Below are 144179 nucleotides of genomic sequence, written 5' to 3' on the forward strand. Positions count from 1 at the left end.
CCCATTACACATGCATACGAGGGAATACTCGTTTGTCATCTTTGCATTTTAAATTGAATATATCACGACAGAAATGATTATCGATGGGCAAGAATACTAACAGAACGTCAGCCTAGGAATGGAATCCGTCCAAAGAGGATATTCCCAGAAGACATTGAGCGATGGGATCAGTTTGTGTACAGGGCACTAGGCGGGTTGTAACATCTGCAAGATCATGAGCGACGGATTGACCATGGTTGATGATGATGCTATCACAATGGTGCTAATGGCATAAAGAAAAAAGGGCGCTTGAAATGACCTGGAAGTGATTATGCAAGCACTCACTGGACACGCTGTCATGATCCATCATACACCACCGTAGCCACCACACCGCGTGGTCTTGCAGTGTGTAAACTGAGCAGTTATTTTCATGCATTGTAAAGGTGCAGCCCTGCAACCGCTTGCTCGCACTACTGCTGGTGGAAGATTCTCTAGCCCCACTGGAGGGTATTTGGCCTACTCTTCCATGCTAGCCAGACGACTTGGAAGAGGTGGGGGAGTACACTCACCACGGATGTTTTCCGTGGCCAGGAATCAGGTTTGGGCCACTGTGTTCATTGCGCAATGTGCTAACTGCTCTGCCACCGCTCCACCCCCAAGCGCCCTTGACCATATTCAGTTACACCAGCGAGTTGTGCTCTAGAAACTCATAATATAGGTGTTGGGAAAAAAATATATATACAATTATAAAAAAAAAATCATTGTACACAGTTGATGTTCACGTGTAAAAGATTTGGAAGACTGCAGTAGTTTTATGTACATATCTGTTTAAAAAAAAAACAACCTTACAATGACAAGCATTTACTTTAAGTCATAGCTGGTAGCAATTGAGGTAGGGATATGCTGTAAGTTGCCCATAGGGAAAGGCTTTGCATCACGAAAGTGGACTTTCTTTGACATGGAAGCGCAGTTAGTGAGCAGCAAGGGAGACATAATTGTGGCATTGAGCAGCCGAGAGATACATCTGCTTTTATGGCATAGTAATATTTTGTATTGGTGCCAAAATAACTTCCATGTCACACTGCGATGCTGCAACTGCAGTTGTCTCGTTGATTTACACAGCATATCTCATCACAGCGTTTCATTAGGGAGAACTGGCCCAACACATTGATGGAGTTTAGGCATTTCCACTGAATTCTCAAAATCAATTTGCCATAAAAACCACCAGCCTGCTCTTGCGTGAGCCCACAACCACACGCTGATAAAACAACGCAAAGGTGCAGCCCTTTCTTTGTTTCTCTCATGCTGCTGCTCGCGAAAAAGCTCGAGAAAGCCCATCTAGAGGCCATTGAAGCATTGAGCCAGAGCTGCCAACGTCCTGGGTTTGAACCTGTAATTAAACTATGTTCTAAGGCAAAGGTTCTTAACCTGGGGTGCACGCACCCCCCGGGGGTGCGAGATCCCCTTTCTGGGAGTGCGAGACATGGCCAGATATTTCAGAAGGTACATAATCGAAACACAAATTAAGCACGGACACGTACGTACAACTCCTGTTTCATCTTATTTGGTTCTTTCGGTAAAGTCACGTAGAATGAGAATAAAATAATAAACTAAAATAACACAATAAAATTATCACGACGTTTCGGCCACAACACAAGTGGCCTTCTCACAGAGCTCTGTCGTCCGGACAGGTTTGTTCCTTTTACCTGAAGGCCACTTCTGTTGTGGCCGAAACGTCGTGAGAATTTTATTGTGTTTGTTTATTATTTTATTATTTTATTCTCATTCTACGTGACTTTACCGAAAGAACCAAATAAGATGAATCCTTGCAGTCACGAAAGCTTTAAATCGAAACTCCTGTTTCATCAAACCTATGTATTTATTAATAAAAAAACAATTTAAGACTGAGAACCAACGGGGTGCAAGGCTGCAATAAAGGTTAAGAATTACTCTTCTTAGGTATTTATGGTCTTACCCTAGTCACCAATGACTGACCAAAAATCCCATCATATAAAATTAGATTTGGCAAAAGCCCTCACATGATAATTATTTTGGCCAGATCCAAGCTCAGAGCATTGCTCAGCAAAAATGTTGCCTTCGGTTGCCATCTGCTGAACATATCGTCCAAAATCAGAGAATGGATGAGAGCTCATTTGAAAGGATCTCTGCAGTTCTTGAATATAACCTTCCAAAGGCCAATCTCTAACACGGGGTGATCCACTGCTTTTGTTGTGTTTAGTTGTCCTTCCGCTGCACCTCCGATTTGCCCGCATGGCTGCATACGTGATGCGAATGAAATTCAATATACATATGTAGTGACATAGCGCTGACTGTTGGACAGCAGCAGCAACTGCAGGTGGGCACTTAGCGCACACGCCGCTGAGCATATACGCGGTGTGTGTGCCGGCAGGGCGGAGGAACTGGGGCAAGGGTAAGGTTAGACCTCGTGGGGAGGGCCCCTGGAACCCTCTGGCGGGTTCGAGAAGGGAGGCGCGGCTAGGGCGGAGCCAAGCCGCGCCGAGGTGAATAAAAGCAGTGGAGAGCGAGAGCTCCGGGCTGCCGGTTCTGGGATTGGACTCGTCTCGTCGTCGCCGTCGATCGCCGCCCTCGTCACCGCCGCCTTCGCCCGGACATTGCGTGGCCGGACAGTGGTTGGCTATCCCGGTCAATGCCATCGGTGCAACGCGGGCAGGGTCGTGTCGGGGACGGGTTGCGCGGCAGCGGGCCCGAGCGGTGGCGTGAGCTCGGCAACAACAACGATAAAGAGGGCAGAGCGGTGCCTACTGCAACCACCTCGTCTCCGGCTGACTGTGTGTGTGAGACGCACGCCACCCGCATGCACAGACGACACTACGCATACATGCTTCTCTACAAGAGTTCCAAATTGGCAAGTTGTCTCATGATATGACGTGAAATCCACAAATGGAATAAAATTATGAAAGAATATATACTTTTAACAAACGATTACTAGTATTGTCTGAATGTGAGTAGAATAAGGTGGAAACAGACTAAATAAAAACTGCTGAATCCCATCATCATTACTCTTTGGTGCTTTCAGTAATGTCACGTAGTTATAAATAAAATAAGAATAAATCACGACGTTTCGATTGCAACACAAGCAATCATCATCAGGTGGGAAAACCACAGCAATATTTTTTTGCTGAAGTAGGAGAGAGATGCCATAGTAAGAGGTTATATAGGTAAGAGAAGGGAGAGGGGCAAAGGGGGAGAGAGAAGGTGGGGGGGCATTGCGTGGACGCGAGGAGATGGACTAGAAGCTGGATGGGGGGAAGTGGGCGGGGCTGAAAGTGGGAGGCCGAGAGAGCTGGGGATGCCAATGCAGCAACAACGCCAATGCAGCAATAACGCCAATGTAGCAACAATGCCAATGCAGCAACAATCCCAATGAAGCAGGAATGCCAAACTCTGGCGATGCGGGGGGGAAATTAACTCGGAAAAATAGACTAGTACCCGGCAAATATGATGGAACAACCATAAACAGTTAAGGTTTTAGCTGGTTAATAACATACTTCCAATGGTTGCTCAATTTGTATCCATCTTCTCGGTTGAAGTTATGTCTATGTTTATGTATCTGGATGGCTTCATGAACAAACGTTTGATAGTAGCCAGAAGGTTTGCAAAGTACCTTGGTCTCGGAAAAAACAATATCATGCGAGCCCACAGCATTATAACAATGGTCAGCCATGGCAGAGGTATTGGTTCTGCCGTGTTTCAGATCTGCCTTGTGTTCGCGAACACGGTCCGAGACATGTCGTTTCATTTCCCCAATGTAACTACTACCGCAGGTACAACTCAGTTTGTAGACTCCAGGATATTGCATGTCAGGAATGACATGCTTCACAGATGGGATTAGATTACGGATTTTGTGTACTGTATTGAATCGGACCTGGATCTTGTGTTTGTTTAAGATTTGGGAAATATTTTTGGTAACACCTGTTATGTATGGTAACAGGTGTTGTTTCTCCATGGTTGGAGAAACAGCTTTGCGAATTATGCAGTCCGAGTACCCATTCATTTTGAGGGCCTGTTGTACGTGTTCCAGTTTACTGGCTAGGTGGTGTTGGTCGGAAATGCAGTGGGCCCTATGGTGTTGTGTTTTGATGAGGGGATTCTTCTGTGCCAGATCGTGGTGGGAATCAGGTTTCAGATAGGAATCTGTGTGGGTGGCTTTCCTGTAGATAGAGTGTCCCAACGAGCCGTCAGGTCTCTTCTCAAACAAAACATCCAGGAATGGTAGCTTACCATCCTTCTCCACTTCCATGGTGAAATTGATGGATTGGTGTATGGAATTGATGTGGTTGAGAAATTGGTCCAATGCTGGCAGGCCATGTGGCCAAATGACGAAAGTGTCATCTACATATCTCTTCCATAAGGAAGGACGTAGGGTGGATGTCTGGATGGCATCTGTTTCAAGTTTCTCCATTTTCTCCATCGTTGTGCTCTAGTCTTCCTTCAAAAGCCATGGGCAACTGCTGAATTGCTCAGGACAAATTACAAAAAAATGTGCTTCACGACCAGGATTTTAATTACCATGAATCAACATAACCTTGCTCCTAGCAATCCAGTATGAAAATGCAAACGGATCACTCACTTAACACTTTTCAAAAATGATCATTCAGATATGTCGTTTAATACATTTGACTTTGGGGGTAGATTTATACGAAAAAAGTTTATCAGAACCATGAGAACATTGAAGGCAGATAGATAGATACATAATTATATTTCATACTTAAACGTGTGAATAGAAGGCCCTGATGTTGGGCCCTTAACATGAATGTCAACCATCGAGTCTCAATCCCACTGAAGACACACATGCTGCTACATCCATGTGTTATGTGCCATCGTAGTCTTGTGCTTAGGCCTGTAAAATAAAAAAAAATGCAATGTAATATTTGAGTACAGTATCGACAAAGCCACACGTTATTGAATATAGCTTTAAAATACAACAACACACATTGATAAATTAAAGTGCTGTGTATGCAAGACATGCTTTGGTTTATAAACAAACTCCCCCCCCCCCACCCTTTTCATTGACTACGTATATTTTACTATATTTAAACCACTTTAATACGGTATATGAATTAGGCGAAGATTGCTGGGCTGTCACCAGCATTCTAAATGTAGGTGTTTCCTTAAAGTCACTTGGTTCAAGTGATTTCGACCTCACAAAAACACAGATGTTTTGCATTTGCAACGTAACTTGAAATCACAACATTCCTGAGTCAATTAATCGCTGAAGCATTCTAATCAACAATTTTTTTCCTCTGGTTCATTACTGGGGATTCATGTTTAGAGTGGCGGCCACCACTGTCATCACCTTGCCTCCCGAAGGCGGGAAACCCCAGAACAAACAAACCACGCCCCTCACTTGGCTCGGCTGATGACGTCAATAACATAATCAAGACCCCGCCCTTAATTTCCCATCCAACGGCACACGTGGGAACAAGAGGCGAGATTTAATAAAAAATTCCCAAAAACTATGTTTGTTGCATGATTTGTAGAGTAAGCAAACCGATAATCGGTGGAGTAAAAAAAACCTCGCATCAATAGCCCATCTCCGCGTTCAACAAGGATGCCATGCATGGCTATCAAACTTAAAGTGCTTACGCTTTAGTGGCTCTCTTCCAGGCTGAGTAGGCCACCATTGCGACTAACGTGACAAAGAGGATGACGATGATGACGAGCAAAGCGATCAGTCCCTCCTTGAGTCCGGGAGTTGTGGATCCCGAGTCTATAAAAGTCCAAAACACACACACACACATGGGTGAGGTAGTCAGTGGGTCGGGTCAGATAGGCAGTGGGTCAGGTCAGGTCGTCAGTGGGTCGGTTCCAGTAGGCAGTGGCCGGGTTGGGGTGCGGGTCATAAATATAAACTCTGCGCAGGACTCGACAGTTGTTAGCTCACTGCGCCTGGCTCCAAGCTGCTTAGCTGTTGAGATCTTATGAGATTTGCCAAATTGCAGGTGTCACGGCCATAGGGAGATAAGAGTATATTTTAGCGCTGATTTTTTTTTCCCAGTCATTGGTAGACTGGAGCGGGCATTTGACGAGTAAGCCACAACCATATCGAGAGGTAACACTGGTACAATGCACTGGTTACAATGCAACCTCCTCGGTCACTGACCCAGACAGACTCCCATCTACAGGTAGTGTCATCCTCAAAACTGAGGGTTGATGTCCATGACAGTTTTTTTGCTGATCTTTGTGTTTAGTTTGTTGTCCTTCCCCCACACCTCCGATTAGCACGGTTGATTACGTATGGTGAGAAAGAAGTTCAACATACATACATTTATACATACGTGCATAATACAAGTTTTCTTTGGTTAGATCACTTATCGTTAAACCCGCCACCACCCGACACAGCCAATTAGTAAGGTTTGTCACGTAAACAAAACGTGACAATTAGTGACTACTTCAGCACACCGTTGTGTTGTTGGTGAGTAAACCCACAACATTTACACGCCGAGCACGACGTTCATATTCACCCGATCTAATTCAACAAAAAAAGCGTTTATTACGTATAATATCGGTCGCGAAAGCCGACGTGTTCAACATACACAGGCAAGTCGTCGGACGATCAGCAATGGGATGGTGGACGTACCCTCCGAGCCACCGCCGCCGTCACCGACCGAGTCGGCGAGCATGTCCCGGGTGAAGGCGAGGGAGCCGTTGTGCGGCTCGGGCTGCACCCCGAGCAGCTCGCACATGAGCGCGTACACGTGCACGCTGGCGAACGGCTCCGCCGCGTAGCCCCGGCGGAAGCGAGGCCCGAAGGCGCGGAAGATGGTCCTCATGCCGGGCACCTCGTTGTCGTAGCCGTGGTCGCCCTTGTTGAACTGGAATATCATCCTCTGTCCGGGCGGAGGGGGGGGGGGAACGGACGGTGTGAAACCACACGAACGCGAGGCGCGTTAAAGTAGCTAACATGCGGTCTCACTGGCTCCATCTGGGCTGGGTCCAAAAAAACAAATGGGCCGGTGAGGAAGAATCTTTGGGGATGCCGAATATGGGACTTAATGCCAACTGAGAGCATAAATAAGCAATGTGTACGCATAAGAGGTACTAAAATATTTGTCTTGTCAGATGCGTAACAATAACAATCATCTTCTTGGTTCTTTCGGTAAAGTCACTACATAGATGGACTCGTCCATCTGAGCAACTGCCAAATCGCTCTCCGTGGTGCTAACGTTAAAAAAACGCCACTTTTTTCTAATTTTCTTGCTGTGGTTTTCACACCTGATGATGATTGCTTGTGTTGCAGTCGAAACGTCGTGATAATTTTATTGTTTTATGTTTTTTTTATTTTTATTGTGACTTTACCGAAAAAAACAAGAAAATGAATCCCTGCAGTCACGAATAACAATCATCGTTCGCCACATAAGTCACGGTCATGTCTCCAAGGCACTTGTGCCAGGCTAGGTACACCTTGAGGCCAAGCAAAGTGTCAATGGCTTTCTGGCAGGAGGTCACAGGGCAGACCCATGTGTTATGAGTTGACTGAGATGACCGTGGCTCCCCACTGTGGCAACATACTAACGTATTGTGTTTAGCTGCCTGCAATTGGGATCGTTGCTGTGAGTATGAAGGGGGGGGGGAGGGGGGAACAGGGGAAGGGGGAGTTTGGTCTCATGGCTCCACCAAATGGGGTTTAGCTAGAAAATAAAGATACCTGTCACGCCATACTGTGTAACAATACACCACTCAAGACAAACATATTTATGTGTGGTTAACCCCTCTCCGGAGATTGAGACATTCTACTTCCCATGATGTTTTTTTTATTGTACTTCAAAGGCGGCATCCCTGGCGTGTGGTAAGTTAAAGTGTAAATCGCGTGCAGAAAGTGTTGTGGACATGGGTGTCAAGGCCCAGAGGCTAATATGACATTGTGGAGCGCGTAGATTTTAAATTACACACTAATGCTGTCATGACTTTTGCTACGTGACGTAAACTCCAGCAAATCCTCTGCTGTGCTGTAATTTCTACGTTCTGAATGTCAATATCCTCACCTTCACCAAACCGCAATAACCAGTGTGGTAAAGTATGGCCAAATCAACCATCCCCAACCCACACGCAGTGGGGAGGAGATCTTGATCCAGCAGTGGATTGAAAAAAACATGTCTGTACAGGCAGAGGTGTACAATGATGTTTATCGTGGTGCGAATACTCAACTCCATTGACCACGTAGCCAGGGTCTCCGTACACCAAGATGGGCAGGATGCGCTCGTGGTTGCGGTAGTGAAAGCGCTCTGGGAACTCTTCCTTCTTATAAACGTGCAGGTGCGGGTGGGCACCCTTCAGGGCCTGGTACACTTCGTCCTCCTTCCCTTCCTTGGGCAGAAGCATACCGGACGGTCCGTAGTCCACCAGGTCGAACTTGAGGTCTTCCTTGAAGTCAATGAATTTTGACAGCACAATTTCATCGATGTCCGGAGCTTTCCGAGTGGTGATCATGCCGTGGTCCGAGGTGATGATGACATTGAGGGTGTCCTTCAGTCCCCTCTTCTCGATGGCATCGACCAGGAAGCCGATGGTCTCGTCCACTTGCCGCACCATCGCCCGCCGCTCTTCCGTCTCCGGTCCAGATAAGTGACCGGTTAAGTCCGGCTCGCCGTAGTACAGGGCCACAAACTCCAGGTCGTCATTGACGAACCAGTCCATGACGACGCCAATGTTGATACGCCACTCGGTCACGTTGTTGTACTGGTGATCAGTTTCTTCCGCCACGGATTTGAACGGTGTCTGGCCAGAGTAATTGACAGCTCCGCCGGGGAAGTGCAACGATCCTGTCTTCAGACCCTGCATGGGAACCACGAGAAGAAAATTCTTCACGGCATGCCACTACGCATGTATGTTTGTTGAACTTCTTTCGCACCGTACATAGCCAACCATTAAAGGGCAGTCTCCAAATATCTCAGTCAATATCTGTACGTGACTTAAAGCTTTCGTGACTGCAGGAATTCATGTTCTTTGGGTCTTTCAGTAAAGTCACGTAGATAGGTTCAAAGAAAATAACAAAAATAACAAAAACTACGACGTTTCGATCGCAACGATTGTTTGCGTTGTGATCGAAACGTCGTAGTTTTTTGTTATTTTTGTTATTTTCTTTGAACCTATCTACGTGACTTTACCAAAAGGCCCAAATAATATAATATCTGTACTCTTTAAGGAGAATTCACTAAAACTACTATTTATTTATCTATCTGTTACAAGACAGTGTTAATTACAAACATAATGAGAACCTTGTTTCTGATAGTTACCAGCTGGTACAGGTTTCAAGTGTAAGGATACTTATCTGACTTGCGCGATAAGCAGGATCGTACGTGATCTTTATTGCACAGTTTTATGAGTTCACTATAAAATTTAGATCAAAGGCCTTTCGAGTCTGTTTTTCATGCTCATGTTTATAAGTTTACTCACAATCTAAGCGATCTGCCTGAACAATTCTCAACACATAAAGCAAGGGGACAAAAAGCAGGAACTTAATCCTGGACTTGAACAGCGGCAGGGAGTCGATAGCAGGGGATGCTGGAGAGGTAAGGATTTTCAGTCAGTGGGGGCAGCAGAGGAGAATGAGCGACCACCCTCTGAGCAAACGTTGACTTGGTGGCTTTGAAAGAACGCAAATTAAAGCGTCCACGAACTACAGAGTTTGCTGATTGGGTTCTCAAGAGCGTTAAAGGCAAAGATACCTGGTTCTGAGCCGTGATCCAGATGGGAAGGGTTTGGTTCCACCACTCGGAACGCAGTGTTGTCTTCTGAAAATTGGCTTTTTCTCCAGTCTCCGGATTGAACAGCATGTTGTGAATGACGCCGTGAGACTCCGGGTGTCTCCCTTATGCACGCACAGACCAAGGTGTGAAAGTTTAAATAAATTGGGATTTTTGCTTTTAAACGACCGTCCATCATTTTGGTTCCCGTTTAGCCCCTTTTTTTGGGTAGAGTTGTGAAACACAGCGATTTGAGATTGATTCCCAGCGGGATCAGCAATGGTCCTGAGTGCCATGCTGACAATGAGGGTGAAGAATATTAGAAACAACTCTCCCGTAACCGACATGGCAATGTGGGAGGCCTTCATTCGGCCTCTAGACCAAAGGTTGAAGTTGTTTTATTATTATTAGGACCCTTGTAAGGCATGTAGTAGGATTAAGCTATCGCCCAGTTAAAATATGACATAGCGTTCTTAATTTCATCAATAAAATAACATTTGTCATATGAATTAGGAAATGATAGGCGAGCATTTTAAATCAGTAAAGCAACGTTTTTATTCTGTTTATATTTCATCTGTCTTTTCATGACGTATATATCTACAAAAAGAGACATTTATTTTAAAATCTCAACAAAGCAATGTACCCTTGGCAAATAACACAATATCTTATTGAAAATAAACCATTTGGCTCTGCCTAAACAGTGCTTAGCCGTACCAGTGACGAGGGTGAAGTGAGACGGAGAGGTTATCGAGATGAACGGCGGCACCATGTATCGCGCCGCGACCCCGACGGTGCGCAGGTGGTCCAGGTTCGGGGTGTCCACGTCCTCGTCGTAGTCCCAGCGGAATCCGTCGAACGAGACGAGCAGCAGCTTCTGCCGCTGCCCTCTGTGCGACGGCAGCGCGCTCGATCCCACGCACGCGACGCAGAGCGCGAGCGCCAGGAGCCGGCGCCCCGATCCCCGCTCTCCTGCCAGCGCCGTCGTCATCCTCGAGAGGCTTGGAGGTTCTTCTTCTTCTTCCGAGGAAACTGTTCAAGTGGGAATGTTTCTTTTGTCTGCACGCCACTGCCCTTTTGACACATATGCAATGGTTAATGGCAGGTGCAAAGTCTCACTCATAGATAACAGAGGTATGCCGTGTTCTTAAGGAAAACAATGGCTCAGATATTCTTAGTTTTTTCGGTAAAGTCACGTTGAAGAGAAACAACAAAATAACAAAATATATATAAAACAATAAAAAATTCTCACGACGTTTCGACCATAACTCAAACGGTCATCATCAGGTGTGTTGGTTTGCATACATTTAATTTTAAACGGCGCATTTATTTATTTATAAAAACGTTGGCGTCACGCGCAGCGATTTGGCAGTTTGCCCAGGACTAGTCCATCTATTTTTTTGAAAAGAGGAGGGGGGAGACGAAATTTTTTATAATGTATGCTGTCTGAAAGCCACTGTAAGCGTGAACAATCAATCAAGAACTGAAATTTATCCCACCACCATCCATCACAGAAGAATTCTCTCATCAAGACTGTGTATCATAGAGCCCAATGCATATCCGACCAGGAACACATAAGCAGTGAACTCAAGCACGTACACCAAGCTCTTAGGGCTAATGGTTACTCCGACTATACAATCCGCAAAGCTATCACTCAAACCATGAAGAAGAACCCTCTTGAGGAGCCTTTCAAAACCATCACTTTACCCTACATTGCTGGGATCACAAAAAAGACCTCCAAAATCTTGAATAAACACAAGATCCAGGTCCGTTTCAACACATTACATAAAATCCGTGATCTGGTTCCGTCTGTAAAAGATGTGATTCCGGACATACAATACCCTGGTGTCTACAAACTAAGTTGCCTCTGTGGTAGTAGTTACATTGGAGAAACCAAACGCCATGTCTCGGACCGCATTCGTGAACATAAAGCAGACCTTAAACACGGTAGGACCAACACCTCGGCCGTAGCAGATCATTGTTCTAATTCAGTAGGCTCACATGCCATTGACTTTTCCAAGACGGAGGTTCTTTGTAAGCCATCTGGCTTCCATGAGAGATTCGTTCATGAGGCTATCCACATATACAAGCACAGAGACAATTTCAACCGAGAAGATGGATTCTATCTTAGCAATCATTGGAAAGATTTGATAAATCATTTCAGTTCTTGATTGATTGTTCACGCTTACAGTGGCTTTCAGACAGCATACATTATACAAAATTTCGTCTCCCCCCTCCTCTTTAAAAAAAATAGATGGACTAGTCCTGGGCAAACTGCCAAATCGCTGCGCGTGACGCCAACGTTTTTTTATAAATAAATAAATGTGCCGTTTAAAAATAAATTTATGCAAACCAACACACCTGATGATGACCGTTTGAGTTATGGTCGAAACGTCGTGAGAATTTTTTATTGTTTTATATATATTTTGTTATTTTGTTGTTTCTCTTCAACGTGACTTTACCGAAAAAACTAAGAATATGAATTACTGCAGTCACGAAAGCTTTAAATCAAAATGGCTCAGATGTTATGATTATCGTCAACATGCCCGCGATCTTATTCTGTTTCTGCCATAGGAATGCCAGACTGGGAGTCAGTGTAGATGAGCAGATCCCAAATGCTTCGTTGGGCATGGAAATGCGTTTGGCTCTAAGCGGTACATCAAGTTTGAGTGCAGAAGCCCCGGGCTGATGAGACGTATGACATTTGGCAGGCGTTGATGAGGCATGTGAATGAGCACCTGCGCCGGTGTGGATAACACAGCCGCCGTATCATCCTCGCGAGCCATCAGTTCGATGGCAATGGGAGGCCTTCATTCAGCCTGTGGGCCAATCTGCACGTGAACGACCTAACCCCGAATGCAATGAGCCTGGCTGCTGTTTTTCACGAGTGTCCATGCCAATAGTTGTTGTTGTTGTTTGACTTGCATCCCACTGGGATTTTTGCACACAGCGTTGGTGTACGGTGCTATTTCAGGAATATTTTGATGTTTTTTTTTTCCTGGATTTTCTGTTTGCACATGCACGAAGTCACTTTAAGATGTTTTCTTGTTCGTGTTTTAGTTTTTTTGTTTGTTGCGGTTGCACTCGATTCAAGAGCCGAATGGCTCACAGGGCTATACCAAAAAAATGAAACTATGAATAGTGTTTGGTTCACGGGCGTGACAACACCTGAAAGACCACCGATATAATATGTGGAGCAAGCTCGTGCTCCTCCCCCCACGGTTTATATAAGACAGCAGCTCCACAACAACCTGCCCTGCGCTATTCTTGGCATAAGGCGTAGCCCACATGGGTTTCGCTAAAGAAAAACACTTTGCACTGGCTTCTCACCAAATCAAGGACACGGTACTATATATTATCACTGCTTTTAGTGGTTGCTTGGAGTGCAAATGCCCTGCTGTTTTAAACATCTACATCTGCAACGTTCTCCACCCTTACATCCCAGCCGACTTTCTCCACACCACGGACTCTGGCCTGCTCCTTGGCCCCACCAGCCACAGCTCGGCTATTGTTGGCCGCCCTATCAGTCACTACGCTCTCACACTCTGGAATTTCCCTACCCGGGGCCACCTGGCCCTGGCACCTTCCCCCCGTCTCCGCATTCAAGTCTCTGCTCAAAGCTGCCCCTTGTAAACCGTGCTTTCGGGCCACCCACGTGAATTTTCTCTTCATTCCTTGTTCAGTCCCTCCCATTCCCTTCCGTTTTACTTCCGTGTGTTTCTACGTTCCGAGACGGTCGTGAATGGGTGCGTTTACCATTAACTTCGTTGTAGGATGACTAGGGATCAGATGACCCAATTCCAGAGCTGGTAATACACATGATTGTGACACCTTTATTTTCAAATAGATATATCATTTCATTTGATGTGCATTTCCTCAAACATATACATTATGTCAAGTTGTGTTATCCTAAATATTCCATTCGTTGCGCCTTGCCACAAAGCAATACAATATTGTTTGGTAACACATTGCAATGTGAAGGATCGAGATATGTTTTATTTATTTCGGCAGGAAGGGACCAATACTCTGTTGGGCTCTTAATTTCATGGGCGTCCTGCGACCGTGCAGATGTTTAAAAGTAAAGATATTCGTTACAATCGTGGTTACTTTGGTTGTGATACAAACAGAAAGTCCTGCTACATGCTTCGTATGTTACAGGAATATGGAACCGGTTAAAACATTTTAAAAATACAAAGCATGGCTGCATTCTTTTAAGAACAAAAATGAAGGGGAACAATTTTAAGTGATTCGGGAATTAAGTGACAGGGTCATTTCATGTTCTAACACAACCATTAAATTCTCATCTTCATCACATGAGGGTTGTACGCAATTCTCAGAGCTGGAATTGAACTAAATTAAGTGAAAACCCAAAATAAGTATTATGAGGTGATTTAAAAAAGGATGTCTGTCTGTATTTTAACACAGGATCATTGTGCTATATTTTATCTTGAGATCGCATCGTGAAGCTGGACCGTGGCGTCTTGTGATTGCTGCAGCTTGCTCCATTGGAGAACGTTGCCCCACGTCTGCTAACGTGGTTAAGACATTCAGACTGAGTACGAACGTCGCCTTACCATAAAAAACACCATTCCATAATGCAGAAGCGTGTCCGTTTGCATAAACGAGTTTCTATTTGCACGTAAAATTGCAAACGAATAAATCCTAAAAGAACAGGGCTCAGTGTACAACTGCCTTGTTGAAGATTCAAGAGATCATGCAGTACCCTAGTCCTGTTAGGTGGGTACAGTTATTACATATGAACGTGGTAGTATCAAAATGTTTTGCAGCAAAGCGAGATTTGAATGATTTGTGTTGAGATGCATTTAAAAAGATGTACATAACTTTAAAAAAGTGACAATACACATCGTTACGGTATGACCCGCGCCAATTTTAATTGTCGTTAATTTGATGAGAAACTTACAGTGCGGTATCTGCATTTCCTATTATATTCGAAGACAAACATTGGCTGGCTTTCTTCCTACGCCTGGATTCCTGTCTGTCTGGCTGACTAGCACTCAAGTGCACGTGCGCGGTAGTGACGCCACCGCGCGTGATAACGCCACCCGCAATTCCACAGTCGTGCGTAGGATCTGTGCGCTCTGACGTCACGCAACCCCCCCCCACTCCCACATGTATGTTGAACTTCTTTCGCACCATACGTAGCCAATCGTGCTAATCGGAGGTGCGGGGAAGGACAACAAACCAAACACAAAAAGCAGTTTACCGAAAGAACCAAGAATACAAAAAAAACATCTTCTTTAGTTATTTCGGTAAAGTCACGTAGAATGAGAATAAAATAATAAAATAACACAATAAAATTCTCACGACGTTTCGAAAGAACCAAAGAAGATGAATCCTTGCAGTCACGAAAGCTTTAAATCGAAAAATACAAAAAAAGCAGTTCTAAAGAAATGAGTTTTCATTCCGGTGGCTTTCCTGTGCAAATGCGACGAAGCAGAGAGTGGAGGGAAATGAGGAAAGGCAGAGGGATGGAGGAAGAAAGAACCGGAGAGCAACTGAGAGAGTTAGCAGAGAGTGAAAGGGCGTGGACTGGAGAGGAAGAGTGCGGAGTGCAAAGGGAAAAGCGGAAAGAGGAGAGCGACGGAAAGCGCTCATCAGTAGGTGGGAGGATCAAGGAGAGACAAGAGAGGACGAGACGGGTAAGGGAGAGGTGGGAACAAAGAAAGTGAGGATGAGGGGTGCGAAAAACAGGGATAGGTGGAAAGTGGTGCGGGATACAGTGTTAGGAAAGAGAGCAATGCAGAGGGAGGGAGAGGGTAGAAGGGGAGACAGAGAAATAAACAAAGGCAAAGTCAGAAATTGAGATAAATTGCGATATGCATTGCAGAGAAGGCACAAGAAAGGTGGAGAGAAAGGGCTCGATATAAGAGTAAACGTTTTGCTGGCTGGCTGGGAGCGACGAGACAGACGGTCGCATCCAAAGGACGTGCGAGTTGGTCGTTAACTATTAAATACAGATCTTGTTAATTACTGCGAACATCATCTGTTAGTTATCTCCTGCAATGAAGCAACGTTAAGATATCCAAACGCGGATTCCTGGGTTCGTCTGCGTGTTGAACATTTCAGTTGAAAACAAAACATAATTTAAACTGCTCAAGTTACCCGCAGCAGTGTGTGGCGAAAGCTTGAGAGGGGAAATTCTCAACACGAAGCAAACCCCAGAAAACAGCACTTGAATAATAAGGAGTTTTGAAATGGTATGTGTTAAACTAAGATTAAGATGCATTAAATATTTAATATGGATTTCATTAAAAAAAATTCTGAACTGAAAATCTCAAGATTTAAAAGCAAAATTACTTTTCAACTTCAATGAGTCCATTTGATAAATTCAGCTCGAAGCGAGGATCTGGAGCGAAGCTTCCACAAACTAATGACTGACTGTACATCCGTCCTTAAGATCAGAAAATCAATTTACCTCCCTACGTGAAGGTTAATGTATTGAATAAGATGCTATGTTTGTAATGCTTAAAATCTGTGCAATTACTGCTCAATCATTTCAATACACGTGACATCTGTGTATCATGTACGTCCATCGCGATCTTGGGTTGAGGCCTGTAAAGAAACACATAAAAACAACATTACTTTAGTAATGAACCTATTGCACATTGCACTGTTAGCTTCATCATTATATATCCCACCACATTGTTAATGCACGCACAGACTGATCAATAGAGGCTACAAACACCAGGAGTTGCTCGGTCATTCCCATTATACTGTGTCATCTCTTCATTCAGGCCTTCTTGATCGCTGGACCAGGAAATTTAAAGTGAGGATCAAGAGGCCCCATTTGTTTTTTTCCTGTCTTCAGACTCTGGTTCGGAGTCAGGAATTACGTTGAGTGCCAATTGTATCTCAAAAACGTTGTAGAAATAGGACGACACGTGCATCTAAAGAGTTGTTAATAAGACGCTGTTTTGGAGCAATGAATGAAGAGTGGAATGCTACAGACTGGAAGGGAAATGAGACGATATTATGACAGACGCATAGAGACAGTCAGCCATCTGCAGAAGAGATGAAGGAAGCCTTGAGCCTGTACTTGAACAAGTGAAGGTTCACAGCCTTTGATGATTATTCCAGACAATGAGAGCAGCAGCAGCAGCAGAGAAGGAGCCATCCTCTCATCAAGCAGAGGACGATGAAGGGATATGATTGATTCCCTTGGTTTTTCAGGGCCAACCACGACGTTGTTTGAGGCCCAGAGCAGAATCCCACATTGGGGCCCTCTTAATCCACCACGTCCAAACCTACATCCCAACTACTCACGAATATAATACTTGAAATTGATTCTCAACACATTTAGAATGTCACTCCCCGTAAACCTTGCACACACTGCTCACTAATTGCAAGGCGTATACTTACTTTGCAGTGGTTGCTTCCTGGGTGGCATGGGCTACTGCCACAGTGAAGACGAGAACAGAACCGTGGTGATTGCGAGCAGGCCGATTAATCCTTTTGCCAAGCCAGGGGTCAGACGGTTGGAGGATCCAAGGTCATCTGTCAACAGCAACACACGAGCTGATTATTTATGAGACTCCTCTGACCGTATTGAGACGTGTCTACGTTGTCAGGAAAACTCGCTGAGCCCTTCAAACACATCGCAAACATTTGAAAGATTTTCACAAATGCGCACTTTGCATATTTTACGAATATTCACACGGTGCCATTCATGAAGCAAAAACGTGGAGTGGCCACGATTGACTCCGCCTGGCTCCTGAGTGCCGAGTTGGAGTACCGTAATGGAAGGTGCCAGAAGGTGGGCTCGGCCGAGAGGGTTGCCGCTTACTCTTGGTCGTTTGTTGCTATTTTATGTTGAGAGTTGGCCTGGGGTTTTGCGTTCGTTCTTCCCACATGGCCCTAATTGCTTTATACGTTGAACATACATCGTGAGTTTAAGCAAAGTTTTACCAAACAGGGCCTTAATAGGACTCTTCCGTGTGGCGGTGACTCTGCCCGGCGCTCACCAAGCTGCAGAAGCTGCAGTAGACAAAATGCAGGACAAGGTAGACACGGCAACCGGAGTTGCCCCTTCACGTCAATAATTATCTTCAAGCCTCTGCATCTCAAGACTGGAGCATGTGGGATACCCGCAACTGCCTGGCGCGAGGAATGGAGACGCGTAGACCTCATCAGTGATCCATCCGTCCAGATGCCTAGCTTTAACCTCCCAAGGCGCCATTGGGGTTCAGGTGAACCGCTTTCCGGTGTGACCAGGGCAGGGAGCGTGTGTGTGTGCCCGCTTGCGAACATCGATGGGGCATCGTACTACTTACATACGTGGACAGCCCGCCGTGTGAATGCGGGGAGTAGTGATACCGTGACGCACTATCGTCTCTGGTCGCGGTACTGGGTGCTGCCCTGCACATGCTGGAGGAGGAGGCCTTCAAATGGCTCTGTGGCTACGTGGGCTGACGCCCACTCACACTATACCATTGACATACTAAGTATGTATTCATTTAATTACATGTTTTTTTCTTGTGTATCTGGTACTCTGCCTGGAAAGTCACGTGTAAAAGCATTCGCTGACTAAACATCCGGCGCTGGACACTTTGGGACTTTTCGTCGATCAAGAGTGTGTATGTGCGCCACGCTACCCTGCACACAGGTTGCACATGTTATCGGGTGGGCCCCGGGTGTACATTTACAAATTTGCGGCCCATTGGTCATCCACTGCTAGATGAAGGCCTCTCCACACCACGTTGATCGTGAGGGTCGCTTAACCAGACTGTCCACCGCACTGGTGGCCGCAGGAACGGTTAACACTGGTTCTAGCCCTGGCAGGGAATTTGATTGAGACCACGTGGGCTCACAGAGAAGTCCGCACGCGTCACCATGCCACCACTTCACCCCACATCCTCACACACAAACACCACACAACCACGGGTTAATAGTAGCGGGGGCGCTGTCGTCTCCGACACGCAATTCGATTATTGAGTGGAGAACACTCCCCTGGGATTGGCCCCAGAAGGATTAACAGAGTGGGGAAAACCCGAGAAGGGAATGATTGTGAAAAAAGGGCGGGAGACGGGCTATATAAGGGAGAGGAGTTGGAGGGTTCGAGGTTGGTTTTCGATGATGAGTGGAAGTACGGTGTGAGGTTGCCTTGAAAATAAAGATCCTGCTTAACCATCTCAAGTCTCCTCTTCACTGTGTTAACAGGAGTTGTAACCCGCGACTTTGTCAGATGGAGCGCAATCACCAACCTACCCATGTAAGGCTTTTTTTTAATGGTTGCCACACACCAATGTAATGCAAATGCGTGGTGAAGCTATTAGTCTTGTCGTGGTGTTCTCATCCGAACGGAAAACAGGTCTGGCAACAGCCCAGCAACAACACAGTGGAATGGCGTCTGAGCGCGCACGATGTGCAACTGCACGGGATGGAGCCCCGGGCACCAGACTACAAAATGGACACCGCTGTGGGTGCATTTGGAACCCCTTCAGCTCTCTTATTCTACTCAGATCCACAACCTGCTCACGTCACCTGCAATCATTATAAACAACAAACAAGCACACGCAAAGTGGACCTCGACGTCCACCTGACCTGGAGAGCCACACTGCACACCACTTGGTGGTAGACAAATACCCGGAAAGTTGGTAGTAGTAGCCTTTGTAGTAGTAGTAGCCTTTGTAGTAGTAGTAGCCTTTGTAGTAGTAGGAGTAGCCTTTGTAGTAGTAGTAGCCTTTGTAGTAGTAGGAGTAGCCTTTGTAGTAGTAGTAGCCTTTGTAGTAGTAGGAGTAGCCTTTGTAGTAGTAGTAGCCTTTATAGTAGTAGGAGTAGCCTTTGTAGTAGTAGTAGTAGCCTTTGTAGTAGTAGGAGTAGCCTTTGTAGTAGTAGTAGCCGTAGTAGCCGGAGCAGAAGCCGAAGTAGTAACATCAGCAGGAGTCGAACTCTGCGAGTCGGCGAGCATGTCCCGGGTGAAGGCGAGGGAGCCGTTGTGCGGCTCGGGCTGCACCCCGAGCAGCTCGCACATGAGCGCGTACACGTGCACGCTGGCGAACGGCTCCGCCACGTAGCCCCGGCGGAAGCGAGGCCCGAAGGCGCGGAAGATGGTCCACATGTCGGGCACGTCGTTGTCGTAGCCGTGGTCGCCCTTGTTGAACTGGAATATCATCCTCTGTCCGGAGGGGGGAGGGGGGAAACAAAGGGGGCTTTCGAACAACCCGGTCGGATCGACATCGTGCAATGAGCCGCTTTTATCTCCTCCCGATAAATCAACATTCAGACGGGTTTAGGTGCATTGTGTGTTGTGGTTTGATGTTAATGACTCTCATACAAGTAGGTGCGGAGTGGAGGGCAGTGCAGTATAATCAGCTGCTTTACTGTCCTTCTGTGCTCTCACATCTATGCTCTCAGCCTTCACCAACCCGCATTGACCAGCGTGGTGAAGTATATGCACAAACAGTAAACCGACTGCCTGAACTGCGTGGGGAGAGCCTCGTCGAGCGACGGACTGACAAATGGCTGTACGGGCAGAGCTGTACAATGATGTTCATCGCGATGCAAACACGGTCGCGTAAGATGTCGACTTTGGTGTGAATACTCAACCCCATTGACCACGTAGCCAGGGTCTCCGTACACCAAGATGGGCAGGATGCGCTCGTGGTTGCGGTAGTGAAAGCGCTCTGGGAACTCTTCCTTCTTATAAACGTGCAGGTGCGGGTGGGCACCCTTCAGGGCCTGGTACACTTCCTCTTCCTTCCCTTCCTTGGGCAGAAGCATGCCGGACGGCCCGTAGTCCACCAGGTCGAACTTGAGGTCCCTTGTGAAGTTAATGAAATTTTTCAGCACAATTTCATCGATAGACGGAAATTTCTGAGTGGTGAGCATGCCGTGATCCGAGGTGATGATGACGTTGAGAGTGTCCTTCAGGCCGCTCCTCTCGATGGCTTCCACCAGGAAGCCGATGGTCTCGTCCACCTTTTTCACAATCGCCCGCCGCTCTTCCGTCTCTGGTCCATACTTGTGGCCCGTGGAGTCTGGCTCGCCGTAGTACAGGCCCACGAAGTCGAGGCCGTCTTTGACGAACCAGTCCATGACGATGTCAATGTTGAGGCGCCACTCGGTCACGTTGCTGTTCGGATGATCGTCCGCCTCCGCCACGGCCTTGGATGGAGTCTGGCCAGAGTACGTGGCAGCTCCGCCGGGGAAGTGGAACGAGCCGGTCTTCAGGCCCTGAAAATGGGGAAAAAAATATAAAAACGCAACGGCGGTGGAAAGATATTTTGATGTCAACTTTCACAAATCAACTTTGTTTGAGACCACTAGGGCATAAAGTGCCTTTTTCAATCTTATAGTTCAAGATGGCACTGCTCGAAAGAAGAGGAGTTGATCGGAACAGCAGCCTGGTATCTATGTTTCTCTTATTAACTTCAACTTTTTAAGTAAACTTTTGTTCAGACACCTCCAAACATGTCAGTCGATTTCTCTGCCACCTCTAAGAATTATTCATACAAAAGGTCAGCCAGTTAGGTGTTTGTTCTTTCATTAGGCAGAGTTAATGACAAATCTGGTGACGTGTTGTTGTTGTTGTTGTGATAATGCATTTGTAGTTACTATTATAATTAATAGGATTGGGCACAATCTTAATTGTGTGGTTTTAAGAGTTAACCATACACACCAGTTGAAAAGCCTGCAAATGGGTGTCACTTAGCCAACCTTGAAAATCCAGACGATACGTGTGACTTGTTTTCAACGCAAGTCAATTTGCGTAGCATCTAAATGTGAACGCATCTCAAGATGCTGTATAGAAACAACAGGCATTATGCAGAGAGAGGTAACCAGTCATAGGCAAGGGAAAAGAGAAGCATAGTGAACTTTAACGGGGACAGGTACGTGGCCGAAAGATGTTTATGACGAGGACGGGCAGGACAGGAGAACGTACGACCTCCCTCTGACCAAAGGTTGATTTGGCGGCTTTGGCAGAAGGCGAAGCTAAGCATGCCCAAACTACGGTGGTCGCTTTTCGAGAGCATGAAGGCCAAGAGACCTGGTTCTGTGCCGTGATCCAGATGGGGAGGGTCTGGTTCCACCATTCGGAGCGCAGTTGCGTTTTTTTAAAGTTGCGTTTTTCTCTGGTCTCTGGATTGAACAGCATGTTGTGAATGACGCCGTGAGACTCTGGGTGCCTCCCTGCGCACACCGCGCACACAGACAAAAGAGTCACACCAAAGTTAATAATGTGTATAATACTGACCGTTCTTCAATATGGCTCCCTATGTCACAGTGAAAAAACGATGCGAAACTATCATTTATTTAGTTTATTTTACCAGGCAAGGCCCACTGAGCTATATACTGTAGCTCTTTTCAGAAGCGACCCTAGCCACAAATTATAGCTCAACGAAGTGGCTTATCACGTGGAAATTTATCGCAGCCAAATACTCTAAACGCGTGTTTCTAAATGTGGAGGTAAAAACCGGAGGACCCGGAGGAAAATCCACACGACCACAGGGAGAACGTGCAAACTCCAAATATACAGGAGTCAGGGTCTGGATCGGGATTGAACCCACGATCTCCTGCATACCAGGCGAGGTAGTTAACATCTCGCCACGGTGTCCGCACAGTGGTTTGGACCACGTGCTACGAGCCTGGCGACCTGAGTGTAATTACCAGCCACGGCTAACAATCAGTGACGAGTGATATCGGAAACCCGTTCTTACGTGCACCCCCCACTACTGCCCACCCAACGCATGTTTTTTTACACTGGTAAAATACATTCAATTGTATTAAGCTCTCATATAGAGGATATTCAGGGATGTATAATAACATATTTTGGCAGCCTATTTCAACTTTCACCACGCACCGCTGCATCGATTTCACACCAGTGCACGGGGAAAGCTCCTGAGAGCGAAATTGCTCAATGAGCAGCCCGACCTTGGAAGAAGAAAACCCGCACTTGGATCGACTACCATTTTTAAATCAGCAAATCGATCGACTTTTTTTATTTAAAAGCGAGAGAGAGAAACAGAGAGCTACTTGAAACTGAAATGATATTTTTTCAAGGTGAGATCTGGGTCAAGAGGGAAATGCAGATTGCGTACGAAAAACAAACACAACTCTAAACAAGGTCGACAAAACTTACATGACCAATCAATATTTATATAGAGCACTTTACAAAATGTAACATTTACATGCACGAATGGCCATTACTTATAACAGTTTAGAATATAAAAGCGATTTTGTTTAAATATTGACAAAGCAATGTATCCTTGACCAACTCAATGAACGGTAATAAAATATTAAAGCACAATGGGCACACGTTGAAGGTACAAAAGGTGCAACCCTGGCATTGCTATCTCACGCCGCTGTTTTGGTGTAAGGGCGTCCACTACAGAGCTGTTCCAGAGGGGTTATTTGGCGAAAGGGTGCTGGATACTTCGGCCGTGGAGAAGAAAAAAAAAACCCCGAAAGTAATCCAATGCACATGACGACCACAGAAGAAGAGGAAGAAGAGGGATTCCGGCTCGGGCGTCGCATCCCCAATCGAGTAGCCGGGATTGAGGTCGAAAAATTAGCTACTGGGAAAGCAGCAACAGCAGCACGTTGGCACAAGACAGCGGAAAGTGGAAACTTTTCAGTTTAGTTTTTATTTAATTTATGTATTTGGTATAGCCCTGTGAGCCATTCGGCTCTTGAATCGGGTGTAACCACAACAAACAAAAACACGAACAAGAAAACATCTTAAAGCGACTATGTGACTGTGCAAACAGAAAATCCATGAAAAAAACAGCAAAATATTCACTACATGACTAGACACACACTGCACACACACTACACTCACTACACAGACACACACTACACACACACTACACACACTACATAACTAGACACACACTACACGCACACTACACTCACTACACACTAATGACGAAATGTGCAGTGGACACCTACGGGCTATCTGCCTATGGATCGTAATGATCCACGCGGGCCAGACGCCTTGGGACACATGGGGGGGTGGGGGGGGGTACCCACACTTTACCCCACCTCACTCGACCAACAAATCGACGAACTGTGGTCTCCATATTTGCACTTTTCTGGTGGAGAGAGGCAGGGGCTTTGAGGAATGTGCCCATCTTTTAAACTCACGTGCCAGGAGAGCTCGAATCGACCAGCGTGCGAATACTGTGGCAGCACGCCCCGAACACCAGTTACGCTAAAAACATTGGGCTTCAGCTAAGCTTCATCCGTCCCTGTGAAGAGAAAATGTGCCCTACATTTTAACAGTGGCCAAACGTCTTGGAAGATTGGAAGAGGTCGGAGAACTCACATGGACACCTCGCGATTGCAGAACGGGCAACCCCTAGAGGGCATGTCGAACAGTTGGTATTACGATTGTTTAAAATAGGTTCGTAATTTTAATTGAGCCTCTAGATGAATCATCGAGGCTTCCGACTCAGAGGTGCTGAAGGGTTACCAGTGACGAGGGTGAAGTGAGACGGAGAGGTCATCGTGACGAAGGGCGGCACCATGTGTCGCGCTGCGACCCCGACGGTGCGCAGGTGGTCCAGGTTCGGGGTGTCCACGTCCTCGTCGTAGTTCCAGCGGAAACCGTCGAACGAGACGAGCAGCAGCTTCTGACGCTGCCCTCTGTGCGACGGCAGCGCGCTCGATCCCGCGCACGCGACGCAGAGCGCGAGCGCCAGGAGCCGGCGCCCCGATCCTCGCTCTCCTGCCAGCGCCGTCATCGTCCTACAAAGGCTTGGAGGTTCTTCTTCCGAGGACAGTGAGAGCCGAAATGTTCCTTTTGTCTCCACACCACTGCCCTTTCGATGGATATTTAAGGGCTAATGACAGGTGCAAAGTGTCACCAATATAGATAAGAGAGAGAGAGATACGCCGACAATGCCTCGGTTGTCTTGGCTAACTTCAACATGCCCGCTACTTGATTTTGTCCCCGATTAAGGAAAAAGGTGCAGCCCTGCAATTGCTCGCTCACACCACTGTTGGAAGAAAGCCTCCACTACACAGCTGCTCCAGAGGGACATGGCCCCCTCTTCCACGCTGACCAGACGCCTTGGAGGAGGTGGGGAAAGGGGGTTACCCACACTTTACCCCCACCGCAACTCGACCCACCAATCGACTAACTGCGGTCTTCCTGTTTGCGCTTGTGGGTGGAGAGAGGCGCACGATTTGAGGATATTTTCCCATCTTTTAAACTGACGTGCCAGGTGAGCCAATCAATCAGTGCGTTCACACTGTGGCAGCGTCCCCTAACACCAGATACACGTAAAACATTGGGTTCCAGCTATGCTTAGCCATTGGGCGCCACGGTGGCAAGATGTTAACTCCCTCACCTGGTATTTAAGGAGGTTGTGGGTTCAATCCCGACCCTGAAGCCTGCTGTATATATGGAGTTTGTATTTTCTCCCCTTGATTGCGTGAACGTTTCTCCAGGTCCTCCGGTTTCCCCGGCCACATTTCGACTCAACGTGCGTTTCGAGTATTTGGCCGCTAAAGATTTCCACATGATAAGCCACTTCGTTGAGCTATCATTTGTGTCCAGGGTCGCTTCTGAAAAAGAGCCATTTAGCTCAGTGGGGCCTTAACCTGGTAAAATAAACTAAAATAGTTTAGTTTTAGTTCATCGGCAGACGTGACGAGGGTGTTTTGCCCTACTCATCGACACTGGCCAGGCGTCTTTGGAAGCTTGGAAGAAGTCGGAGAACCCACGTGGACTTCTCGCGGTTGCAGAACAGGCGAACCCTGGAGTATTTCCTCGTGGCGCTGGGCGACAGTGTAGATGCGCAAATCGCAATGCTTCGTTGGGCTTTAAGTGGTACATCAAGGTCGAGTGGAGATGTCTCAGGATTTTTGGAATTTGAAATGATGAGATGTATCACATTTGACAAGCATTTCTTAGGTATTTCAATAAATGCCAATGTATCGATTTAAAGTTTTCGTGACTGCAGGGATTCATATTCTTGGTTCTTTCGGTAAAGTCACGTAGAAGGGAAATAATAAAATAATACAAATAAAACAATAATTTTATTAATTTTAAACAATAATTTAATTGTTCTATTTGTATTATTTTATTATTTCCCTTCTACGTTACTTTACCGAAAGAACCAAGAATATGAATGCCAATGCGTTAAATTATGGGCGCATTATAAATATAAGTTGTTTGTCATTGTTGTTGTTGAATGACTCTGATCAGATGCTGGTTTGATATGTGATTGCGTGACGCAATTATGATTTCTATAGATCGCCTATCATTTCAGCACTGCTTTTCCTCCGAACGATATCTTTATTTTTCACGTTGTTTTACGTTGTAGAAAACTCAGCGAATTGCACCGTGGTGCAAACGATTAAAATATTGTTTGGTAACATCTTGCAACCTTCTGGAATGACCCAGAAATTATATGCCAGGCTCCTTTGATCCTGCAATTGTGATCATTCATCACACGAAAGTTAAAATTATTATTAATTTATAATGTCAGAGCTGGAATTTAGCCAAATTGCAAACCCCAGCGTAGTAAAATTTGATATTTTTTACGCAGTCGTTAGAGACACTGGCACTGTCAACTCACTAAACCTGACCTCCCATGGAGCTCGTCAACTCACTACACCTGACCTCCCATTGACCTCGATTCACTAAATCTGACCTCCCATTGAGCTCGTCAACTCACTACACCTGACCTCCCATTGACCTCGATTCACTAAATCTGAGCTCCCATTGAGCTCGTCAACTCACTGCACCTGACCTCCCATTGACCTCGATTCACTAAATCTGACCTCCCATGGAGCTCGTTAACTCACTACACCTGACCTCCCATTGACCTCGATTCACTAAATCTGAGCTCCCATTGAGCTCGTCAACTCACTGCACCTGACCTCCCATTGACTTCGATTCACTAAATCTGAGCTCCCATTGAGCTCGTGAACTCACTACACCTGACCTCCCATTGACCTTGACTCACTAAATCTGAGCTCCCATGGAGCTCTTCAACTCACTACACCTGACCTCCCATTGACCTTGATTCACTAAATCTGAGCTCCCATTGAGCTCGTTAACTCACTACACCTGACCTCCCATTGACCTCGATTCACTAAATGTGAGCTCCCATTGAGCTCATCAATTCACTACACCTGACCTCCCATTGACCTCGATTCACTAAATCTGACCTCCCATTGAGCTCGTTAACTCACTGCACCTGACCTCCCATTGACCTTAATTCATTAAATCTGACCTCCCATTGAGCTCGTCAACTCACTACACCTGACCTCCCATTGACCTCGATTCACTAAATCTGACCTCCCATTGAGCTCGTCAACTCACTACACCTGACCTCCCATTGACCTCGATTCACTAAATCTGAGCTCCCATTGAGCTCGTCAACTCACTGCACCTGACCTCCCATTGACCTCGATTCACTAAATCTGACCTCCCATGGAGCTCGTTAACTCACTACACCTGACCTCCCATTGACCTCGATTCACTAAATCTGAGCTCCCATTGAGCTCGTCAACTCACTGCACCTGACCTCCCATTGACTTCGATTCACTAAATCTGAGCTCCCATTGAGCTCGTGAACTCACTACACCTGACCTCCCATTGACCTTGACTCACTAAATCTGAGCTCCCATGGAGCTCTTCAACTCACTACACCTGACCTCCCATTGACCTTGATTCACTAAATCTGAGCTCCCATTGAGCTCGTTAACTCACTACACCTGACCTCCCATTGACCTCGATTCACTAAATGTGAGCTCCCATTGAGCTCATCAATTCACTACACCTGACCTCCCATTGACCTCGATTCACTAAATCTGACCTCCCATTGAGCTCGTTAACTCACTGCACCTGACCTCCCATTGACCTTAATTCATTAAATCTGACCTCCCATTGAGCTCGTCAACTCACTACACCTGACCTCCCATTGACCTCGATTCACTAAATCTGACCTCCCATGGAGCTCGTTAACTCACTGCACCTGACCTCCCATTGACCTTGATTCACTAAATCTGAGCTCCCATTGAGCTCGTCAACTCACTACACCTGAGAACCTGTTTAATCTGGTGGCTGCCCAGGATCGTATCGGTTGCCAGACCAACGTTCTTGGTTTTTGAGACACTCGGGCCATCGCAACTGAATGTGTTTATTTCAAGCTCCGTGTACTTTGCTGTACCTTGCTCTCAATGCTGTACCCTGCTCTATATCAAGAAAATCGACGTTTTGTGACCAGGAAGTGCAGATAGCGAGCAACGGAGGAATTTTAACCGTAGCACTGTATATCGAATAGACTTTATGGCAAAGTAATACCATTATAATTATTAATGCTAATTGTTTATAATATTAATTACACACAATCGGGACTCATTTTCAAGCGGGTGGTGCATTGAGAAGTTTGGCAAACAACATTAAAGAGCAATTGGCACATTAGGAGGAAACGGCTGTAACCTTAGAAACCCCACGCACAGCTCCCACACACAACTTCAATCCACAAGCAGACTTTGATCCAGTGAGTGGACCAAATCTGTGGACCAAACCCACTATTGTACTGACACTTGCTGCTGGCAACTCGTGGGCCCTCGCAAGCGTCATGCATACAACACGTGTCAGGCAAGCCCCGTGGTGGTCACCCATCCAAGCTCGAACCGGACTCAACTCTGCTTGGCTTGCGAGATCTAATGAGGCCTGGAGCACTTGGTGGGCGCCACGGTGGCGAGATGTTCACTATCTCGCCTGGTACGCAGGAGGTCGTGGATTCGATCACAACCCTGATGCCTGCTGTATATTTGGAGTTTGCATGTTCTCCCCATGGTCGCGTGGATTTTTCTCCGGGTCCTCCGGATTTTCCCTCTACATATAGAAACGTGCGTTTACAATATTTGGCTGTTGTAAATTTCCACATCATAAACCACCACATTGAACTAGCTATCAATTGTGGAAAAAAAATTGCTATATCGCTCAGTGGGCCTTACATGGTAAAAAAAAAACTAATGGTAATTTGGTTGTATCGTGTATTCATGATGCTGCGCAGTGGTGCCTTGTGATTTGTGCAGCTTTGCTCGTCACCTTCTTTCACTGGAGCCAATCAGGAGGCTCGGTGGTAGAGTGAGCGACTCGCAATTGGAAGGTTGTGACTGAAAATCCCGGCCTGTAGTCGACTCAATCCATCATCTTTTCGGGGGTCGGTAAAATTAGGACCACTTTGTGGGGAAGTCAATAGTGGTTGTTCTATGGCTCATCCCGGTAATAGGAACGTGGAATTTCCATCACTAGCTCAGGGCTGTGAACGGTAGATGAGCACCACCTAAATGCTTATTTGAACCAGTTATTAATTGGACCTGACTATTCTCACATCAAGTGCAAAAAAGTAAAGGCGCATGAAAATGTCTCGCCGAACATTGAAGACGTTACACAGTATTATTCCCATCGTTGAGCAACGCACACTGACTAAATTGGGTACCAAATGTGGTTGCAGAGAGAATTATTGTGCAGCGCGGTGAGATTTAAGCTGCAGTGTTTGCGCGGGCGAGATGTGCCATTCAAGAGATGCGATTCAAGCGGCCGGAAAGACGCATCGCCACTGTCTAACGTAGCCAGCTGCGCTTGATTTACTGCAGAACTCGGTTGGTGCGGGTGGACACGTTGAATTGATCAGGGCTTGCAGAGAGTGCTGTGTGCATTTCCACCATTAAAATAGATCCCACTCATTACTGCCAACAGCCCAGCTTCACTGACTAGTACATTGTTCCGATATTTCTTGCAGGAGAAAGGGGAGGGGTCGAATCAACATTAAGACGTGTTGAACATTTGATCCAGCAAAGACTTAACCCTAGATCAAATTCATTAGTTGGAGACGATTGTAGGAAAATGAGCGGTCATTCTGCGCCAAGGTCACTTTGTTAATTTCGGCTCGAAGCTAGAATCTGGAACGAAGCTGCCACAGACTAACGACCGACTGTAAATGTGCACTTGAGCCCACAAAATCAGGTACCTGCCTACCCAGAGGAGAATGTTGACGTATCGAATAAGAGGCTACGGTTTTGAACACCTAACGCGTGCGCAGGTCGTTTAATTTGTTTCACGCGATGCGTGTGAGTCATGCGTGTGCCATCAAGTTCTTGAGCGGCCTCTGAAGGAACGCATAAACATGTATGGTTTTTTTTGGTAAAGTCACGTAGAAGGGAAACAATAAAATAATAAAAATATGAAACAATAAAATTCTCACGACGTTTCGACTGCAACACAAGCAATCATCATCAGGTGTGAAAACCACAGCAAGAAAATTTGAAATCTTTGGGGATGCCGAATACGGGACTTAATGCCAACTGAGAGCATAAATAAGCAATGAAGTGTACGCATAAGAGGTACTAAAATATTTGTTTTGTCAGATGCATAACAATAACAATCATCTTCTTGGTTCTTTCGGTAAAGTCATAGATGGACTCGTCCATCTGAATAACTGCCAAATCGCTCTCCGTGGTGCTAACGTAAAAAAACGCCACTTTTTTCAAAATTTCTTGCTGTGGTTTTCACACCTGATGATGATTGCTTGTGTTGCAGTCGAAACGTCGTGAGAATTTTATTGTTTCATATTTTTATTGTTGTATTGTTTCCCTTCTACGTGACTTTACTGAAAGAACCAAGAATATGAATCCCTGCAGTCACGAAAGCTTTAAATAAAAATGTATGGTTTTAGTAAAATTTATCGGTAACAATTTCCATCATCATCTTCATCATCAGCAGCAGCATCGAATGTTCGCCACATTGCATTGGAGACCTGCTTTGGGAACTCGAGTGGAGACGACAGACCCAATGGAGGCATTGAGGCAGTGCTTACCTCCTCATTAGAGCGCTAAGACAGTGGTGGAAATTCAAGTTTCCCATGGTGAGGGCAAGTGTATCACATAGGGGCACTGTTAACGTCCCCACAAATTTGCTCTTGTTTCATCAACCCTGGACAAAGGATGAGCCGTGTCAACCGCGCAACTAGGATTTGAACCCGAACCTTCCGATTGTGAGCCACACGCTGTACCTCTGAGCCACCCAGGCTGGATCACGAACAGTTTAAGACGTGACCAAAATTATCCAAAATAAAGTTTAAGTTTACTGAGATCGCGTATGTTTCACACTCGAAATGAAGGACGTGGGCAGGTGCTCCAAATTGAGGGCAAACACATTTATTGTGGTAGATCTGTAAAATGGAACAGCACGTGGTGTCACACAGCAATCTTCAACCGAGTCGCCATTAACCACGTGACTGGTGTACAAGTCCAGTTCATCAATAACAGTTTGGCTTGAACCAAATTCTACTACTGATAAACCATCTTTGTCTTTGACAATAACATTTGCACTTCACTATTCGAATATTACTTTAATCCTAAGCTGTATGTCCATATATACCATCCACTTATATCGGTATCTTACACCCATTATCTGTACTATGTGTACAGTATACGTACTGTACTTGTCACCATTGTACAACTTACTACTGTACATGTGTTCTATTCTCAATAGCATTGCAAGCAGTCATACTGTGGGTGCATGGGCATAGTTATAGAATAAACAGTATTAGGGTTAGAGAATTACAAGTATTAACTACAGTACGTCATCCTTTTATAGTGCACAGAGTTAAACACCCCCCCCGCCCCCCTATTGAATATATCACAAACTAACAATTCAAAACCAAGCTTGAAGTCTAGAACAAGTCTAGAACAAGTCTAGCTGTGAGATGCAACAGCACGTGGTGTCACACACAGCAATACTCAACCGAGTCGTCATTAACCACGTGACTGGTGTACAAGTCGGATTAATCAATAACCCTGCCAGCCACCCACAGGCCCAACTCCGTTATCGCATGCTGGTGTACACACGTGTGTAGAGGTGTTAACTACGCGCTGTTGCGTAACCCGCGTTGCCACCAGGGCGGTGCAGCATTACCCCTGGGTACAACGGTTGGGGTCAGTTGAGGTGAAACGGATCGTGGCCAGGGTTTGGTGCGAACCAATCAGACGGTTCCACGTGGGAATGTATGATTGGTTCTACCTGGCCACGAAGGGGTATAAGACGGGTGACCCAACGGACCTCAAGGAGTTCTCTCCCTGCACGAAGACAGAAGACTGGGCTGAAGCCTAGCTAGGACCCTGGACCAGCCTTTCAGCCCTTCTAAGGGCTAAGGCTCGGCATACCCAGTGGTCAGGACCCACCGGGCCAGCGGTGGGTCAGATAGCCTCCCCTAGGTCCTAGCCGGAGGACGCTAGGCTAGGATAGCGGTAGACGTGTGAGTCCCGCCAAGTCCGGAGGTTGTACCTCCTTAGGTATCAAGGAGGTTAGCGGTAGACGTGTGAGTCCCGCCAAGTCCGGAGGCTGTACCTCCCTAGGGTATCGGGTGAGGGGACCGAATATCCCTCTGTGTGTGTTAAGCATTGTATAAGGAAATAATACAATAAACAGAGTGTGCCTCCATAAGAAGTCTGCTCGTCCTTACAACACTACACGTGCATTGATGTACTGCATAGCACATAAGGACTTTCAAAAAACCACACCTTACTCCCTTGCTGCTGGTTGAGGAAATCATTAAAAGTGGTCCATTCCTGATGTGCCACACGTAAATATAAATGTGTCGTTGACCCACCACCACCCGACACAGCCAATTAATAAGGTTTGTCACGTAAATAAAACGTGCTAATTACTTACTACTTCAGCACACCGGTGTGTTGGAGAGTAAATCCACAACATTTACAATCGCGTGGTGAAACTGGTTGTAATTACCAGCGAAACATCATACTCAAATTAATATTTACGTGATCTAACCCAAAAAAAACCCTTTATTATGGGTTATAAAAATTTCAGCAATTAAAATATAGTTCGACTAGATACGTGAAAATGTAACTAATTCTCAACACATTTTTGCTTTTATTGCCCATATATCCTTGCATGCACTGCATTATAAATATGCAGCGTACACTGACATTGTTGTGGCTCTTTGCAGGGTTGCATGAGCTACTGCCACAGTTAAGATGAGGATAAAAGCATGGTCATTACAAGCAGGGCATTTAATCCTTTTGTCAAGCCAGAGATTAATCGATTGGAGGATCCGGGAAGTGTTATTGCTATCGGAGAGAATCCAGAACAACACAACAACAAAACAACTGAATATTTGTAATGAGTCCTGACTTAACAAACGTCTCATAGCGCGTGCCTCATATAGAGGCATATTGGCACGTTCTGTTTACGTGACAACCCTTACTAGTTGGCTGTGTCGGGTAGTGGCGGGTTTAACGACACATTTATATATTTACGCGATCTAACCCAACACAAATCTCTATTATGACATGATATTGGTCGTGAAACCTACGTGTTAAATTCCTCCCCGTTGTCGCGTTGATTTTTCTCCGGGTCCTCCGGTTTTTCCCTCCACATTTATAATCGACATGCGCTTACACTATTTTGGCTGATATACATTTCCACGTGATGATGAACCACTTCGTTGAGCTATCATTTTTGATAGCCAGGTCGCTTCTGAAAAATAACTATATAGCTCAGTGGGGCTTACCTGGTAAAATAATAATAATAGTTATTCCCTGTGAAAGTCAACACGAGGCGATAACCCCAAACGTGTCCCTACACGACCCTCACACTTGCACCAGGGCCCCATGCCAACCACGCTTCGCCACTTGTGCAGCATTAAACATCGCCCTGGGTGTCTGTTATTCGCCGCAGTCTAATTAATCACCAATCACCTGCTCGTGTCACTATTACCCAAGTGGGCTTTCCCCTCTGCTTGACCTGGAGTCACGTGGCATTTATATCCATTCTCTATGGCGGGACCTCGGGGTCCCATAAGCCCCCCGGCTCTCGCGTTCAATGCGTTGCGCCGTCATTTTATGTCTGTCGAAGGCGAACGACACGGCAATCTATTCCTCTCGGCGAGCTCGACACGATGCGCTCGTCAAAGCTTCAAAGTTACGTTCATGACTACGGCAATTTCGGCCACGACGGGTGCTTGGTGATGCACGAGAGGATTGATTTCTGGTGGGTCGCGGCGTTTATGCGCGCAGTGGGACGGAGTCGCCAAAGATAAATAAATCAATTACGATTTTTGACTTCCGTTTATTCGGGACCCCGGAGTTCCGTCATAAGGTTCATTTACATACTAGTGCATCACCACCAATCTCCCTCAAGCCATAAATCTGGTGTTTCTGTAACTTAATTTTTACTATGAATGTTTTTTTTTTAAATGAATTTATCCGAGCCAAACTTTTGTTATAGGACGTTTATTTTCCATAATGTTGATGTATGTGTGTGTGTTCACTGTGATTCATGTTTGTTGTAATACGGTTGATTTTGGTCTGATTTCCATTAATAATAATATCAACATGTAACGCACATTATACCCTTGCTCATTCTCGTCGAGGGAGAATGACTCCAACGAAGTGGCTTATCATCATCCTCATCATCACGTGGCAATTGATAGCAGCCAATCACTCTATAAACGCGTGACGTTCATTTCTAAACGCGAAGGGAAAAACCGGAGGGACCCGGAGAGAAAAAATCCACGCGATCACGGGGAGACAGCGAGAGAGACGCGCAAACTTCAAATCTACAGCAGGCGTCAGGATCGGGATCGAACCCTGACTCAGTGGACCCTACCTAGAAACAAATGAAACGACACTTGGTGGTGGTGGTGGTAGATAAATACCCGGAAAGCTGGTGACAGCAGCAGCAGCAGCAGTAGATTGAACAAGCATGTCCCGGGTGTAGGCGAGGGAGCCGTTGTGCGGCTCGGGCTGCACCCCGAGCAGCTCGCACATGAGCGCGTACACGTGCACGCTGGCGAACGGCTCCGCCGCGTAGCCCCGGCGGGAACGAGGCCCGAAGGCGCGGAAGATGGTCCACATGTCCGGCTCCGCGTTGTCGAAGCCGTGTTCGCCCTTGTTGAACTGGAATACGATCCTCTGTTGGGAGAGCGGGCAGGTTTCGAGCGATCAAAACGATGCACTTGGCAAGTGGCGCCCCCCCCCCCCCATTGGGGCAAAGAGGGGGCATTTGGACCCCCCCCCCCCCCGGCGCCTTATCCACCCTCTCCAAATATTTAGATGGCCCATTGTATGTCTGAGACCAATTGTGAGATTTTTCATGAACGCAAAAATTTATTATACTTTACACGTATAGAAACATATATTGCATTCTCGACAAGTTACAATTATATAAATGAAAACGTTATTTTCTGTAATTAATTTAGTTTCGCAAAATTAGCCATTTTTAAAAATATATATAATTCCTTATTAAACTGGAAACAATTTTGCCGCTCCAAAATATTTAGCCGGATGCAGCACTGATGCCAAGCGATTGCGGGATAGAATTGTTGTGCAGACCGCATGGGTGGATTGCAACCCACTACGTTTGACACGTTCTGTACTGCCGTTTCAACATTGTATCAGCATTATACCACGTCCAATACAGGGAGATGAATGTGACTGAGCGACTGATGTGCGTTCTTATGGTGTTCTAGAAGGCTTTCACTCATTGGGGACTGCATTGCTTAAAGTATAATTTTAAACACTTAACAACATGAGATCCCCGCCCGTTAGTGAACCAATTTATTTGCGTCCCATTCAGTGTGATGCTGATACCAATAGAAACCAGTCGAATCCTGCTGCAGCTTACGAGAACAGTATGCGCTGGATATAGGCACACCCCTTTAATGCATGAGTAGCTGTGCTTATATCAGAAGCAACCCATTTCCTTCCCCCCACCAGTGTAATTTAAGCATATGAAGCATACATCAGAACTGCCTGCAAAAGGTGTGCTTATATACTTATATATTATAGTATATACTTATTTATTATAAGGATAACTATGCTGACGGTCGCGAAAGATGTCGAGTTTGGTGTGAATACTCAACCCCATTGACCAGGTAGCCAGGGTCTCCGTACACCAAGATGGGCAGGATACGCTCGTGGTTGCGGTAGTGAAAGTGCTCTGGGAACTCTTCCTTCTTATAAACGTGCAGGTGCGGGTGGGCGCCCTTCAGGCTCTGGTACACTTCCTCCTCCTCCTTCCCTTCCTTGGGCAGAAGCATGCCGGACGGCCCGTAGTCCACCAGGTGGAACTTGAGGTCTTCCTTGTGAAGTTAATGAAATTTGACAGCTTGACATTGGGAGTGTCCTTCAGGCCGCTCCATCTCGATGGCCTCCACCAGGAAGCCGATGGTCTCGTCCACCTTTTTCACAATCGCCCGCGCCGCTCTTCCGTCTCTGGTCCATACTTGTGGCCCGTGGAGTCTGGCTCGCCGTAGTACAGGCCCACGAAGTCGAGGCCGTCTTTGACGAACCAGTCCATGACGATGTCAATGTTGAGGCGCCACTCGGTCACGTTGCTGTTCGGATGATCGTCCGCCTCCGCCACGGCCTTGGACGGAGTCTGGCCGGAGTACGTGGCAGCTCCGCCGGGGAAGTGGAATGAGCCGGTCTTCAGGCCCTGCAGGAAGACAACAGAGAGATCCGTTACTAACGCGTGGCCACGAGTTGTGTGACTAGATTACCTGGAACGTGCCGAACAGAGTTGAGTTTGGATTGTTGTCCACAGTGCGCAAATAGGTTTGCATAGGCTATTGTGGGGCTAGAGGGCAGTGTAAAAAAAGAAAATCAATTGCCGCGTTGTACGGCAATGGTTTGTGTAGCACTGTACTATGTTCAAAATAACCCTATGGCGTGCAAGGCCTGGGAAAGCCCTCACCCAGCAGTAGATTGACAAAAGGCTGCAATTATGATGTACTAAAACGAGCACACGTCGCTACGAGGGATGTGGGCCGATAGTGAAGACTAATAATGGGAGTGGCAGCTAAAGGAGAGAACCCGCTCAAGTGGTGGAACTCCACGGCGGAGATGGAATTATTATATCAGCTCGTGCGTAGGTGCTAGCTGGATCGTTCCATCGCAGCACGGTGAGAGATGGTGACGGCTTAAGGAATGCCTCTATCCAGCAGTGGATTGATCATGGCCGATGATGATGATGAAGAAGAAAACATTAAAGAAACCACATTGGTGCCCTATATATATAGCTATATAGCTCTTTCTCAGAAGTGACCTGGCCACACATGATAGCTCAACGAAGTGGCTTATCGCATGGGAATTTAGAGCAGCAGCCAAATTCTCTAAACGCGTGTTAATTCTAAATGTGGAGGGAAAAAACCGGAGGGAAAAAACCGGAGGAACCCGAGCAAAATCAATGCGACCACGTGAAGAGAGACACGCATACTCCAAATATACAGCAGGCGTCACGGTCGGGATCGAACCCACGACCTCATGTACACCAGGCGAGGTAGTTAACATCTCCTAGCCACCGCGGTACACCTACTACAAACACGCGTGCCCACGGCGTCCAAAGAGGCCTGGTTCTCGGAGCGCAGCTGCGTCGCCGTGATGCTGCGTTTTTCTCCAGTTCTGCGGATCGAGCAGCAAGTTGTGAACGACGCCGTGAGACTCCGGGTGTCTCCCTGCACGCGCCGCGCACACAGACAAAGACAAAGATCCCCCGCATAGCCTTAACAGACTGTCGGGACAAGTTCTGTTCGGCAAGGACCGACGAAGGCCGGCACGGCACACGAAGGGGTGGGTGGCCAGCACCACGCCGGGCCGCCTTTGTCTCCCCAGTGGCGATGTTTACACATCGCACCAGGTACTCATTTGAGGTTGAGTCGACCTAGGGGAGGCCCGGGACCGGTTCAGATAATCGTCACTGATGTTGGCCGTGAGCGGGAATCGAACCTGGGTCGCCAGGTTTGCGAGCGCAGCGCGCTAACCGCTACACTACCGCTCCCCATTACACACACACACATTTATATACACACATATACACACACACGCCAACCAGTCACATTCGCGCACTGACGCTTTGCAGCGGCAGCATCGTTTACGACAACAGCGTCAATTCTTCAGGCACGCGACATCCCGACTTCACGTATATAATGCACTCAATTCTGCTGCAACGCCGCGTGTTTTCACGACGCGAACTGGATATAACGCCATGCATGTATTTGGTAACGCATTTTTTTTTGTATATATAACGCGGATGCGAGCTGGATAGAAGGCAATTGAGTGAACGCAACTACGTCGCGCGAGTAGGAAACACATTCCTGCGGAGGGAGCTGGTAGGAACGTTGGGTTGCTCGGTCAATGGGCAGGGTCAACGGCGGCACCACGTGGTGTATTCCGCAAATATGCCCGACTGTGAGGGCGGGCACAAGCCGGCGTGAGTAGGTTAAACGTTGAGTTTTATAAGGGCACCACGGGGTGACCAGCCCCTCCCCACCCAGCCCCTCCCCACCCCCCACCCAGCCCCTCCCCACCCTCCCCTCTCCACCCAGCCCCTCCCCACCCTCCCCTCTCCACCCAGTCCCACCCCTCCCATTTTTTGGATGCACTACGGACGGACGGACACAATAATCCCCTGTGGGCTGGTGTAACCAGGAGGTTCCTACCAGTACAAGGGGCCGTACAGCTGCCTCGGCGTAGCATAACACAAGGCACTGGGATGCTGCTGGATTCTTCTAGAAGTTACCCACGCGCCTCAGTCTTTGTCCAGCCTGCGTACGCATCTCACGTGTTATCATCGACTTGCTTTACACTATATTATAAAAATATATATATTATAACGTGATATTTCAATAATGCGGTGTTTTTCAGGAACGCAACTACCGCGTCAAAGGAGGACAGACTTTAATAGTGCTAACAAAACGTGTTTCTGCGTAACTAGCAAGCACATTGCGCATATATTCTTTATAGTAAATATATATATTCATAGAAAGCGCACTTAGGGCTCGGAAAGCCAACGACAATTCATTGAGCAGTTTTTTTTTTTTATCGAGAGTGCGTTGTTGTGGGTAGTTTTAAAATTGGACTGATTAGAAACGTAAACCTTATCACATATTTGTGTTGCTATGATGAAGAGGAGGATGCTACATCTTAGTCGGACACGAAGAGTGACAAACGCCGAAGCGAGAAAGAGGCTCGACCGTAACAGAGGCCTTGATGCAAGTGGTAATGAGAAGGAAACTGAGCTAGTTTAGGCGCATGTGCAGGATGGAGAACGATAGGAGCACAAACATTGTAATGACGGAAATAATGGTGGGAACTGGAAGAAGAGGAAGAGCCTGGAGAGAATGGCTGGTTGGCGTAAGATATTGGTGCCAGAGGGATGCGGCATAGCCTCAGCATGTTGGCACAGGATAGAGAGAAGTGGAAACCTACGTGATTTCTGCCCACGGAGTTTGATGATGATGATGGTCAAGAGCCGTTGGCTAACGAAATTGCCACCTCATAATGTTTCCTCGCTCAGCGCAGTGTTATCGACAAAAGTGTTGAGGGGGCGTCCATAAATGACGTCACCCCCCCCCCCCCTCGTCACACGGCGTCACAAAAAGTCAGACCCCCCCCCCCCCTCGAATATGACGTCACATAGCTCTGCCACCCACCCCCCCAAAAAAATAAAACATGCTTCAAATCGCTTTAAACTATTGCCATTGTAGTGCGTATTTAATGTGGTGCTGCACTCTGATGTTGTAGGAGAAAGCATTTATTAAATGGTATATTTAATTAAGTAGAACGTGTTGTCTATATTTGTTTAAAGTTGAGCATTTTGTTGTGACGTCACATTTCTCAACCCCCCCCCCCTCGTCACACATCGTCACAAATGTCTGACCCCCACCCCCCCCAGGTGCGTGACGTCATGTATGGACGGCCCCTGATTAAGTTGGTCTCTGTGCTTGTGCAACCACGATACTGCCAAGGTGGGCTCACGAAACTCTGTGGTTTAAGTTTAAAGGTGACAACCCAGCGGTCTACGCATGCGGGCAAGGCTACACAGTCTGTAATGTTCACTTTGCAGCAGAAGGCTTGAGAGTTACATCCTTCGTGGCTGCAGAAATTCACAGCATCTTCAACACGTAGGCTTTTCGCGACAAATAATATCCACAATAGAGGGTTTTTTTTTGCCTGGTTATATTTACGTGATCTAACCCAACAAACCATCTCTTACGGATCACAGTATATTGCCCCTTTTGAAAGCGATAATGGATCTCGAACGGCCTCCCATCTGGCCGGACCTGAGAACCGAAAGTTCAAGTGCCTCGGGAGCCCACACACGAGCGTGTTTGGGTGGTGCGAATTCCATTGGAATTGCTCTTAATTTGTGCTCACGATTGTTTTTAATGCTAACAAGGTAAATCTGCAGCTTTGCAATGTCTTGCCCACGCCACTGTGGGCCGCAGGGAACTTCACTAAAGGAAGCTCGAGAGAGCCTCTCGAGAGGGTCAGTTTAACACGTAGGCTTTCGCGACCAATATTATTCAGAGGGTGTTTGCTCTACTCTTTGACACTGGACCAAACGTTCTCGGAAGCTTGGTAGAGGTAACCCACGTGGACCTCGCGATTGCAGGACCACGGCGACCCCTGGATTACAAGTCAAGTGAGCTAACCGTTACACGATAGCAACATCCCCAGTAGTTGGTATTACGATTATTTAAAATGGGTTCGTATATATTTTTGTATGAGCCTGTAAATAAATAAAATAATAACTCTTTTTCGTTTTGCCAGGTAAGGCCCACTAAGCTATTCAGAAGCAATCTGGCCACAAATGCGAGCTCAACAAAGTGGCTTATCACTTTTCCCAAGAAGCCTTTTAGGTGTTTTTGCGGGAACGGGACGGAATGTAATTATTTGGTGAACGGGGGAAATTATTAGCGGCGATAAATGATACGTCAGTTGGCAAGGTTAGGTCCAAAGTATCGTTGGAGATAAGATATTTTCATAGTATTTCACCATTGCTGTAATTGGCCTTGAGATTGTACTTGGATTGCACAGGAGGTCGTTACAGAATTTCCAATCGCTGTTTTTGTAATGCCAGCGTACAAAGTCTCGTGCGTGCGTCCGTGTACGTTTTATCTCCGATCTGATATCACGAGACCTTTGTGAAAACAATAACCGAGCTCGTTTAGACGTCGAGTTAACGGCTATTCCAAAGCGTATTGACCCTTGGGACATCACATAACACCTAACTTTTTGGCTACATTGCCTACTGTCAGACATCGCGTGACAACTTTGACGCGAGCAGCGGTACAAATGGGTGACCTCGCATCTCTCTTGAACGTCTCTGACAAGCGTGCAACGAAGAACGTGAGAGAAAAGTGACAGTGGAATGATGAGCGTGGACATCAAGGGGGCTAAAGGAAGTTGAGTTTGTAAAGTATAAGAGGCGGTGATGTAGCCGTTGAGTGAGAAGGCGGTGCAACCAAACTAAACTATAAACTTTTTTTTAATTTTACCAGGTAAGGCCCACTACCTATTTTGCAGAAGCTACTTGGCCACAAATGATAGGTCAACGAAGTTGCTTCTCATCGCGTGCAAATTTACAGCAGACAAATACTCGAAACGCCGTGATGTTGATTGTAAATGTGACAGGAAAATCCGAAGGATCACACGACCACGGAGAGAAAGACAGGCAAACTTCAAATGTACAGCAGTCGTCGTGGTCGGGATCGTACCCACGACCTCCTGTATACCAGGCGAGGTAGTTAACATCTCGCCACTGCGAAGCCTTCAATGAGGGGCTCCAAGATACGAATGGTTGGGGTGGGGGGGGGGCGTGTGGAGAATTTTAAGAGCGGCCCCCATTTCAAAATCTTTATTAGAATATTTATTTTAGACTGGAGGAATCCGATGAGCTATGAAGCTCTTTTTCACAGACGTCCATGGCTCATGTCAATCATGCCAAAGCCACTGCTAAGCGACTTTGCTTTTCATTTTGTCAGAGGGACACGAATGCAGTTAGCCTCACCGATTACCGCACGGCCCAATGATGCAGCGTTCACGTAGTTACAGTGAACGGCGAATGGCTTTGGGCGGAGGTGCATGAGCCATTGGCTCAACGTGGCATTCTTTAGGTCGCGCGAAGTTTCAAACATTCTCTGGCAACGACGTGATATCCCCTGAAGTAATTGTTATATCGTAAATCTCATTTGAATTTAACATTTGTGGAAGAACATCTCTACCCAAGGTGTATCAGAATAAGCCTATGAATCATTCATCATACCGCACTCGAAATACGATTCAAGGTGCATTCGACCATTTATCGCGTGTCCCCTTCTCGTAAGCCTTACAAAAAATCCTCTCCATCATAGATCATCGTGCCGCACTCAAATATCACATGGGGAGCATGAGACTACCCATCACAAATTCTGAGTTAACCCGCCTTCCCTCGCTTAAAAAGAGTCATGTTTTTTTTAGGCCTCTCAAACCAGAGAATGAAATCACCGAAGTTGTAGCGGGAGTTGGTTGCACGATGTCAGAGCTCATTTGATACAAGCTCTCTCCGGGGCTCCAGCCAGACAGCTTGGCGGGACCACCACGAGGTTGCAGTCTGCGGATCGTAGTGTGTCGGTGATGACCTGTATGGAATAATGAGCTCCATGAGACATGCGAGGTGCAAGTTCATCGTCTTAAACATCAGTGTCAAGGTTTTGAAATGGATAGCGTTCTTTTACTGGAAGTCTCCCGATATGTACTACAACATTTAGAAACATGCATTTAGATTATTTAGATTATTTGGCCCTTATAAATGTCCACATGATAAGCCACTTCGTTGAGCTATCATTTGTGACCAGGTAGCATCTGAAAAAGACACTAATAGCTCAGTGGGCTTTACCTGGTAAAATAAAAGTTTATTTTGATTTGTATATTCTTTGAGTGATTTGCTTACCTTTCCTATACTTTGCACTCCTATCGTGTTATGTATTGTTTGTTCTCATAACGGTCTGACCCGCCCCTACTGAACATCTATTCAAGAGAGCTTCATAGCTCATCGGATTCCTGCAGTTATAAATAAACATTCTGTGTCTGATAACACGAGCGATGGCTTCGTATTTCCTTTACTCGGCAGATTGGCCGAGCGACTGCAACTCGAACCCCACCCCCCCGCAAATGCATGCCAGTTTGAGTTAGGAAGACCGACCCGCAAATGGCATTGCGAGAGTCTAAAATTGCCCATTGTCACGACGACGTCTCGACGAACAAGGGAAGCTTTCTGTCGAGCTGCATACTCACGGGATATTCCTTCAAACGCCGCGTGCACCCTCCACGGCCCACGCAGCCGTTCCAACGAGTCGATTGTCGTAAAAACAAAACTGCTTTGAGCCGTTCTCCAAAGGATTGCGGCGTTAGACAGCGAGTGGGGCCTGAGAGATGCAGCCCGATGGCTCGGCGCAATACATCTGGCTTTATTGCCAGCAAACACTGGGAAATAGGAGTCGTTTGTGTTGATATGGAGGCCCCCTGATGCCATCAGCGAACCACTGCTCAGACACCCCCCCTCCCCCCCCCCCCAAAGCCGTGCTTCTTTCTGTATGCAAATAAGCCCCCGTCTCGCCACGTGTGGGCAACGCGTGTGTGGAACGCGTGTGTGAAACGCGTGGGTCCCCCTACGCGACTGCGCGCCCTCTCTCGCAGCTGAACAAATCGAGGAGTCTGGTGCTCATTCGTGGCTACATTCGCGGGGGAGATTTCGTGTTTATTCTCAGACGTATGCCGCAGACGAGCGCCGTTGGCTACGTACGGTGCGAAAGAAGTTCAACATGCATACATGCCTATGAACGTACCGACATGCAAACGTATTCATAATCAGAATCTTTATTCATCCTGGAGAAATCCGACGAGCTGTGAAGCTCTTTTTCACAGATGATCAGGTGGTATTAAAACTATACATCAGGTCGCTGCTGCTGCTGCACAAGCAAATCATGGCACGTCTGTTTTTATTATGCGCTCCGGAGGAAGTTAATTTTATTTGCAGAACGTAAAAAAAAAATGCAAATGCTGCATATTTGTACTTTTGTACGGATAGTAAACTGCTTACAGATGTATTCATACATTTTTAACAAACTGCAACACAAATATTCGCGTTGAATCCTAATCGTTGAATTTCACAACGTGCACGTTTTTTTTCCGTTAGCATATTACTCTTTTATTCGATAGGTATGAGCTTAAAAAAATTTGGTCGTTCACATCATAGGCAGAAGGAAGGAAGTGATGGCGAGTTGTGGTGGCAATCGTGGCCTCTGCTGACGTCTTCCAAACACTTCATGAAGCTGGCATGCGGAGCATAAAGCATCAAGCTTAGCATCGAATTATCCTCATGGGTAATTTCCTAAATCATCGGGAACATCATGTAAATATATGTTCGAACATTTTGACTGTTAAGAGGAGATCCTAAAAGAAACAAAACAAAATCACTGGCAATCGCTCCAAACGAAAACATTTTGTAATGTAAGTGTGCATGTTGAACTTCTTTCGCACCATACGTCGCCGACCGTGCTAATCGGAGGTTCGGGGGAATGACATCCTCCTAGAGTGACACCTCATGTACCGTCTTGGCTGCGTTGTTTTTACTCCTGTTAAGAGAGAGCATAGAGGAAATGTTCTTTTATGACAGTCATAGGACAAATGCACATTTCATTGCATTGCAGAGTTGAGAGATGGCAGCAGATTGGGGAGGCCTTCATCCAGCAGTAGATGGATCATGGCTGGTGATGTATGTATGTTATATGTAACACCGAATGTACCCAACCGTGCTAATCGATGATCAATGGACATTGCTTCCACTGTTTGCTCCACATTGAACATATTTAAAGAGCAGCATTTGCAACCAAAGTTCATCGTGATCATCATCGTCATTGGCCATAGTCAATGCACTGCTGGATGAAGGCCTCCCAAATTCTGCCGTCATCTTTCACGTTGCAAGGGACAAAAAAGAATGTATTATTGTATTATTTCCCTTCTACGTGACTTTACCGAAAGAACCAATAATATAAATCCCTGCAGTCACGAAAGCATTAAAACGAAATTTAATTCTGGATTTCACGAGACACATCTTACCGAGGTGACACCAATCACAGAACCCATTCAATGTACGGGTACTGTATATGTGAACAATCATCTGGGAGAATGGAGCTCCAGAATGTGTCCCGGTGGAAAACGAGAACAAGCAAGTTCAACACGTAGGGGGCTTTCGCGATCAATATTATCCATAGTTGGGGGGGGGGGGGTTCGTTAGATCGCGTAAGTATGTGTCGTTAAACCTGTCGTTAAGTCCACCACCACCACCACTCGACACGGCCGATTAGTAAGGTTTGTCACGTGAGCAAAACGTGCCAATTCGTTACTGGTTCGGCACACCTTTCATGTCGGAGAGTAAACCCACAACATTTACAAATTCGAGCACTGTGACTTTTTTACCAGTGATTATAACCGGCCTTTTCAGGCGACATTCCAGAATTATGGAGAAATCCTCCTGTTTCGGTTCCTAAATAGAGAGGGGGGGGCGGTAAATGTGATGCCATAACTGTGAGCCAAGTCACTAGTTCAGCACACCGGTGTGTTGGAGAGTAAACTCACAACATTTGCAATTCAGACCATTTGCCGGTAATTACAACTAGCCAGTGATTACAACTAGCATCATCAGGCGTCCGAATTGTAAATGTTGTGAGTTTACTCTCCAACACACCGGTGTGCTCTACTAGTAACGATTTGACACGTTTTGTTTACGTGACAAACCTTACTCATTTGGCTGTGTCGGGTGGTGGTGGGTTTAACGACACATTTATATTTACGCGATCTAACCCAAAAACCTCTATTGCGGAGAATAAACAATATTTTTCTGTTTTTATTAATTTTTTTTTATCATTTTACCTTTTACCAGTCCGTTTCGACATCGTGAAGGCCATTTCCACGACGAAGGCCAGGAAAAGGCATGCGGCGATCGCTGTGAGGGCAATGAGACCTTCCCTGAGCCCAGGCCTGGGAGCTTGAGGGTCTGCATTGGCTGCGTGCAGAAAACGTAAAAACACGGGAACGACTTCAATGAGTGTCTCAGCGGAACTTGTCAAAGGTAAAGCCGCATAAGAGAATAGGCTTCACCCTTTCTGGCAATCGAAACAGAAGGTGTCAAGATGTTCAAACACCAATTACAAACACTTTTGCGAGGCGCCAAGTCTGCATTAACCACACGTACATGTGGCCAAACATGCAAACAAACATGCTCTGACAAAATACGCATTGTCTTTGAAACTGATTGGCCTACACCAAAGACAGCCTTTGCCATGGTTTTGTTTCACCAGTGTTAGACCAGAAAATGCCAAAACGTGTAACAGTACAAAGGCAAAGTAAGTATCAGAGCAGCGGTAGCTCGGGTTGAGCAGTTGGTGCCACGACCCGGGGAGCAACTCCACAAGGGCCGCGATTCCCCCCACCCCCCCCCCCCCCCCCGAGCACACACACACACACACGCAGCAGCACACAGCACACACACACGCAGCACACACATACGCAGCACACACACACACACGCAGCACACACACAGCACACACACACACGTAGTACACACACGCAGCACACACAAACACACGCAGCACACCACGCAGCACACACACACACGCAGCACACACACGCAGCACACACACTCAGCACACACACACACGTAGTGTCTCGGCGGGGGATCGCCTGGCACAACGGGTTTTCATCCAAAGGGCCCCTAGGTGGGAAGTCCCACGGGTTCCCGGAGCCAGGAGATTGGCCGACCCTCGCAGGACAGGTCACATTGCGGCGCCCATAAATTGGCTTAAAATTGTATGGGCGCACAAAGGCTCACCGGTGCCGGCCACAATGAGTCACGCACGACATCGGGGAGAGGGCTGGGGTGAAATATTAAGCGAGCAGGGAAAACGATGAGGGCAGGGGGATCCTAGCGCCATCGGCCAAGTACACACTAACCGGGTGTGTATTCGCCAGCCGGACGCCTTCCCAGATTAAACAGGGTGAGTCAGGGAGTAATGAGTACGGGGTAGAGAAACAATGGGTCGAAAAATAATGTAGCGTAGCGCTCCATGTTAGGGCAGAAAAACTTTGAAAATCACAGGTAGACGCACGATTGGCTGTGCAGGATAACGTAACCCCGGATGGGGTTTTTTTTTAAATCAAGGGGATAAAAGGGGAGCCAGAAACGGTTCAAGTGAGAGCTCCTCTTCAACAGCTTGGCCGTCAAGGCCCACTCCCTGCCGTCCTGCCTCCTCGAGCCGCTCGCAGCATCCGTCTGATACCAGCGAGTGCTGCCGCGAGGCAGCGATAGGCGAGGTTTTTTTCGTCATCCTCCCTACAACTCTCACAGCGTCTGTGCGACGCCGTGAGTACGGCCGCGAGGTGCGTGGTAGGGCGTGTGAGTGCGTTTGGGGACTTGGGTAGCAGTAGGCTAGGATCTGCTCGCAGAATATTCCCTCCGGGCAGTGCAGGGTTTGCGCCCCGAATAAACGTTAGCACAGAGCATCGGTGTGGCGCGAAGTGGTTTGTGTGCGGAGCGGCCGCGTGGGCAGACGCGCGGCGAGAGTGAGGGCAGAGCCGCAGCACGGAGCGCGCGTTGAGATAGTCGCCTGCAGGAGCGCGCATGTTTCGCGCCGCCGCTGTAGCGCTAGTCTTTGTGCGGACGCGGATTTGGGTATAACCGCCGGCATGCGCGCGTGTTCGCGCAGCCGCTAGCGTTAGCTGCAGTGTGTGTTAAGAGGAAACCGCTCGCAGGTGTGGGTGCGGTCGTACAGCTGTGCGCCGCGTTGGCGTGAGTGTTGGCGTGTGCGCGTGTGTGGATTAACCCCGTGCGGAGGTGAGCCGGCGATTTAGCTATGTCAACTCAGAGGAGGCGCTAACGCGGGGGGGGGGGGGGCGATTACCCGGTCGGCAGGGGCCCGGTGGGGGGGTCGATCGACGCGGTGGAGGAGGGAGCAGTGGGGTGGACGCCGGCCCCCACAATATCTATGCCGCACATTCTAAGCCAGGGGTGGGGAACATTTGTTCTGCCAAGGGTCATTTGGATATTTATAACATCATCATTCGCAGGCCATACAAAATTTTCAACTAAAAAATTAGCCTGTTATATTTGCTCAAACATTTAATTAACTCACCCCTAATGTGATGGCTGAAACTGCTTCTCTTTGGTGAGGCGTGTGGTGATGTTAGCTGTTATTGATGATGTTGCTACTCGCAAACTGCTTTTCCAGGTTTTGCTCCAAGATTTGTAGAATTTCGAGTCCCGCCTGCGGTTGCCTTGGCAGGGCCACACCAAATGATTTCGCGGGCCTCGTCCAGCCCGTGGGCCTTGTACGGCCGGCGGGCCGGAAGTTCCCCGCCCCTGTTCTAAATGAAACGGTGCGTGTGTGCAAGCACGTATGCATGTGGGGAGCGGTCGTGTCGAGGTCCACGCACTACGCTACGAACACGGCAACCAGAGTTCGATTCCCGCTCATGACCAATAACAGTGGTGAATATTTGAACCGGTCCCGGGCCTCCCAAAGGTCGACTCAGCCTTAAATGAGTAGCAGGTATCGTGCGGACACATCGGCCAGGCGAGGCATTGACCACCCACGCCCTCGTGTGTGCCGTGCCGGCCTTCAGAGGTGCTCGTTAAGAGCACTTGCCCCAGCGGTATGTTGAGGCTCTAGGGGGGATTCTTTGTCCGTAGAAACTATCCCAGGCTGTGGGGTGCAACAAGCGTGACACATGCCCTATAGTGACATCACCGCCAGGCCATCGTTAACAGTCGACCCAGGAGGCTTGAAAATTAGACGAGCAGCGATGGATCAATTCCATTAATTTGAATAAATTACCCCCCCCCCCCCCCCACCAACAACACATGCATCGTGCGAGATTCGATCGGTTTAAGATTTGCGCAAATTATAGGCAAACGAGACAACAGGTAAGCAATACTTGCACCCAATCACCACTCCGAATCGTGACAATTCATCGGGAAGCTAGGGGTGGGGTGGGGTGAATCAATACATGCTGACTGCATGAAGTGGATCAAAAAATATTAAACAAGAATAAGATCCGTTTACATAGATGCTCTCAGTTTGCACCGACACTGCCAACATGAAGTCGTTGACTGTGTCAGCGCTTTTTCCCCCTGACTTCGTCGCCACCCCGCACCTCCGATTAGCATGGTCGTCGACGTACTGGTGCGAAAGAAGTTCAATGTACATAGAAACCCAACTCATGAAGAGATTCTACATTATATTCTTAGTTCTTTCGGTAAAGTCACGTTGAAGGGAAACAATAAAATAATAAAATATATATAAAACAATAAAAATTCTCACGACGTTTCGACCATAACACAAACGGTCGTCATCAGGTGTGTCGGTTTGCATAAAAATTTTTTATTTTTAAACGGCACACCTGATGACGACCGTTTGTGTTATGGTCGAAACGTCGTGAGAATTTTTATTGTTTTATATATATAATTATTTTATTGTTTCCCTTCAACGTGACTTTACCGAAAGAACTAAGAATATGAATTACTGCAGTCACGAAAGCTTTAAATCAAAAAGATTCTACATTGTCACCCTTTGAACATCCCATTGGAAAACTCACTTTGCTCAGAGCTTCAGGCATCTGATGATACTCACCGCTGCGCATAACATTTTAAGTATATAGGGTGGCAAATACATTTAAGATACATAGGGTTATTTCATTTATTTTAACGCTGGCTTGAACATTCTTTATTATTTATTATTTAAGTTATTATGTTATTCATGATTTAAGGAAACTCGACCAAGAACCCTGAATGAATTGAGGCAAACAAAACATAATTTGTAGGTGTGCTGAACTAGTAACGAATTGGCACGTTTTGTTTACCGTGACAATCCTTGCTAATTGGCTGTGTTAGGTGGTGGCGGGTTTAACTACGCATTTATATTTAACATTCATATCTAACCCAAAACATCTATTATGGAAAACATAATTGACGAATGTTCAAAGATCACTCAGCAGTAATTTTACGGAAGTAAATTTGAACAATTGTTAAAATCAATTAAACAATCCTACGTGACTTGTTACAATAAATATAATAACCGAATGTGACCGTTATAAGTCAGTTTGAACAATTATTAAAATCATTTAAACAATCCTACGTGACTTGTTACAATAAATATAATAACCAAATGTGACCGTTATAAGGTCAAAGGCAATGTGTTTCTAAATAATCTAATAAGTTACTCGACTAAATAACAACAAACTTAACGCATTCATCAATAGCAATGTTGCCTTAAAAGAAAAACATGTACAGTGTACAAGAGGCCACGCTTTTGGGGGGCAATTATCCTTCTTTAAGCACGTACATAGAGGCCAGAGAGAAAGAGAGCAGAGTGGGTAATACTCTCTGGTTCTTTCGGTAAAGTCACGTAAGTAGAAAAATAAAATTAAAAATTAAAAATCACGACGTTTCGGTCGCAACACAAGCGGTCGTCCTCAGGCGGAAAAAAATAATCCAGCAGTGGAAACTGCTGAACCAGGATTAACACAGCGAGAGAGCTGTTACAACATGAGGCGAAGGGCAAGCAAGCGGGGTCTGAGCTGGAAAGGAATTCCATCTCCGCACGCAAGCACGTCAGTTGTTTTAATGAGGACGACCGCTTGTGTTGCGATCAAAACGTCGTGATATATTATTTTTTCTTTTATTTTTCTACCTACTACGTGACTTTACCGAAAGAAGCAAAGAGTATGGATTCCTGCAGTCACGAGAGTTTCAAATCAAGATCGGAGTGGGTAATATAAAGTGATGACAGCACCTTACACTATGGGGCCTGATAAGAGTTAAATGAATAAATGCTATTGACGAAGCTGTTTCTTGTTTTTTTTGCGTGTTTGTGCCCCAATGCGACTGAAGCAGCGGTAGCAGCACCACCACCAAATAATGATTATAATCGGTCAATTAAATACATTCGTGCAATCCACGAAAGTCCTGAAAATAACTTAACAGGAAGTTGGAATTACTGAAATCCTTGACAACCTAAAAATATCTTCGGAAGATATTGTAATACGTGAGAGTCGATGCTCTGTAATTATGTTACGCTGCTTTGTGCTGTTAAATTATTGAATAGATGGTTTTTTTTTGGTCCATACAAGTTAGGCCTCAAGATTTAAATAGGCACAACGCTCCCTGATGGACAACCCCAGCGTGCACGAGGCCCAACTTATCAAATTAAAGGATTGTTGAAACAATAACAATAGCTTTTCACCCAATCAAATGATTGCACTGCTCCCACCAGCCACCCATCTACGAATTGGCGTCCGTGTCCGTGTAGCAAGAAATGGCTTTGTACCGATATCTGGTTCTGCTATCACCGTGTTGATCTCCTTCACTGGGGACCACAGAGTTTCGATAACACACTGGCACGGCTGGCTACGCACGGTGCGAAAGAAGTTCAACATACATACATCAAAGATAAAAGATCCCCCGTATAGCCTTAACAGACTGTAGGGGCAAGTGCTGTTAGCGAGCACCTATGAAGTCCGGTAACGGTACACCAGGGGGGGGGGGGGGGGTGGCCAGCACCACGCCCGACCGCCTTTGTCTCCCTAGTGGCAATGTTTTACACACCGTACCAGGTACTCATTTGTGGCTGAGTCGACCTAGGGGGAGGCCCGGGACCGGTTTCAGATAATCGTCACTGTTGTTGGCCGTGAGCGGGAATCGAACCCGGGTCGCCGGGTTCATAGCGCAGCGCACTAACCGCTACACTATCGCTCCCCACACATACATACATACACGCGCACACACACACACAGGTGCTGCCTGAGAAATACCGTACGGTGGGTTGTTGGCGTCCGCGGTGGAAAAGGTGATGAGCCAAACTCTAACTTGACAGAGTTTCAACAAATGTAAAAAAAAACATTGCTGAACAGCCTTCTCCCTGCGCTCTTATCATTCCGGCTTCAAATTGCAGTCGTAAACAATGGCTCGCTATACTCTACTGGGTGAGTGGGCCTTACCTGGTAAAAGAAAATAGTTTGGTTTAGTTTTAGATGTCTTAATAAGGCTGAAATTCGTATGCAGTTGCATTGGCGTCATAGTGTAGCCGAAAGAGGTCACGGGGTCATGGCTCTTTCCAGCTCTTTGGCCACCGCTGGCTGTGTGCAGGATTTACGCGGCGACGGTGCTGTCATCCTGACATGCATATCGTGCCGAGACATCCCGTTATGCTTTTTGGTCTTGAGAACACCTTTGCTGTGTATAGCAATTATTGTTGTACGCATTATCGAACCGCAGTTTACTCCGCGCAGTCTGGTAAGAGAGACGAGCGGTTTGTTTTCAGTTGTTTGGCACAACGCGTGACGTTCATTATAAACGTGGGGGGATCAACCGGGGAACCCTTGAGAAAAAAAAATCCACGTGACCACAGGGAGAGAGTGAGAGACACCGCAAATTCCAAATATACAGGCAGGCGTCAAGCTCGGGATCAAACCCATGACCTCCAGGTGAGGGAGTTAGCATCTCCTAGCCACCGTGGTGGGGGGGAGGGGGGGGGGTGGCGTACCTTCCGGGCCATCGCCGCCGTCACCGACCGAGTCGGCGAGCATGTCCCGGGTGAAGGCGAGGGAGCCGTTGTGCGGCTCGGGCTGCACCCCGAGCAGCTCGCACATGAGCGCGTACACGTGCACGCTGGCGAACGGCTCCGCCACGTAGCCCCGGCGGAAGCGAGGACCGAAGGCGCGGAAGATGGTCCTCATGTCCGCCTCCGCGTTGTCGAAGCCGTGTTCGCCCTTGTTGAACTGGAATATCATCCTCTGTCCGGTGGGGGGGGGGGGGGGGGGGGGGGTACAGAATTCCCACCGAGCGTTTTCGGTTAACCTCGTCAAGGCGTCTCTCTCCACCACCCACACACCTACCCCCACACCACACCAATGTCATCGCTGGGCAGAGCTCATCTCTGTTGGCTGCCCTAGGCCGGTGGTGGAGATTGAATACTCCTCAAAGTGGCAACCGCTCGCTCGAGAGCACAGGCGCTGTTGACGTTCCACCAACAAGCGGTCTTCATTTTATTGACCTCGAAGGGTTTTTTTTTTAACGTAAAACCCGACGATTGCGAGTGTGGCCACGGCGAGAACTGCTCTCAAAATACATCGAACAAAATATCGTCACGAGATAGTTTTGTTGTTGTTGTTGTTGCCATCTCCAGATTCACGGCGGTGTCATCAAGTACCGCATGCGCACGACGAGGAGCCCGTGATTACGGCGACGCTCAAATTGACGTCGTTTGGTCTTTTACGTTGTTGTTGTTGTTGTTGCGGCTGCTGCTCGTCTTCTTGGCTTACCCCATTGACCACGTAGCCGAGGTCCCCGTACATCATGATGGGCAGCAGTCGCCTGTGCTCCCGGTAGCGAAAACGTTCCGGGAACTCCTCCTTCCTGTAGACGTTCAGCTTCGGGTGGGCGCCCTTCAGGGCCCGGTACACGGCCTCCTCCCTGCCCTGCTTGGGCTGAATCATGGCGAACGGCCCGTAGTCCACTATGGCTAACTTGACGTCCTTCGTGAAGTTGATGAACTTCGACAGCACGATCTCCTCCACGGCCGGAGCCTTCTGCGTGGGCGTCATGCCGTGGTCCGAAGTGATGATGACGTTCATGTTGCCCGTGAGCCCTCTCTCCTCCATGCTGCGCAGCAGGTAGCCCACCGTGCGGTCCACCTGCCTCACCTGCGTCACAATAATAGGGGAGGGGCGGGGGGGGTTAAGATGGCTCACGAGGAACGACATCACGTTTACCACCCCCCTCCCCCCGCTCTCTATTTAAGAACGGAAAAAGGAAGATTTCGCCACTATTCTGGAATATCGCCTGATGAGGCTGGTTGCAATTACCGGGCAAAACGTCACAGTACTCTAATTGGTAAAGGTTGTGGGTTTACTCTCCGAACGCAACCGGTGTGCCGAACTGGTATCTAATTGGCACGTGTTTTTTACACGACAAACCCTACTAATCGGCCGCGTCGGGTAGTGGTGGCGGGTTTATATCAACGGCGATCAAACCCGAACAACCAAACATAAAACGACCCTTCCTCAATGATGGATTAAAATCGGTCGCGAAAGCCCCCTCCCAAACTCCTCCTGCGTGTTAAACTGCCTCACCTTCTCCTGTCGCTCCTCCGAATGCGGCCCGAACTTGTGGCCCGTCACATCAGGCTCGCCGAAGTAGAGCGCCACGAAATCCAGCTTGTCCATGACGAACCAGTCCATGACGGTGTCCACGTTGAGCCGCCACTCTGTCTCGTTGCTGTAGTTGTAGGTGGCTTCCTCCAGCAGCGACCTGTACACGGTCTGGCCCTGGTACGTGGCTGCACCGCCGGGGAAGTGCAGAGAGCCGGTCTTCAAGCCCTGGGTGTTCGGTGTCGGAGGTGGTGGGGGAGGAGTGGCGGAGACGGGATCATTGGGGGTTTCGTGGGAGATGACATAATGAAGAACAAGCCAGTGTATAACATTTTGACTTAAAACTTTCGTGAAGACAGGAATTCAAATTCTTTGGTGCTTTCGGTAAAGTCACGTAGATAGAAAAATAATAACAAAAAATAAAGTTAATAAAAAATAATAAATAAAAAACCACGAATGTAGACTGTAGCCTAGTTCTTAACCTCGGTGAGTGTACTGGCAGTCTATAATGTAGACTGTAGCCTGGTTCTTAACCTCGGTGAGCGTACTGGCAGTCTATAATGTAGACTGTAGCCTGGTTCTTAACCTCGGTGAGCGTACTGGCAGTCTATAATGTAGACTGTAGCCTGGTTCTTAACCTCGGTGAGTGTACTGGCAGTCTATAATGTAGACTGTAGCCTGGTTCTTAACCTCGGTGAGTGTACTGGCAGTCTATAATGTAGACTGTAGCCTGGTTCTTAACCTCGGTGAGCGTACTGGCAGTCTATAATGTAGACTGTGGCCTGGTTCTTAACCTCGGTGAGCGTACTGGCAGTCTATAATGTAGACTGTAGCCTGGTTCTTAACCTCGGTGAGTGTACTGGCAGTCTATAATGTAGACTGTAGCCTGGTTCTTAACCTCAGTGAGCGTACTGGCAGTCTATAATGTAGACTGTAGCCTGGTTCTTAACCTCGGTGAGTGTACTGGCAGTCTATAATGTAGACTGTAGCCTGGTTCTTAACCTCGGTGAGTGTACTGGCAGTCTATAATGTAGACTGTAGCCTGGTTCTTAACCTCGGTGAGTGTATTGGCAGTCTATAATGTAGACTGTAGCCTGGTTCTTAACCTCGGTGAGTGTACTAGCAGTCTATAATGTAGACTGTAGCCTGGTTCTTAACCTCGGTGAGCGTACTGGCAGTCTATAATGTAGACTGTAGCCTGGTTCTTAACCTCGGTGAGTGTACTGGCAGTCTATAATGTAGACTGTAGCCTGGTTCTTAACCTCGGTGAGTGTACTGGCAGTCTATAATGTAGACTGTAGCCTGGTTTTTAAGCTTCGTGAGCGTATTGGCAGTCTACATCCGTGTTTTTTTCTTATTCTTATTCACTTTATATTTATTTATTTCCGATCTACGTGACTTTACCGAAAGAACCAAAGAATAAGCCAATGTTTCAACAAGGACTGTGGTCCAGCTAAGGGGTAGGTGTAACTGCAGCCAGAACACCGCACTGGGCTTAACTAACTTGTCTGGAAGTGTCACGAAATTTTTCACGAGGAATGCTCCAAAAATAAATAAATAAATGGGCGTGAACTAAAGCCCCGTTTTGAATGGGGATTTAACAATTTCTAGAATTGTCACATTGTGTGTTGGTTGTGGCCAACGATGCAAGTGTAGGATGACTATGACCGAATGGAGCCAGCATTGTGGCTCAACCTCATCAGATCTCGTAAGCTAAGCAGGTTGGAGCCGGGATGACGCTCGCATGGGAGACGATCATGTGCACCCCCGCTTGTCGCGAACAGATGCAGGGCTGTGCGACGTGGAGGTAAATTCGGGGGGGGGGGGGGGGGGGGATAAACCAAAAAAACAATTAATGTACTGTACTTCTATCCCCCCCCCCCCCACACCTGCCAACACATATATACTCCTCACCTTCACGAACTAGCGTAGTATGGGTCAAATGTAACTCCCAGGACGCGCACAGCAGTGCGGTGGACAAATGGGCAGTACACGCACACATTGTTCGCGACGTCTGGTGTGGTGTGACCCTTGCACCCGTGCACGGTCAACGCCGATAAACGACATTTTACTTTACCAGCTAAGGCCCACCGAGCCGTGTAGCTCTTTCTTTCAAAAAGTGACCTGGCCATCACAAATTATAGCTCAACGAAGTGGCTTATTATCACGTGAGAAATGTGTAGCAGCAGCCAAATATACTCAAAACGCGGCTTCGTTCTAAATGTGGAGTGGGGGGGAGGGAAACCAGAGGACCCGGACAAAAAATTAACGTGACCGCTGGGAGAGAGAGAGACATGCAAACTACAAATATGCAACAGGCGTCAAGGGTCGGGATCAAACCCACAACCTCCTGTATAGCGGGCAAGGTAGTTGACATCTCGCCACTGCGGCGACCCTCCAACTGCGAGTGCCTACGGTGCCCACGGCGACCTGGTTCTGAGCACTGATCCAGATGGGGAGGGTCTCGTTCCACCACTCGGAGCGCTTCTGCGCCGCGTGGTAGCTCTGCTTTTCCCAGGGATCCACGTTGTAGAGCTGGTTGTGAACCGCGCCGTGCGACTCGATGTGTTTACCTGCGAAAGATCAAAATCGCGATCGGCGTCACGGCCAAAGTAGCCGTTGTTGGTGCCACCACAACCTCCCCAATGCTTTCCACCCCTCTGCCATATCCTGTGCAGCTGCTGCACCGGGCTGGCAACGCCAACCACCCACATCAATCTACCCGCACGGTCTCCCACCACGTGGCCTTTGGTTTCCCCTGGGTCACTGGGCTCGAGTAGACCGCTCCAATACCTGCCCGGAATCGGTCCTCCGGTGTGCATGTTCTCTCCGTGGCCGCGTGGATTATTATTTTCTTTCTCCGGGTTCTCCGTTGTTGTTTTTTTTGGTTGTTACACTACACGTTTAGAAACACGCATTAACATTACTGTATTTAGATTATTTTGGTGCTATAAATGACCCACTTTGTTGAGCTATCATTTGTGGCCAGGTCGCTTCAGTAAAATAAGTTAATACCCGAGTGGCCCTAGCCTGGTAGGATGGGGATGGTTTAGTTGTATGCGTTTGGGTGATTTGTTTAACTTTCTTATACTTTGCACTACTATCATGTTTTGCACTGTTTGCTGTAACCTTCTTAGCCGCCCCTACTGGACATCTATGAAAAAGGGCTTTATTGCTCATCGGATTCCTCCAGTATATATACTGTATTCTGATTCTGATGCTGCACACGCATCCCACTAAAACAAGTGTTTGTTTTGCCGAATCACAACTGCAGTACTTACAGTACTTAACCTGAACTGTTTTTATTTTGCGAGGTAAGGCTCACTTGAGCTATGTAGCTCCTTTTCAGAAGCGACCTGGCAATCACAAATGATATCACAACGAAGTGGCTTATAACGTGGACATTTATAGCAGCCAAATACTCTATGAGCGCACTTTGATTCTAAATGTGGAGGGAAAAACTGGAGATCCCGGAGAAAATTTCACGCGACCACAGGGAGAACATGTAAACTTAAAATATACAGGCGTCAGGGTTGGAGTTGAACCCACGACCTCCTGCATACCAGGCGAGGCAGTTAACATCTCGTTACCGCGCCACGTTCTCTTCTGGACTTCTGCATTGCTTAGTTTAACGGAAACCCAAGTGACAGTCGACACCTTGAAATCAAGGTCAGTCTGTGGGATCAGCACCGTAATTATCAACTGTCGCACAATCCGACCACGGCAGTGGGACTCCCGTAAGGTCGCCGTACCAGTGACGAGGGTGAAGTGAGACGGAGAGGTTATCGTGATGAAGGGCGGCACCATGTGTTGCGCCGCGACCCCGACGGTGCGCAGGTGGTCCAGGTTCGGGGTGTCCACGTCCTCGTCGTAGTTCCAGCGGAAACCGTCGAACGAGACGAGCAGCAGCTTCTGACGCTGCCCTCTGTGCGACGGCAGCGCGCTCGATCCCGCGCACGCGACGCAGAGCGCGAGCGCCAGGAGCTGGCGCCCCGATCCCCGCTCTCCTGCCAGCGCCGTCATCGTCCTCGCCCGTACCCAACAACGTCTCCTAGAACTGCATGGGAGGAAAGCTTTTTTTTTTTAATCGATGTCATAGCCCGTGTGATTGATGTATATTCGAGCAATGTGTAAAGTCTTAAGGAAGATAAGGGACACGACACACTTAATGGGCTGCTGGTCGTTGATAATGTGAAGAGCGTGACCATTAAGATCCCGCTTTCTCTCTCTCTCTCTCTGCGCCATCATCCCCCTTACCGTCGTTCCCAGGAAGGGCTTTGACGTTCTTCTTCTGGGACGGCGCAGAATGGAATGTTCGGTGCACGGAGATTTTTTTAAGTGGTCGAAAAGTGGTACGGGGAAAATCGCACTTTCGGGTGCAAAGTCTTTGCTTTCAGAGATAAGAAAAGAACAGGTTTAGAACATCAAAAAGAAAAAGTGGCAATAATTGTTTATAACTGTGGAATAGAACCCATGTTGTCCTCTGCAGTCGTTTCATCACCACAAAGGTGAACCATTGCAACGTCAACATTTTCAACACGACTCCAAGACAGTCATAAGCAGACACCACTGGAAGTTTGCAATGCTTTATTTTTTTATCTATAATCAAAAACTCTAAAACATGGATAAAAACCAGCATGCCTTTTTGCCTACAAAGAAATAGATGTGCATGATATGCAGTTCGTAGTTGACTAAATTTACAAGGCAGGGCCACAAAATAAACATTTTTCCTTTTTTTGTATTACTTTTAAAGCCCTTAAAAAATACACATTCTCATCAAATCACCCATTGCATGTGTTCTATGTACATTGCACGTGTAAAAACTTAAAAATCCACCTGCTTTGCTTTTACATTTCATAAAATATATCGTTTGCCAGTTACGCAGGCAACACGATTCCCATTATCGCATACCAAGGCACGACGCGTCCTATTAGTTAAATTCTTAAAAGTAGCCTTCAGTGCATTCATGCAATTCAGCATTATTTCAGTAGCACTTTTTTTTTCAACACTCGCGAATAAAGAGTTACATAGCATGGCCAAAACGGGCCCGAAATTTGTCGCGCGCGTTAATGCCACCCCTTGTCGCCAAGTTAAACTGGTTCCGATATGTTTCAGATTAACATACCACGTTCAAAAATGAGGCCAACTGTTTACAGCTTTAAATAAACTGCATCATATGTAAACACAACTGCGATGTTGTTGTTGACGGATAGTTTACGCCTCGCAAACTTTTCCTCGTAACTGCGAGCACACCGTAAAAGCTGCTTTTTTTTGACAACACCTACGCTCGTAATATTAAAGTTTACAGAAACTGGAGCTCTTCGTGAGCCAAGTACACTTATGGTTCCCTAAAATTTAGAGTACTTAGTTTTCCATCACAGTATATTCATTTAAGCAAGAATTTCCTTTAAAAAAAAAAAGACATAATTTTTCTTCTTTGGTTCTTTCGGTAAAGTCACGTAGAATGAGAATAAAATAATAAAATAAAGCAATAAAATTCTCACGACGTTTCGGCCACAACATAAGTGGCCTTCTTCAGGTGAAATGAACAAACCTGTCGGGACGACAGAGCTACATTGTAGCATTGTAGCTCTCATTGTAGCTCTGTCATCCCGACAGGTTTGTTCCTTTCACCTGAAGAAGGCCACTTGTGTTGTGGCCGAAACGCCGTGAGAATTTTATTGTTTATTTTATTATTTTATTCTCATTCGACGTGACTTTACCGAAAGAACCAAAGAAGATGAATCCTTGCAGTCACGAAAGCTTTCAATCGAGACTTATAATTTGTTAATGTCCGGATTTGGGAGTTTCCATTCACCAGCCAGTGAGGTAGCTATCTCTTCCAGTATAATAATATCCAAAGCCAGATGGGTGTTGATCCAAAAACAATTGCATCAGTGTAACTCGTTACAAAATCATAAATAGGTGTAACAGTCCATATCTCACTGGAAAGATTATCTACGTCAATGTTCCTCGCTGCAAGGCCCGCGGGGTCACTGGCGTCTCCTGGTGGCCTTTAGTGCGGCCCCTGACGTGCAGTCCCCCCCGACAATACACAAATTGTGAAAACACCCCCCCCCCACCCATCATCATCATCATCGTGCTGCTGTCAAACCCCCAATGGTTTCAAAAACGTGGCGGGCCCTCACACCGATGATGTCTTATTGGCGCAAAAGTGCCCCCCCCCCCCTCTGAAAATTAAGAGAATAACACTGCTCTACGTGATAACCCGTTGATTTTCTTGTTCATTTACAATCTAGAATGTACCAACACTTGGTTTCTCTAGGAAAATATGAAGTGTGTGGAGCAGGGGGGGGGTTTGGGTGGAGTGTGATGCCAGTGAATTTTCTCTCTGATGCGGGGAAAATCTTCCTTGTTCACGGGTGTAGGGGAGATGAAGGGCCTCTTGCTCACGTCTTGATCTCCAGGATGGATGGGTTTGTGTCGAGGATGGCCAGGATTATCTTGTCCATGTACTGCCTCAACCGGAAGTTGATCTCTTCCTGCTCACGTAGCGCCTCCATGACCTGCAACAGTCGACCCACCAAATAAATAAATAACCAAAGAAAGAGGAAAACGGCTAAAAAAAGAGATATATATAGAGAGTGCATGAACAGTGTCAGATAAATAAAAAGGACACATCCGCACGCACACGTTTACGAATTAGTAAATCCACAACAGCAAGGTCCCCCCTTCTCGCTTGGAGACTTATTCGATCACTTAAAAAAAATATCGGTCACTTAAAAAAAGTTCCCAAAACATTCACAGCCCTACACGGTTTCTGTTTCAAGGTATTATTGACAAATGTGCTGACTTTGGTTTATTGCATGTGCATTACATGCGCTCGTGCACCAACTGCAATGCAGTATGACCAAAACTTTTTAAAATGAGCGTACATCGATCTTAAACTCGGCGTAACCATGCGGTACCTCGTCTTTACTGGCAGAGTCAATCTCAGCCGCCAGCGACTGAAACTTGGGTGTAGCCAGGCAGAGGTTTTTGGCTTCTTGAATGCTCAAGCTGATTATCTGGGCATTGAGATCCTCATTCTGCTCCTTGAGCCTTTGAACGTCCTGCAAAACAAGTTTAGTGCACACAACGTAAGCACATTGATATCCGTGCCGAGGCCTGATAATGAGTCCAATGGTAGCGTGTGTATAGGCTGCCTAGAGGCATGCGCACATGAGCAGTATGGCAACACGAGAATGGGGAAGTCGACTTTTTTGTATATACAAACAAGTCGCAGGCTTCTGATTCGTGTATTACTTACTCACGTTACTGACACAAGTAACAGCAGCAAAATTATAGGCTTAATTTGAAGACCCTGCTCTTACAAACGTATGATAAGAGGGCAGAGCAAGGGCACAGTAGTTAGCATGCCATGCTATAAATTTGGTGACCCCGAGTCCAATTCCTGGCCAAGGCTGTACGATCAGTGGTGGGCGACATTTGAAGCAATCCTAGTTCACCCCACTGGGTGCCACTTTGGCGAGATGTTAACTCCCTCGCCTGGTTTGCAGGAGCCCGTGGGTTCGATCCAAACCCTGATGCCTGTATATTTGTAGTTTGCATGTTTTTCCCGTGGTTCACGTGGTGTTTTTCTCCGGGTGCTCCGGTTTTTCCCTCCACATTTAGAATCAAAATGCGTCTAAAAGTATTTGGTGGCTATAAATTTCCACGTGATAATAAGCCACTTAGTTGAGCTATCATTTGTGGCCAGGTCAAATATGAAAAAGAGCTCTATACCTCAGTTGGCTTCACGAGCTAAAATAAAAAGAGTAGTAGAACTAGGATCACCCAGCACGGTCAAAATTACGGTGAAAAACAACCCCCCATGAACGGCACAACATGGGGAGAGCCCTCATCCAGCAGTGACTGTAACGGTATACGACTGTAAAACTAGTATCATTCATATAACAGAACAAGTACATTTATATTGGTGGTAATAATAATGTCGCGATAAAGTACAAAGTGTAGATATGGATACTTTTTCCCCTATCAAGACTTGCTAACCTCTCGTAGGGTTAGCACATTTCCTTCGCCATGCTATTCATTATAAAAATTATTGTTAAGATTTTGGTAAAGAATTGGGATGGGTTGAATTAGTTACAAAGCTTTTCAATGAGTTTTCGTGTGGTCATTGGTGAGAAGGCTGAGACCACGATGATTGTCAACGTTAGAGGGCGATTTTTTTTTAATCCATCTCCTGCAGGAACCTGGGGGTCAGTAGCATAACACTCTTCGGTTACTTTCTTTGAGTTCACACGGACTTAACGTTCCAAACAACGGAAGAATATTTCCGAAAGATACGTTACGTAACGGACCGTTGGTGTTTTGATAGACGGAGGAATTCAAGGATGAAACGATAGGGGGCACACGTGGACAAATTGGCACGACAGTGATGACGACGACAGCGTCTTGAGATGTAGTTGCATGCATGCGCTGAATACATCCGAATTGCATTGTAAGGAGAATGTGATTTACACGCAAGAAAGGTGGAGTGGATGGAAAGAGCAAACTGCTCCTGGGCCACCCCGAGGTCGAGTCAGCCTCCTGGGCCACCCCGAAGTCGAGTCAGCCTCACAATTAGTATGTGGTGTGATGTGTAAACATCGCCACTGGGGAGACAAAGGCGGTCAGGCGTCGTCAAGCTGGCCTCCCACCCCATCGTGTGCCGCCGTGCCGGCCTTCACAGGTGCCACTCGCTAACAGCACTTGCCCCAGCAGCCTGTGCCGGCTATACAGGTGACCTTTGTCTTTGTGTGCGTGCGTCCGCGTGTCCGTCGCGCACCTGGCGCAGGCGCCGCGCCTCCTGCTCCATGTCGCTGCTGACGGTGCTGACGCTGGGTGTCCGTCGGCGCCCCCCGCGGTCTGCGTCCAGCTTGTATACCTGCAGCACCTCCAGCTCGCGACGCAGCCCCTCGATCATCTGCTCCGACGAGCGGGCAGCAACAACAGCGGCAACTAACGGCGGCGCTGCGAAACGCGCCCCCTTCAACGCGGCGGATGTTGCGGCATCCAAGCGCTTGACGGGCATAGGAGGAGGAGGACCCCGATCCCCCCCCCCCCCCCCCCCCCACCGCGGTCACGATCGAGAAATCTAAACTAACACGGGGTTTCAACTTGTCATGTGCCACACACAGCGGTCCGCTCGCCTCTCGAAGAGAGAGGGAACGACTCGGAAGGTGCGAGGGGACCACAGATGAGCGAGAAAGCAGCTACGCGGTGAGCCGGCACCAACAATCAGCGATCATTATTATAATAGTGCCGGGTACTAACCGCTATTATAATATAAGTGGCGTAGCGGTCAGCGAGCTGCGCTACGAACCCATAGTCCCGAGTAGCGATTCTCAATCATGGCCAACACCAGTGACGATTATCTGAACCAGTCCAGGGTCTCCCCTAGCTCGACTCGGCCTTAAATGAGTACCTGGCATGTGTAAACATCGCTACTGGGGAGACAAAGGCGGCCGGGCCATGGTGCTGACCACCCATCCCTCGTGTGCCACAGTGCCGGCCTTCATAGGCGCTCCTCGCTAACAGCACTTGCCCCAACAGTCTGTTGCAGGTTATACGTGGAGGATCTTTGTTCGCATTATTATTATCGTCATTACTACCACTACAAGCCATACCTCCTGTGTAGTGTCTCGCTCGACGTTGTGTTCCTGCTGGGTTCGGTGAAGCCGGTCTGCCAGCTCCTTGCTGTGGCGAGCCTCCTCGCGCAGTCGCGTGCTGCCATCATCCAGGCCCTCAGTCAGCTCCCGGTTCGTCTGAAGAGGAGGAAAAAGGAAGAAGAAAAAGGGAAAAAATAAATGCGAGAGCGGCTCTCTTAGGGCCGGTGACCAAACCCGGCTCCGCACGCCTCCCGGAGTTCTCGTTGGAACGCGGCGGCCGATTCGCGAAATGTGTGCGTGTGCGCGTTTATTAATTGTGCTCGTTATTAAACGTGGTGTTTTGTCGCTTGTCCGTGAACAAAAGTTAAGAGCCACATGAATATCAGAAAGCTTGGCCAATTAACGCAACTAAAATCACGCAGATAAAACAATCTTATCTGTGCCTCAATGATGATTTGTTCAGTTAGACTAATACAAGGCCTAAAACTAATCTGTTATTATTGTCAAGGTCTAAGCCAATCCCTCTGATTACAAATAGAATCCATTGCATTCCAATAAGCCAATGAGTAGCTTTGACTGTTTTGTGGAATCTAGCGTTTAAAAAAATATATGGCCATTTTATATAAAAAATAAACCTAACTCTTTGAAAAACTAATCAGCAGTCAACAGATAAAAACGTACACTTTGTACGGTTGGTTATCAAAACCGTTATTATTTTCTTGACAAAAAGGCCCCTACAATAAAAACCATGAGGTTGGCACTGCCACGACGAGGGCACGCGGTCCAACGAGCGCGCATCAATCTCACGTCAACAGATCTGCAAACACCCACCACTGTCCCAAGTTCACCCACCACCACCACGCCGCCACCACCAGCAACCAGATGCGTGAATGAAAGAGGCCTTAAAACAGTGCGGCGTAATGGAACGCAAGCCGAGAGAGGTCCAGGGCAAGCCTTACAAAAAAAGGGGCCAACGGTGTGGAGTGGCTGGCACACTTGATCTAATGATTGATGGCATCCCATGCAAATTCACGTTAAATCGTTTGACTTCTCGTGGCCTGCCTGGAAGCCGCAAGAATATGGATTGGCTTTCATTAACCTTCCAGGCTTCTTCCAGTCTCAGCACACACACACACAAAATCGATGCTGCGTGGAAGGTGTGGTGGGGGTTGGTGCGTGGGGGGTTTTATAAAAAATGAAAGTAGGGCAGTCCAGGAGAATGTTTATAGAGCTATTAAGTTAGTGCCGGCGCTTTTATTTCGGCAATAAGAAGTGGGCTGTGAGAACGCTGATGCTCAGCGCGCGAGGTTCCGCAAAAGGGACGAGGCGCGGGGCCGAGCAGGGAAAATTTGGTTGCCGGACTTGCAGCAAGAGGCAGTGTGGGGGGAAGAGGAAATACGGGGGGGGGGGGGGGGGGGCTGCTGATAAAATCCGAGACGAAATTACAGCCGGTCTAGCCTATCGTGCCAGCGTATTGTAGTCAAGAGAGCTCAATGGGGGAGGTGGGGAGAGCAGCTGTAGGAATAACAATCCAACACACGCATGGGCTAAGAATAATTTCGGCTCTTACAAGATTCTAAATATCAACCGTGCACATGTATTCATATACCTCGGACAACCCGCATTGACCAGGCTGACGAGGTCGGGTCAAACGACTGCCATAACCGACCCGGTGTGGCGAGGCCCGCATCGGCAGTGCTTTTGACAAAGTCCGGCACATTATTATATACTATATAGATGTATGCATGTTGGAAGTTTTTTTCGCACCGTACGTCGCCGACCATGCTAATCGTAGGTGCGGGTTGAAGATGTGGTGCAGTCGTTAGCTCACTACCCTGTGAACCCGTTACCCGGGTTCAATATCCGACCACAGCTAACATCGGTTGAAAGTGATATCTGAACCAATTCAGAGACAGCATGGTGAAGTATCAAGCAGCGGAGAGTAATTGCCAAAGGGCTGTACATTAATGCTTTTTTTTTAAGCAGAAGTGATACCTAATCATAGGCAAATGTGCATAAACAGTTTGAGATCACTTCTTACCCAATACATTAGAATTTTAAAATATACGATATACGTATTTTACTTTCAATTAATTATATATTTTACGTGGGATAAGTGAAAGCGTGCATCTTACGAGGCATAAACGTGAAAATGGAGATAACAAAAAGAAACACAGGTTAATTTGCAATAAATTCGCTTATAAAAAATCATTAATTTTCACAAAGCACTACAAAACAGTACTCTCATCAAACTAATTAAAAGGGTGACAGGGTACAAGCAAAAGGGTGGGACAAAAGGAAACGCATCTCTAGCCTACAATTACCACTTACATCTCCAAATTGTAGGGACAAGCGTCATATTACTGTGTATAAAATTAGGTTGTGCTAAAACAGATTGCAGGCAACAAGATTACTGTGAGCTCAGAGCATCTGATTACCAGGTGGCCACCAGGTGGCGTGATTGACCACCAGATTGTGCCGTTGACCACCAGGTGGCGGATTAACCACCAGATGGCGCAATTGACCACCAGATGGCGCAATTGACCACCAGGTAGTGCGATTGACCACCAGCAATGGCGGAGCCAGGATTTTCAGGTCGGCGGGGGGCAATCCCTCCAGCAATGAAAAATGATAGAAGTTGTTAGTAAGGACTTGTCCCTTGCTTCTTATTCGACGCGTGTGCGGCGATGGCGCAGCCATCGATCGAGGGTAGAATTCGAACCGCGTTGTGTGATCGGCATCGCGCTCGCTGAAGGTGTTGATGCCTTCAGGGAAGTCGTGTACTGTATACGCAACTGCGCACAATTCTGAGTCACTTATAACTGCTTTGCCGTTACTTATTGCCAATTATGGACTCAGACTATTGTACTATCATCTCATAGAGTCCCTGGCACATAATAATATGCTACACAGTGGCAGTGGGGGTCGCAAAATTATTACTAATAAACCCCAATGATCCGATCGAAATTAGGGATTTCGATTCAATCATTGGGGGGTGGGGGGCACGTGCCACCCCCCCCCCCCCACTGGCTCCACCAGTGACCACCAGGAATCACGCATGTCTGAATGGATTTTTTAAAATGCATGAAAATCGTATGCAAATGCTTCTTAAGTTACATTTGTTTTGATTGGCTGACTGAAGCCGTACAAACAGGACGGGGAAAATATATGAAACAATACAAACAAGACGGTAAAAGTCACAATAAAAAATGGATCCTGGAATTGAAGCCACGACTACTTTGACGACTGATTGGATAGCTGGGGGAGGGTGTGAAACATCAGGTGACTTCAATCAGATGCGTCTCACTGAAACAGCCCTTCTGGAGAACGTCCACAACTCGGCACTTACGGTCTCCAGCTTCTGTGTTTGGGCCTTCAGGTAAACGACAACTGCTTTTATCTCCTTATTCTCTTCTTCCAGCTGCTGCAACCTGCAGTGAGGCAAATTGGCGACAAAGACGACATCCGTGACGGAGCTCCGCTAAACTAATGCATACATCTACACTCCGCTTCCAAGACGGCACATGAACTTTACATCGGGCACTATTCCATTCATCGATGTCAATTTAACTCTTTTTCTTCCTAAATTACAAAGGTATAATTATGTTTGATAGGTTATTGGGGACTAATGTAGTTGGGCAGCTGTGTGGCCAGACGAGATGGTTCATCCACAACGGTTGGGTTGCATCGTTGGGCTGCATGCTCGAGTGGTTCGGCTCTACAATTTGAAGTTTGTCCTTCCCACACGACCGATTTAGCACGGTCGGCTACGTACGGTGAGAAATAAGTTCAACATACATACAGTATATACAAGTGGCTGGCTATAATGGATCAAGTGGTGTGGTTGAATTTCTCTATGGTCGAGTAGCAGCTGTGCCCGAGGTGGGGGTTTTGCTGCAGGACTTGGCAATATGGCTAACGTGGCTTAGAAGCGGCCATGTCATGTTGGCATGGCCACGCGAGGGTTAGGGCCTGTTAAGGAAAACGCGTGATGTTGCTTTGAACTGTTAATTTGTGATGTTGCTTTGAGCTGTTCATTTGTTCTTTTAAACAAAAATTGTCCGGTGTTATTTAGTGGCTGTTTGAGTCGTTGTTTGAATTAAAATTGTTCACCTGGTTTTATTTGAAAAGGGGAGATGCTAAAGGAAGTTTCGTGACATGTGCATTACATCATTGCTTTATAGCAGCAGTTGGCCCGACTGGCGTCTCCCGAGCCGCATGCAGCTCTTTAATCCACCACATATGGCTCTATCGAAGGAGCATAACTTTAGAAAATACTATTACAGTAGTAGAAAAGAATAATGAATGAATTCCATGCTGTGCCGCAAACTATCAAAATATATACACACCTATACAGTGAGGGAAACAAGTATTTGATCCTCTGCTGATTTTGTACATTTGCCCACTGACAAAGAAATGATCAGTCTATAATTTTAATTGTAGGTTTATTTGAACAGTGAGAGACAGAATAACAACAAAATCCAGAAAAACGCATGTCAAAAATGTTATGAATTGATTTGCATTTTAATGAGGGAAATAAGTATTTGACCCTCCCTCAATCAGAAATATTTCTGGCTCCCAGGTGTCTTTTATACAGGTAACGAGATTAGGAACACTCTTAAAGGGAGTGCTCCTAATCTCAGCTTGTTACCTGTATCAAAAAGACACCTGTCCACAGAAGCAATCAATCAATCAGATTCCAAACTGTCCACCATGGCCAAGACCAAAGAGCTCTCCAAGGATGTCAGGGACAAGATTGTAGACCTACACAAGGCTGGAATTCGCCACAAGACCATTACCAAGCAGCTTGGTGAGAAGGTGACAACAGTTGTGCGATTATTCGCAAATGGAAGAAACACAAAAGAACTGTCAATCTCCCTCGGCCTGGAGCTCCATGCAAGATCTCACCTCGTGGAGTTGCAATGATCATCAGGTGAAGGGACGAGACTGTCTGGTAGGACAGCGCTGGAGTGAAAGAGCCACGTTCAGATCGCGACTCTAAGCTTAAAGGTCGTGATCTGAACGTGGCTCTTTCACTCCAGCGCTGTCCTACCAGACAGTCTCGTCCCTTCACCTGATGAAGGCCGCTTGTGTTGTGGCCGAAACGTCGTGAGAATATTATTGTGTTATGTTATTTTATTTTATCAATTTATTATTTTATTCTCATTCTACGTGACTTTACCGAAAGAACCAAAGAAGACCATCCCCACCGTCAAACATGGTGGTGGAAACATTATGCTTTGGGGGTGTTTTACTGCTAAGGGGACAGGACAACTTTACCGCATCAAAGGGATGATGGACGGGACCATGTACCGTCAAATCTTGGGTGAGAACCTCCTTCCCTCAGCCAGGGCATTGAAAATGGGTTGTGGATGGGTATTCCAGCATGACAATGACCCAAACACACGGCCAAGGCAACAAAGGAGTGGCTCAAGAAGAAAATCTGTGGAATGAGCTGAAGGTTCGAGTTGCCAAACGTCAGCCTCGAAACCTTAATGACTTGGAGAAGATCTGCAAAGAGGAGTGGGACAAAATCCCTCCTGAGATGTGTGCAAACCTGGTGGCCAACTACAAGAAATGTCTGACCTCTGTGATTGCCAACAAGGGTTGTGCCACCAAGTACTAAGTCATGTTTTGCAGAGGGGTCAAATACTTATTTCCCTCATTAAAATGCAAATCAATTTATAACATTTTTGACATGCGTTTTTCTGGATTTTTGTTGTTGTTGTTATTCTGTCTCTCACTGTTCAAATAAACCTACCATTAAAATTATAAACTGATCATTTCTTTGTCAGTGGGCAAACGTACAAAATCAGCAGGGGATCAAATACTTTTTATCCCTCACTGTATATACCCTTGACTCTTTGCAGAAATCACAATTACCTTTTGGCTCTTGGGTGTGTTACAGGTTGGCCACCCCTCCATTACAGCATGACATCATTGTACTGCATGACATCATTGTCTCTGTACATGGCTGCCGATCAAGACACGACGAGTCAGCTAACGTTATTCTTTTAATCTAGAGCAGGGCCGAGCGTTATTAGCAGCGGCGGCGGTGGCGGTACTTGCCTGGTGGCGAGCGCCTCCGTCTGCTCGCCCTTGTCACGCTCGAGCCGCGCCAGCGCGTCGCGGTGGCGCCGCGCGTCCTCCCGTGCGCTCTGCTCAGAGCGAGACTCCTCGTCACGCAGGCGCTCCTCCAGCTCGTGCACCCTGGGGGGGGTGGGGTCACGTCACGCGTGCGAGCGTCAAGGAGGGTTACGTCGGAGGACGCGTGTGGAGCACACAGCTCGAGGGACCATGGAAGAAATCCCGGCTGGTGATCGATCGCGACATCTGGAAGCCTCAGATCAGTAATCTATATATATATAAAAAAGCGAAATTTGTGAATGTGTGTCTTTTCTAAATGTTTAGCATACTTCCCGACATGCAACAAACTTGAAATTTGGCATGTGGGTAGTTTCCAGACTGTACACAATGCAAAACGTATAAAAATAGATTTTTTTGTATTTTTTGGGGGGGTGGGGGGCGCAATAATGGATATATTTTGCACAGCAAGTGAGCGGTGACGTCACATCTGTCATGTCACCCGCATGTGGCAGCGTCACGCAGTGTGCCTGCTGACGTCACGCATCCCCCCCCACCCAACCCTCCGCGCAGGCCGTGTATTAATCCAAGACAAAAATTCAAGTCCCAGGCGAAGCCGGGTAGTAAAGCTAGTGTATTACGTATGTATTTTGAACTTCTTTCGCACCGTGCCCAGCCAAACGTGCTAATATTGACTTTCGCGGCCAATATTACGATATATTTTTTTTAGGTCAGATCACCTTTGTAAAATGTGTTGCGTTAGTCACCCTCCTCCACCCGACACTGCCAATTAATAAAGTTGTCACGTGAACAAACATGCAAACATATTAGTGCTTCAGCAGCAGCACCTCTCCAACACACCGGTGTGCTGAACTAGTAACTAAATTGGCACGTTTTGCTTACGTTACAAACCTTACTAATTGGCCATGTCGAGTGATGACGATCTAACCCACAAATGGTCGAAGCTCCCCATAATTACCGGAGGGTGAGCTGCTTGTTCTCCTGCCGGAGCTTCGTGTGCAGGTCCCCACTCTCGGTGGAGTCGTTCTCCAACTCGCAAACTTTTCTCTCCAGAGCATTCAGCTGCACAAAAAGGGACGGCGACACCCAGCCACCAACGACGAGAGGAGACGCAGTTCGTTGAGCAAAACCACTTGCTTAGCAAAAAAGTGCAATCAAACAGTACGTCAGTTTAACGCGTTGTAATCACCAGCGAAGGGTCGTACTCAAATTGTAAATGTTGTGGGTTTACTCTCCCAAACATACCAGTGTGCTGAAGTAGCAACTAACTGGCATTTTGTTTACGTGACAAACCGTACTAATTGCCTGTGTCAGCCGGTGGTGGGTTTATGACACATTCATATTAACACGATCTAACCCAAAAAACATGTATTACAGGCAGTACGTGTTCTTTTACAAGGACAGCAAGCTTATTATCATTGTAAGTTGTGTACCCCAACACTTGAAAACACCTTAAACAGCTGTTGCAAGTGATTTTTTTTTTATTTATAATATTTAATTTTGGCTACTTCTTTAGAATCTAGTTCGAGCTAATATGTTACCACTTGGCATGATTATCTGTAGACAAACCGTGCCCTTGGGTTAGATTGTGTAGTCCGAGCCGTGTACATTACGGTTGACCCTGGATCCACCACTGACCACCTCCTGAAACCCATTGTGTGTGAGATTTCAAACCTCGTGCTGACAGAAATCTCCTAGCTGCAGCGAAATATCTTGAAATTGTATCACTCCGTCAACAAAGAGTCTGGTAAGCCCCAGCTTTGTTGTCAAAGGAGCATTCAGGTTTCCAGCTTGCCAAAACCGTATTCACCTAAAACTTGTTAGGCTTGTTTTGAAACTACTGCACACATGTTCTGCTCAGAGCAGTTCGTATGGAAATATATTGGTGGAAGTGGATAGCTTGTGAAATAAAGCAACAGGATTAATTTGCGGTTCTCAATGATGTTTTAATTAACATGGTCGGTATGCGAGCTTCAAGCCCCGCAACAACTTTTATGTACGTATGTTGACCTTTCGCGCCATACGTAGATAACCGTGCTCATCGGAGGCACGAGGGAAGGACGACAAAACCAAACACAAGAAGCGGTTCCAAACGAGTGAAATTCATCACAAAATTTGCAGGAAAGCGTGGGAGGACGCTCACTTTTTCTGCAATGTCGTTCTCGGCAGGATCTCTGGACTCCACCTCCAGGTTTTCCGTACTGCCGTTGGTGCTGCTCAGGTTGCTAGTTTGTAGCAGGTGCCTGGTGTGGCGTGCCGGATGAGAACAAAATCACGTCAATGGCACCAGCACCAGGAACGTTACTGTGTTCAAAGAGTAAAACACGTCCCATGACCTTTAACTCGGGGGGGGGGAAACCTCGACCACGTGCAGTGTTCTCAACGTACTCGAGGGCAGGTGGACTTTATTCACGGCGTGACACCAGTTTTATTTATTTATTTACAACGTTAAGAATGACACACATGGACATGCTAGTAAAGACAGTTGAGTAATTGCGGGGGCCAATTGTTTTGATAGTAAAAGCCAAGTCCAAGCGTTGACATTGTCAACTGTAAGGAATTATACTGCACTGAGGTTGGAAACTGCGGAAGCAAACACCAAGGATGTAATCACGAATTGGGTGTTTTTTATGTTTTTGTACCACTCATAAATGAGATTTTATATAGGTCAGTAAAACCCTTCTTTACCAACACTGATGACGATATATTTTAACATCTCTCTTCACAATTTGAAACAAAAAAAAATCTTCTGTCAATAACACTATGTGGCCTTACGAAAAAAGTATATACTCGACTATGTTTCTTCACAGCACATAGAAGAGACCAGCCGAGTCTTGAGAAGCTGTTTGCTTACCTGGCATAGGCTTTCGACGAGATTCTCCTGTTGGGACTGAAAAACAAAACAGGATACACGTAAATTTACAACGCAAGTGTCCTCTAGCACGTGGTAAAGAGTTTTATTTTGGAGCAAAACTGCCAGTAAGGAACAAAACCACAAATGACTACCGCTTGCTGCACACGCACAAGTCCAGAAACCATAAAAAGCGAACCTGTGATACTTAGACCAAGGTCAGTGATAGACGGCAGGTAGCTGATAAGGAAGCGGACGGACCCCATTGTTCATTCTTCAACTACCAGTTTGGTAATTGTGAACAATTGGGCCGGTAAACCAACATTTGCCGAATAAGAGAGTCTCACATTCTCTAGCCAGACAAAAACCAGCCCACGTCATAAGGTGTCAGTTTATCGGCCGATTGTTGCCCTCGGGCAGCGTCAAACTGTCTCCAGAGAGATCCGCAAGGACACATCCACATAATGCCACCCCGAGACACAAGGCAGCACGAGGCAATGGTGGCTACACTGCACTGATGATTCCTAACGAGGGTGACGACCGCACACATTTGCCGCATGAGCATCCTGCCACCGATGTCTAAAATAAACATCGACCCTTCCGAGTTCGTGGCTCTAAAAACAAGGAACGCGTGCGTGCATTGCACACAAAGGGCCCGGGGGTCATGAAATTAACGTGCAAGGCATAATGGAAAAACAGATGAAATGGTCAAAACTGTGACTTTTTCTCTCCCGAGAAATCACCTTTTGTTTGTAATATCATCATTATTACTCTTAGCCAGACTGGCGCTACCAGTGTGGGTGGGTGGCGAACCTGTTGACTTCCAGCTTGCGCAGTCGAGTGTCCAGGCTGTTCAGCTGATCCATCTTGCGCGCACAACTCAGGCAGTAGTTATGGAGCGCTTCCTGGGTCAGCAGATGGGGATATTTCTTGGGAGTGTTGTTTGCGCTGCAGGAGGGGGCAAAGGTAAATGTGGGTGCCACGGTGGCGAGATGTTAACTACCTCGCCTGGTATGCAGGAGGTCGTGGGTTCGATCCAGACCCCGACGCCTGTATATTTGGAGTTTCCACGTTATCTCCGTGGTCGTGTGGATTTTTCTCCAGGTCCTCCGGTTTTTCCCCTCCACATTTATAATGAAATTGCCTTCATTATAAATTTGGCTGCTATAAAATTTCCACACGATGATATGCCCCTTCGTTCAGCTATCATTTGTGGCCAGGTCGCTTCTGAAAAAGAGCGGGCCTTACCGGGTAAAAATAGTTGAGTTTCATCTTCTTGGTTCTTTCGGTAAAGTCACGTAGAAGGGAAACAATAAAATAATAAAAAAATAAATCAATACACTTCTCACGACGTTTCGACTGCAACACAAGCAATCATCATCAGGTGTGAAAACCACAGCAAGAAAATTTGAAGAAAGTGAAACAACCAAGAATATGAATCCCTGCAGTCACGAAAGCTTTAAATCAAAATTTAGTTGAGTTTCAGTTAAATTATTTGTCGAAAGCCGAGGTTGGCGCAGTGATAGCACTCGCACCTCACAGCATGGCTTGGTTCGATTCCCGACTAGGGTTGTTTTTATGTTCTCCCTCCTGTTCTGCACGGGTTTCCTTATAGCTCTCTGGTTTACCTCGAACACCCCAATTGGGACAAACATTCTGAAAAAATACCGGAAATTTTACTCAATTGAAATGACATGTCGGGACATCGCCCCCCCCCCAACCCAACTAAAAAAAAAATGTCAGGACCCTACTCGGGAAGAGTCGACACTCTGCAAGGCTTTCCTGGGTAAACTAGCATAGTAGCAAGAGTAACAAATAATTTAAAAAAACACATGTACTATCACCAATGGTTCATTGCACAAAGTAGAAGCCTTATCAGCATCATATGGTTAAACGTTCGCGTGCGTGCGAGTGCATAAACTGGATGCCCGTTGCCCAGTGACATTTTGGAAAAAAAATACTTCTTTAGAAGCAAATTATCAGATGCTCATTCAACCAAACTGGGAAACTGAATGCGTTACGATAATGGGGGTTTTTTTACGGCTCATACAAAATGTACTTAATTTCGAAGATTAATTTAAATGCGCTTTAAACACGCTAAAATACAACTTGCTTCGACGACAATAGTTTTTTTTGCTAAATTTCACAGGCAACAGGGCATCGTCCAGTTGACAACATACTCACACACCACACAAACCATTTAACCATTGTGCACAATGCGTTTGTGGGGTAATGCTTGATGTATCCAGAGGTAGATTATTGTGTTGATATCCAGAAACGGATTTGTTAACAATTCTTAGTTAAGATTCACTGGGTTTGAAGACTTTTATTCTTACTGCATACCGTACATCTTTAAACTCACCAGTAACATACATTCATAAACTGTGCCAGAAACTTTACCCAATTGAAGAATCAGAATTACGATCCTTAAAATGTCCCTCTCCGTTCCTTAGCCATCTCCAGTTCGTCTGTCGAGCATTCCTGCTGTCTCAGTACCCCTGTCTCCCAGTCCCCCTGTCTCCCAGTCGTCTTGTCTCTCAGTGCCCCCCTTCTTCCTGCCCCATCTCCCAGTCCCCACCACCTTTCCCAGCTCATTGCCTGACCTCCCTCCCCACCCCACTTCTCTCGGTCCTACTTTCTCGCCGTCCCCACTGTCCCAAGACGGCCCCGTCGTGCGCTAATCCATCTACAGACGGTCGCCATGGCAGCAACCCCCGTTCATATGCGCGCTCGTGCCAACGTGGGTGGCGCGGAAGCCGCTCCCACCAGGGACGCCCTCGAGGGCACAGAAAGCGCGACAAGTCGGGCGGGCGGGAGGGAGCGACGAGCCGAGAGACGAGCGCCGAGACGACAGGGCTAGATGGGGCCACGTGGACACAACAGGGACAAAATATTGAAGAGGAGGAGCGGCAAGAGCAGAACGAGGAAGCAGGCGAACGTTTCTCCCATTGTGCAGCATGGACCCGGGGTCATGAAATTATCAATGGCAACACCGTGGGCGTGTCACAGTGCAGTCTTTCCGTGTGGAAGTCGGGGGGGAGGGGACGAACCCCGGTCGTGTCTCTATTTAATCTGCTCTTTGTTTCGTGCGGAGGAACGCACCACTCTTTGACAATGCGCGCGATATTGTGAGATGTTCTAGAATCGTTTCATTGTTGTTGGCAAGTGCATTTGGTACGACGCTTTAATAAAGTAAATCATATAGTGATTTATGCGCAGACTTGCACTTCAACGTCTGCTAAGTGTTCATTTTGATCAGTAATCCATATGAATTTACCTTGAGAAATCATACAGTAATGTTATTGTTTTTATGTGGCTAAACAGATATTTGAATGGTACACGTTAGATTATTTATTTTGACACTAGATTCACCACAACAACGCTTATTCTTATATTGTTGTGTATTCTTTTGATCAACTAATTTAGAAATATGCTTTGACCAATTCAGCCAATTTTCATTCTACGAACCTGATTCTTTACACGTCTCATACATTCATGTCAAGTCTCAGAACTAGGAGTTCTTGTGAAAGGATGAATGAAAAACAGAAAACACTAAAAAAAATCTTCTTGTAAACAAACAACAAATGCTTATAATTAGCACTTGGAAAAACCGAGCATTCTACCTTAGCAGATCAACTCCGCAAAAAAAGATTAGGCTCAACAATGTAAACGAAAACTGTGAGCCAGCGTATAATTTACATATGAATGTCCCTTTTCTCCTATTCTTAACAAGACGTCCATGCTCTGTAACAGTCTTTCTCCCCCACATCAAGGCTAGATTACAGGATTCCAAGCTCTAGCCCAATCATTTGAATAATTAATGCCAATTATAAGCGCAAATGCTACTTTGGTAATGGTGTATTGGATAAAGAGCGTGAAGGCAATCCGCTAATTGGTCAAGATAATCATTAGAATCCTGGAAAGATCGCTAACGTTTGGAATCCCTGCTAATAAAGTTGCAGCCCATTAGGTAAATTTACTCTCCTACTGTTCCACATGGTGTAAACAGTAGCTCCTCAAACCAATCAAACACAGTGTGATGCTAAGATGGACAAACACATCACAGATAAGGATTCGTTTTTTCATTAACGGGTTACCAACAATCCTAAATCATTGCCCTCGTTTTTTGAAATCAGTAAATTCCCATAAGTGAGAGCAAAAGTAAAACCTTGTTGGCTTCTCATCTTGATTCAAACAAAAAGGTGTCAATGTTTAGCCTAAATGCAACAACGGCTCAATTGCAAACAATGGGCACACATTGCCAAATCCATTCGTCTCAGTTGTCTTGTCCACACACCCATTGTTCTACCACAAGGCAGTGCTCATCAACATTACCACCTCTCACAGTCAGCGATGGAAAACTCCAAGTGGCTATTTAAATACAGGATGGGACATCCTATTCTGCATGGTATGTTACAAGCAACATTCACAACGTTATGAATATGAAATGTTGAAGCCCTTAATCCACTGCTGGTGGAAGAGATGCAGGAGAAGGACAACACACTAAAAATGAAAAAGCAGTTCTAAAGGAATGAGCTTTCAATGAAGATTTAAAAGTGCATAGCTCCAGTGGCTTCCTAATATCGAAAGGAAGAGCGCTCCAGACGGCCGCAGAAGCACATCCAAAAGCGCGCGATGCGGTATTATGTATTACGTAGCCAACCGTTGCGTTGACCCCGTCTTTGTTCGACGGCTATCCAAAAGCCGCCGCCGCTGCTGCGAGGATGACCGGAGTCTCGTGCGATGATGGTTTATGCTCCCTGACGAGACCGGCAAGGTAACTGTGGTTTCGCTCGCGGCGAGAGTTTCGTGCGCGTGCAAATGAGCGCGACCCCTCATCGTGCAATACCTGGACGGCAGCGAGGAAGCGCTGTTCTGCGCGGCTTCCCCCGGCAGCTCGCCGGCGCTCCCCTCCGTCAGGTCGGTCTCGTCGCCCTCGCCGTAATCCTCAAACTCCTCCTCGGCACTCATGAGGGAGAGCGCCGACAGCGTCGACACGTTCGACACCAGCGACAAGTTGTGCTGGTGCGTCCTGCGGGCGGTGCGGATTTTACAATGCATCAGCTGTTGAGCTCGCACCAGCCTCTGTTGCGCAAGCGTGGGGGGGGCTTCATTAATTGCCCGTGAAAAAAACAATGTCTACGTATGGATGTACGTTGAACTTCTTTCGCGCCGTACGTAGCCAACTGTGCTAATCGGGAGGTTCGGGGTGGGGGGGACAACAAGCTAAACAAAAAATGCACGCCGAACTGTACTTTGGTAACACTTTCTCTGCCCCACAGAGAGGAGGGGCCTGGGTTTGATTCCTGACCGTCTTTGTGGGGGTGTATGTTCTCCCCCTCAGTTCTGCATGGGTTTCCTCCCATAGCTAAAATACCATACAACGTAACAACTGGCGTCGGCCAAAGATCCCAATGCTAAAAAATGACCTGAAAATGACTCAATTTGGATTACACATTGGGACATCGCCCCCTAGTGAAAAAAAAACTTGCCAGGAACCTCCTGGAAAAAGAGCTTTGAGACTTGGTGAGGCCTTCCTGGGTTAAACAAGCATAATCATTACGCATTATAATGGTCTTCATCAAACTTGTGATGAGGACAATAATCCCCTTGTAGTCAAAACTACTCGGTTATTAACTCATAGACTGCTATGCCTCCAACTTTCTGTCATGAGCATCCATACTCCCACCAGATGGTCCAATTTGGGTCCACGAGCCTAATTTTGGAAAATTAATACAACATCTTGAGATGCAGTTGGGTTCAGATATCATGTACATTTTAGCCGCTTTTGTAACTGCAATCCACACATTGTCGGTAGGGCCTAAACTCAACCAATAACAAAACATGTGGTGATGCTGCAAGGACATATAACAAAAAAGAACCTCAGCAAACCTGTTAATGACACTGCCCTAAAATGAAAAAAAATATATAACTAGCTTTACTACCCGGCTTCGCCCGTGACTTGGATTCTTGTCTTGGATTAATACACGGCCTACGCGGAGGGTTTGGGGGAGGGGGATGCGTGACGTCAGCTGGCACACTGCGTAACGATGCCACATGCGGGCGACATCACAGATGTGATGTTACCGCTCACTTGCCATCCAATATATTATATCCATTATTGCCACACCCCGCCCCGCCAAAATACAAAAGTCTATTTTTATACTTTTTGCATTCTCTACAGAAGGGAAGCTACCTACATGCCAAATTCCAAGTGTGTTGCATGTTGGAAAGTATGCTCAACATTTCGAACAGACACACATTCACAAATTTCCCTTTTATATATATAGATATAGGTGATGTTTCAGGCAATGAGCTATTGCCCCGATATATATATTTCCTTTTAGGAGCAGTATGATCAACTGATACAAGTGAGCAAAGATGCAGCACTTTATGGCAAGGATCGAGAGAGAAAAAAATTGGACGCGACAATCAGGTTAGAATATTCGGTTACAATCTGTGTTGCCGACATGAAATCTGGAGTCGTAGAAAATCCTGCACAAGCACTTTGTTAATGAACCACCCATTGAAGAGCCACAATTTTCAAACACGTTGAATTTCTATCATGCAATTATGAAATACAATACGTGGCTATAATGCAAGGTTTGACAGCATCATATAAAAAGAAACACAACACCCATTAAGCCTCACAGTAGATTGTAAGCCTATACAATACATACGGAAGACAGCAACATAGACAAAAGTAATTCATGTGGATGATTGCGCAAAGTATATTAAAATTACATTACTGGAGTAAAGTACTATAGATATAAAACAACAAAACTATCTACAAATTAGCAATTACTTTGAGGTGTGCAATTTAAAATTACAAATGTAGTGAAATTACACGTTTAAATGACATGAAATTTAGATGACGTCCATATGTGCAGTGCGCACCCACCCACTACTTTTGAAATAGTAGGTAAGGGAGATGTATGTGATGGACCTGTGTTCAGCAAAAACACTAAAATATGTCTATAAAACTTAGTGGTTTCTCAATTCACTGGCAGCAGCCACATCCGTCAAGGGGGTGGGGGAATGATGGAGGAACATAATGGTCAAATTTTGAGCTAAGTGGCAAATCTCCCACCATCAGTGTGAGCGCAACAGGTAAGTCAGTCACAAAGGAGGCTAATATACCCCCCCCCCCCCCCCGCAGAGAGTATACGATCTTAAAATACCTGGTTTATTCTTTTTCCATGACAGATACGTGGAAAATGTTCAAAGCCAAATCTCTGTGGCACGCCACCCTCTACAAAAACAGGCAGTCATGCCAGCAGACACAGGAGACACTGCAGCCCAACCACAACAGTGACTGTAACGACAAAAACAACTTAAGCTGTCGCAACCAATGCAACGGTCCATGTAAGTTTGTGGATTGGGCCACACGGTATGTTTATGCCAACAACTTCACGTCGCATTTTGCCTTCTATCACACAAGAAGACTGCCGCGTTCACAAAGATATTGTTCGCACATTGCCAATGTCCTTGGCATATTCTGACCAATTAAAACTACCCCTCGCCGAAGACTTACGACTTTTCGAGACCGCATTCAAAATGAACAGTTTATTTAAACTGCTTTTTGAGCGCCCAAAGTTTGATCAACGCATGGGCACGTGTAAATAATAGCTTTGCGAACGCGATCATACTCTTGTGGCTATGGTGAAGGATACATAAGGAATTTGCCATGAAACTACCACCACCGTGGCCTCACCCGAAAACCAATAATGATTCAGTGATACACGAGTTAAAACTGTAGATGCCAAAGCCATCCACCCTCTTGTCAGTATTTGAGGGGGGGGGGGTGCAACAATGCATCGATGAATATCGATTTATTGAGCTCACGACACAGGCATCGTCAAATCGCGCACGTAACAATCGAGGCTTTTTAATTCGTGACGAGTATGTTGAAATGGGTTCAAGGACCCAACTAGGCACTGGAGGCCGCTACAGTCACCACAAATTTGGACGATTTGCGAGGGGCGGGGTTGTTGCAAGCATTTGATTGCCACCCCCACTGATGCATGCATTTAAAAGCTCTCCCACAAGCAGTGCCGATAATTGTTCACATTAAGTTAAAAAAAATACCCAAATTACTCGAGCTCTCAGATGTTACTAACAAACAAGGTCTTCAATATCCTACCAGGAGGGCCAATGATATCTGTCCTTTGGAGAATGACGAGTCCATTTTTTTAAATGCCAATGAGAAGGCGAACTTTTTTCATTGACAGCGCATGACTACCTGGGAGGAGGAGCGCGCTAATGAGCGGGGGGAGAAGTATGGGATGGGAAAAATGCTGGGGTATCCTAGTCAGAAGCACAAGCAATTGTTTTACCTTTCGCTGTGAATAACTCATTAAAAAGGCTCACAAATTCCTTCCTTCCAGTAACAGGCAACCTAATTCACATTGACATGTAGGTAATCATGCGCACGACTGCACATTCAAATTAGAAGAGAATAAATCAGAGGGTTCAAGTATATTTTGTTTAACCAGGTGAGAGCTCAAAAGACCAGGAACAGTCTCAGGTGAACATGGGGTGGGAAATTACCATCAACAATTGATAGCCAGGGCGCCACGCTGGTGAGATGTAAACTCCCTTGCCTGGATACAGGAGTACGGGGGTTCAATCCTGACCCTAACGATGCCTATATATTTGGAGTTTGCATATTCTCCCTGCGATCGCGTGGATTCTTCTCCGGGTCCTCCGGTTTTTACCCCCACATTTAGAATCAGCACGCATTTAGAGTATTTGGCTGCGATAAATTTCCACGTGATAAGCCACTTCGTTGAGCTATCATTTGTGGCCAGATCGCTTCTGAAAAAGAGCTATACAGCTCCGTGGGTCTTACCTGGTAAAATAAAAAAAAGTTTTTAGTTTACAAGTTGAGTACGATTTAATCCACGTGTGTGTAACTTCACCCTTTAACGTCTAAATAAATGCGGGAGTATTCATGTTTAGCTTTAAACTCCACCAAACAACTTACAGAATTTCTTATAACAAGTTGCATTTGCTGTAGATCATGTAATTTCGGGGTTTTTTTTGGCTTTCGTAATATTTGTTGACTCGGGTTACTCTTGTAGGCGAGACGATCCTTTGTCTTTCGATTTCTCAACTGGTGAAATAGAATGAACGGTGACTTGATACAAACGGATACTGTATCAAGGGAATAGGAGGAGGAGCATTCAGTACAATTGGGGAAATCCCCTTGCTTTGCAATGTCTGTTAACAATTAAGGACTTAAATGCTAATCTAAAATCCTCAGTAATGTTTGGATTTGTTTGGAATGCTTTCTAAAGCGCTTATGCACACGTGTATGGAACCTGATTGACTTACGTTTAAAACAACTTGGCTAGTTTGGTACACACTTGCAGCGATTTCATCGTTACTGATGGCATCGTTACTGCGCAATAGATTGTGTCACAGGTTGCTCATCCATTACATAAGGATGTCAATTACTGTTGAAAGGGCTCAGATGTACTGGTTTTAAAACTGTGTTTAAATTAGGCTGTAAGAAGACAGGTGGGTTAGATCTAATGGCAGTGTTCATCACTCAGCCAAAGTACACTGTATTGCTCTAAAGAGAACATTAAAGACTCAATGACACGACTTATCACAGCAGACTACTGTCCAAATGTCAACTCTAAAAACTACCCACAATGATGAAATTTGAAAACACAAAACACTTCCCCAATGTGGGAGCTGAGCTTCTCCAAAAAACACGATGCATGATCCCAATAAAACTACCAACAACTTTAAAATGAAATCACACCTCGGATGTTGCGCAAGCCATTATAAGCAGTGCTCGCATTGGCACTGCTAAGTGTTTCGTCTTTTTACAACAATAACTGTGGGGTTGAGCAGTGGCATTCGTGGTTGGCGCAAACACGGTGCTATAAACCCAAGCAGGGGAGAATTCACTGCAGTGGAGAGCGATATATGAACCCGTTCCGGGTCTATCCTTCACCGATGCAAACCGAGCCAGCACGGTGAAGTATGGTCAAAGCACCCCAATGACCGACACAGCATCTCGGCATGATCGGCGAGGGGGGAGACCTTCATCCAACAGTGGATTGACCATGGTCGGCAATGACAGTGACGATGACGGGTGGCCATTCATGTTAAACCCGCTAATCCTTTGCCAAACCGTGAGGTGCAGCAGCACCATTCATGGGCAAGTTGCAGCAGCACTGATGTAAAATTCCGAGGAACGAATTTCAAGGAAAACCCCAAGGGGGCTAAAATCTCTCAACTGGTTGGGGAGGGGGGGCTGACACACTCGCGTGTGCTACTGCAAAAAGGGATACAGAGCGCAGGGAGAGATCAAGAGCTCATGCAATCCCAAGCCACCGCACCGCAAAAACCCAATCGGAATGCATGTGCCGGCGGCAAAAGTGCGAACTGGGTGAAAGTACTGTATGGCGTTATCTCTCTGAAAATAATAACAAAAAATAAGCAAAAGTGAAATACATATTCGTCCCATGTCTTTTTTTTTCAAAGAGTTTTTCTTTTTAAATCGCATGTTTTCTCGAACGAAAATATGTATACGTCCGATGTAATGAAATCTCTGAAAGGTAAATATGCGTTCGTCTTTTTTGTTGTTCTTGTTACAAATATATGTGCGCAGGCAGCCAGCCAGGCAGCCAGCTGGGTAGGGGCATCTTCTGTAAATAAATCAGGGCAAGCGTGAAAGCCACCAGGGAAAAGAAAAACACAATCGTGCACACCTGCTCAAGCTCAGCCAAGTGGCGTCGGAACAGCGCCCCCCCCCCCCCTCTCTACAAGATCCTAGCGTTAAGCGAGAAGGGGGGGTGAATGTGAGATGAACCGTACACAGCTGGAAACATTTAATCTAGGTGTGAAAGCACAGTCCCCCCCCCCCCCGCCAATCCAGCTTCGATGACACGCTCACACCGACTCATTTACTCTGGCTGGCTCCAAGACGCTTCTGTGCGAGACATACACGACGTTTCTCGATGTGCGAGCCCTCTTCTAAGCTATGCTATACTTCAGTCGAGTCATCATTGAGGCTTCTCTATGAAGCTCCTCGTATGGATGATGAGGTTTCCGTATGAAACTCTGCAACGTGGATCCTCTATGAAGCTTATGGATGAGACGTGCATGAGGGTTCTCAATGTAGAGCCCTTTCCAAAGGCTTTAAACTTCTGCATTATATTCATCACTGTGGCTTCCTAACGAAACTCTTCAATGTAAATCCTCTGAGGCTTCTCTAAGTTATACTCATATTTCCCTATGAAATCCATCATTCAAGCTCCTGTTATAAAGATTGTGTACGCGGCTTCCTTACAAGACTATTCCATGTGGAACCTCTGAAGCTTCTGCTTAAAGCACCGCCATTAAGTTTCTTCTTGAGACTTCAAAGTGGAGCATTGATCCGACGCTTCTCTAGAAGACTCAGAAATTATTCTATTCGACTAAGCATTGCATCCGTAAAATCAGTTGTCTGCACGCAGAGTTAAAATGCTTCCACCAAATGGGTTGGTGGAATTGTCATGCAGAGATTACGAAACTTAACTGTACCACTCTGGTTATCCACATGAGACCAATGATGCACCACAGGTACGTTGCGTCAAGGGTCTATTGCACAACACAAGGCACAATGACAGGAGGTTGAGATGGCATTTGAAACGAATTGTGCCTTTAGCAGGTAGGGTGTGGCCAGCCACCATGCACTGTTGTACTTTACTTGAGAAACAATCGCCTAAAACATGTTTGGGCACCTGAATCACATCACCCACAATCGGGTCCACCTTTTCCAGCCGTTTCAAGAGCCAATCTCACGACCCCAATGGCATCCACATCAGCCCAACTGATAAGGCTAACAAGTAAGCTGTAGATATTTTCCCTGCAAAATAATGTCGTTCCTGGCCCAACCAATATAATAGACGCCCTAAAAAGCTTGCATATACAGCACGCACACACACCCCCAACGGTCTTAAGCATGCAGCTGCTTTTGTAAAAGATAATAACGAGGGACAACTACCAGCTGGAGGGATCACACCAACAATCAGCATCTTATTTGAAACCTTGCCCTTGCTTTTAAAAATAACATTGTTGTCAGCTGTCTGAATAATGTATACCAATAGAAGCACGGAATGGAACTCATGTTGTAAGAAATATATATTGAAGAGGCCAGCTGATATAACTTGGACATTTTCCTACATCTGCTCAGAGAGAAAACACATATCCTATTAATCCTATGCACTGTCATCTCTAGGATAAATATCCCAATAATCATCTTGAGAAGGAAGCTTTTTAAGTGACTGGTTGGCTCATACTATTAGTTTGAAGTGATAGGACGTCTGGATATTTTAAGCATTCGTTTTCACAAATGTGTGACAGCGTGACTCAGTCCCATTAAAATGACATGGAGCAACCAACTGTATATTTATCCTGGGCGTGTGCACAGAGAGGCCTTAGCCATTGGATAAAGTCCAAATAAGTGGAACGGGTTTATTGTTGCTGTTTTCACTCGTGCTATATCGAGCTTGTTGTTGTTGTTGTGTTTGGCCTTTACTAGATTCAGTTTCAGTTTCATTTATGTGAGCCATTCGACTCTTGAATCGGGTGCAACCGCAACAAACAAAAAAACAAGCAATAAAATACAACAAAGGAAATAATGCATGTTTGCATACTTTTTTTTACATTTACCATTGGTTGGTAGATGAACATGTTACACCAGTTATGACACGCACGAGCAATCATCAAGTTTTTATGTTAATGGAAACTATACCTCAATGACCGTTGCCTTTAATTATAAAATTATGCTCTGCTTTACTTGTTTCTATACCGTACATGTTTATGTACAACAACCATTTTGTCAATCCACTGCTGGATGAGGGCCTCCCATTGGCGTGCGGGTCATGGGGGTTATTTGACCCTACTTAACCACGCTAGTCAGTGCGAGTTGAATGTGAACAGCATAGACGCTTGAGCATAGCAACGTAGTCCCACAGTCTATAGCGCCCGTTACGCATGTTGGTCACACGTGAAAGCACTATCTTGTGTCAATGCCACAAAGCTGTTGGGATCCGACGACATCTGGAGCATTCCAGATTATTTGGTGGCAGGCATGGTGTTGTGAAAAAATAATTTAAATGAAGCTAAACTAGTACAAAGTACAGACATTTTCTTGGCATTGCTCTACGCTACCATCTCGAAACTCCCGCCTAGTTAGTCGCTAGGGCCCGGGCGAAAGCCAGAGAGATTACGGAGGTAGAGACCGCAAACCCAGGTGCTCACTTCTTGCGCCCGTCGGGCAGGAACATGCTGCTGTTCCTCGCGTCCTCGGGCGCCGCGGCCTCCGAACTGCCCATGGTGTCGATGGCACTGTCGCTCTCTCCCTCGTCCTGCGTGTCGGCAGTGAGTAGCAGTAGAGGGCCTGCTCCCCAGGTCGGACGCGTCTCCATCTCCCCGTACATGATGGCGCTGGCGTTGTTGGCGGGAGGGCGACCAGGACGCATGTGACGCTGCCGCAGAGCTACGGCTGCACGTGGGAAGGCGCAGGGGATAGAAGAGAACAGAGGAGGCATGGGCATCAGCATCCGGTTACCGACGCAGCAAACGTGGCAGAGAAACCCTGAGCAGCTCAAACGCAGCAAGAGCCTCCCGATGTTACCTGGAATCTACGCACGCCGGCAAACACACATGCTCCTCTCTGGGTAGAGGTGGGGATGTGTATGTAAATGTGTATTACGTATGTGCCACTGCTTCATGCGATAAAACTGAACGAGTGGAAAAATAGACTCGGATATAAGAGTACATCCGAAAATAGATCGTGCCTGGACCGACCAAATGAGCCAGCCCAATTAAAATAAAAAAGCGTCTTGTGTTTTGTTTACTGTTGTACCCGCTGCAGGAGTCCCACTATTCGTGTGCGTGTGCCCAGGAGTGGGGACCGACGGCACAGTGGCGACATTGTGCGCGTCTCGCTCCCCACCAACCCCCACCCCCGAGTAGGGCGCCCGTTGTTCAATGCGCGCGTTGACACAGAAGGCAGGTGAAACGGCGAGCGCCAGTCGCTTTCCGCAGTCGTTGCGAGGGCGTCTCGCATTACGGTGTCCCCATGACGAGGTTCGGTTTCGAGGATGAGATCACCTTGGTTACAACACCACACCATGCACAAGCGCGCAAAGACCTCGTACAGTTTTAACAACACGCCCATGGGGGGAAAAAGGGACATCACTGCTCGAATTAATCTCACCGCAATTAGTTTTTACGAGTTTTTTTATGAACGCATAGGTTTACACATCGTTTGTATAGCCAGGGCAAAACGCAAATATACTCCGGTGGTTAGCTTTAATTTATAGACTACCTTTGAAGACTGAATGAAACAATCAAATCGGCCAGGTGGAACCACTGGCTTGACAGCTTTGATGGAATGTAAGGCACACCTCATTGCAAGTGCCAGGCTGGCTCACACTGAACCTCGAAAACACCCGCACCACCACATTCACCACTGGCAACAGTTGGGACGGACGGCTGTGGGCACTCTGGTTAGCACTTGGCGAGGTATGCGCTGACTCATCCACTCTGGATTAACGATGGTGGGCTGGAAAATATGCAAAAGCAAACTAAAGCTGCCAAAAGTGCAACATCAAACATTTATGTATGCCCAAACTACTCACTGTATAAGTCGGGTTTGCCGAACCTGCGTTTCACCGTATGCAAAGCGTGATCCAAAAATAGCATAGAGGTCACTGTCACACTGGTCTTTGCTGCTCTTATTGGGAATGGTATCAAGAAATTTACGACAGCTGTTCTGCAGTCAGACGTAAAAACACGGGCTCGGCCAATGTCAGATTCTAAACACAGAAACGAGACCACGAGATCGTTGAGAGACATTTATAATTAGCAAGTACTTTGTTAAATCCTGCCTGGCATGACGGTTTCAGATCAGGGAGTCATTTTCTGTAATATCAAACCACAGCATCACCAAAGCTTACGTTATGAATAGCCAAGAATTTAATGTGGTCTTGCACCAGAGGCGATATGGAAATATTTACCGCTGAAAGTTTTTTTAAAAAAAAGTATCATTTGTTACTGCTTTTTTTCAGCCTAAGCAAGACTGTTGCAAAACAAGGTATAAGAGTTTTACCAGAGCTAGTTCATAAAAGAATAATAATAAGTTAACGTAACAGTAACTATTTATTTACCCAGGAAAGTCTCAAGTGAATATTAATATAGGGCAGTGATCTTTTTCAGGAGAATCCTGCTTGAAATGTTTGAGCAATTCCCACTCAATAGATTTGTTCCATGGGGAGGAAACTGAAGTATCCAGAAAGAAAGAAAAATCGGTAAGACAGAAAAACATTTCAAATCTGTAGAGGCAAATTAAAAGGGAGTTTTACTTTACGAGTCTATTTTGTCCTGCTTCCTTAAGAGTTGGCTCGTGGCAAAGAAAAATAAAGGCAAGCAACAAACATAAGACTTCACAGAAATTATCTGACACGTCAATGAGTTTTAAAAATACTTTGCTTGTGCAAAACAGCTAAGGGTTTTTGCAGCACAGAAGATGAATTTGACAAGATACTTGTTTTTGTGTTTTTTAAGGGACTCTGGGTTGTAGAGAATGCACAAATCATGTCAACAGGTCGAGTCAGTCTCCCTCCCCCTTCGGTTTTATGATATGTGCACGTTCGTGTGTGTGTGTGCAGCCAGAAAAAAAACGCTGAGACTTTGAGAATAATTCAGGTTGTTTGGACAGGCTCTCTGATAGTCAGGAAATATCTGTAGGCAGGGCACAAACCGAGCATTATCAGCCAGCCACCAGTTTCCTGCCACTTACTGTCATTCCAGTTCGAGCCAACTTTAGTTTGACACAGCCCAAACATAAACAGTCCCTTCTGGGCCCTGCCTTTTCGCTTGTATCTTTGCCCAATGTTCGCAAAAGGTCACGATGCATTGTATTAAATGTTGATGCCTTTAAAACAGATTAATTCAAACTGGATGTTTTTTTTCAAGCCGGTATACTCTGCAATCACACTACTCTTCAATCACACCACACATCCTCACGCAAAAAAGCAAATCAGTACAACGCAGGCTTAATTGAAAAACACAGTTCTTTAAAGAAAAGTGACAGCGTTTGAATTAATCAGCCAGAAACCACATTGCACTGGTGGAAGAAACAGAGCGTGCATGTCTTTCCAACTTTTTTTGTCCACATTACCTCTTAAAACTCCCGCAGCCGCACAAGGGCCTATGAAAGCAGGCACCCTGCGAACAATCCTTACCCAGCTGAGACGCCCAATCCCCCCGCATCAACCGGGACGTGTGGGTAAACAGACGCCCTTGGCAAGCCATGGCAATTACTGAACATAGACTGCACGATCGGTCGCCCTTACCCCTGGCTCTCTCTTTCCCTCGCTTGCTTTATATTACACCAGCCTCAAAGAGCGGAGCTGTTTTTTAAAGAGCCCGCGTTTTTTTTTTAAATATTCAATGCTGTGAGAGTGAGGCATTGGCTTAATGTCTCGGCATGTATGACTCACCTAGATACCTATATCTAAACGTCATGAAGTTATCCATTTAGTCCTTTGTTTAGAAACAACGGTCATCAATTATGCATGCGTCATTTACACAGCAGCACAACTATGCAAAATGGCTCACACCACTGTGTCTTCACCACCAAGTTCCAAAAAAGTGTGTATCTTGATAAGACATCTGACATCAACAAAAGAGGGTTCAACTTACAGTTGTTGGTGTGAGGTGACGAAAGCAGGTGTTTTTGAATTATGACATTGGTTTTAAAGGTCAAACCAGTTACTTCAAATCAACTTGGCATAACATAGAATAATAATTTACAACCTTTTTGTCAATACTTTACAGGGTGGTTCAGATGTCGTGACCCCCCATTTAAGTCTGTAAAACGTCTTTTATTTAATTACGGTTTCTTTAAAATAGAAATGAATATGCAGAGGGAAAAACCGTCAGGGGTCAATAAATTGGGGGGAGTCACAATACATCTGGACTGCCCTATACACTGATGGATGGTAGCCTTCCCACACCGTGTCGGTCATGGGGGTTTCTTGACCATACTTGACCGTGCTGGTCAGTCCAGGTTCGTGACAGGGCGGGGGTGGCAGGACCAGTTTAAATCGCACTCGCCGCTGATGTTAGCCATGCATAAGAGTCAAGCCGAGGTCACTCGTTTCATCGCGCCTAGTGAGCTAACCACTGCAACACGGCTACCCCACCACAACCTTACGGAACTGTACTCGCCATGCAACTGGAATATGTTGTGCACGACGGTGGTTGAGGTGGGAAAAAAAGCTTACAGCCACCCACCCTCGATTTTTGCCACGCAACTGTAAAGCGATGCTATTAACTTTGGTCAGAGATTGGCAGCAGTGGGCTAGATCTTCACGCATGCCTTAACTCCACCCAACGCATTAAACCCTGGGGAAATAGGTTGCCAGTATGTACAAAATAAAAAAAAACTTTACAAGGTGGGGTGTGCATAGACATTAATGCACGAATTCCCAATCCAGCCTGTAACACGACTCCTCTAAACTGGGATGTCCTGTTCTAAGGCTCAAGAGTTGCACAGTGGGGGAGTACAATGGTGCTTTGAATTGCATATGTCTTCCTGTGTTTGCAATTTGGAGTTAAATATTTTATACACACACACACATATGCAGGCACATTGTAAAGGTAATGGCAGTGCTTAATTGGTTTCTTTGGTGGAAATGTGATGTTTGCGTAACCTTATATAAGGAACTGGTTTTGCAGTGTTTTACAAGCACAAATCAGGGTGGGAGCAGGTTACGTTTGTTATTAACATTGCAGTAGACGTACACAATAGGCAAAGGTTATGGGCAAGGGCCATCCTTAAGCTGCTCTGAAATAGGTCCATTGACTGAAACGTTAACCGACTCAAATATATATTTATGTTATGAAGGCAGTGGTAATAAACGCGGTTTGTTTTTAGCATACGTACTCGGCATACGTACTCGACAGTAACATAAGTGCTCCAGTGGGAAAAGCAACCTCCCATAACGATAGAAATGTATCAGTTGAATCATCACTTCTTATGACTCGCTGAACAATTATTTCACATTCGTTTTTTTTACTAAACTATTTATAGGAAATGAAGCGGTAAAATGTTAAATAGTGTATACTCGGCCAACACATTTGAGTAATTACTGTGTATAATTAAAGTTTGTATAACTCATCTATTAATGCAGAATAACTATGATTGCTTCAATACGCAACGCCGGCGTTAATTATTGCACTGGTATTTACGTATCCCATTGATTACAACAGAATGTGTCCACAGAGTGCACAGTCGTTGAGAAGTACTACAGCTTGTTCTGGATAACATAAAAAATAAACTCAACATTGTGTTTTCTCTTCTCCAGCTATCACGTATCACGGGCCCCCCTTTGATGTCTAATGCTGCCCCTTTAGCCATCAGAGACTCGGGGTCACCCGGGATCATAGCTGGGGATTACATTAGCATGTGTCCTGGAGGGCAGGAGACTTTAAAAAAAGTAACTTTGAGGATGAGGGTGATGATAAGCCAAAGCAATTAGCACGTATACATTGATGTAAACACAAGACACTCAGTCACTAGATCAAGGCGTGGGTAAATTGGGTTAATTCCCCTTCCGTCTAAGTTTGGGAAAGGGAAAAATGTTTTTCTGTCTTTAGTTACAGCCCATGAAGGCTGGTGGTAACTGTACCAAATGGCCAGCTCTTCCATACATAACTAGATCAACTGAAATGACCAAACGACCTTCATGACCAAGGTGGCCAAAACTGAAATAATTATTATTTAATACAGTAGTGCGTTTATAATATTGTACGTACACAATCCATCATTGTTTGGGTACAGTATTGTGTAAATTCCATCGCTAACGCGCACCGACCACAGTGGTGAAGTATGGTCAAAAAACATCCACGACTGGCACGGCGTGGGGGGGATGGAGGGAGGCCCTCACCCATGCAGTGGATCGACGAAATCAATGGCATTGTAATTGAGGGCACTTGAAAAGAAAGAAAACATCATTTGTGGGAAGTATTAACGTGAGATTGGAGATCAGTAATGTTATTTGCCTAAATGAGATGACCACACGTCATTGTGTGATGTCACATTCAAGCGTCTCCACACTTGAAACTACTCCCAGCCTCAATGGCAACAACAATTGCTGTATAAAAATCAAAACAATAGCCATAACGATAATACATCGCTATAATAGGGCCCCCAATATTGTTTATTTTTGGAACACACCAGAAATATGTATTACCCATCAGAATGGGACCACAAAACTCCGTGGGTAGAAAAAAAATCACGAAAAAGTATCATCTTCCATCGCATGCCATTCTCTCTCCACTGCTGACTTCTAGCCCTTCTCCCCACTCGGATGATGATGCCCTCACAGCAGCAGCACCGGCTACTACTACAGGCTGGTCCAGATATCTTGTAACCCCCATTTAATTATCTAAAACGTTAAAGTGTATTTAAAACGTAAATAAATATGCAAAGGAAAAAATACATCGGGGTCAATTAAATTGGGGGGGGGGGGTCACAAGACATCTGGACCCCCACTGGTACAGTACGAGTTAATCCTCTGCGCTGTCAACTTTTACCAAAGTTTAAACACAACAGCACATTCACACTGCGCTTTCGTTTGGCTTTCAATTAATATACCTTTTTTACTTCATTTTTTACAAACTACAGTACACGGGGAAAGCACTGCAGTACAGTACTACAAGTACTGTCGTGCAACAGGAGAGGCAAAGCCCTACCCCCCATCAATCAGCGCAAACATCGTCACCCCAGGAGCCGCATTCACAACACAGTGACACGTTAACAAACGTAGCCACACGGACAATGAAACACATCATCACCACCACCACTACCACCACGATAGCCGTGGTCAATCCACTGCTGGATGATGCCCCTTTTCCAAGCCGTCATCCCTCACGAGCCTCCGATGCAGCTATCCACTCCGACGATACATCATCACCGTCGTCAACATCATCACCGAGCCATGGTTAATTCACTGCTGGACGATTAAAGACTTGCTCCTGCGATGTAGCCAGTCGTGAGCCATCATTATACTCCCCAATGAAATATTCCACGCGCTCACTCACCTCAATGAAACGGCGACGACGTCTCCTCCCTCAACAATGACAGCAGCTGCAAGCACCAGCCGTGAAGCGATCTTCTTTTCTGAACCTCCGTCTCCCTACCTTCTCCGCCCTACCCACGCCACCCCTCTCGTCGTGTCTCTCCACCACCGATCGATGGGTAAAACACCTCGAATGGGGTCGACACGCGCCACCACCACCACCAACAACACAACAGGGAGCGCAACTGCTTCCTCCTTCCCTCCTGGCCTTCCCCCACCCACCACCACCACCACCCGGCTCCTCTGCCCGAGTGAGTAGGGAAAAACAAGTGAAACTTAACGCAAGAGGGGGGGGGAGGAGGAGAGGCCAGGTGATTGTGTACCCACACCACACCACACCCCCCCTCCCCACACTGCAGCTCGCGTAAGTTACGTTGGCCGTGTTAAACCACGACACCTCAATACTCGCTGGCTTTTAGGGGGCTCCCGAGTTGTGCGACGATCCCTCTCTGTCCCGTCCGCTGTTCTCTTCAGGTTCCCTTCCCTCCTTCCCTCCCTCCCTCCTCCTCCTTCTCACCTCACTCTACCCCCCCCCCCCCCCCCTCGGCAACCAACCCCACCTCCCGCTTTATGCTCCACAACTCGCCCGCATCATCAGTCTCAACGCTGAATAAAACACGATCTTCCTCGTCTTGGCGGGACGGGGAGGGGCCTCGATGCCTGCGTGCGACGGGACGCCCACACGTGTTGCGGCTCAGCCCGGCTAGAGGGCGCTCTCGAAACGTGGGAAGACGAACTCGAATGTCAGCGTCAATCGGAGCTGGAACAGCAGCGGCTCACGCGCAGAGAAAACAAGCGCACCTTTTCGAGACCCAGACATCGCAAACATCTCCCTCTGGATTTTTTTTTTAAACATTGCTCCTCCTTGAAAACGCTGGCGTAACCCATCGAGCGCATCAGAAAATTCAAGTGCGCGCATCTCCTGCATTAATGGGGCGTTAAAGTTTCAGTTTCATGTATTTGGTATAGCGCTGTTAAGCCATTGGGCTCTTAAAATCGGGTGCAACCGCAACAAACAAAAAAACAAAAACATGAACAAGAAAACATCTTCAAATGACTATGTGACTGTGCAAACAGAAAATCCAGGAAGAAACAGCAAAATATTCCTGAAAAAGCACCGTACACCAACGCTGTGTGCAAAAATCCCAGTGGGATGCAAGTCAAACAACAACAACCACAAGACAACTTAGATTAAGGCCATCAGTCTAACTCCGTACTACAACAAACAAACATGGCCAAACCAAAAAAACGTTTTCGAAATCACCAAAATAAAGCCACAAATGCAATGTAACAAAGACAAGCCACAGCAGTGCCAGTGTGGCCATGAAACCCCAAACTATTGACCCCATGTAGTACCCCACTGTAGTAAGTGCCCTCTTTCACCGAACGGGGGAGTAAAAAGACTAAACGAACTCTCTCCTGAAGCCCTCTCGTGGCTAGTAGATCTCAACATTGGCATTAAGCTCCTGAATATATTGGCAGATGCAAGAATAGAATACATGGGCAAGCCCAATATGATCGTCAATGTCATCATGTCGTGGTCTATCCGCTCATGGGTCAAGGCCTCCTTCACCTAGTAGCCACGACTACCTCACAAATCACGATCCCGCGATTCAACACTCCATAAAGATCCTCCTACACACAAGCTGATTGAATCGCTCCATATCAGAATTTTAACTTCCTCTTAAGGCATGTTCCTTCTTTGGCTGCCGGATGTTAGCAATCATGTAAATAAACTGATAACTGTTATGTACCTAAGTTGATAACTTACCGCTTCTGACCCATGGGATCAGTATTTACTGTAATAATACAAGTGTTAGGGAGTTTGTTTACTGATACATTTGAAGAAGAGATAACACATTCCTACGTATGTGGCATTGACACCCCGTTAAATAATTAACCGACTTTTCAAAATGCATTTTTCGGTCAGGTCGCAAGAATAAAATTCCAATGTGTGTCGTGTACCCTCCTCCATTCGACACAGCCAAATAAATAAAAGTGTCACGTGAACAACGGACCCTAATTCTTTTTTTAATATAACTTCAGCACACAAGGGTGTTTTGGAGAGCAATCCACAACATTTTACAATTTAGTTACCCGATCTGACCAGAACTTCAATAGACTCAGAATACTAGTCGCGAAAGCCTATACGTGTCAAATATATCGATTATATACAGACTGGATAACGCCGGTGCATTGCTAACTCAGTGTAATGGGATTGAACTAAGTGAAAAAACACGTGTTTCTGTCGGGTCATACAGTTGGTGCCCATTAAAGCGACGATTTTAGCTCAGCAAACATATGCAGCAGCTGTAAAAGCCTTCCCCTTCTCTCAGTAATTAATCATCGAGGACACGTTTGTGACTTTGTCTCCCGCATTTCTGCTCTCGGCGAGATAACCCGAAACGACACACAACGCATACTCGGTTGGCCGTGCTACATTTCTCTATGCTCCCATAATGGATCGGTGTTGTGTGGCACAGATCCCATTAAATAAATGACGGAGAGGAAACGAAGCGGCGAAAAAATAACAAAGCGTTGCTATGGTGTCCTGTGTTTCACCAGCGAGCACCGCAAAGCATAAAATACATAAACAAGGAGATGGTTCCATCTTCTGTGTCCATCCATTGCTCAACTCGTGGCATCTGCAGTAGCCAGATGAATGCCAGTAAAACGACGGTGGTGGTGATGCCGCTTGACCTTTAAATATATATTTTAATACACTGAATGTTTTTTTTTTATACAGTATAAGGGAACTTCATGAGGAGGATATCCTCGGAAACAGGATACACGGTCACTAAATGCAAAGTGGTCTCTGATTTAAACGTAAATTAACCATGCACAACCCTCCAGCCCCACGGCTGCCCTTTCCAGCTGAAATAGGCTGTACCATGCCCTGCCGAGTTCCCTGTCGGAGCACCAACGGGCATTCACATGTCACCCACCGCCCTTCAGCTCTTTGGTATTTCTTTGTCTGGCGCAACGGGTGGTGTGGAACGGGTCTGTGTGGCTGCGAGCTAAAGTCAAACGTGCCACCCACCCTCCGTTTGATTTAGCACTCCCCACAGCTCCCACTCTGTGATTAACGTTTTCCCAGGATCTTTGCACGAGCCCGTTGCGGTCTGGTTGACTCAACATTTTGCCGTGCAGTTAAGTTTCTCGTGCTCAGCAATCCAGCGTGTGAATTTTTGTTGCAGTGAAAATGTAACCCCGCAAAGGGCCCCCTTTACTTCACGATGGTCAGTATTGAAAAATTACGCACGGACAAAAGCATTCGAGATCAAAACCAGTGGAGAGGTTTGTTGTTTAGACAAAGTCTGCTGGAAAATGTTAAGTCTGCAAAGCCCAGAGGCTGATGGACGAACAAGTACAGTATTTAATTTCATGTGGAAACAGGCCAATTTACTAATTTAAATGTATTTCCAATTAACGATTGTGTTCGAATTGAATGCAATTGTAGTCCTTTGGAATTACAGATTGCTACCTGTACCTTTTATCCTAGTAATTTATCATTTGCATTACCAAAAATTCGTACATCTTAATCAGCATCCTGTCTATGTGATTGCAATTTCTGGAACTTGTAACATCATACTAAATTCTGCAAATGCCAACATTATGACGATGGCATCAGTAGGACACGTTTAGAGGAGTACTATGACGACGTGACGTCATGCGCGCTGTGAGGCGCGATGACGTCACGTCAGGGAGCTACTTAAAGGGGACCCCCGGTGACTGAAGCGGGGTCGTTGTGGGAGCCCGAGGATGGTGAGGGTCTGAAGGAGGTCTCTCCTGCTCGCGACCGGACGGTGTTTGCTGATCCCCCGTTCCCCGACTCGAGTGAGATAGCCAAGGCTAGCAGTCATTGGATAGAGCCCGAGGTCCGCGTGAAGGACCGAGTGTAGGGACACCTACCTCCGGTAGAGTTGTTACTTCCTTGTGTTATTAAACCGGCGCAAGCCATTTACCTGGAATCTGCCTTCGAGTCGTCATTCACCACTCAACACATGTACCAATGGATTCATCAATTAAAATTAATCAATTACACAATATGTTGTCTCTTTCCCGATGGATGTACACATACAATACCGTACACACTATACTCAAATCAAAGACAGTTTATTCGTATAACAAACTTTTATTCTAAAATGCATGTACCCCTACTACCTATGTGATGCATTGCTGTTATATCAGTTGTAAACTATTGAATAAATAATGGCGCTCTTGAAGAATGGTACCTATATACAGTATATATACCAGCAGCCTATATAACCAAATTACCCACATTGTTCTGGATGTTTTCAACTTACGGAAGCTGTCGAAGAAAATAGATTTTCCAACATTACAAAAGCTGGTTTATTTTTAAATCGCGGAAATGCAAACCTGACTGGTAACATTCAAAGTACTGTGTGTGTGTATATAGCACGTAAAGGAAGAATATACGTCTCCAAAGTGACGTACCTACACGCTCGGTATATATTCTGGAGGTGTACACGTGTGAACATTTCTTCTCCCTCAAAATAAGTTTGTGCCGAACTTAAATGTTCCATCACTGCTACTGAGACACTGCCTCTGGGTAACGACGACGAAACATGTTTTACAAGCACCAAGCTTATGCGTGTATCTATAGAGGTAAGAGGAACATTTTCATACCTATTGAAAAATAAAATGGTATATGACCGTGTAAATAAAGTTCTGTACTGTATTCATGTTAACGTTATTGTTCGATAAGTTAATATCGTGTTTTTTTTTAAGTAGTTTGCATATTTTTCGATTCAAAGCTTTCGCGACTGCAGGGATTCTCATATTCTTGGTTCTTTCGGTAAAGTCACGTAGAAGGGAAATCATATTGTTTTATTTGTATTATTTTATTATTTCCCTTCTACGTGACTTTACCGAAAGAACCAAGAATAGTTTGCCAATGTTTCAATTTTACCAGCATCACCCCTCGCGACCCCACCACGTGTGACAGGCGTTATAGAGGCTATGGGGGCCACGTTGTGGGCAGCAATGGACACAGTGCAGCAACAGAAAAAATCCATTGCTGTACAGTACTTTTAATGCTATGCCTCCTCATCTATGCTCCCCATCGTCATCGAGCCACACTGACCAGCAGTGGAAAGCATGGTAAAGTAAACCTTCATGGACTCGCATGGAGTGGGGTTGACCCCTCATCCTGGTGGAGTGACCAATGGGATATATACGCGTACAACAATACGTTATGACTGTGCATCGTAACTGCTGTCCGCATTTCACCGCAATTAAAAAAAGCGAATTGCGATGATTGCTGGGATGGTTGGATGAGTTTCAATGCATAAATGCATGTTCACATTGAGATCGAGTGCGGCATTGTTAGCGATCACATATAATTCTGAATGTATATTCTTCTAATATATATTTTATTATTTAATTGTTTCCCTTCAACGTGACTTTACCGAAAGAACCAAGATTATGAATCACTGCAGTAACGAAAGCTTTAAATCAAAATTTAATTCTGAATGTGTTCACCTCGCCGACCATTTGTGTCTATGGTTGAGCTGTCCATGATTTCACCCACATTTCAAATAACCGTAGAGGAGCGAATGAATGAATTAGTTTTTCATCTAGAACCAGATGTAAAGCCAGCGGAGACAAATGCCATGTATGCCAAGTATAATGACAGAATGCTGAAAAACGCTTTGGTGGAAAGCAAAAGGCCTTGCATATATATGCAAACAGGTTTGTGCACGTGTGTGGATACATCAGTAGAGGAATCGATAGATACATCGATTCTTAGGTTCACAATAGAATCGTGCACTTCATCATCAGAGAGCCCACGCAGTCATGATCTAGCTACTGTTGGATGAAGGTCTCTAAATCTACTTATACGTCCTTAAATCTTTTCATACCTTCTATGTTGTATATAATTGGTTCACAATGACCCCGGCAACCCCATTCACCACAGTTGAGGAAAATCATTGATTATTTAATCGAAATTTAAACGTAAAATAGTGCCAATTGATCGAATACCTTTACGTGGGATGACATTCCTTGGCTACTGCCTCTCATGTAGCGGATACCCTGCAATAGGCACGTTCACTCCCAACTCCCGTTATTTGATTAATGTGTCTGTATAATATGCAAAGTCTGACTTGCCTGCAATGTGTTACTCCTTTATTACATCTCATTTCGTGCTAGTTGTCTTGTTCTGTGTTAAATTTTGATTTAAAGCTTTCGTGACTGCAGGGATTCATATTCGTGGTTCTTTCGGTAAAGTCACGTAGAAGGGAAACAATAAAATAATAAAAATCTAAAACAATAAAATATTTGTTCTGTATTGTTTGCCTACATGCAAATCACCATGAATTGTGACCAATCTCATGACATATAGGAAGCTAAGCCGCCTTAAGTCTGCTTAGTATGTGTACATAAGACTGGCAATGCCTAGTGTTGTCAACCTGTTAGGCTATCATATTACCCGGAAATGATGGTATAATAGGATTCTTGCATCTATCTGTGCAGAGTTTTGAGTGTTACCCCATCACATGCATGGGTTTCGCCTGCCTACTCCGATTTCCCCTCGCATGCCAAACACCTATCTAACCGGTATTGGCCAAACTTCCATATGCAGCAGGACCATCTTGAAATTAGTCTTGAGTCTCGGTGAGGATTTACTGGGTAAACGAAGGATATTCGTCTCCTTGCCCATTGTTTGCACTGCATGTCTCATCCTGCTCATTCTCCTACCCAGTTGCATTGATAAAATAAAATATTGCATGCTGATTGTGCGCAGTGGCAGTGCTGATGCATTGCGCAGTACCAGCGGCAATGGGCAGCACAGTCCACGGGAGTCCGGCTGGCGTGGGGCGAGCAAGCGGCAGCACCAGGACCGTGTCGGTGACGGAGGGGCAACTCGCCGTGTTGGAGTGTGGCTCCGACTCCACCGGGCCTCTCAGATACCTCTACTGGTACAAGGTATGGGGAGGCATTGATCCCAGCGTGGGGAGACATTCATCACTCATCAATAGGGTCCTTATATTCCTCAGCAACTCAAAGCACCGTTGAAATCGGGATTGAAAACTCACTTCTTGAAAACTGCTTTTTGTTTTTGGTTTGCTGTCCTTCCCCCACTCCTCCGATGAGCATGGTTGGCTAAGTTCAAAATACATAGCTTACGCCACATCCCATCTTAAGTGGTAGCTGTTTCCGTGTGGTACAATGTAGGGGGCAATAATGTGTAGCCCTGTTTAGTAATTTATTGGTGATTTTTTTCAAATGTGGCCAATCTGGACCCAATGTGCAGCAAATGGCATACGCAGTTTATGGTTCGGATGTATGTATGTTGAACTTCTTTCACACAAAAACTGGATAACAAACTGAACACAAACAGCAGTTAGAAATAAATCAGTTATCAATTAAGTTTATACACCCCAGGCATTAACCTGCTGGATTCTAACCTCTGCAAACAAGCGGTGAATGTGCTGACGCCAGTCAATGGCACCCGCCCAGGGGTCTAATGCTTAAGCTGACAATTTTTGGCACAGAGAAGGTCACGGTGGTGATGGAAATCGTGAATTTGAATAAAGACCTGTGGAATGTGATATAGCTGTGCAAACACATCGGATTGGGCGCTTCCTTCATTTCCTTTAAAAAATGCGGTATTCAGCAGAGGAGGGTAACCCATTCCATATTCTGTGACATTTTTTATAAATTACATTTGTCGTGAAATTTACCAAAAAATTACTACGTATATATCGTAGCCTTAATAATAATCGACCGATATGATGATGATTTCGTGTTGATTTCATAGGGAAGGGCGCCGCCTCAGAAAAAGCTGGTTGCATACCTGAACAGCGAGACGCACGCGAACGGCACGGGCCGTGGTGAACCGGGCCAGAGGGCCTCCATCCGGGGCCGCTCCACGCTGCATCTCGGCCGGGCGAGACGATCCGACTCGGGCACGTACCGCTGTGAAGCCCTGCCCATGCGCTCACGGCACGTGGTTCGTCACGAGGTGCAGCTCATCGTCACAGGTCCGGCATGTTGTGCAGACATCATCCAGTGATATATGGCTGCAGAATAAGCCAGATTATCGGCTCAGGCAATTATTACAATTGGCTAACACAATTATCTGGCTCAGCCACTTCAAAGATGCGAGTTCAACCCCGATGAATCTTGGAGAGCTGAGTGGAGTTCAAAATAACTCACCCAACGCAGAAGATCGCTGGGCTTGATCTTCCACGAAGCTCATGTTCCACCCTACTAAACCACATCCGCACAACAAATGACATATGCAGATACCTGACGCACAAATGGATACACTAAATGTCTCCAGTGTGCGACTGTGGTCATCCAGAACAGACCATAGGACACATAACGATGCAATGCCCGATCCACAAATACGAAGGAGACATCACAGCGATACACTCCGCTGCTCCTGACCCAGTTGTCTGGCTAGACCACCTGAATGTGAAACTGTAATTGTTGCTCTGCATCTACATCAGCCATAACGAAGAAAATGAATTATGATACAGTCGAACACACAAGCACAAATTGGCCGTTCTTCATAGCAATATTAATACTACTAATGCACAGTATTGACTTCAATAATTACCTGCTACTCTCTCATTTTGATTCAGGGACTCTTTGCCCGCACACGTTAATAATGTGCCCAAACAGGTTAATTAATGATAAACACAGACGACATTTGTTTTCTTTTCACACTCATGCTGCGTAGGGGAATAACAAATATATTGCTTTAACTTAATTTGCATACGTTTTGTATTGTGTTTTTGTTTGACCTCGGCTACCCCTATCACCCCACATTTGTGACAGCTGACCGGAAGAGAAGTGTTCATCATATACCCTGTGTATGTCCAGTTTGTTTGTCTTGTCGGTTGCAATTTGGTGTTCGTGAATTTGTTTTCCCTTTTTCTTCTCAGAGATAAGTTTTGTTGTTGCAAGTGCAGTCAACGACCAGACACACACACCAATTACATCAGTCAACTCTTTGGTGACACCAGGTAAAACATCGATTATTTAAATGCAAAACAGTTTTTTTTCTCCATTAAAATTACATGCCCCTTTTCCGTACATATTTGTTTTTTTATATTTCAGAATGTCTGGGCATTAGTTTTATTGTTTTTGATGACTGAAATCTTAAAGTTACATAAGACAAATCACACATTTAAATAGACCTGAAAAATTACACCAGCAGAGAATTTGAAACCTCCATATAGTTTATTATTCAAATTATTATTTACAGGAAATAAAAAAAACTATACACAGACTTTACCAAAAGTACCAAGAATATACACAGACAGTTGTTAGTGGCATGCATAAATTTCACGTACATAGCAATGGCTGAATTCATTTAGGATTTTCATTTGCTGTCTGTTCTCACTATGTGCTTATGTTAATATGAACACTATAATGTTCATGTTGCTCCAGTCAACACTGTTTATTTGGAAAAATTACTGTCAAATTGTTATGCTTGCAATTACAGAACAAACAAGCTCAACAACGAGAATGGGCAACAACGTTACAGACTTGCGTGGGAAATTCCACAAAGACCTACTCAGAAGTAAGACCACACGTCAAAATCTTAATGAATGCCAGATGTAAATAAAAACTGTTTTAGTCATATTTCAGTATTTTAGACATTTGTCTGACATACAGAATTTTGATCTGCACACTGTAGCAAAATGTAAGAATATGCATTAGAAAAAAAGCTCTTTTACAATGACGTGGGCCACATTTCCACAACCACTGAGAAGTGAGCTGGCCTGATTCTTGCACTGGGCAAAGTGAACTCATCTCAGATTTTCATGGTCGCCTGACTGAATCAAGCCCGCACCAACCCAGCCTGCGTGTCGCTTGCTTATGCAGGCTGCGTGGCTTAGATGCGGGGGCCATGCTCGAAAACGGTCGTGACATCACAAACCAAAGCACCACCACTCCACCCAACTTGGGATGGCATAACCTTAACCAACTGTATGCTCAGGCTTGTTACAAAATTAATCATCACTTCCTCCCAGCCTCGGATAAGTCTATGTCCACGGAGCCTTGCAGCTCTGTTGGGACAATAAATCAGCGTGGTTAGACCTTTCTTGGAATCGCCCAGCATGGCTTAGAGCTGCTTCCCAATGGTTGTGGAAACATAGCATTATTTTTTATCGCATTACCTCACGTATAAATGTCCACATGGTGAATTTCATACAAATACATAAATCGCGTAGTCTCGTGTTGCATTCTCATGTTTGCATCGTATATATTTTATGTTTCAGAATTGTTTCCAGATGGCACCATAAAATCTGAAGAAATTTTGTTGGTGGTTATAATAATCCTCATGTTTTTGGCATCATTTCCCCTTGTTGTCATCATCCTTAAAATTGTAAGTATTGAATGTAATGCTGATTATATTTTTTTACAGGATGACCTAGACAATGGCACATTGTGTGCACAGCTAACAAAAACAGGATGATGCAAGCAGATGAAACTTTCTTTTGCTACGATAAAAAGCGGTGCAAATAACCAACGGACAATTCAAATCTTGCAACTTTTTAATCCAAGGATGTTACCATGCAATAGATACATGTAATGTCAGTGATATGCGTATTTACTGTTATTTTCAATTGTATTTGTTAGCTGTGCAAGAGGACAAAGACACAGGAAGAAGGAAGGACACTTAAAAATAAAGATGAGAAAAACCCATGCCTTGCAACGTAGCACATTTCCTCATTCCAGCATCAATCACGTGGCTTGTGAGACAAAAACCCAAGTTGCTTTACATATATTTACCGATGTCACGTTAAATGTAAATACATGTCAAAGCTGTATGATATTTTAAATGGTAATGTATTTTAATTGATGCTAATATGAAGTTTTTTTAAAAATGTAATTGCATGTCTATGAACAGTTTTTGTTCTTCTATATTTAAGGCCCAATTTCTGTTCAAATACGTTTTTGTTTTCTTCATGTGTTTCACCGTTTTAGAACAGGGTATGCTGGTTAATCTCGAACCAAAACTATGATGAGTATAGTATTCTGCGAAAACACTATTTAAATAAAAACACAAATATTACACGCATAACACAAAGATATAATGCAATACATTAGAGTTGAAACGTCATCTATTATATATATTTTTAAAGTCTGTATTATGAACAATTTTGCTGAGGTTTTCTTTATTATTATGCTAAGGCAACACCGCCAACACAGACGCATCACCAATTATTTGTTTACACTAACGTATGTGTCATATGCTGTACAGTACACAGGGGTATTGTTTTTAAATAAAGTTTTATTAAAATCGTATCTCGCCCGACTCGGCCTCCCTTTTATTCAAATACGTGTAGAAACTTGATGGCTATTCGGTGTGAACTAAATGTTTACCATTTTTGGGAGCACTCTATATATTAAATAAAACAAAGTGAATAGAATAGTGGATTTTGTAATTTATGAAATTTGTATTGTTCTTCATTCAATTGCGTCGTCATCATCATGCATAACATATCACATATCCACTACTATATTAAGTCCTTCCTCCATAATCTGTTGTCATATCAATCTTGATTTGAAGCTTTCGTGACTGCAGGAATCCATACTCTTTGGTTCTTTCGGTGAAGTCACGTAGGTAGAAAAATAATCAATCACGACGTTTCGATCGCAACACAAGCAATCGTCATCAGGTGGGACAAACAGCAAGAAAAAACTGCTGAAGTTTTTTCTGCTGAAGTTGTTTCTTGCTGTGGTTGTCCCGCCTGATGACGATCGCTTGTGTTGCGATTGAAACGTCGTGATCTATTAATTTTCTACCTCCGAGACTGTTGTCATATATCATTGTCTTGCGATGGAACCATCTATCTGGCTCCTGCAAATGGGATTATCTCTGTGGTAGCTATACAAAGAGGGTGGGTTCCTTTCTTTGGCTGCCCACGCCATAGTTGGTCTCGACCACCAGCTATAATTAGTTCTAGCTCCTCAACCTATGTGCAATTAGATGGCAAGATGATCAAGAAGCTCATGCCCTTAGAAGACAAGCATTGATAAGTTCCTAGATCAAACTGCATGCAGGACCACAATATTAAAACTATCAGTTTAATAGTCGCAGCTTATTCAATAATGATTGCGTAAAACAATAATTCAGCTGGCAAATATGTACCTGGCATACATTTGCAAACCGCAGTACAGTCATAACGTTCGGCTGGAAAGTATGAAGTGTACGTTTTACGTAAAGTACCGGACTTCAAACACAGATTTTTACAGTACAAGTGAAGAGGAGACTTGAGATGGTTTAAGCTGGATCTTTATTCTCAAGGCAACTCACACCGCACTTCCACTCATCATCGAAAACCAACCTCGAACCCTCCAAATCGTCTCTATTATATAGCCCGTCTCCCACCCTTTTTTTAACACTCATTCCCTTCTCGGGCTTACTGCTCTACTGATAATCCCCCTGGGGGCCAATACGATCGGAGTGTCCTCCACTCAATAATCGGAATGGGTGGCGTACACGGAAGCGCCCCGGTGACACCTAACCCGTGGTTGTGTGGTGTTTGTGTGTGAGGATGTCCCGAACATCCCCTACACAAAGTATGCAATCTACTTGTGACGTAGAATCTTTTTTTCAAGTATTCTGGGCGAAAACATGTGAAGTCACTCTCTGGGTAATTCCGCCTTGAAAGATATGCAGAAGAACCGTCTTTTGCTCTGCACGTGCTGTACATGACAAACCATGCCAGATGCCGAGACAGCCTACGGGTCAATGTGTTTTTTTCTCAGTGTCCCTACCGATGCAATAAAATTCTTTTTGAGATTAACTTTTTTTCACATGGCTTAGCTCCTCTCTGACACCATCAGGAGAGCTGCTGTAATCAACTGATCATATTATTGGGAACCGTTGACCACCGATGTTAACACCAATCGTAAACCTCGACGTGGCATTCCCCTTTTCACATTTCTGGGTCTGAAGGGGAACGAACATGACAGGAGATAAAAGGCCAACTTGGCCCAACATCGAATTCAAATTTGCTGCATTAGGTTGTGGGGGCTTGGTTGAACATAAATTCACCATATCGGTCAGTGTGGGTTGGCGGGATACGTGGTTATGAAAGTTTTCTTCAGAGTAAATTATGTTCATCAAAAATGTGATATTATATTGCATTAACTTGGCTGTCAAAACATACCGGAAACAATTGTGTATTGACTCACAATTTTCAGGAATATTGATGTTTTGTTAGAACTTTTGATTGTAAAAAAAATATATTTACTATTCTGTCATAGGAATAGAAAATGCCAACAAAAATTACTTTGATTTGAAACTTTCGTGACTGCAGGAATCCATACTCTTTGGTTCTTCGGTAAAGTCACGAAACGTCGTGATCGATTATTTTTTCTACCTACGTGACTTTACCGAAAGAACCAAAGAGTATAAAAATTACTTAACACAATAATTATACTCATATAGGATTGGGCTGTATAGACAGACACGTGGTAGTCCAGAGCTCGATTGCCATCCAGTGGCCACACAGTGAATAAATTTACAGCATCTAAATTCTGACTTAAAACTTTCGTGACTGCAGGAATTCATATTCTATGGTTCTTTCGGTAAAGTCACGTAGGTAGAAAAAATAACAAGCGGACGTCATCACGAACTCCCGATCATATCAGTTCCTGATGACGACCGCTTGTGTTGCGATCGAAACGTCGTGATATTTTTCATCACTTGTTTTTCTATCTACGTGACTTTACCGAAAAAAAACATAGAATATTCACAGCAAATATACGGCTAAACTTTTTATCTGCAAATGTGTCCAATCTTGAGGGCCGTTCGTAATAGTGGTGCAGGCCCGTTGCAAATCCCACATCTGACACCGTGACGTCGAGGCGCGGGGCTCCCCAAAGCGCGGGGCTCCCCAAAGCGCGGGGCTCCCCAAAGCGCGGGGCTCCCCAAAGCGCGGGGCTCCCCAAAGCGCGGGGCTCCCCAAAGCGCGGGGCTCCCCAAAGCGCGGGGCTCCCCAAAGCGCGGGGCTCCCCAAAGCGCGGGGCTCCCCAAAGCGCGGGGCTCCCCAAAGCGCGGGGCTCCCCAAAGCGCGGGGCTCCCCAAAGCGCGGGGCCTTGGGCGGTCGCCCCGATTCGCCGTAACCTAGGGACGGCTCTGCCAATCGTTAGCTTCTTTAAATAAACTCTGTTGAAGAAAATCGATCAGAAGAGTTTAAATATTGAAAAGCTGTGATTATTGTCATGTGAAGAGGCGAACTAAGGTCTGTTTATTTAATTACAGTGCAGTACAATATTCAGATTAGGGTTCATGGAATTCGCCAGATCTCAGAAGATAAGAGGATTTGAGTCTGGTTAGGATTTGGAGGGGTGACCATTCATAACAGATGTTATCGACTGCGAGCCATGTTATGGACAGCATATATTATTTTTTAAAAAATCTATAAGAATAAACATAATTACAGTATAACAATGGACATATCGGCTCACCTCGACGTTTCTATACATATAAAATATGCACCCTAGCTGGACTAATTGGGTGCTAGAGGGAACCATTTACAACCTTGCATATACACTGTGATTCTAGTAGCACGAGTTCAGTCACTACTGCCACTGCGTCGTCGTGAATTGACAGCAGTGACTGAGATGCCTGCTAATGCGTGCCCCAGCTCGAGATCTGTGACTGTGCGAACAATTTGAACGTCCTATTTGGGCCCTCTGTAAAATGATCTCCACCATAGGAAAATTAATTGGCAGACAAAACGCCTCCTTTACATATCTGTTCCTCCACATCCACTTTTTTTACATGTCCCGTCAGCCACACGGCCTTCTGGGAGTGACTCTGCCGATGAGACACTGAAAGTCGAAACCGGTCGGTCAAGAGCGTTGCTTGTGTTGAATGCTGATGGCATTACACAGAAGCAGGGCATATGTGTGAGAAGGGATGTGTATTAAAAAAAATATACGTGGGGGGAGGGGGGCAGATATACGAAGGAGTATTATCCGCTTAGGGGCCGTCCATAAATGACGTCACGCGATTTTGGACGGTTTTTGACCCCACAAAAAGTCAGACCCCCCTCAAATATGACGTCACAAAGCTCTGCCCCCCCCCAAAAAAAAAACATGTTTCAAATCGCTTTAAACTATTGTCATTGTAGTGCGTATTTAATGTGGCGCTGCACTCTGATGTTGTAGGAGAAAACATTTATTAAAAAGTCTATTTAGTTAAGTAGAACGTGTTGTCTATATTTATTTAAAGTTGCGCATTTTGATGTGACGTCACATTTCTCAAACCCTCCCCTCGTCACACATCGTCACGAATGTCTGACCCCCCCCCCCCCCATGTGCGTGACGTCATTTATGGACTGCCCCTTATGTATTTTGTTACAGCGCCCATATTGATGCCCATTTCATGAAGTTCCAGCCACAGTGGCGAGTGGAGCGCTGAGCATTGCTAGAACTCCGATCACGTTCCCCCCCCCTACCCCGCCCCGACTTCCGGTCTCGCGAGACCAAAGAGGGCGGGGCACGCTGCTCAAGTCTCGTTTGGCTCGCGGTGCCCCGAAGTTCTCGCGCGATGTCCGCTCTCGCGAGAGCTCCCTCTTCCTTTGAGCGGCGAGCATGGCGGTGTTCGGTCCCGTGGTGCGGATCCACCCTGTGGTGCTCTTCAGCGTCGTGGACAGCTACGAGCGGCGAAACGAGGACGCCAAGCGGGTCATCGGCACGCTGCTCGGTGAGGGGAAGCGGCCCGCCGAGGTTGTCGCCACAACGGGGTGGGGGGGGGAGTGTTTGGTGCGGTAGCGCCGTATTGTGTTTGGTGGAACCTCGCTATAGGCCCAAGGCTTTTGAGGCCTAGTTTTGGCCCCGGCCCGGTGGACGCTCGCCGAAACTGACCTCTGGTCGATTAATTACGCGACGGTTAACAGCGTCGAGGTGTTCAATGTGAACGTCGTCGTGTGTACAGTAATGGTGTTGAGTGGCTGAAGTAATGGGCGGTGAGAGAAGGGCGTTCTCCGTTTGCGCCCCTCTCGTCAATGCGCGGCGATCGAGTAAACGTGCCGAGAAAAACGGAAGAGGTAACAGCAAACTCGCCTCGCGCGATTGTAATTGTTCCTATTAAAGCACGTTGCGTCTCTCGTGCCGTTTGTACCGTCCTGCACGGTCTCGTGTTGTACCCGTGCTGCACCGTGCTGCAGACGGTAGTTTGTTTGGCCGTGACGATTTTCTGAACCGGTTCCATGGGCCTTCCCTTGGTCGACTCGGCATTAAATGAGTAGTTCGGTGCGTAAACATCGCCACTGGGGAGACAAAGGCGGCCCGGCGTAGTGCTGGCCACCCACCCCCTCGTGTCATTCAATGGTGCTCGCTAACTGCACTTGCCCCAACAGTGATGAATGCTATACGGGTTTTTTTCAATACAATCGATGTGCGATTGCCGAATCTACGTCTCAGCCACATTCAATATTTCGTCGGTCACATTTCTATCGCCTTTGTACTGTATCGTGTCTATCGGAGTGCGTTCTAGCACTCTTGACTTACTATTCTTACTGTATAGTTTGTCAAGTTCTGATTGTGCAATATCTAGCATTACTGCCTTTCAAAATCGATTTATCGTGTTAAACGTCTGTTTCACGCGTTTGAACTGTGCGTTGTATTGTGCAGTAAGTATTCGTTTAACCCGGTAGATGCGGTCCTGAAAATGTAAGTGAACGTGAAACCATAGCGGGCGCGTTCTGCGAAAAGTGTTCCCTTTCGAAGAACCGCGTTAAAGCGAAAACTCATTGCGGCAACATGCGTTAAGCGAGGGATTGCCTGTGCTTCAGAATCGTAAAGCACTTTTAAAATAAATCTAAAAACCTACTTGATTAAACTTGCTTTTAATTAGGATTCTCTTAATGTGTTCTCTTATGCCTTTGCTAGAAATTTGTTACAACGTGAATTTATTTTGCCTACAATTTCAATTGTATTCTGCATGCCTGTAAAGCACTTATGTATTGCATTTTTTTTGCAGGAATAGTGCAATAGTGGCTCCCTCGGGAGTTACAAACGATAGCGCAGGCATCAAATTTGTAATGTTACAACACCTGAAATGTATGGCGGTCATGGTTGCTTCCTTTGTTGCTGTGTAGGGACGGTGGATAAACAGAATGTGGAAGTGACCAACTGCTTTTCTGTGCCGCACAATGAATCTGAGGATGAGGTGAGTAGAAAGTGCTGGATGAAATGTCCACAAGGCGTAACAAAATGCACAATCCCGTCTGCGCGAACATTCAATTGAACTGTTTTAACCTTTACACAAACATACTATAGTAAATGTATCATTACAGTGAAAGTATTTTTCTTTAGCGAAATTCGATTGTTCGCGATTTTTTTTTGTATAGCAGTTCCAGTTTCGTGCCTTTTTTTTTCTCCCCTCATTCAACTATTGGCGATTTGGCAACTTGCACATTGGTGGACTGTGGGCCCCCGTGTGCGCACCCAGGCCATTGTGTAACATACTCGACGCATCACCGCACGCATCTAGCCGTTCACTCGTTGAGGGCGTGCCATGCGGACGCCTAGATGTTGTATCATTAACTTTCAAGTGACCAGGACGTGTTGGGGTAAATAAAAATTCCACATTTACAGTAATTTGTGTTTCATTATTTTGTTATTATTTGTATTATAGCTATTATTGTACGATTTAATTATGTGGATGCTATTTGTGTACAGCACAGGATTAATGTTTTCTCCCATATCTTCAGTCAAACATGAGAACCTTAACCCCCTCCCCCCCCCCCCATTTTCCCATTTAAACATAGTATCTACATTAGCGAATTCTACTTTCGCGCAGATTTTCAAGAACGAAACCCTTGGGAATGTCGAGTCCTTACTTTGTAGTAACATTGATATATTATGTAGGCTTCATTGCATATGTGGGCTTTGTCAGGGTGTGCATTATGCAATCTTGCATTATGCATTATATCTTTGTCTACTCTGTAGTAAACATTGTTTTTTTATTTTTCATCACAGGTTGCTGTGGACATGGAATTTGCAAAGAATATGTACGAGTTGCACAAGAAAGTTACACCAAATGAACAGATTGTCGGCTGGTGGGTGTCTGCATTTTCTATTATGGCATGCTCAGTTAATGTGTCGTCTTATTAATTTTACAGTCGTGCAAATGCTTTGATTTACATTAAATCTGTTACACAGGTATGCCACGGGCTACGACATCACGGAACATTCCGTACTCATTCACGAGTACTACAGTCGGGAGACCCAGAACCCCATTCATCTTACAATTGACACAACCCTACGTGGAGGGAATATGTCCATCAAGGCCTACGTCAGGTAATCTACATGCTTGCACATTAAGGCCTATCATACTTGCTTACTTCATCAAGATGCTTATATTGGGATCTTTGTTTTGTCTGCAGTGCTTCCATGGGTGCCCCTGGCAAAACGATGGGTGTCATGTTTACGCCTCTCTCCGTGAAGTACGAGTACTACGATCCGGAAAGGATTGGAGGTGACCTAAAACGGATGATCTGCCTGTTTCCAAACGCATCATTTTTACACGCTTTAATGTACACGCCAATCAAAAGCTAACCTATCCACGGAAGATGGATGTTGGGAGTGGCGCGAAAGTGCAAGTGCAATTTGTCCCGCTGAATCTGCTTTGGGCGTAAGTTGTTGCCGCCCGTCCTTAAAGATCTTTCCGTTCCCTGCTCGCGTTTGCAGTGGAAATAATCCAGAGGACGCGCAGTAACAACAAGCGCACCGTGAGTATGACGTCGGAGCTGACGCAGGTGGGCGCCGCCGCAGCTCAAATCCAGGACATGCTGACCCTTGTTCTGCAGTACGTGGAGGATGTTCTAGTAAGCTCTGCGCTCCATGAGAAACCACAAAAAAACATTCACTATCATGGAAACCCGCAAGTGTTTCAATTGAACAAATGTTTTACATGTAATGATTAAAACACCACGTTCAAGTTTGTGCGGTTTTTGTTTCCTGTAGTCTGGGAAGGTTGTTCCCGACAACACCGTGGGACGTTTTTTGATGGACCTGGTTAACAAGGTGCCCAAGCTTGCACCGGAGGACTTTGAAGCTATGATCAACAGCAACATTAATGTAAGGATATTTGTCTCGTGCGATTAACATTTCAGTGACATAACAAATGGATCTAAACGAAGTTGCCAGTGATTTCAATGAAAATTTCCTGGATTTCTCGAGGAAAAATGATTCATTTTGATATATTAAGCAATCACATGCTGTATTGGAAGATCCACTAGATGGCAGTCCTGCCTTAGAATGTCAAACATTTGGCAGTGAATTTGTCTGGCCGAAAGCAGTTATTTTCCCTTTCCATCCCTGCTAAAACTAGAAAAAAAACTGCTGATGAAATGCTTATCCAGGAGGAGTTTAACACGTGGTTAAAGTAACTTTCCATGCTTGAAGTGCTTGTTTTATTGACTTAACGACTATCTTTGATTTATCCATTTGTGTGCGGAGTTGTCAATGTGCTTGATAGTAGTGATTGCTGGACATAATGTTAATTCGTATATCTGCCGTCCCCACAAGACTGATGATGGAACGAGGCTTTTGGTTTTTGTATCAGTATCGTTGATGAGATGTTGAAGTGCCCTCTCCTCACAAACTGTTCTTCCTTGGTTTTCAGGACCTGCTTATGGTGACATACCTTTCAAACCTGACTAAGGCACAGCTGGCTCTCAATGAGAAACTGGTGGCATTAGCCTAGGTGCACGAGTTGTCTACTGGCACCCCCTGATGCATACTCTGGTGGAGCTCACATTTATGCAGAGGATTCCGAAAACCATATCTGCTACACATGCACCTTTACTGTTTGACAAACATCTCGAGTTGCAGTGAAGTTTGTAAGATTGTTTTGTGTGGAATTTTACCTGTCAAATTGCATCACATTTATGTGGATGTATTATCTATTTTGTAAACATCTGTAACATGGTTGTACCCAGGTAATATTGCCTGAATAAATTACAAGAAAAAAGGTACCTGTGTGGTTACTAATTTGATTGCAACTGGAAAACTCATCTTTACATCAAGTCTATCACATTGACATTTCATTTCAATTATGATTTCTTATTTAAAACTTGTCCAAGGTTCGGTTTTATTGTACAAACATACAACAGTTTTCCTGCTGTAAGAAGTTACTCCTGCTTTAAATCTACTTGCAAGTTCCATCCCTGGGGAACTTGCTCACAGCATTTTAGGAATGTACTTTTTTCATACCTGAACTCTGTTTGGACCAAGTCAAAGCAATGAGTTTGATATGTATGGCTATTGATTGAGCCAGTCATACAATTCCCCAGATGTGCGGAGCTAAATTTGCACCAACATTTCTCGTTTATACGGGAGAGATGTTGGGAGAGGGGTGGCTGTGTTCAGTTCTAACCAACGACCCATTGCTGCCATACCCTGGGGGGAAAAGGCTGAAATGCCTCGTGGCCATTTCTGCAACATCTGGTGTTAAAAAAATGGGGTGGGGGGGGGGACAAAAGGCCTGCTTTAAAGAAAAACATGTAAATAGTGTTAAGGAATTTTAAAAAAATTTGTGTAACCTTGTCTTGTCAGTTTTGCCATGCTCTAATATAAGCTTACTTTTTTCTCACTTTGAGGGGGGGGGGGAAGTGAATCTGACATATCCCATGGGACACTAGGCTTTGTTTTAATGTTTTAAATCTAATTGTTAGTCGACTTGTGTCTGGAAACGCTGAAGCGCATTGCCCAATACCTGTCCATCAAAGAGCGTTAAAATTCTTCATCGCATTTTCCGCCACAAAAAACGCCAGTGCAACCTGCGCAAAAAAAGTATAGGTTGGTTCATGCCACGCCATCCCTCTGCGAATCGGGCTGGCTGCACACACATTAGTCCCGGCCGTTACAATAGGGCCAGTATTTCTGTGCAGCTTCTCCACCCGAGGGATTGGTGGGTAGCCAGCCCACACATATGTGCACTCAATCGCAAGAGGCAGATGAGGTGCTCGGCGGTAGCCAGCCGGCGGTCGTCTGCCCACTCCAGTCGCCCAGACAGCACGAAGGGAAAAGGAATTTGGCAGGAAATGAGTGCACCATTTTTTTTTGGGGCTCGTTCCCTCCGTTGTACCCCTCAACCACCCCCACCCACCCATCCAACCAGCCTTCCACCACTCTTAGGCTGTCTGTTCTCGTTTTATTTCAAACAGATGGGACTGCATCTCAACCCTACTCTGCAACGGCAGCGGCACTTGCCGTTAGCTGCGAAGGAGTAAGTGGGCAAAGCACCAGACGTGCAAGGAAAGTTTAGCAGTTTAACTTGCCAAGTGTCCTTAATGCACATATTGTACTCGGTGTTTTTGGGGTGATTTGGGCAGAAATGCATTAAATGTGTCGGGTTTGAGAAGCAATGCGATTTTCTTTGTAACTTTTGTCATGTATTCTGCACATTGCCAAGCATTTGATATGTCCCCATCAATTGTAGAGCACACCTGTCGTTTCTCCGTTCAAATGCGCAGGAAATTAAATACTTTTTTTCTTTAAGAAGACTTTCTCTAACAATACTGATGTTAATATAGGAACAATACCTTCTATGGTGGTGACAGTTATTGGTCGTGCAAATTAAAAACTTTGATAACCACATGTAAAAAAAGAATAGTTGTGTATGCGTCGATCGGAATACTTGACTGGGATATTTTATACAGGGTGTTTGAAGAACATGGACCCGATTTGAAATCGCTATATCTCTGCAACCACGAATCGCCCATGAATGAAACTCTTACCACTTGAAAGGGCGGCGCATAGAGTTTCAAATGATCACCGCTAGATGCCTCTCCCAGCGCACAAACAGCCCCTAGCCTCAGTCATTCGCAAGACAACACTGCCTCAACGTTGTATAGGTTGCACGGGACCCCAAGACTTGGCGCGACACTCTTGGCCCCCAAGATCCCCAGACATCACCACACCCTGCGACTTTTTCTTGTGGGGATACGTCAAAGACCGTGGTGTTTTTGTGACACCATTAGCGACTAATCTGGATGACCTCAAAAACAGAATCACGGCAGTGGTGACTTCAGTGGAAGAAGACACTTTGAGAGGCGTTTGGGACGAATTCAACTATCGTCTCGATGTTGTCCGTACAGCAGGTGGAGGGCACATAGAGCATTTATAAAATTGTTAGTAAAACTTAACTCATTAAATCGTTTGTAACGTTTTGTGTAATTGTAACATGTTGCCATCGTGAAATTTACTCCTTTGAAATTGGGTCCATCTTTTTGAAACACCCTGTATACTCACTTGGTAAAGTTTGCATTATTACTTATAGTGTGGAGTCACATCTGAGGCTATTACAAGGCTTGCCTGGTGGAAGACTCGCACAATTCAGTCACAAGGAATTTCCACCATTGGCTTAAGAGCCACCCAGGGAGATGCCACAACCTTAAAAATCGTTTGAGCAATGGGACACTGATTACAAACAAGATAAGCTCTTACTACTGACATCGTGTGTTAAACTGTCAAAAGTTTAATATTGTTTTCCTAAATATACTTTTTGAGAGTGCAATTAATGTTACATTAGTCAACAAATTTATGAGCTTATGACATTGGAGAGAAAATTTATTCAAAACACAACTTGGGATGAAATGGCATACTAAGAAATGTCACAATGACCTCAGGTTAGGCTGATCACCAAGTCCCATCTTTTATCCTAACACTGATCATTATTCATAGTGACGATGGAAGTGTGCAGAGAAATGCATACCATTTTAAACCATTCTTTTTCATCGCGTCTTCATTTAAATGTCACTCCGCCAGGAGCTTGCTCCGAGTGCGTATGTTAAACCCCGAGAAGGGTAATTATCATTGCTTTAAATCCACAAATAAAATAAAAATGTTTGTCCGTCAATTTGGTTAATTATCACAACCCACTGGGACATTTAAACACTTCGATTCCATTGTCTTAATATATTTGTTTTGCACCCTCGTAGTCTGTAGATTTTTTTTTGGTAACGAAGTGTAAAAATCTAATTTCTGCCAGAATACTTGTTTCGGTCATAACCTCTCATATATATACTGTAGTTGTCTCTTGCACAGTTTGTGATGTCGGAAATTAAACTAGTGGTTATGCACACCACTTTCAAGTAGGGATTCATTTTAGCCAAGTCTGTCTGGGTCAAGGACCCGGAATATATTTCCACACGGCACACCACATCCAGTCTACCTCTCACCTGTGGCTGAGACTATCCAGGCACGTTACTCCAGTCGACCAGCGACCCAGAAAATATTCAGCGAGAAATTAAGTCCCCAATGCACGGGTGAGGAGTTGAATACTCCCGTATGCAAGTTCGCTAATTTTCTGACAGCTCAAATACATGTTATTTAAAGCTGACATTTTCTAGCGCAATGGGGAACACCTTGACATAGCCTTTATACTTTCCCTCCCCAATAACATTTAAATAGCGCAGTCGTGAATTTTACAGTCTGCAGGAAATTGTGTAATTTTTTAAGTGATACCAAAACGATTCATGGCTGCATTTACATCATCTACATCATAATTATTGTGTTGCCAAAAGCCACAAGTTAGTGCCACAAGCCATAGCATCCAACTTAGCCACGTGAATTAGCCTCTCCCTGATGCTTGGGCATGTCATCTGCAGCTGGTTCAGAGTAAATTTTAAATAAAAATGCAAATTGCACTTTCGACAGCTCGCAGGGGAGGGGAAAAACGCAGCCTAAGGGAGCTGCCAAATTAATAAACAGATCACTCGAGGCCCAGGCGTGACACCCTGACCCAGCCGTGTTTGCCTGATAAGGGTCATGTGACCCCCCCCCGCTCCAACGTGCCAACTTTGCTGGTTCTCAGAGTATTACCGAAGCAAAAAAAAATACAACCTACACCATTAATCTTTAGCTCTGGGACTAAATTGCTCTTTATCACCGACCTGAGAGCGGCGTGCGTACATAGCGAACGTTGTGTGATTTGCCACGGTGAATTCCAGCACTTTCCATAATATTGCACCTATGAGCTGAAAACTGCTTTTAACTTGTTTCACCGGTGCAGTGAGTAGCAGTGCAAAACTAGTATATTTTATAGCGTTACACCCAATGCGTTAAAAAAAAACAGAACAATAGTGTTTTTTTATATCAACGCCCTGTATGTGCTCACACCACGTGTCGCTCAACTATGGATTTAATTGCCGATTTTGTCACTGGATTAGCTCTTGTTTTGTTGGCTGTTGTCTTGAGCGTAATAAGCAAGCATTTATCTGGACGTGAAAAAAACTAAAAAGTCGATGTTAGCAAACCACAACGAACGGCGCAAACTCTGGAACTCATTCAAATTGTCCTCTTGAGTGAGTCTCGTACTGAAACCCGCCCTCCGCCAACCCACGCAACCTCCCCACCCTTGACTCGCCGCACAAACTCGGAGGGGCCGTCCAGTGGAGACGTTTTCCCATCAAACCCAAACGCAATACCCCAAGGGCCTTTGAAATAAAACACCCCGGGCTCCAATGCCATTGGCACAAGACATGACCCCGTGCACATCAATCTTAGCTTGAGCTGCCACAGACAGTGGTTTACCCTGTGGTCAGGCCACCTAGCGCCTTACACCCACCAACCCATCACACACCTCCCCCACCTCAGCCCAACCTCCGAGCTCCATTCGGGTTTGAGTGAGGGTGGCAACTCCACGCTTCTTGCCATATACAGCATGGTGCCTCGCGCAGAAAGCCCGTTCAGTGGCTGGTGCAGTGTGCGTAGTGGTTATTATTTGTATTTTCTTTGTTTACCCAGGAAAGTATTACTGAGTATCATGCCTGCTTTTTTTTTTCAGAGGGTTCTGCCAAGTTTTCGCAGGAGGGAGCGATGATCACTACGCACACTCCAATTGAGTAATTTGCGGATAATTCTTCAAATGTGAACTCCGACGATGGCACACAATGTCCTGAGCTTGCATAATGACATCACCTCATCTTTTTACGTGCGCTCTGAAGCAGACGGCGCAAAGTATTTTTTATGGTCATTACACCGCGCAGTATTAATCAGGGTGGCTGCTTGAGTAGAACCGTGAACCTCTGCGACAAGCGGCGAACGCGCTGCAGTGAAGGCCACGTCAACGGGTCAGTTCACTGCGAACCCTGTGATCCGAGTTAGCTCCCCAGTTTAACATCTGTGGCAAGTGAAATCTCAAACGGTCCTTGTTTCCCCATGCACCTCCACCAGGCTGTGTTGACCATCTTGGTGAAGTATGGTGGAAAGAACAAACCCCACGATAGGGACGGTGCACGGAGGCCGTCATCCAGCAGTGGAATGTTGAAGGGGTGTAAAGTAATAAAATATGATATTACTCGCACGTGACGACATAAAGGAAATCGACAAAGAGTCAGTCCGGCGTAGTCGACACGGTTGTGACGAACGGTAGGAGTAGCATTGTCCGGATCACACAAATCGCTAAAAGGAAATAACTTGAGTGTTGCACATTTTTTAGCACAAACCTGGCAGTTGCAGATTTGGGTTCCTTTCAGGAAGGGGGGGCGGTCGAGAGCAACAAAAACCCCCCACAATCAAGCCAAGATTTCTGTGAAGCCCCCCATGTCAGGGACGTATGTATGTTGAACTTCTTTCGCACCGTACGTAGCCCAGGTACAAGCTCACGGTGACGCTTTGCGGTGGTATTTAACCACCACGCAGCGCGATGAGAATTTACCAGCGGCCACATCTGATCTTGAGATTGTTCTCAGAACAACCTCAAGATGGATTCGGTTGCAACGTAGCTGCCACCCAAACCGACTCTTGCCTTTCCCCACCCGTCTCGCCAACCCAACAACCCATCTCCCCTTTCTCCGCTCTCCCCTCCTCTATCCCCCAAGTTCTTGGCTGCAACAACAACAAAAAAACGACCCGGGTCCTTTAACTGACGCCTGGAAAAAATTCAGCCGGGCAGAATGAAAGATTGTGTACAGTGCGCAGAGGGCCCTTTTATCATTATCTTGATGCAGCATCTCATAATGTCATGCCCGAAGCACTGTGTTTACTCTCCACGGAACTTCAAGCGAAAGGCATCCACTGTTTCTTCTTTAAATGGAAAAAAATATTTAAGCGGTAAAAAAAAGACCGCGATGCAAATGTTTCAATTTGATAAACCGCCCCTTAATCTGCGCCCGCTCGCTTTGTTTACACAGTCAAAAAACCACAACGCAAGGAATGTTACGGCCTCGTATGCGCCTCAATACCCCAAATTACAATGTAATTATGAGCAGTACTTACTGTGAGTAAACACACAATTACAGCTCATTACTTGGAGTCCTTTATGAGAGTGTTCTGTTTTAACTCCGTTCCCAATTGATGGCTCCTTGCACAGTAAGAGTCCGTTTGTATATTTTACAGTAATGGTTAGCCCCATTTTCAACGATCCGCTCGATTACAACCAAAGGCAACATAACACAACAAGTCGGGTGCCCGTCTATGGCGCGGATTGATGGTTACAAGCATAATTCCTACCGCCTGTGCGCCTTACATAAGGTGCGCTACCTGTAGGTATTCTGGCAAGTGACTGCGTTCCGACTGAAGACCGGGGCCTACCGAGGGCAGCTTCTGTGCATGGGAAGGTTGCAGACCCAAGAGGCCTGAACAAGCGAAAATTGGATACCTTCGGACCTTCCATGACAATGAAATGATCTTCCAGTAGAGGGCGCAAACGACCTGTTTGTATCGACATTGACCCCTTTTGGCAGTATTAAAAATAATGAAAAATATTGAACAGTTTTTTTTACCCTTTATTAGTGCCTTGCAAAAAATTATATGTATACGAGGTGTTTGAACATTTCAACGACCCGTTTGCGTTGACGCGTTTAAACAGCAGCCCCCTGTGAGAGTAAAGCATTCATTTACAAGAGACCAAATATGACCAAACACTGACTGAATGACTGCCCATCGAATGTGAATGAAGAACTGTAAAATACATCCCTCGCCCACCCACAATACCACCCCCTCCCCCAGTATTGTTCAGTGGTACACGTTGGTTCCTATCCACACTCGGGACATGAGTAAAAACATTTTTTTTTTCAATTTAAAAAAGTCAATAAATTATGTTTTTATTGTAAGCCACGTTTTGTAGGCATATCTTAAAATCAAGATGCAACTCATGCGTGGTGGGAGCCACTGCCACCCACTAAGCCACTGACTCTATGCGTCGTGTAGTCGGGGTTCTGTCCACACGGCCTAAGACAGATGAACATTCCTCCAAACTGTTTATCTCCACCAATTAACTATAACAATTATTATAATTCGCAGCCCCTTTGTTAATTCACAACTGAATAGAAGCCCCCCCCCCCAAGTCTGCCATGGTGTTTGTTTTACCCATACTTCACCATCATGGACAGCAGACTGGTGAAAGTGGAACCCATGAGCTGTTTTACATATATATGTAAAACTGGCCGCTGATCTAACTCAATGCCATTCGGGTTCGCATCGCAGTGCGCTAACCACTGTGCCACCACTCCATCCCTTATTGCATACCAAATAAACGTGTCCTTTATTATGTTCACGTAAACCGTACAAATCTTTGTCTGGTTGTGTTATTTGTCTCTTTCTCTCACACAGCCCTGCCTCGTTATATTCACTCGGCTGAATGACTCCCCTCAGGAATATTGATGCACATAGGGCACACGAGCATCCTCTGTATGAAGTTGACTTTTTGTGGCCTCGAACTTAGTTACTTGGGCTGCATAGACTATTGTCTGTGCGTGTGTGCGTGTGTTGGGTTGTTGAGTAGCGGTAGTGCATGATGTTGGTGCGCTGCGCTACGAACTCCGCAGCTCGAGTTTGATTCCCGCTCATGGCCACCACCGGTGACGATCATCTGAACCGGTCCTGACCCTTCCCTAGGTCGACTCGGCCTAAAAATATGAGTACCTGGTGCGATGTGTAAATATCGTCACTGGGGAGACAAAGGCGGTCGGGCGTAGTGCTGGCCACCCCCCCCCCCCCCCTCGTGTGGCGTGCCGGCTTTCATAAGGTCATCGCTAGCAGCACTTGGCCCAACAGTCTGTTAAGGCTATACGGGCGATCTATGCCTTTGGGTTGTTTGGTAGGTAGGTGTTGGCCGTGTGTGTCCCTTGTGTGTCAGAGTCCGATTTCTGGAATGAGCCCAATATAAAGCACCTGCCAAATCGGACACGTGGCCGTGATGTTTTGGCTCATCCCTCTGGTGGCGACGCGCCAGCGAGGCAGACCGTTCCGTTTGCTTTAAGGTTCACGCAGTCACCGGGCTGACAAAAAGATCCCAGCCTGTTGTTATTCCGTCTTCGCCGCGCGCCATTCTAATGCGTGGCAAGGAGACAAGCAGTAAGCGGCTGGTTTCTTTGGACGGGGGAGGGGGGGGGCGCAGGTCACTAGGGACACGTTGTGCCTAGAGGGAGTCGAGGTGGACATACGATCATTTGCGGTAATTTATATATATGCAAATTTAGAAATAATTACAACACAAGTACCATCGCAGGACGCCCATGATAGAAAGCCAAAGAGTTCATTGGGCCCTTCCGTTTGACAATAAATTAAACCCAATCTGACAAATAGGCTTTGGATCGTGCAGAATATTGTAAAGTTAAGCTAAAGTTGGTGTGTACTGCATAGGATATTCGTTAGGCGACTTGTCTGGTAAGCAATGAGTGGTGAGCGTCTATGAGTGTCCATTCCAATGAAAGGGGGGGGGGGCATGGTAAGTGTTGTGTTTGAATAACACCGCATCAGTGGGCTGTGTTGCCATCTCGTAGCCGTGTGTGAGTACACGAAGATCTTAGTTTAGTCCAGGGGTCGGCAAACCTGCGGCTCCTGCGAATTAGAAAAAAAATAGCACATTGTTATTTTGGTTTTCGACCTCTGGTTTAGCCCGTATGTAAAACTCTCGCGTTGTTAGCGAGTGCCTATTGAGGCAGGCTCAGCGATTGGGACAATGGTGGAGCCTGTATCCACACACACGCACTCGAGAAGACAGTTTTTATTTTGACTCTACGATTATCGATGTTGTTGCAGCGCCGCAATTATAATCAAATGTCAAATATTTATCCGGAAAAGCTTTACTCAGCCGTAAAAAAAAACTCGTTTTCAGTAGCATCGCGACGATCGGTCTTATTCCACTGATGAGCGTTGGTCATGGGGGAGGAAAACCGAGTACCCAGACAAAATCCACACGTAAATCTCGCACAGATAGATTCAAGAATCCATTGCTGTATTGTCATCTTGCTGGCTAACTGGAAACACAAGCCTACATCATCTAATATTCCTAGGCAAGTACCTTATCCAAGTACTAGTCAGACTCAAGCCTGCTTAGAATCTGATATCTAAATAGATTAAACACTTTCAAGATGATTTTCTTCGACTGTATAAGAGAGGTTCGGGCGACATACAGATGCACACTCCTACTATTGGGCATGAGCAGGAGCTGAACCCGGAATTCTGGGGTCACAAGTGAATTATTGCATATGATAGTGCAATGCCACACATCTCTCGCTCTCTCTTGCGCGCTCTCTCTCTCACACACACATGCAGGAATACAAACACACACTCTTTTCACAAACTTTTCAACCAGCTGGCTGGCTGTCTGGCTGGTTAGTTAGATGGCTGCCGATGTTGGCTGGCTGCCTTTACATACAGTCATCTGTTTAGGGGGAACAGATTTAAGTCGAGATGAATGGTAAAAAAACGTTCGTATGAGCCCCTACCGTTGAGCTTGCCTGTGTGACCCCACTGGGCATCTCAGAATGAGAATCATGATTTAAACTGGAGGAATCCGATGAGCTATGAAGCTCTGTTTCACAGATGTCTAGTATGGGCGGATCAGCAAGCATCTACCCAGGTGATGTCTGCACCGAGAAGGGAGAGAGACACACACACACACACATGAATCCTCACGCCGCCGCTCCAACTTTCATAAATAACCCAATAAATGTCATCAAAATATAGTGACTTTATTAATCCCAGCTTGCGGACAGGATACTTAGGGTATGCGGAGTGTCAGCAACGTCAGATTTCACTTCCTGCCAGTAATACGTTCAGCATGGGTCTGGCTGCGGGCGAAAAAACATTGGCAGTGCGCTCAGAGCTCGGGGCATCCCCCTCTCCCTCCCATCCCTCCCCCACCACAACCATCACCCTGCCCCCCCACCTTTGCTGCACCCCCCCCCCCCCCCGTGCGCATGCCCAGCCAAGAGACTGGACTGCCTCCTTGCCACATACCTTACGAAAAAGTGTGAGCGAGAGAGAGAGAGAGAGCACGTACATCATATCTTTAGATTATTTAACGGACGCAGAATTTGTGGCGCACGTTGATATTTACAGCGAGTGAAAGGCAAAAATACGCGCAATAAAAATTATGTACATTCTGTCACCAGCAGCAGCCTCCACTGCGTGTGTGGTTGCGAGTAGAGAGAGAGTGGGGAGCGGTAGTGTAGCGGTTAGAGTGCGCGCTACGAACCCGGCGAGTTCAATTCCCGCTCACGGGCAACACCCAGTGACGATTATCTGGGCCTCCCCTAGGTCGATTGAGCCTCAAATGAGTACCTGGTGCGGTTTGTGAACATCACCATTCGGGGAGACAAAGGCGACCGGGCGTGGCGCTGGCCACCCAACCCCCTCGTGCGCCGTACCGGCCTTCATAGGTGCTCGCTAACAGCACTTGCCCCAACCGCCTGTCAAGGCTATACGGGGGACCTTTGTCTTTGGAGGGGGGAGAGAGAATTGACAGCATGACTTCATAGTCTGACTATTAAGGGGGGAGGGGGGGTTGCCCGAGAAAATGTGATGCAGGTTGAATGAATGAGTTACCAACGATGGGTGGAGGCAGGCAGGCCACTCGTTTGGATTATTTAAGGAGTTGTTGGGGTTGGTTGGTGAGAGTCGGAGAGAATGGGGGGCGGCGGGTTCATGTGCGAGTGTTGGAAGGAGATGGTCGTGGTGGATGGAGGTTGGGGCGCGCGGGGGGGGGGGATAAATATTGAGGCTGTGTGGGCAGTGGAGGAGCTGGGCGCGGGGAGGGGAGGGGCGCGGAGGTGGCTGGGCGGGGGGGGGGGGGCACGGTGGATTTCGGTGCTGAGGTGCAGAGGTCATTGCGAACTGAAAGAGCCCCTTCTTCTCGGCACACAGAGCGGCGCTTATAAACAGGGCGGCGCGGCGCGCGTAAGGGGAATTGAGGCACGTACGTCCAAGCCCCCCCCCCCCCCCCACTCGTCCCCCCCCCCCCCACCACGACTACTCCGCCCTCTGGCAACGCGCCACTCTTATTCTGGGCCCCTGCGAAAAAACTTAATTCGAGGGAAGGCTAACAGTTCACTTGCCGCACGGCACACGGCCACCCCACCACCCACCCCCAAGGGGCACGCGCCATTCCACTGCTCTCTTGTTCGCTTGCCAAGTGAGGTGGTGGTTGGTTGGTGGTGGTGGACCGAGATGGAGCAGTGGTGAAAATAGGAGTGCGCTCGGTGAGTTAAATTGGTGTCAAAAGCTGGAGTATTTATATATACAGTATTGCCAAATATGTACCGAGCGCTTTCGCTTTATTTTGGTCCTGAGTGACAGACTATTAGGCGCGTAACGACATGTCCGCGTGTTGATTAACATTAATCGAGCCTTCCGCTCGTGATGCGTGGCATCGAACCACGCCTGTAAGAATGCAGTATTTCAGACTCATATATTGGACGTCAGCCGCACAGATGGTGCAATCAAAGAAGCTCGCGTGAAGGTGCCGAATTTATTGTCGTGGTAGCAGGGCCAATGGAAACGGTACCGGTGTGGAGAGGCCTTCATACAGCAGTCGATAGATAATGGACGACGATGATGATGATATGCTGTCTGTGACCGTGTTGCACGAACCATCAGAGATTCAATTCGCATCACAAAACGAGAAAAGTAATTCGCCGATTTTTGGGTCGAATCGTGGACTCAGATTTGTGAAAATGTAATTCATCAGGAGGGGTCCTACGTCTTAGAGTCAATGGAAGGTGTTTTACTTAGCCCCACCCTATGGAAAGTCAGTGGTATACCCATGGATCTCCTGGTCCCTGTCATAGCAATGTGTAATTGTCACCACTGAGTCTCCTGGCTCAAGGCTCCCCTACCCAAAATTGCACAGAACCACGCTCATTTGAACGTGGAAGCATCTTGACTCTGTATAAACGTGTGATTGTTGGCCTGTATATCTTTCGCTAGTCCTGGATGTCTACCTAAAGGTAGCGTTCAAGAGCAAATAACGTTCATGGTGCTCAAGTAACGAATCCAACTACATGTTATATATAAAAACCTGACTGGGAAAGAATGTTTTTTAAATTTCAGGGAGATGTTATTCCATGTCCCGAGATCATCGTGGTGAAAATATCAACACAGCATGGGATAATGAGAGTTTCCCATACACCCTAACAATTTGTCAAAGAGCGCGTGTGCATTTTTTTTTACCAGAGCATTAGCCTCCCAGAGTGCGCGTGTGTTATGCTCTGAGCTATTGTGGCCAGATGCAACTGTGAGTAGTGAGCAGCTGAACCATAGACCGCTCACAGCACCAACATCATCAGCAGCAGCAGCAATAACAGCAGTGGGAGCCTTTGGTGTTTAACCACAAAACAAGCCTCCACATCCCCTTCAGTGCCCTGAGTATCCGACCACCCAACCACCTCTCTCTCTCCATTCCCCGTTTCCTCCTTCAGCCACCCAAACGGCAGCCCCCCCCCCCCCCCCCCTTCAAACGGAGCCGAAAGGAAGCAAAAGGTGCAAAGATTTGGGCAAAATTTCAGCTGAAGCGGGGCGGCGGAGGAAACAGCGAGGAAATGCCACTGGCGGAGGCGACCCACCGCCGGAGCAGCGCAGGCAGGATGCAGCGGCTTTCTGCGGCGCGTTGCGAGAAAGCCCCACACACACGCACACACGCGCACGCGCTCACGCGCGCGCACGAACTCACGCGCGCGCGCACGCAAGCACGCGGTCACAGCAACAACAGCAACCGCCGCCGTTCGCAACTCAGTGGCGGTGACGTCCCCACGGCGCTTGTGCCATGCTAGGTGCACGCGCACGCGCCGTCAACATTCCACATCATTCGCGGTCGGAGCAGCGCGGCTGTTCGATGCGTTTTCGAGTCGTTGGCACGTGTCGTTTGTGCGCGGCACGATCCCTTTACTCGACGTTTTTGGCTCCACGTGCTTGGGAGGAGCCGCTGCTTCTTTTTCTTCTTCTTCGTCTTCATCATCAACGGCGACTTGGCTTTTGCAAAAGGTGCACGAGCGGTGAAACGAGGGGGGAACATCGCGCCGAACAGCGCGTGGCGCAAACGCGAAAACCCATCGGAGGTTACGTTCGAGTGTAAATTCAGCCGAATGGATGGACCTTCCTATTGCCCCGCGGCGGTATAAGCCACCAAATCCAGCAACCCGGGGTACACGCGTCCACTGCGTAGAGTTTAAAGGGGCCATCATCGCTCGCTCGGGAACATTTTCTGGGAAATTTCTGGCACTTTTCACCTGCGACGGTCGTGGCACTGTTCGCGTCGGAACAAACAGAACCAATTGGCCAAATCTGGACAAATCGGATTTCTGCTCCCCTCCCTCCCCCACCCCAAATAGGCAACTGCGATGGCAACTTCCAATGAGATCGCAAACAGAGGTCACGTGATTACCCGATGTTGCGTGCTTTATTGGACTAATAATTGTTTGCCAACACACTTTTTTTAACCACTTCCGTTTCCCTTTGGCGAGACACAACTCCATCGCTCTATTCCGCTGTCGTTCCCAGGTGCTACAGATCGCTCGTTGTAATTGTATTGTCAGGGAAAATTGGCCGCAATAAGTTCCATAACATTTCTCACAATGTTTCATGGCCATGAGGGACAATGTGCGTTAAGCAACCGACTTGGACAGCAGGTGTCAGCATTCACACTCCATGTCCACAGCCGCCACCACTCAAATATCATTGACGCACATGACATGGGTTTGCTTCTAGCACGAGTTGGTTCACTCCCTACGGCTCACTCGCTTCCCTGCAAGCTCAATGCAAAGTCCTAGACATTTTAGGGAGTGTTCATGTTTGGAATAATTTCACGTACATTTCTATTCTATAAATGTGACAATGCACGTCAATTCACAGCGGGATGAAGGCCTCCTCAAGACGTGTCGGTCATGGGGATTGTTTGATCATACTACACCACGCTGGTCAGTGGGGGGCCCATGGAATGGTTTATATATCACTCGTCACCGATGTTAGGCACGCTGGGAATTTAAATCAGGTCGCCGGGTTAATCATTACGAATTGAAACGACTGCACCACCCCACTTCCCCATTGATTGAGAATTGTGTTTTTTAATGTACTCATTTTGGAACCTCATCATCATTAGCCACGGTCAATCCACGACTGGATGAAGGCCACCCCAAGCGACCACTATCTCTCATGATCCTGCGATTCAATATTTCACCCTGCACACGAACTGACTTAATCGCTCCATCTCCTCGATGCACGACTCTGTAACGAATATGTTCGTATTGTAATGTCCCCGTATTGTCTTAACGTTGTACAAATTAAAATCGCAACATAATAAAGACAACGATCCCCCGTATAGCATTGGCAGACTGTAGGGGCAAGTGCTGCTAGTGAGTAGCACCTCTGAAGGCCAGAACGCCACACCAAGTCGCCTTTGTCTCCCTAGTGGCGATGTCTATTACACACCGCACCAGCTACTCATCGGTTAAGAAAATTTTCACTGGTGTTGTTGGCCGTGCGCGGGAATCTAACTCGCGTTGCCGGCTTCCTTCCCGCAGCGTGCTTACCGCTGCACCACAGCTTCCCAAATTAAAGCTGCAACGAAACAGCACCACACGCACGCAGTAGAACGCGTAGGATCCCCCCATGCACATGTGTCAGGCGGTCTGTGCCCCCCACACACCCACCCTAAGAGATTCTCGCTAAGAGGGGCGATGGAGGGGGGGCGGGGGTTCCAAGCCATGAGCGACATACCCACACAGCCCCTGGCAAAGCAAACACCCAGAGCAATTAGCCCAGCGTAACCCGTCCCACACACGCAGTAATGCTGCACACATCGTTAAATGCCCAGGGGTGGCATGTGCCAAGGCTCTGAGCTTTTCTTCGCATGTTTGGTACTCAGTTTTTGCAGGCAGCTAATGGGGGGGGGGGGGGGGGGCTTGGGAGAAACCGCTCGTACGTTCATTCAAAAATGTTCGTCGTATTAATGTTATTGAGAATTAGTTCATGGCGATCATATCGACGTTAGCCTTCTACAGAACACGTTGTGTTTCTGTTGTTAGCAGTGGCGTGGTGACGACATTGTCAGCTCAGGGGGTGGGTGCGGGAATCGGGTTAGGTGGGGGCCCCAAAAAAATTGATTTGTCTCGCACGTTGCTTATCAAGGGGGGGCCCGATTCGTAGCTTTGGCCACCAGGGGCGGGGGAGGGGGGGGGCTGGCAAAGCTCCCCCTGCCCCCACCGCTACTGGTTACAAGGCCCCCACGCTAGTTACGCTAATGGTCATAAGGCAGAGTCACCAAAAAACGTGGTAATTTCTCATTTGTATTTTGTGATAGTACGCCATGGCAGGGTATTGAACTCAGGTCGCTGGGTGTATTAACGCAGAACGCCCCACAGCTTGCTCCCCCCCCCCCCAACGTTGGAAATGTCCCCCCCCCCCCCCCCGACTGAAACAGGGCACCTGCTGATCGCCCCCAAACCAAAACGCTGGGCACGATCAGATCTGAACGCGCACACATTCATTATGCGTGCAGTTAGCGCGCTGAGAAAATAGATGCACATCATGCACAGATGATGTGCGATTAAAGGTGCTATTGCATTTAATTTCGTGATTGATATCTGCGGCACACACACATACAGACAAAGACCCCCCCCGTGTAGCCCAAATAGCCTGTTGGGGCGAGTGCTGTTAGCGAGCACCTTTGAAGGCCGAGGGAGTGAGTGGGCTCGAAGCCACTCCCGACCACGTTTGCCTCACCCAGTGGCGGTGTTTACACACCGCACCAGGTGCTCATTTGAGATCGAGTCGACCTAGCGGGAGGCGCAGGATCGATTGACATAATCGTCAAACAAGCATGCGCGCACGGGAATTGAACTCGGGTCGCCGGCTTCGTAGCGCAGCGCGCAAACCGTTTCACTGTCGCTCCCCACGCACACACAGACACACAAAGATCCCCCGTGTAGCCTTTACAGACTTTTAGGGGGCAAGTGCTGTTAACGAGCACCTATGAAGGCCGGAACGGTACATGGGGGGGGTGGGGGGGGTGGCCAGCACTACGCCTGACCGCCTTTCTCTCCCGAGTGGCGATAGTTACACACCGCACCAGGCACTCATGTGAGGCTGAGTCGACCTAGGGAAGGCCCGTCACAGCTTCGGATGATCGTCACCGATTGTTGGCGACCCGTGAGCGGGAATCGAACTCGGAACGCCGGGTTTCGCAGCGCAGCGCGCTAGCCGATACACTACCGCTCCCCCACACGCACACGCAGTCACATACACACAGTCACACACACGCACACACACGCAGTCACACACACGCTCTTTCACTGAGCGCGCGTCGGCGTAACGCAATCGACCACGGCATTGGGCGCGTTGTCGCGTGAGCTTCGCCGCACGCTTCCACCCGAGCCGTCTCGCCGAGCTCCGAGGGACACTCAGCCGCCGACACGAAACTCCTCGCGGCCCCCCCCCCCCCAATCCAGCCTGACGCCAACGTCAAGACCACGTCGCTGGCATTGTTGTGACAAAAAAAAGTAATCACACGATCCCAATCACTACACTGGCCACGTGTCCACCGTCTCGCGCGCAGGCGCCCTCACCCCCCCCCCCTCCCCCCTCCATCTCACTGGACATCTGTGAAAACTACCTTTACAGCTCACCGAATTTCTGCAGTATATATAAAATATCATTCTGATTAGGCGATTGAATCGAACCGACCTCCCCGCACGGCAAACAAGTGGCGACCACAAACGAGGGATAAGTGGCGTCGCGTGTTTATAGAATCCTGACACAAGTTGGCAGCATCGGAGGATGGAGGATATCTGTGGCTTCACGCCACCTGACCCCGCCGTGGACAGCGCTAACCCCATCCGCCGCCCCCCTCCCCTCTTCACAACTCAAATAGTCCCCCCCCCACTCACATCCCCCACCCACATCCCCCCACCACCCCCAAGAGGGGCGTGGGTGGGGGGGGCCCAGGGACAAAATAAAAAGTTGCAGACACGAGGTGGGGACCACTGTTTGCCAGACAATGGCAGGAAGGAGACAGTGGGTGTTGTGTGGGAGAGAGAATGGAGAGGGGGCGGGGTGTGGGAGAGATTGAAAGAACCGTGGCGGTTCAAAACAACGTCGCAACCTTAAGCCCTTACCTGCCCCCCCCCCCCCCCTCCTTGCTCTTCTACAAACCAGCACGAGCACGAGAGAGCGAAGAGCAATCCACTCCTCGACCACTCAAGTATGCGGGGAGGCCGGGCCGGCCTCAATTCGATTCTCGACGGGCACCCTCCGGGAATAGCGAACACCGTGGGCCGCCGAGTGTCCGTTCGGTGGGGTTTTCTGAGAGTGAGATGGGTTGTTTTTTTTTGGGGGGGGTTCAGGTGAACCATCTCTGAGCGCACCGGAGGGAGACGGCACGCAGATGTCACGAACGCCGGCCACGACCGCAATTTGTTGATCCGCTCGCTCGATCTCAGCAGCAAGTCCCCCCCCCCCGATTAACGATCGTCACCTTCTAAACACCAAGCGCTATCCCCGCATCCATCCAGTCCTGTCTGCTGCAGATGCCACGTCGCAGTGTGGCGATTGCCACCGGTGTAAAATGAAGATCGCGCGCGGGGTTTGTCCAAACGGTCAAATCGCCGCTTTCAACGCAGCTCTGTTCAGTTGATCATGGTCTCTCTCCGGCGTGGGAGGTTTGAGAGCAACGCGTTTGTTTGTTTGTTGAACTTCTTTCGCCCCATGCGTAGCCAACCGTGCCAATCGAAGGGTGCGGGAAAGTGCCGATACCAGCGAACAGGGAGAGCCAAAAACCGCGTGCGGTGTCTTTTGCTGAACGTTAGTCGCTGCGCACACAAACACACGCAAATTCGAATTCTTAAAATTCCCACCTGGAAACACCGACCCATTGCCACGAAGGGGGAAAAGTGAATCTTGGCTGCGAAGGTTTCAGAACGTGGGAAGGTGTGTACGCGTTCGTACGCGTTCCGGATGATCTCGGAAAGTCAAACGGGACTGAGTCTGTTTAACACGTCGGCTTTCTCGACCAATATCATCCATAATACAGGTTTTTTTTTATGAAGTTAGATCGCGTAACGACACATTTTATTTTATATATTAGGGATTGAGTCTGTCTGATCGTGCTTGGGATGGTGGGTAGCAGAGGACAGTGCACCAAGGTGGCTTGTTGTCCTGTACTTCTATGCTCTCTCATCTATTTTTCCTGCCTGTATCATCCCACACTGACCAGTGTTGTGAAGTATGGTCAACAAAACCTCCACGACCCATACGCCACTTATCTGAAGGCGTTCATCATCCAGCAGTGGATTAACTAAGATATGTACAGTGCACGTATCATATATCTTCATGTTCGCTAAGCTTGGAGAGATAAAAAAAATTGATTGTATTATTTGGCCTTAATGATTTTATAAATTATCTACTCTGGGCTTGATGGGGAGTTTTTTTCTTTTTCTATGGTCAACAAAAACATTGCCATTTTGTGTGATCGCAGATCAGCAAAAAAAACAACCCCATTCGGAGTCTCACGTTGCAAAGTGTGGGGCTACTCGTCACATCTCCATCGACGATTTGCACGTGGGAATGGTTACCTCGTTTATGACCTTGCCAATAAAGGCACTCGTCACGGTCGCTCCGCCGTCCAACCGAGAGCAGGAGGGACTCTCCTGTAATCGATTAATCGATCAATCGCAAAGCAAACACGTTTTGGATTACGGATAAATGTCCAGGCGCCTGTGAAGTGCGGCAACTTTCATTTCAGACACAGCGAGAGACAGAGAGAAAGAAGGAAAGTGCGAGAGAGGTAGAATGAAATGAGACAAGCGGAGTAAACTGGAACGGAATAATGCTTACATTGGCACAGAGGCAGAGATGATTTTCCAAACGTGGTTGCGTGGATTTGTATCGGTGTCCTCCACATTTAGAATCAACATCGCGCGTTTAGAGTATTTGGCTGCTATGAAGTTCCACGAGATAAGCCACTTGCTTTAGCTATCATTTGTGGCCAGGTCGCTTCGGAATAAGAGCTATATAGCTCAGTGGGCCTTACCTGGTATAATAAAAAAAGAGTTTCGTTTTAGTTTAGTTTAATCGATTATCACAGTGCGAACCATCGCAGGATCGTGATAGATGGCGGCTTGGACGGAGGCCTTCATCCAGCAGTGGATTAATCATGGCTTTTGATGACAACATATGCTGTGGCAGCATATGACAGCCAGGATATTTCCTGCATTCTGTTCCACGCTCTTGGGTACTCGGCGGTGAAGCTCCATGTGAAGACAAGCGGCAAGTCACCATTCAAGCCCTCTGGACAATGGTGAGGAACGTCGCCACCACCAGCAGCAGCGGGAGTCACGAGAATCTTGTCCACGTCCAAAGTGCCATGCCCACTCGATCAAGTCCAACTACAGTGGGGGGGGGGGGAAGAAACCCCCCCCCCCCCCACTACAACCACGACAAACGAAGCTTTCCATCGCACACGCGGTGGCTGCCGTTGCTCTGGTATATTTCAACAAGCACATACATTAAACAAGAAAGAATTAGTTCTGGACCACTTAACGAGTCTTACCGACCCACCCCCACCTACCCCCCCGCCACCCCCACCCCCTTTCCCCGCACACAAAAGCCCAATAGGTTATTTTTTTCACTTATTCTCTTAAACGCGCACCTGCAACGTGAGTAAGCCTGCTGCCAGCCTAGCACCAAGATTTGTGTGGCCCCTGGGAGAAGTGGATTGTTGCCCTGATTGAAACTAATTGCAGTCTCGTGTTGCTCTCTCCGGCACCCCCCCCCCACCCCAGCCCCCCACCCCCTCGACTAAAGGTAAGAAAACTCGGTTGGGAATTGGGAATTTGGAACACTGCAGCCGGTCCTGAAGCACTGCCCGCAAAGTTGCGCTGTGGGACACGCACGCCCGTGCCAGGTGCTCTGCAAGTGAAGACAACAACAACAACAACAACCACCGACGCGAGAACATTTACGCCAACAATTTTCGGCCGAACGCCCCCAATGCAGGTGGCCCCTGGACCCTCAAATCACGCGTGTATGATGTGTGTGTGTGCGGTTAGCACGCTTGCGCTATGAACCCAGCGACACGGGTTCGATTCCCGCTCACGGCCAACACCAGTGACGATTACCTGAACCGGTCCTGAGCCTCCCCTAGGTCGACTCAGCCTCAAATGAGTACCTGGTGCGGTGTGTAAACATCATTACTAGGGAGACAAAGGCGGTCGTGCGTGGTGCTGGCCACCCACCCCCTCGTGTACCGTTGCGGCCTACATAGGTGCTCGCTAACAGCACTTGCCCCTACAGTCTGTTAAGGCTACATGGGGGATCTTTGTCTTTGTATGTATGTGCGTTGAACTTCTTTCGCACCGTACATAGCCAACCATGCTCATCGGAGGTGCGGCTGCGTGCGACCGCCCAAATGCAATGCGCCCCCTTTTCAAGCGACGATTCTTGCTCTCCGTCGCAACTTTGTGAGTGTGTGTGGTTTTTTTTGACAAAGAAAATAATCAACCGCGAGATTTGGCGCGGAATCGAGAAGGTTTACATACAACGATGATTTTCGTTCTTGTCACCTCTGATAGGTCTTAGCCTTGATTTGAAGCTTTCGTGACTGCATGAATCCATACTCTTTGGTTCTTTCGGTAGAGTCACGTGGGTATAAAATATATTTTTTATTTTATTTTATACCTACGTGACTTTACCGAAAGAACCAAAGAGTGTAGGTATTAGCCTTTTTGACAACTAACCACCCCCTCCCTCCCAAAGGAAGTTTAGCAACGAGCCGTTGTTTAGTAACGGGAGGCCCGTGTATCGTGGCGCGCGTGCGTGCGCGTGCGTGCGTGCGCGTGCGTGCGCCACCACACGGCGGACCGGCTCGTTCCAAACGCATTGCGATGGGCAGGGCGCATGTCCCAGACACACTCTGTCTGGGCCCCCGTTGGTATCGACAAAGAAAAACAAAGCCACCACCCCCCCCCCAACCACCTTCTCCGCGCCGCTCCCCCCCCCCCTTCCCCTTACAAAAAAATCCGACACGAAGGCCCTGGGTACGCCGTGTTACTCGTGCGCCTGGGAGCATTCACTCGAGGCCTGGGTGAGAGTGCGTGGCGGAGAGCAGGTCCGCGACTGGAGGGGTCGGATGGATTTTGGTGGGAGTGAGCAGGAGCACATGCAGACACACACACACACAAAATGGAAACAGCCAACTCTGATGAAAGAGCTTCTACCCCCTCCCCCCCCCCCCTTTCTGCCGTAGTCATAACACAGACCCCCAGCGTCACAGTGCAAACACAGAGGGCCTCGGCCAAGTGGTGGTACCTCGATTCTCCCCCCCACCCCCCCCCCCTTCTGCACGCCGCCTTCCCCTCACGCCCCGGGGATCCCCCCGAGGGCCTTCCGCCCACACACGGCCACCGCCGCCGATGGCCACTGCATCTGCTCAATTTTGACCACAGCCAGAATGGAAAGAAATTTTAAAAAAACGTGGAGAGGGCGAGCGGGCTTGGTGTTGGACGCACGGAGACCGTGCTACGTTGCCTGCGTCGATCTGCCGTGCTGTGCTCCTTGTCCAGTAGACTCCGCGTAGGGTCCAGTTGCCCGTCTCGGTGGCGAAATGTTAACTATCTCGCCCGGTATACAGGAGGGTCGCGGGTTCTATCCCGACCGCGACGCCTGCCGCTGCATATTTGGAGTTTGTGGTGTCTCTCTCTCTCTCCCCGTGGTCGCGCGGATTTTTCTCCGAGTCCTCCGGCTTTTTTCTCTCCACATTTAGAATCAACATCACGCGTTTAGAGCATTTGGCTGCTATAAATTCCACGTGATAAGCCACTTCGTTGGGCTATCATTTGCGATAGCCAGGTCGCTTCCAAAAAAAGAGCTACACAGCTCAGCGGGCCTTTCCTGGCGAAACACGAAATATATTATTGTTTTTAGTCACGCACTGCTACGCGGTGGACGGAACGTATATATGTATGTTGAACTTTTGTCTCACCTAACGTACGGAACAGGCAAAGCGCTCAGGACGCGCGTTCTCCTTAGCAGAATCAAAGAGCCAACGAATGCAGATTTTTGTTTTGTTTTAAAACGATAGGGCAAGGAGCACAAGATTAATCATTTTTCGCTCCTGTTGTTTTAGTATTGGGAAGGAGGTAAGAGGGGGGAAATGCAGAAATAGGAGGAGAGGCGGGGTGGGGTGGGAGGGTCGGTTTCTCGCAAAAGTAACCGCTGCTTTTAAAAATTCCACAAAGGGGGTGCCTGCGAAGTTGTGGCAGCACATCATAGAAAATGCCCTGCGCCTTTGCAAAAATATAGAAACTTTATCATCGTGCGCTCTTTTCCACATTTCGTGGGATTATTTGTTGCTATGGGCAAGAGCAGATGGAAAAAAAAGTAGGATCCGAAAGCCAATTAAAAAAAAAACATTGGCTGGCTAAAGCCAACGGTTCAATTCTTTCTCCCAGTATTTTTCTTCATTTTTAACAAGTGCTGCTAAGACCCCGGGCTTGCCTTCGTCTAGACTATCAAATCTAGACTCCAGACTATGAGCAACATTGGAGTTAAGCAGCGATAGAGAGGACTTGGACCATGGCTTTAGGTCTGGCGTGTGCTGCCGCTGCTGCTACTCTTGACGGCTGACGCTGGGGCAAACTCGGGGTAGTGTGAGGGCGGAGCAGTGGATGTATGGGAGAGGCATGGGGGCGGGCAGGAGGGGGCGGTGGCTTTTAGGTCTAGCAGGCCTGGAAATGAGTGGGTAACTAGTAATTGGCTCGGATTACAGGAGATTTATCACTGTCAGCCCATGGCTGGACCACGCGGGCCGCCGGGAGAGATGGGAAGCGATCGGGAGGGCGTATTTCCGCACTTTAAAACGTAGGCCGACTTAAACACAGCACGCCAAGCACTAATGGGAGAGACCGGCAACATTGACAGCATGCATGTGTTGGGTGCCGCGTTACAGCAGACGCAAACACGGAGAGGTGCATGCTTGGAATAGCACAGAGACGGGAAGAGGAACACACGGATGAGAGAGACAGAGAGCGTACGCAAGTTAGAGACATCATATATCTGTAACAAAATAATAGTGGGCTTGGCCAGGATTAGGTTCGAGAGGTAATAATGGAAAAGTGATTGAAACTATTCATGGAATGGCAGCCGAAGGAGGGAACATGCCCCATGAGACATCCACCATGGAGAGGGGGCAACGAGATTCTGAATCAGAATCTGTATTTATTACTGGAGGAATCCGATGAGCTATGCAGCACTTTTTCACAGACTTTCTTAGGAGATTATAGAGGGATTTGTTGCGTTCCAAGACTTCGAGAGACGGAGATTAATTATACAGGGAGGCCTTTATCCAGTCGTGGATATATTATTGCTGCTGATGATGATAAAATGCTGCTAACAAGCGCTGGTCCATGATCAAGCTGAGCAGACGTGATCTGCCTGAACGAGAAAGGCCGATAATTGAACCTAATTTCTTGGTAACTGGACCTGAATCATCCATCCCTACCGCCAACCCCAAACGTGTATATCTGTCCTCAAAACGCCGCTGTACAACCGCTAGTAGTGATACACAAACCCTGCTTGTGATCGTGGCAAGGGGTTCCCGTCACAACTGCGCACATTGCACCGCTTCTCCTCTGCGTCTGAGACACGGAATCCAAGCGCATGGCGGCTCGGCAACGGATTCAAATCACGTGGGCGTGCGTGTGCACGTGTGTGCGCGCGCACGCGTGCATGTGGGTAGCGGTGGCGCAGTGGTTAGCGCACTGCGCTGCGAATCACTGGGAGCAGAGTTCGATGCCCGGAGACGGCCTACAGCAGTGCCGATTATCTTAACAGGTCATGCCCGCCCCTCCCCCCCTTATAGGTCTACTCAGCCTCAAATAAGTACCCGGTCCGGTGTGCAAATATCACCACTGGGGAGACAAAGGCAGCCGGGCGTGGTGCTGGCCACCCACCCCCTCGTGTGCCGTGCCGGCCTCCATAGGTGCTGTGACTCGCTGACACCACTTTCCCCAACAGTCTTTCAAAGCTGCACGGGTGGGGGGGGGGGCTTCATCTTTATCTTTGTGTGCACGAGGAGTGACAATGAGCGCGCGGGGCTCATACTCATAGAGACGATAACAAGTTGGGGGAGAGGGGGCGGAGGGGGGCTCTGACCCTATTCGCCCAAATGACGCCAAAACGGCTTCACGGCCCCTTTGATGTCGCCGCTCCACACCGCGACCGTGGACGTCGGAGCGCTTCTGTGCCTCCTTTGTTTGCCTCGAGCTCGACTCGTTGGGTTCCTCCCCGAGGGGTATACAAAAATATTCCCCCCACCCCTCCTCATCCCGGCCAAACCCCCGCTACTTACCCCGACGTACATTCAGCTCCGGTTCGGTTAATCAACGCATATTATTCAAAGCAAGTCAAGAGAGGCAAGCACCGGCTTATGAAATGAAGGTCCCGTCTGTAATGTTTGCGGCGTTGAAATACACACGCGCACACACACGCGGCTCCCATGTATCATATGGCTACTTTCTGTATTGTGCGTTTAAATACGTGTGTGAATATATTAGGCGTCACCCAGATTTACCCTCCCATGAATTCTCAAATGGGTGCCTCGGTTGTGGCAAAAGAAGGCACCTTGTGTGTTGATACATTGGGAACAACTAAAAATCGTGGGGAGAACAAAAAGATTGTGGACGATGCACAGCTTCGTATTCGTCACTCACATCCACAGTCTTACAATGTTTTGTGCATCTTTCTCAAACCACTGCCACTCTCGGTTACGAATCCCAGCAGTTATGGTCCCACGGCGGCGAGATGTTAACTACCTCGCCTGGTATACAGGAGGTTGTGAGTTCGATTCCGACCCTGGCGCCTGCTGTATATTTGGGGTCTGCGTGACTCTCTCGCCGTGGTTGTGTAGATTTTCCTCCGGGTCCCTCCACATTTATGATCAACATGCGTTTAGAATATTTGCCTGCAATACGTTTTCACGTGATAAGCCACTTTGTTGAGCTATCATTTGTGGCCAGGTCGCTTCTGGAAATGAACTAATAGCTCAGTGGGCTTTACCTGGTGTAATGAAAATAGTTTTAGTTACTATTGTCTTAATAAATCCCCCCTTGTCAGGCTGAAGTTGAATACAGATTGCAGTAATGTCAATTTTCGTTGCAGTAAAAAAATTGGTGGTTATCAGTCTGCTTCAAACATCGTCGAGATTACAAGATTATAATTTACATTATCTTAGTGCATCCTTCCCTCACGCTAATAAATGCGTGTCAGTAGCCTAATCTATTTTTATTTTCATATAGAGAGCGCCTTCACTCAAGGCGCTTTAGGTAGCATACAAAATGATGACAACGGAATGATGTAGTTGACAGGGGCGTACAAGAATTGAGAAATGAGTGACAGCGATAGAGGGGTACTTAGGGATCACTAAAGGGCTATAATAAAGGGACGAGAAGGAGTGGAGGGGTGAGGGAAGAGGAAGGGAATGGGCAATAGAAAATAGGTGAGGCTTTCAGGATTTTTCTCCGGGCACTCAGGTTTTCCCCTCCACATTTAGAAACATGCCTTTAACGTGTTTGGCTGCTTAAATAAATTTCCACAGATTAAGCCACCTCGTTGAGCGATCATTTGTGATCGCCAGGTCACTTATGAAAAAGAGCTACAGTACATAGCTCAGTGGACCTCACCTGGTAAAATAAAATTTGAAAAATTGCTGAATAGTTTAAAAAAACAAATGGTTAGTTTAATATCATGACACAAGAGCGCAATTGGATCCATAGAAAATAGAGCCACGTGTTTAAAGTGTCTCTAAAGCAAGTCATTCATCGGTTGAACTTATCCGAAATGGCAAAACATTGTTTACCTCCTCAGAAAAAGTGGACTTGATTGTAGTGACAGTGGGCGAGCGAGAGAGCACGTGTTGTGAAACGCAATATTATTATAATTATGATACGTTTCTCTCCGCACTCATGAAACACAATAAACACTATTTCTCACTTAAACAATGCTTGCGAATGTTTCCTAAACTATTTTTAATATTTGAAGAGGTGCCAATTTAATTTTTTTGGGGTGGGGTGGTGGGGGAAGAGCTCGCAGTGGAAAAAATATTATGACGGATGTCACATAAACTTTATTTGTAAATGAATAACGGTTACATTTTTATGGTTATAAAAATTAATTGGTTGTTGTTATTGTTGTTTGGAGGAACCATGGCAAAACGGCGTATGAAATAAATGAGTTGACTTCACCTGTAAATCATTTTAACTTTTAGTGGAATCGTTTTTTGGGGGGCAGTTATATACAATTCCAGAAAGCGCCGTTGCCATTCCACACTCGCCAGTGTGGTGAAACATGGTCAAATAATCCTTGCACAGTATGTGGAGGCCCTCATCCAACAGTGGGTCGACAAAATGGCCTGTACATGCACGGGAAACCGGTAGTTAACTCGATTCTCTCGCTTTACATCATCTTCAGCGTTACTTGCTGTAGAAACTCACCCGAGGAACCGAGTTTATCAAAAATTGGATGTCACATTAGGATTTGCCACCCTCCGAAACATCCAGATGCTCACGTTCACGTTCGTGGGCCGAGGTTGAAAAGCAAAACACACATTCCAAATTCAAACTTGGCGAGTTAGTCCCTAACCACTGGTGCCACCGCTCCCCACAAATACACGCGCACACAGCGACAGTAAGAAATGCGTGGGGCTGTAGTCGCCGTTTTAAAAAAAAATTGTATGGACGGATTAAAAAAAAGAAACACGTTTTACTGGACATCTGTGAAAAAGGAGCTTCATATCCACAGCTCGTCGGATTCCTCCTGCAGTTCAAACAAAGATTCTGATTCTGTTTTGAATGCCACGTGTGAACACAAGTTGCAGGGCCTACGCTTGAAGGTTGTTTGGACGTGCGTAACATCGGTGGCCCACACCCCGCATGGAATAACGTCAACGCGCAGCTACTTCATCGAAGGTTCATAGAGCCAGCACGGCACCTTCGTTTCAGCATGCAATACATTTTAGGATATCCGCTGCTTTTCCCTTTCTCTCTCTCTCCACCTTTTCTTTCTTAAAACAAGAACTCTCAGTGTGGAAATCGAATATGCTTTCGGACGCTTTTTTTCGTGGGGAGGTGCGCTCTTCAGGGAGGTCATAATAGCACGGAGTTTTAAAGGCCGGACACGTCAAATTAATTGCAATCAGATTCCTATGTTTTTTGGCGAAGTCAAAAAATGCGAATTCTCGTTGGGGGAAATGCATCATCACAGGCCGTGGACTTCATGCCTCCTCACTGCTCCTCCCCCAGAGCCCAGGTAACCCACCCCCTGGCTCACCGCAGGTTAATGCGTTATTTCCTCTTCATCCACCGCTCCCACCCTACAGAGCCCCCCTTCCCCACCCCTTGCATGGATGGGGAGAGAAACCTCGACTCAGATCCAGCAGAGGCGGGCGGTAGGGTCTCATCAGCAGCCCCACTCCAGGCTTCCCCACGCTGGGTTGCAGCGGTTATCACTCTGCACCGTGGGGGGCTCGGAGCCCCCCCCCCCCACGCCCTCCCAGGGGGAGTGTCATGGGCAGGAAGGGGTGATAAGAGAGAGGAAAAAGAGCGGGGGGGGGGGGTTATCAATGATAGATCCACGCGTTTTAAGGTTCTATAAATCAAATAATCTCCGTCGGAAGGCGGAGCGACAGACGGAGAGATGTGGAAAAGGGCAGCTGCAAGGAGACATCGTTGAGTGAAACCACGGCGGCCCAAACGGGCCAAGCGAATCTGAACCGACCAGTGTGGGTGAAGTATGGCCACACAACAACTGACACGGTGTGTGAGCTAAAGCCCTTTATACAATCGAGTACTGCATTGTATTGCTAAAGGACTGTAGGTGCTGAAGCAATTCACAAACGTGCTGCTGACAGAGTTCAGAGGGGGCCAGAAGAGATGTCGTGACACAGGTGACGTCTGCGGGCTATTCTCCATTGACCATCACGCACCTGTGCGGCTTCCCATTGATCTCAAGTAGTTGGCTCTTAGCGAGTAGTGGATTTGAAAGAGTGCCTCTCCACTGCGCCTGACGTGTTGTTCTTATTTATTTATATTTGACTTAACACGCTGTCACTCTCGACCCGACCAACGACCTCAGAACCGTAGAACACGTTACTCACGCAACACACGACTCTCATTTCAAGCACGTAACTTTGCATCGCTTTCTGAATCTATTGCTGGACGAAGGCCTTTCCCATTCGGTGGCTAGTCGTGGGGGTTGTTTGACCATACTTTTTGTCATTAGACCTCTTCTGCCAGTAGTAAAATATAATAATAGGGTTTTTCCCCTTTTTTCTGGCAACAAAACTGAAACCTTTTTACAAGGATTCAGTTTTGACTGCAGGTATTGTGGTTAATGCAGACATGAATCCTTGTAAAAAGGTTTCAGTTTTGTTTCCAGAAAAAAGGGGAAAAACCCTATTATTATATTTTGGTAATGGCAAAAGAGGTCTAATGATGTAGATGCTCACCCCGAGCTCTCATTACTTTGATAGTGCATTGTCTTTGAGCTGTGTGATGCCTTTTGGCGTCATCTGTTCGAGCACCAATTGGGTCGAGGCTCAAAAGAAAGCCGTCCCTTGGTGTGGACCAATCAGTTTCAAGGACAATGCATATATTATCATAGTATGTTTTTTGTTTGCATTTTGACTGCAGGTATTGTGGTTAATGTAGACATGAATCCTTGTAAAAAGGTTTCAGTTTTGTTGCCAGAAAAAAGGGGAAAAACCCTATTATCATACTTTTTGTGTTGAGTGTTGTTGTCCTTCCTCGCACCTCCGATTAGCACAGTTGGCTACGCGCGGTGCGAACGTTTAAAATACATTCATACTTACTTCACCATTCACCGACCGGTGTTGACTGGTCAACGGGGTGGTCGGCCGAACCGATTCAGATGTAAATTTTCACCAACATTTCTCAGCGGCCAGGAGCAGGAATCTGGTCGCTACGGGTTCATCGGCACGATGCTGCTAATCACAGCGCCACCACTCCGCAGCATCCACCACCCACTCCCCTCGCAACTGTCATAATATGACTGTCAAAACACAGGTCCTTTCCTCTCTCTCTCTCTCTCTCCCATGTATAGAGGTCGCACGAGTTTCCAAGGGCACCGCTGTAAGAGCGCAACACCTCCGAGCAAATCCTCCCTGTGCAGTCTGCCTCCCAGTAGCCGGCAAGTCAATTCATCCAGCAGCGGATCGAGAAAGGGCAGTGATTTTTATTGTTTACCAAATCCATGAAAAACACACGAGCACATGGACACGCCAGCGTTGCACACATCACGATGTCTGTCCCACCCAAACCACCCCCCCCCCCCCCACCCCCGGTATGTTTATTATAATTATTAATATTCGGCGTTTAAAATACAGACACACTCACTTTGATGTAGCTGGTGGTGTTCCGCAGATGAATTCGGATCGGCTCACTTACATAGAGCTCAGAGCCTCGCGATCGCGGACGGGCTCGAGTGAATTCATAATTGAGCTCAACTTAAAACCTCACTCCATCGCGGCTCGCGCCAGCCACGGCAGAGAGAGAGGGAGAGGGAGGGAGACACCGAGCAATGGAAATGTTACCTGGGGCACTTAGCCATTTTAATTTGCATCGGAAAACCATTTTTCACCAAAGGTGATAAATAATGCTGCTATTTTCGGGCTGCGGGGAAGCAAACTGCCACCAGATGTTGCCGAGGAAGCTTCGTGTTTCCAATTAACAAATTGCGGCAGCAGACCCAAGTCACCCCAGAGAGAGGGAGAGAGAGAGAGAGAGGAGGAGGAGGAGGAGGAGAAGGAATGAGCACAGCAAGAGACCCACTTATTGTACGGTTCATTTTTTTTTTCTTCCTAGGGCCGCTCAGGTTGTCCTCCCACAAACTCCAGCCTTAATTGCCCGGGGAGGAAGTCACTTATTAGCGTTCCGTGTTCAGGTGAAAGCATTTACTGTGCAGGTTCATTTTTTTGTGTGTGTGTGTGTGCGTGCGTGCGCGTGCGTTGTTTTGGTACGGTGGCACGAAAAGGTGCGTGCGTGCGCGGTGCGGCGGTTGAGGGTTGTGAAGAGAGGAAGAAGCGAGGGTTCTACACCGCAGTGTCCGCGGGTCGATCCAAACGCTCGTCAGCCGCACGCGCTGACGGCTCCGCACGTGGCGGCACGTGAAAAGAACGCACTGCGAGAGATGCCCGCCGCTAGCTCTGCATATCTGATACCGGTCCTGGGTTTCCTGTAGGTCGACTCAGTTATGATTTAGGACCTCATACGGAGTGTAAGAATGTCAGCACCGGGGAGACAAAGGCGACCGGGCGTGGTGCTGGCCACCCAGAATTAGAATCAGAATATCTATTTACACTGGATAAATCCGATGAGCTGTGAAGATTTTTTTTTTGTTCACAGATGTCCAGCAGGGGCGGGTCAGAACGTTACAACAACGAACAGTACAAAAACACGATAAGATAAAACATGAATGCGTGCCACGCCGACCTTCATAGGTGCTCGCTAACAGCATTTACCCCAACAACCTGCCTAGGTAACACGGGGATCTTTGCATGTTATTGTGTGTCGCTTAACGGTCCATGGAATATCATGCACGGGAATCTGAGGTTGGGAGCTGGGGGGGGGGGCACTGAGGAGTGGTGTGAGCTTGCGCATCCCGCATGCCCACTGCACGAATCGTATTGCAAGCTTTTACAATTTCAACAAATACTAAAATGCTGAGTTCGTATTCTAGCCCAAATTTCTGCGGTTCCCTCTTTGGAAAAAAAATGGTTTGTATTGCATAGCTTTTAAAATACATATTTTTCTCAATGTACAAACGCATATACGTAATTTGCAAAATGATAATTATAAAATCCAGTGCTCGACAGAGGCCTCCGAATGGCACGTCAGGGGCGGGGCGTTGTTTGACCATACTTCACCAGGCTGGTCAGTGCGAGTTTCACCAAGGGGCGGTTCAGAACTGGTACAGATATCACTCGCCACTGATGGTCGCCGTGGCAGGGAATCCAACTCACGCCGGCGGTTGATAGCACAGCGCGCTAACAACTGCGCCACCACTCCCACCCACCGACGGTAAATACACCGCAGGGACATTCGTTGTCATTTGTTACAAAATAAGCTTCCGCCTCGCACTCGCCAACAAAGTCCTTTTTAAAGACGCCGGGGCCATGCGCCCAGCCAGTTGACGAGCAACTTCGCACGCACAATCCAAAGCCCCGCTGATATTAAGAGTTTAAAAACAAAGGAGCCCTCTTCCGCTCCCTTCACTCGAAGAACACCACCCCCCTCATCCCTCCCTCTCTCCATCCCTCGCCTCTCGTGAAATCGCACACTTTAGATGGTGCGCGAGGCAGTAAATAAAACAGCTGAGCCAGACTCTAGGATGTGAAAAACCTGGGCGGAGACTGACAGCAGTGGGGGGGGGGGGGTTGCCAGCCCGAGGACTCACATCAAAGCCGGGTGATGTCATCGCATCCCCAACGAGGCACCCCGTGCGTCATTAAAAGACAAAAGGCGATTCGCGG

General features: G+C 46.7%; 6 protein-coding genes and 1 pseudogene across 7 annotated transcripts; 2 read left to right on the forward strand and 5 right to left on the reverse strand.

Annotated features, from left to right (window-relative positions):
- Positions 1-4507: 4507 nt before the first annotated feature.
- Positions 4508-13390, reverse strand: LOC116957355 (ectonucleotide pyrophosphatase/phosphodiesterase family member 7-like). Its single transcript, XM_032979467.2, has 6 exons — positions 10422-13390; positions 9690-9832; positions 8170-8796; positions 6602-6851; positions 5608-5731; positions 4508-4861 (listed from the first exon to the last, which is right to left on the reverse strand). The coding sequence occupies exons 1-6, from the start codon at positions 10693-10695 to the stop codon at positions 4819-4821; spliced, it is 1461 nt and encodes a 486-aa protein (XP_032835358.2). The 5' UTR covers positions 10696-13390; the 3' UTR covers positions 4508-4818.
- A 183-nt stretch (positions 13391-13573) lies between these two features.
- On the reverse strand, positions 13574-25150 carry LOC116958281 (ectonucleotide pyrophosphatase/phosphodiesterase family member 7-like). Its single transcript, XM_076052926.1, has 6 exons — positions 24136-25150; positions 21712-21854; positions 20271-20897; positions 19308-19839; positions 17085-17219; positions 13574-16277 (listed from the first exon to the last, which is right to left on the reverse strand). Exons 1-5 carry the CDS (start codon positions 24404-24406, stop codon positions 17116-17118), a joined length of 1677 nt encoding a protein of 558 aa, XP_075909041.1. The 5' UTR covers positions 24407-25150; the 3' UTR covers positions 13574-16277; positions 17085-17115.
- Positions 25151-30842: 5692 nt separating this feature from the next.
- On the reverse strand, positions 30843-36210 carry LOC116958290 (ectonucleotide pyrophosphatase/phosphodiesterase family member 7 pseudogene; annotated as a pseudogene).
- Positions 36211-43243: 7033 nt separating this feature from the next.
- Positions 43244-58203, reverse strand: LOC116958298 (ectonucleotide pyrophosphatase/phosphodiesterase family member 7-like). Its single transcript, XM_076052928.1, has 8 exons — positions 57936-58203; positions 57431-57735; positions 56109-56251; positions 53661-53906; positions 52851-53231; positions 52073-52322; positions 45408-45540; positions 43244-44110 (listed from the first exon to the last, which is right to left on the reverse strand). The coding sequence occupies exons 2-8, from the start codon at positions 57699-57701 to the stop codon at positions 44065-44067; spliced, it is 1470 nt and encodes a 489-aa protein (XP_075909043.1). The 5' UTR covers positions 57702-57735; positions 57936-58203; the 3' UTR covers positions 43244-44064.
- Positions 58204-58248: 45 nt separating this feature from the next.
- LOC116957370 (rab11 family-interacting protein 4-like) lies at positions 58249-92904 on the reverse strand. 2 transcript variants are annotated; one of them, XM_032979494.2, is made up of 14 exons: positions 92367-92904; positions 87021-87073; positions 85512-85755; positions 77098-77280; positions 73062-73196; positions 72252-72287; positions 71541-71640; positions 70356-70459; positions 69362-69502; positions 66642-66723; positions 63311-63448; positions 62470-62607; positions 60608-60751; positions 58249-60205 (listed from the first exon to the last, which is right to left on the reverse strand). In XM_032979494.2, exons 3-14 carry the CDS (start codon positions 85730-85732, stop codon positions 60089-60091), a joined length of 1539 nt encoding a protein of 512 aa, XP_032835385.2. In that variant the 5' UTR covers positions 85733-85755; positions 87021-87073; positions 92367-92904; the 3' UTR covers positions 58249-60088. The 2 variants fall into 2 exon arrangements, with proteins under 2 accessions (XP_032835385.2, XP_032835377.2); XM_032979486.2 differs by lacking the exon at positions 87021-87073.
- Positions 92905-94918: 2014 nt separating this feature from the next.
- On the forward strand, positions 94919-103696 carry LOC116957383 (uncharacterized). Its single transcript, XM_032979505.2, has 7 exons — positions 94919-97033; positions 99174-99355; positions 100191-100413; positions 101323-101403; positions 101886-101963; positions 102667-102773; positions 103028-103696. Exons 1-7 carry the CDS (start codon positions 96994-96996, stop codon positions 103106-103108), a joined length of 792 nt encoding a protein of 263 aa, XP_032835396.2. The 5' UTR covers positions 94919-96993; the 3' UTR covers positions 103109-103696.
- Positions 103697-107955: 4259 nt separating this feature from the next.
- EIF3F (eukaryotic translation initiation factor 3 subunit F) lies at positions 107956-112390 on the forward strand. Its single transcript, XM_032979513.2, has 8 exons — positions 107956-108113; positions 109510-109580; positions 110393-110472; positions 110576-110713; positions 110800-110891; positions 111104-111240; positions 111380-111493; positions 112041-112390. Exons 1-8 carry the CDS (start codon positions 108002-108004, stop codon positions 112119-112121), a joined length of 825 nt encoding a protein of 274 aa, XP_032835404.1. The 5' UTR covers positions 107956-108001; the 3' UTR covers positions 112122-112390.
- Positions 112391-144179: the final 31789 nt, after the last annotated feature.

This window comes from Petromyzon marinus, chromosome 3 (genome assembly GCF_048934315.1).
Source record: "Petromyzon marinus isolate PM22_M1 ecotype Great Lakes invasive population chromosome 3, UKy_Petmar_22M1.pri1.0, whole genome shotgun sequence".
Lineage (NCBI taxonomy): Eukaryota > Metazoa > Chordata > Hyperoartia > Petromyzontiformes > Petromyzontidae > Petromyzon > Petromyzon marinus.

Coding starts and splice junctions, on each gene's coding strand:
- LOC116957355 (XM_032979467.2), bottom strand. CDS start 10,695: ATGACGACGGCGCTGGCAGGAGAGCGGGGATCGGGGCGCCGGCTCCTG. Junction 8,797..9,689: donor GGATCACGGCTCAGAACCAG/GTATCTTTGCCT, acceptor GTTCCCATGCAG/GGTCTGAAGACAGGATCGTT. Junction 5,732..6,601: donor CGGCGGCGGTGGCTCGGAGG/GTACGTCCACCA, acceptor GGACTTTTATAG/ACTCGGGATCCACAACTCCC.
- LOC116958281 (XM_076052926.1), bottom strand. CDS start 24,406: ATGACGGCGCTGGCAGGAGAGCGAGGATCGGGGCGCCGGCTCCTGGCG. Junction 20,898..21,711: donor GGATCACGGCACAGAACCAG/GTCTCTTGGCCT, acceptor CCCCATTTTCAG/GGCCTGAAGACCGGCTCGTT. Junction 17,220..19,307: donor TACTACTACCAACTTTCCGG/GTATTTGTCTAC, acceptor TGCTGTTGACAG/ATGACCTTGGATCCTCCAAC.
- LOC116958298 (XM_076052928.1), bottom strand. CDS start 57,701: ATGACGGCGCTGGCAGGAGAGCGGGGATCGGGGCGCCAGCTCCTGGCG. Junction 56,252..57,430: donor TCACTTCACCCTCGTCACTG/GTACGGCGACCT, acceptor GATCTTTCGCAG/GTAAACACATCGAGTCGCAC. Junction 52,323..52,850: donor TCGGCTACGTGGTCAATGGG/GTAAGCCAAGAA, acceptor CCCACCGGACAG/AGGATGATATTCCAGTTCAA.
- LOC116957370 (XM_032979486.2), bottom strand. CDS start 85,732: ATGCGTCCTGGTCGCCCTCCCGCCAACAACGCCAGCGCCATCATGTAC. Junction 72,288..73,061: donor CGCAAGCTGGAAGTCAACAG/GTTCGCCACCCA, acceptor TTTGTTTTTCAG/TCCCAACAGGAGAATCTCGT. Junction 66,724..69,361: donor ACGGAGGCGCTCGCCACCAG/GCAAGTACCGCC, acceptor GCCTCACTGCAG/GTTGCAGCAGCTGGAAGAAG.
- LOC116957383 (XM_032979505.2), top strand. CDS start 96,994: ATGTTTTACAAGCACCAAGCTTATGCGTGTATCTATAGAG. Junction 99,356..100,190: donor GATACCTCTACTGGTACAAG/GTATGGGGAGGC, acceptor TTGATTTCATAG/GGAAGGGCGCCGCCTCAGAA. Junction 101,964..102,666: donor CCACAAAGACCTACTCAGAA/GTAAGACCACAC, acceptor TTTATGTTTCAG/AATTGTTTCCAGATGGCACC.
- EIF3F (XM_032979513.2), top strand. CDS start 108,002: ATGGCGGTGTTCGGTCCCGTGGTGCGGATCCACCCTGTGGTGCTCTTC. Junction 108,114..109,509: donor GGTCATCGGCACGCTGCTCG/GTGAGGGGAAGC, acceptor GTTGCTGTGTAG/GGACGGTGGATAAACAGAAT. Junction 109,581..110,392: donor ACAATGAATCTGAGGATGAG/GTGAGTAGAAAG, acceptor TTTTCATCACAG/GTTGCTGTGGACATGGAATT.